At 36.8% G+C, this 144179-nt stretch overlaps 4 protein-coding genes and 1 long non-coding RNA gene across 7 annotated transcripts in view; 2 read left to right on the top strand and 3 right to left on the bottom strand.

Moving 5' to 3' along the window:
* Positions 1-18288, top strand: part of LOC121419736 (protein ABHD13-like) — a 21576-nt gene extending 3288 nt beyond the window's left edge. Inside the window, exons 2-8 of the mRNA XM_041614195.1 lie at positions 4455-4920; positions 5850-6081; positions 9849-9949; positions 10338-10588; positions 12333-12437; positions 15524-15631; positions 17200-18288. Coding sequence (XP_041470129.1) covers positions 4608-4920; positions 5850-6081; positions 9849-9949; positions 10338-10588; positions 12333-12437; positions 15524-15631; positions 17200-17352 — 1263 coding nt within the window. The 5' untranslated portion in view covers positions 4455-4607 and the 3' untranslated portion in view covers positions 17353-18288. The remainder of the gene's footprint in view (positions 1-4454; positions 4921-5849; positions 6082-9848; positions 9950-10337; positions 10589-12332; positions 12438-15523; positions 15632-17199) is intronic.
* Positions 18289-54716: 36428 nt separating this feature from the next.
* On the bottom strand, positions 54717-64428 carry LOC121419725 (uncharacterized metal-dependent hydrolase YabD-like). The gene is made up of 2 exons (XM_041614186.1): positions 64230-64428; positions 54717-56185 (listed from the first exon to the last, which is right to left on the bottom strand). The coding sequence occupies exon 2, from the start codon at positions 56178-56180 to the stop codon at positions 54783-54785; it is 1398 nt and encodes a 465-aa protein (XP_041470120.1). The 5' UTR covers positions 56181-56185; positions 64230-64428; the 3' UTR covers positions 54717-54782.
* A 4193-nt stretch (positions 64429-68621) lies between these two features.
* LOC121419708 (activator of basal transcription 1-like) lies at positions 68622-78786 on the bottom strand. Of its 2 annotated transcripts, none has more exons than XM_041614168.1 (3): positions 78697-78786; positions 71683-71976; positions 68622-71033 (listed from the first exon to the last, which is right to left on the bottom strand). In XM_041614168.1, exons 2-3 carry the CDS (start codon positions 71927-71929, stop codon positions 70537-70539), a joined length of 744 nt encoding a protein of 247 aa, XP_041470102.1. In that variant the 5' UTR covers positions 71930-71976; positions 78697-78786; the 3' UTR covers positions 68622-70536. The 2 variants fall into 2 exon arrangements, with proteins under 2 accessions (XP_041470102.1, XP_041470109.1); XM_041614175.1 differs by having other exon boundaries at positions 71683-71973.
* Positions 78787-79808: 1022 nt separating this feature from the next.
* LOC121419700 lies at positions 79809-86718 on the top strand. Its single transcript, XR_005970616.1, has 4 exons — positions 79809-80115; positions 81378-81524; positions 82492-82616; positions 83964-86718. It is a non-coding gene; the product is annotated as an uncharacterized LOC121419700 (long non-coding RNA).
* Positions 86719-90153: 3435 nt separating this feature from the next.
* LOC121419686 (transcription factor GATA-3-like) lies at positions 90154-128722 on the bottom strand. 2 transcript variants are annotated; one of them, XM_041614153.1, is made up of 6 exons: positions 127318-128722; positions 98304-98369; positions 97687-97832; positions 97188-97313; positions 94322-94531; positions 90154-93641 (listed from the first exon to the last, which is right to left on the bottom strand). In XM_041614153.1, the coding sequence occupies exons 1-6, from the start codon at positions 128468-128470 to the stop codon at positions 93180-93182; spliced, it is 2163 nt and encodes a 720-aa protein (XP_041470087.1). In that variant the 5' UTR covers positions 128471-128722; the 3' UTR covers positions 90154-93179. The 2 variants fall into 2 exon arrangements, with proteins under 2 accessions (XP_041470087.1, XP_041470081.1); XM_041614147.1 differs by having other exon boundaries at positions 97188-97316; positions 127318-128721.
* Positions 128723-144179: the final 15457 nt, after the last annotated feature.

Genomic DNA, 144179 nt, shown 5'->3' with positions numbered 1-144179 from the left:
TGGAAAACAGGCAAAAAAAACAAACAAACAAACTAACAAACAAAAAAGAAGGTTTATCACCCCCAAAAGAAGGTCGTCTCGTCCAAAATACATGTTTTATTTCGATTTAAATGATGTAGGCCTATTTCTTTCCATCATATATAAAAGAACAAAAATAGTAGGGGGACATTTGATAATGTGCCCCCTACTATTTTGGGTTAGGCCTTAGGGGAAAGTGTCCCCCTGGGATTTGCGCCCATGTGGGTGGGGGGTGTTGCACCTCCTTTCGGAATCATTATGGAACAGTGTGAATAGTCGCTGTGATTTCGATCTCATACCTATAAAAAAAATAGAACAGAAGAACGCCTTGACCACAGGCCAAAATGCCTAACAATTTTTCCGCGGCATTAGCGACTCTCGTAAGGGGCGCTCCATTTATAAATAAAGTTGCATGTATAGCTGTCTATGGCGACAGAATTTATCGCTGAATTGTAGCCAGAAGCGTGGGAAATTGCCAGAAAATTCAAGAAAAGAACCGGTGAGTACCGATTTAACAGTACTAATGTAATTAGTAACATTTATTGAATTATAAGAATATTCAATTTTTCGTGAAACAAAGCTTAGTTCTAAGCTAGGGCGGCCCAAATGCGCGTGAGTGGAGTCCCAGTTTCTTAACACGGGTAAGTATTGCGGTGTCGCCTAGAGTGAGCCTAGAGGACTCCGTGATCATATTTTGTAATGATTTTGATATTGTAATTTGTTCACGGATCCTCGACAAGGCAGCCTCTGCCACTGTGGAGAAGATCGTAGTCCAGAAGGGAATTCCCTTCATATTTAACATTAGAACTAGCGGTCCATATATAGATAAAAATTTTATTAAATTGCATCCCTTAATATACCTAATGCGTATAAAATTATGATAGTTTCCCCAAAAAAAAAGAAGAAAAAGGAGAGGTTTCTTGCCAGACCAATGTCAAGTATCCATAATGTAAACACTGCAATACAATAGGCTTGACCCTTAAACCCGCTTCGATATGACGTACATGTACGTAGCTTCGATGAGCTGTATTACAAAGTGCTGTTTTGTAGAATATTAAAAATGATTTTTATTTCAAAAAATAAATATTGATTGTAAATAATTATTTTTTTTTTAAACTTACATTGAAATATGAGAAGCAAAAAAAAAACTTAGCATGCTTAGCCGCATCTTCAATGTGAGAAAGAATAGCTCATACTTATGTAACATGGAAATCTTGTAATTTTTGGACTTACCCTGACGGAATTACCAAATACTGTCAAGTGTAGTCGGTAGATTTGTTTACTGTTACTAAGAAATAGATTTGTTTACTGTTACTAAGAAAATTACTCTCCCTTTTTCTCAAATGTACATATTTATTTTATATTAGGTCATTTTCAAACGTGAGTGACACGACAATCGGAGAGGTTTAAGGGCTCATATCTTCAAACTTAAAGGTTATGAATCAATCATGACTACTATATTATATACAATGTAGGACTGGCATGGGCCACTGCGAGTTTGATTTGAATTCAACAATTCGTTTAGTAGATATGATTAAAAAACGGTGCGTGAGTGACACGACAAATTTTGGACATGGGTTTCTGACCACTAAGACATATGGTTGGATTCGTGCCCAAGTAGTTGTCATGGAGTACTGTGAGTACCAGTAAATGTACATAAATAGTGTACCTATCTAACACATATAGTCAAAATCAATCAAACCTTCTCTATGGAAAATGGTACCCTCCTATATACCGTGAGTGACACGACATCCAAAACGTGAGTGACACGACAAGTGCAAAAATACAACATTTATCTCAACATTGAAAGTATTTTTTGCATGATCTAGAAGAGTAAAATACCATTAACCAAAAAACAAGCTTAATTACATATAACTGCTTTCTTTTAAGTTCATAATACGTCATCCTGATGTTTTATTCTTGCTTTATGGTCATATTTGCCCATCAACTCACATTCCCTATACCATACGACATTGTCACACTAGGGCTTCTACCACTCTCCTCTTTAGAGGAGGAGGGGACACTTGAAGGAGGTGTTATGAGGTCTTGGCATTGACATCAACTCAAACATTCTTTTTGTGGCCTGATATCATTCAAAACTTTAACTCTTTCTCCCTATCTGTATATGAAAGTTTACAGGTTCATACAATTCAGCATCCACAACGGATGGAATAATTTTTCCTTGTAAGAAAGGTATTCTCAATAGTCACTAACATCATCTGGCATGGTCTGGTAGCCAATGATGTCATGTATGGCTCCTTTTTCTTAAAATATTGGATTACAATATTATCCTCCTTTAATATTTTAGGCATGGTCCAAATAGGACATGGCAGTTTCAATGTCTTTTTTGGTACCAAACCCCAATCACGTTGCTGCACACTTCAGATGGACTATCATCAAATCCTTGAGAAACTTGGGAATTCATCTCAACAAGCATAGGTTTTCTCCTGAACACTGCTTGTATGTGGACCCTCCCAAGGCAGTACATGTACTGTAGGCACTGTACCAAAATTCAGAGCTATGCTTTTAGCTGAAATCTTGTAAGCACCTTTTCATTGCTAATTATTTGATCATATACCATACCACGGGAATCCAGGGAAAGCCACAAGGTGAAAGACGCAGTCAGTACCTGATTCTTGCAGTCTGCTACTATTACATAACAACTACAAGTTATTAGCCTTTCCTTTTCTAAGCCCTTGGATGTCACACTAAAATCCAATTCAGCATCCCAACCAGGCTCCCTTTATACCTCAATAGCTTTTTCCCCTCGAGGTCCAGCTCTGTTCTTACCAGGGTACCCCCCCAAAAAAAAAAATTGATCTACTGGTACATGGCAACCCATCCAAAGTTGCTCAAATCAAAATGCAGTCTTGGGTGGGACTTGTTGGGACCTACATGAACATGCATCATTTTGTTGTAATGAATATGTGTAAATGCAAACCTGCTCTGAACACACATTGGCCCGCTTACGGTAATTTGCTGTTCAGACCCTACATGTAGTTAATCACTAGCGGTATGAATGGTGGCCGAACAAATAATGATTTTTAACTTGGCATGTAGCTGCTTCAAGCAATATCCAAAATGTTCTATCAAATCTCAGTACATTCTCAACTGAAATGTTTATGTTTTCTTGCAAATTTGTTTATTTCATGTCCTGGAATACCAGCTTTATGGCAAATGAAAAGGTTGATTTAATCAATCAGAAGGAAAAGAAAAATATTTTCTTTTCCGAATTTGAAAAAATGTTTGGTGTTCATGGTGATCTCTTATATCTCATGTACACTACTTTACCACTAAATTTCTGCAAATTTCAAAAAAGAATCCCTGACTTTTCTAAAGCTCTATGAGTATAACAAAGAAATAACATTGCTCAAAAGAAAGGTGAACTTTCTGTTCATTTCTGTAAATGGAGACAGAGAATGTTTGAGTAATACCTACATTTAGGTATGACTTGTAACATCACCATCACCAACCCTTTATGCATTGTAAATATGTCCTTTGCTAAAGTATAGTGGTTTTTCTCTTGATACATTCATAATTTTGTGTTGATTGATTATGTTGTTGTATTCTTAATCACAGTACATTCACCAAAATATGAATTAGGATCCGAGTCTTCACACCAATGGAAAATTGTCAGGATTTTTTAAACCAAGGCAACCACAGAGAGGAGAGAAAATAGATGAACTCAATGTCAAATTCAATATTTCCATAAAAAGGAGTAAAATTAGGAAGATGGAGGAAATTATTAGCCTAAAATAGGCCTAAATGATGTCAGGAACAACATTTTGACTGTATCCCTGGTAAAGCGCTTCAAAAATTACTGGATGTCCTTTTTTATACACAATATAATACCGTGAGTGACACAACATTTCGTGAGTGACACGACATTGTGAGTGACACGACACAACTTTAACAGTTAATTTTAGCTTTACCTTAACACATTGGACCAAGTAACTTTATATACAATAAGGTACAGATAAACTGTATTTGCTCCAGTACTGGGATAAATTGATTATCAGAATACACAGCTCTAGAAAACTTTATGCATTTAAAACGTGAGTGACACGACAACCAGTTTTGAAAACTTTGAAACAAATTTTTTTTCAGAAAAACACTTCACAGAATTTTTTTTTGCTATTTAGGAGTTAGATACAATACACAGCTTGTATCTTGCCAACAAATGTGCTTCTAATACAAATTTTATATTGTGATAGGCAATATGTGAATTTTAATGCAAAAATCAAGATTTTGTAACATTTAATTTCCCTTGCATAAAATTCACTGTATCTCAAGACATAATTAATACTTTTATGTAAATGAAATGGAAAAATATACTTTAAGATGTCTAGTTTCAAAAAACATTGATGCCTAATGATTTCTACCAAGTTTTAATTTTCACCCTCATGTCCACTTTTGTTTGAAAATGACCATTACAGGTTTTAATTTTTGTGCAGGAACAGTTTCAATAGAATTGTACTTGAGCAGAGGCAATCATTGTGGATTTAACTGGCATCTTTCGACATCCCAGCGTTCAAATCTATTAAAAGAGGCCATGATAAGAAAGAGACCACAGAACTTGGCTGTGCATTATGACTGAGAATGATGGAGGCAGGTATGAAGAAGTAGAAATCAACGGTAGCGAGGATCCCACCAGTACTCTGCTGGAAGATACTCAGACCGAAGCCAACGGCAACACCACCACGCATCAACCAGTGGCATCGTCAAGACGCTCTAGTGCAATGTCTAACGCTGCCTCCATCCTGCGTTTTTTTATCTTGTTGCTGCTGAGAGTGTGTCTCCGTTTCTGGAAGGTGTGTGTCGCTGAACTCTTGATTGTAGTCTTGGTCTTCTGGATGTATGGAGGGATCATTGTTTTCTTCCTTATGATTGCAGCTCTTCTTAGTAAGTCTTCTTCCTCAATGATTACTTCAATTGGAAATTGTGGATTCCGACCAGAAATTGCCTTTGAAAAATGGAAAGAAAATCGTTTTTGACCTGGCAGTCTTCAGGAATATTTAGTTATTCTAAGCTGAAGAGATAAAAATATCTCATAATCATATTTGTGGCCCGTAACACAAAGCTTAGCTTATGATCGTAGAACATTTTTCTATGATTGATTCCATTGGTTACATTGTACAATAAATCGTAGAAATCAAGCGTATGATTAATCGCTAACCTTTGTGTTACGGAACCATCATCTCCTTTCCATGAAATTGTAAGTCCAGGGAACAGTTTCATGGGGCCATTCATAAGTTATGCATGACTTTATTTATGACTGATGACCCTTTAGGTATGGTGAAAGGGGTGCATCAACTTTCCTGTTTTAATGTAATGAAAAGTCAACTTTCTATAATTCTTGTCAAATATTGACAAATAAACTTTGTAATCAAATCCCTAAAACAACAAAAAATTATTACATAAGGTCAAATTTCAAATTGTTGAGAATTTTATCTGGTACATGTACAGAAAAAGAGTCACCAGTCATGCATACAGTTGTGCAGAACTTAGCCATGACCCTTCCATTGTGACTGTTTCTGGGTTATTTGTGTTCATTCTCATGAATGGTTTTTGCCAAAACAATTCATTTAATTGGTACAATCAAATTTTTGGTAATCTTTTCACTAAATTCTATAAGATTCTTGATAAAAAATCCTTTTTAAAATGCCCAAAGTTTTCAGGGCAACCTTTGATGATTAAATTGTTAGCTTTTCTTTGGGGGGGGTGGGTAAAAATTATGATAAACAGAAAACTCTTTAATTTCTTGTTCCCTGGAATTGAGTTTCCATTCAGAACACATTGATAGTGGCTACCAACTTCTCTCCCATTTACAGCTGTGGTATACAATATGCAAGACTTCCTCCTGTACTTCCCTGACAACCCCAAGATGTCAACTGTCTTCGTCCCATCAGCAGCCATCTTGGAACTTCCATACGAGAATCTAACTATAAAGACATCGGACTGGGTCAAAATTAGTGGAGTTTTACTCAAGCAGCCTCCAGACAGAGCGGCGAGATCACCTACAATTCTGTTTCTCCATGGAAATGCTGGAAACCTTGGACATAGGTAATGCTAATAGTGGTACAGATGCTTGATGATTAGTCTGGTGTCCAAAGGAAAGTTTGGTACAAACTCAGACCTGGGGGTGGTTTCTCAAACGCTTAAACCAGGGACTCAATTTTAAGGGGCACGAGAGCGATTGCGTGCTACATGCTTGCCTTAATCCATCTGAGGTAGCGTGATTAATAGCGCGCCTCGCGATCGCTGAGCGGAAATCCTAAAGTTGCCCTGGAAATCACCCAAATCATGCTTCCGGGGCGACGTAAAATCATAATGTCGCCCCCGAAATTATTGCCGAGTGATAACCACTCAACGGCCCTCTAGCGCCATATGCTTGACTCCGCATACCATTTCAAATCATGCAAAATCCACATTCAAAATCACGAATAAGCCTTGAAAATAGCGAGGAGCGCAGTTTTAAATTCCGAAGTTGACTCTTTTTTTCTGTACCACGTATTTCCATACACATATTACCAGGTATAGAAAAAAAATCAAGTTGCATGTATAGGGGTCCATTATGACTATCACCATTTACTATTTCGAATTACATAGAAAATACATGTTGTAAATCCCAGAGTCTAGTAACCTAGCATTGGTAGGTTGTCATTCGGCTTTGCTTTTCAAAACGGCCTATTAACATCCAAAATATGTTACCTTATTTATTAATTATAACTAAAAAATCATTTGCTTTCTTTTTCTAGGGGATGAGGTAAATATCAGACAATAAATCATCAAACAAAGGTCCATCTATTTTACAAGGCCGGTGGCAGGCTCACGCACGAACGCATTGGCGCTTGTACTAGCTAGCCAGCCTGAGCTCTGTCTCTGCCAGAGCTCTGGGGGACAATTCACTCAGTAAAGGCCTCAATGATGGTGATTTTCTGTTTCAGACAGAGTTAACATTTCAGGTATATTATTCAAAACTGCCAATAAAGTTTGATGATTTCTTCATTGTCATGTATTTAGGTTCTTAATGAATACATTCTCATTGAATTTAGACTCCCATATAGAGAAATGCAATTTTCACGGAGAACTGCGTTTTCAAAGAACTTCAGGAAAAGTTGGGTATGTGGGCCTTTATTACATGTACATGGCCGAGTACAGGGTATTGTACTGGAATAGATGGAGTAGAAATTAGATATTGAATTCATTTATATCCAAGTCCAACTCATAGTCACACACACACCCACATCCAAGATTCTAAGCATGGAAAAAATAACTTAAAAAATCATACAATATTAAAGGGGAATCCAACCCAAATAAAAACTCGTTTTTATAAGGAAAAGGAAAATCAGACAAGTTGTTAGGTGAAAGTTCGACCAATATTGGACAAACAACAAGAAAGTTATGAATTTTTAAAAGTTGTAAATATTGGTAATCACTATACCCATGGAGACTTCAAATTGGCAGCATATGGGATGTCATAGTGATGTAAGGCAAGGACTACTCCTCCATATACTCCAATACATATTATGGCTAAAATGTCATTTTCCCCAAAAGTTTTATTTAAAATCATATTTTTCTTTCATGAGGACATAAAACAATATACTACCTGGGCTATATTTAGATTTCTGCCCCAGGGGAATGGATACTTAGGAGAAAACCACAAATCCCTGAAAATAAATTACATGGCCTATGGGAATGTTGTCCTTGCTACTTGTCATGATTTACTTACCCAGTTGCCAATTTGAAATCTTCATAGTATAAGTGATTTCAATCTTAAAGCAGCTATAACTTTCTTATTGCTTGTCCGATTTCTTTCAAACTTTCACCATTCTGTTTAATTCATTTTTCTTCTTCCTAACACAACATTTTGTGGCCAAGGCTGGATTCCCCTTTAAACAAAAAGTATCAATTCATTAAAAAGTGAACAGGTATTCCTCAAAATATAAAAAAGTAGCATTTAAAAGAGCCCCCAAAATTTGACAAAAAAATTTAGAATTAAGCCCCTGAAAAATAAAATATTTTGTCAATGATTTTAGCCAAAGTCAAAACCTCACTCAAACAGGTTTTATAACACACAATCTAAATACAATACATTGTAAAATAATTATATTTTAAGAATATTTTATTGTAACTTAGTAAGTATATTTCCTCCATCCGTTTTGTTAATTAGACAAAATGCTCCCCTTGTATGTTGAAGAAGAGGTTTTTGCAGTGCTCCTCTACTGCTCTCCTTAAAAGTTCTAAGAGAGCTTTTTATTGCTCCCCTCATAATTATAAAACCGAGTCCCTGTTTAACGCCAATAAGCACATGTTATGTCACACAATGTCTGATTGATGGGTACGCGGCGTATGATGATGCCTTGTGTGCAGCCCGCAATCCTCGTTATCCTCGTTAGGCCTACTTTCAAGCTCAGGATTTTATTGAAAATATGTACATTGACAAAATCAATCCTTCAATATCATTGTTACATCAGAAACTTTCCTTATTTGATGATGACAAGTCCACCCCAACAAAAAATTGATTTGAATGAAAAGAGAAAAATTCAACAAGCATAACACTGAAAATTTCATCAAAATCGGATGTAAAATAAGAAAGTTATGACATTTCAAAATTTCGCTTCATTTCACAAAAACAGTTATATGAACGAGCCAGCTACATCCAAATGAGAGAGTCGATGATGTCATTCACTCACTATTTCTTTTGTTTTTTATTGTTTGAAATATGAAATATTTTAATTTTCTCGTCATTGTCATGTGAAATGAAGTTTCATTCCTCCCTGAACACGTGGAATTCCATTATTTTAACATTTTGTGCTTCAGGCAAGGAGGTCCTAAACGTCAAATTCGTAGAAATTGAAATATTGTATAATTCAAACAATAAAAAACAAAAGAAATAGTGAGTGAGTGACATCATCAACTCTCTAATTTGGATGTAACTGGCTCGTTCATATAACTATTTTGTTAAAAATAAGCGAAACTTTGAAATGTCATAACTTTCTTATTTTACATCCGATTTTGATGAAATCTTCAGCATTGTGCTTGTCTGATTTTTCTCTATTGATTCAAATCAACATTTTTCTGAGGTGGACTTGACCTTTAATAAGCTTTAAACTTTAATGAAAAAAAAATTATGAACTTTAGATATTTATTCACATCAATTTGGAAGTTTATAAGTGTAATGTTTAAATAAACATCACAATGCATTGTCTCAACTATATTTTTTTTGTCTAGGTATCTTGTACAGTGTTGTCAGAGGTTTGTTTGGACAATACAACAGAATAATTCTTTACAAATTTGAATAGCATTTTGGTCATAAGCTCTCAACTAAGTAATATACAGTCCTCTATGTAAAAAAAAATGCCTTACAAAAGACTTTATGCATAGCAGACTTTAAAAAATGTTAAGTAAATGGCGATGCGATACCAGGAAAATTATTCCCTGTAAGATATCATGAATGCACTGTATCTGTGCTTGGTGACAATCGATACTTTTGCTGGAATGAAACACACACATTTGACACACCAAAAAAATAATCATATGTTTTGATAACATTTGTAAAGTATGCCAGGTGGATGTTTCATTAAGCTGTTCGTAAGTTAAGAGTGACTTTAAGAACGACTGGTGATCCTTTCTTACGTGCAAAACCCTTGCCAATGAATGTTTTGGTGTTATACCATTTACACAAGAAAGGATCACTGGTTATTCTTAAAGTCACTCTTAGCCTACGAACAGCTTTAAGAAATGGCCCCCTGCTAATATAGTGTGCTGATATTTGTAGCAGATCACACTAGAATCACTGATTTTAATTCTCTCATTTTTGTTGACAGATTATTTAATGCTAAGATGCTCTATACAGTGTGCCATTGTAATATCCTATTACTTGACTACAGAGGGTATGGTAGAAGTGAAGGAACTCCATCAGAATCAGGTATGGAAAAAAAAAACACATCAATACTTTCTATCTGCAGGGGGGTTTTCTATTCAATATCAAGTGCCGATCCACCCTATTGTCCTCCTTCAATGTGTGTGTATTATGGTAATGGAAAAATCAAAACTGGGAATCCCTGATTACAGAATAGTGAAATTAAGCCCTTTAATTTTTCAAAGTTTGCAAATACCCCTTTCTTGAAATGTTTAGCATACATATTACTGTATGAAAAGCCTTTATAGAAAATAAATCAATTAGGGATCCAAAGTACGGTACTCTTTCATTCTACATGTACTTTATGGGAGTTAAATATGTGCATTATTGTTTTTACGATCTTTTTATTGATGGGCTATGAATTAATAACTGGAACTTTAATCTCTTTTTATAGGTCTGTACACAGACGCCCAGTCGGCATTGGACTACCTTCACACGAGAAGAGACATTGACCCAACACAACTCTTCATCTTTGGACGATCACTAGGGGGCGCTGTTGCAATCCATATAGCATCACAGAAGATGAACATGGGGAGGTTAAAGGGGCTTATCATAGAAAACACCTTCACCTCAATACAAGAGATGGGTAGCCACTTATTTGCAGGAGCAGTCAGCTGGATCCCGCTTTGTTTAGTCAAGAATAAGGTAGGGTTTGCTTACTTGCTTGCTTAAGGCGGCTTCTGCCGGGATCTCACATAGGTCCTACACACATCCTTGTCCCCCATCTAGGTCGCCAGCTCGCTGGTGCTTGTCACTCCCATGTCCCTCTTCAGCACGTCCACGTAGGTCGTCTGTGGGCCTTCCTCTACCTCTTGTTCCGTGGGTTGGTTCCCATAGTAGGAGCTTTTGCATGCTCAGCTCCAGGTGTCGGAAACAGTGGCTAGTTTTGCAGTAACTATAGGGGAATCTAATCCAAATTAAAAGTTGTTTTTAGGAAAAGGAGGAAAATGAGATAAGCAGATAGATGAAAGTTTGAACCATATTGAACAAACAATAAGAAACTTATGAATATTCTAAAGTTGTAAGAATTGGTAATCAGGGAGATACCTAGGGAGACTTCAAACTTGGTCAAATTTGTGATGTATATTTACTCCCATAAATAAAATGGCTAAAATAGATTTTTTATTTTTTTCAATAGTTTACTTCAAATTATATTTTTCTCTCATGAGAATATTAAACAATATGCTACCTCATCATATTTTGATTATTGCCCCAGGAGAATAGGAGAATACCGCAAACCCTGATAATTGATTTCCACTTGTCATAATCCAGTTGCCAATTTGAAATTTTCATAGTCTTAGGGATCCCAATATTAAAACAGCCATAACTTTCTTATTGCCTTTCTGAATTCTTTCAAACTTTCACATTCTGTTTTACTTATTTTTTCTCCTCTCTCACACAATATTTCATGACCAATGTTTGATGCCTTTTAAATTGCATTACAATAAACTCTTCATAAGTTGAATTACCAGGTATTGCATTCTATCAACAATTCATTTCAGACCAGAATATACAAAATGTGTTATTTTGTATCTTCTATGTTGAATCATCTTAGTCAAACATTATTGTGGTCCCAAAGAGTGTTGGCTTGTAGAATCGCCTGTGCTTCATACCCAGACTTCATACTACATGGCAAATGTCTGTTTCAGTGAGCCTGGAATATAGTATTTACAAAGACTACAATGATGCTATATTTTGACCTTCTTTTTCCAAAATTGATATTTCAAATTATTATCTTTATGTCTTGATAGGTTGTGTTTAGTTTAGAAATGTATAAAAAAAAATGTGTGTTTTGGTTTACGTTATTGGCCTGTGTAGTATGAGAGCCTATTGCGCCAAGCACCAAAATCAAATATCCCATATTATTGTGTAATTGCCCCAATCAGATTTTCGATTTTGTTTTAGTAAGATTATTAATATGCAGGACCGCATTTCCCTCTGTGCAAGATCTGACCAAAATTGTGATGTTTGATAGATAGATAGATACAACACCCATCATCATTTTATACTGCATGCAACTATGAGATTGAGTGTGACTCTAAGGGGGTGTTGCAAGAACATATATTTGCAATCAATTGCAAATATTCTGTTGCAATTTTACAATTGATTGATCACTTCTAGCTATCGCAAATCAGATTACACTCCTTGTTTCATGAAGCAGATTAGCAATCAATCGAAAATTTGCAACTTATTGCACGGCATTTGCTTGATTTCAGGAACGAAAATAGACTTGCAATTGATCGCAAGTATCTTGCAACGCCCCATAAGTCACACTTGAATCTTTGTGAAACACCCCGCCCCCTCCCCCGTTTGCATTATTGTTGTGTACATGAACAGCTGTCTTGACTGTTATTTCAAGTAAACTAATTTCAACCTATTTTCTTCCCAGTTTTTATCAAATAGGAAAGTAGCATCTATACACACATCAACCATGTTCTTAGCCGGTACTGTAGATGAGCTAGTACCCCCTAAAATGATGAAAGAATTATTTATGGTAAGAAAATTATTGTGTATGATTTATATAGAAATTATTCTTAGTTTGCTGTTTTCATGTTTGTCTAAATGTAACCTGTGTATGATTGTGTATGATTATATAGAAATTATTCTTAGTTTGCTGGTTTCATGTTTGTCTAAATGTAAACTGTGTATGATTGTGTATGATTTATATAGAAATTATTCTTAGCTTGCTGTTTTCATGTTTGTCTAAATGTAACCTGTGTATGATTTATATAGAAATTATTTTCAGTTTGCTGTTTTCATGTTTGTCTAGATGTAATCTGTGTATGATTTATATAGAAATTATTTTCAGTTTGCTGTTTTCATGTTTGTCTAGATGTAATCTGTGTATGATTTATATAGAAATTATTTTCAGTTTGCTGTTTTCATGTTTGTCTAGATGTAATCTGTGTATGATTTATATAGAAATTATTTTCAGTTTGCTGTTTTCATGTTTGTCTAGATGTAATCTGTGTATGATTTATATAGAAATTATTCTCAGTTTGCTGTTTTCATGTTTGTCTAGATGTAACCTGTGTATGATTGTGTATAATTTCTAAATTATTTTCAGTTTGCTGGTTTCATGTTTGTCTAGATGTAATCTGTGTATGATTGTGTATGATTTATATAGAAATTATTCTTAGTTTACTGTTTTCACGTTTGTCTAAATGTAAACTGTGTATGATTGTGTATGATTTATATAGAAATTATTCTTAGTTTGCTGTTTTCATGTTTGTCTAAATGTAACCTGTGTATGATTTATATAGAAATTATTTTCAGTTTGCTGTTTTCATGTTTGTCTAGATGTAACCTGTGTATGATTGTGTATAATTTCTAAATTATTTTCAGTTTGCTGGTTTCATGTTTGTCTAGATGTAATCTGTGTATGATTGTGTATGATTTATATAGAAATTATTCTTAGTTTGCTGTTTTCATGTTTGTCTAGATGTAACCTGTGTATGATTGTGTATGATTTATATAGAAATTATTCTCAGTTTGCTGTTTTCATGTTTTCATGTTATCTCCTTGGCAATATCTTAAATTATGCACCGTACGGGTCTGTTGCAGAAAGAGTTGCGTTTAAACGCAAGTAAAAAAATCAATCGCAAGTCCCAAATGCGCGCTGTAGATTGGTTGAAAATCAAGTTGCGCATGAATTTTAGAGTTGCGTTTGATTGCATCTCTTTCTGCAACGGGCCCCTAGACATGTAACCTGCCACCCTAAAACCAACAATAAGTCGCCAGGAAAGGCTATCTGTAGGTAGCTAAAATAATAGCTTGGGTTCTTGTCCTTGGTTTTCAAGAAATAAAAACTGAATTAATCTGAAAGAGTGCATCTTCTTCATACCGTCAAACCTTGAAGATGTAAAGCTATTATTCATTAGGCCATTCCTTGGGCCACCATGAATCAATGCATGAATGTAAAATTTGGTATATGGATTTTTTTCAGCTTTTTTAAGGTTTTTGAGTACTTTATGCATAACTATAGCAACTTTTGCTGTTTCAGCTACACATGAATATTCTGGTCACTCACATTCTCAAACCTGTGATGGAGATTTTTTATCATGCTCTAACATATGGTCAGCAAAATGCTGAAATTCAGAAAATTAACATTGATGACATTGCACTTCGATATAGGAAATCCACTTCCACAAACAAAATGAGATACATATATTTCATTCTGTTCAAAGGACCACGAGTTGTACGTAAAGTGATTCGTAACTGACAAAGTTCTTTATGAAACACCAACCAGGGAAACTTTGAGATGGGCCGGAGCTATTTGAAATGACCGGCAGTTCGGTCCTGGGACAAGTTGTGACTCAAATCATGACATTTCAGCATAAACTATGCATGGTTTCTGACTTTAATAGACAATTTTGATATTATAAATGCAGTACTGATGTCCACCAAATGGGGTTGGGCTCAATTGCTTTCTTCAATTACAATTACATAATTCAATTAAATTACATTTTTTTCGATTACAATTACCAATTACTTTTATCAATTACAATTACTTTAAAAAGTCTTAAAGGTCAAGTCCACCTCAGAAAAATGTTGATTTGAATCAATAGAGAAAAATCAGACAAGCACAATGCTGAAAATTTCATCACAATCGGATGTAAAATAAGAAAGTTATGACATTTCAAAGTTTCGCTTATTTTTAACAGAATAGTGATATGAACAAGCCAGTTACATCCAAATGAGAGAGTCGATGATGTCACTCACTCACTATTTCTTTTGTTTTTTATTGTTTGAATTACACAATATTTCAATTTTTACGAATTTGATGATTAGGACCTCCTTGCCTGAAGCACAAAATGTTAAAATAGTGGAATTCCACGTGTTCAGGGAGGAATGAAACCTCATTTCACATGACAATGACGAGAAAATCAAAATATTTCATATTTCATATAATAAAATACAAAAGAAATAGTGAGTGAGTGATGTCATCAGTTCCCTCATTTGCATACCGACCGAGATGTGCATATAACTGTTTTGTGAAATGAAGCGAAACTTCGAAATGTCATAACTTTCTTATTTTACATCCGATTTTGATGAAATTTTCAGTGTTATGCTTGTTGAATTTTTCTCTTTTTATTCAAATCAAGTTTTTGTTGGGGTGGACTTGTCCTTTAAATGAAATCAATTAGTATTCTGTATATACTAGCACCACCTTTTTCAACATAATTCTAAGTTACATAGAAACCGATAAGATGAATGTTTATGTTAAAGAGCACAGATTCTGCCTACACTCTTTGATGCTGAAGCAGTTGACATGAAAAAAGTCATGAAATTTATGAATCATAAATCAGTTAAGAGTATTGTAAAGTAATGGAATTGAAAGTAATTTACAGTAATTGAAATCAATTTTTTCAATCGCAATTACTTTCCCTTTTAAAATTTCAAATACAATTACATGTACCCCCAAAATGTAATTAATTACGTAATTGAACAATTACCTATTAATTGATCCCAACCCTCCACCAAATGTCATTTAGCAGATCCCAGCAGTGTAATTACAATATTTTGAATGACCTCTGACCTTGATCATCTGACCTGAAACTCTTCTCTTTTGTTGTACAGCGATGTAGAGCTCCAAAGAAGTCAATGTATTGTTTTACCGGAGGGACACACAACGAGACGTGGCATTGTGAGAACTACTTCCAAACAATCAGAGACTATATATGGAAAGTAAGTAAATCATGCCGGTTTCAACTCTTTTCAATCTCTTGCCCACCGTCTTTGGAACAAACTCCCTCCATCTCTCTGAACCTCTCTACTCTTGACCTCTTCAAGAAACATCTCAAAACACACTTATATAACCATAAACCTTAGCTTGTCTTATGCCATCAACAGCACTTTGTATCCTCTGGAAAAACCACTAATCCAATTATTATTATTATCATCATCATCATATCAATTGTCTTATCATGGTTTCATTGATGGTTTGCATAGTCGTTATTGCATCTTTAATATATGATTGAATTTAAGTTATTCCATATCTCTTTGAAATTACATGTCAAAATAGTATCAATTATATTCAAGTCAATTACCATAATACCGGTATACATATCAAAATAGTATCAATTATATTCAAGTCAATAACCCTAATACCGGTATAAGTACTTGTTTTACAAAAACTAGTAATTATATGCCAAGGTGACCCATTAAATTTTATTTGTGAGATGAATTCCTCATTACCTGCATCATATGATGAACATGGGGGCATTTTCTGTTTTTTTTGTGTGTGTGTATTTCATGAGTTTATCATAAGAATTATATTTTTTTTTAATCTATTTTGATTTCAAATCTGGGGATATGCTCACTAAAATGCTTTGGCCTGTATTCTGAATTCTTGTTTATCACGCACTCATAGTTGTGGTTAAACTGTAGTAAGCCAAATGTGACACAAATCTCAATTATTGACATTTCAATTTTTAAGCACATTTGGCGCTTAAATGTGTGGAGTGATAAATAGAATTCAAAATCCCCATGAAAACTGACACACACCAGGGGCCTGTTTCATAAAGGACTTGCAACTATTTTAACTTTGCCATTATGGCAACTACCATGGTAACAGGGCTCAGCAGCCAATCATAATCAAGGTTTCCATGGTAATTGCTGTAATGGCAAAGTTACAACAGTTTCAAGTCCTTTATGAAACAGTCCCCTGATTCTTAAAGGTCAAGTCCACCCCAGAAAAATGTAGATTTGAATAGTAAAAGAAAAATCAAACTGGCATATCGCTGAAAATTTCATCAAAATCGGACATAAAATAAAAAAGTTATGAAGTTTTAAAGTTTTGCTTATTTTTCACAAAACAGTGATATGCAAATGAGACAGTCAGTGATATCCCTCACTCACTATTTCTTTTGTTTTTATTGTTTGAAATACACAATATTTCATTTTTTACTGATTTGACAATAAGGACCAACTTGATTGTATTGTATAGTATAAAACTAAGGTAATTCCACGTTCAGGGAGGAATTAATGTTGTTTCACTTGATAATGAGAAGAAAATTAGAATATTTCATATACTAAAATACAAAAGAAATACAGAGTGGATGACATCAATTGTTTTTTGAAATTCAGCAATATTTTAAAATGTCATAACTTTCTTATATATGACATCCGATTTTGATAAAATTTTCAGTGTTGTGCTTGTTGGATTTTTCTCTTTTTATTCAAATATGCATGTACTTTAGTTTGGGATGGACTTGTCCTTTAATATCAAAATCTTTGTTTCTCTCATTTTCCAGGTCCCTGGTAGCAGAAGAGGAGAGAGCAGCTACAACCCTCCACACTCTAACCACCCACATCATCATCATCAACAACACCATCATCATCAACACCATCATCCACTCTCAGGAAGTGCAGTCCCTTCCAATGCATCCGTAGTCTTCAATGCATAATGATACTGAAACAGCTCTTAGTTCTCAGATCCATCTCACCCTGGTTGCATAGAAATCCTTCACCATCCAGTGTATATTACTTCAGTGATATCCTTTGGTTTGGCTTGGCTGATGTGAAGCGTTGGTCATGACCACTCTATGGCCAAGTTACTGTGATGGTTGGTAAGTTTCACTCCAAAGGCCCTGGTTCAAAACAGGGTATCGATGCAATGGAACGTCTCAGGCTCGGTTCAGTGTCCTTTTCTTGAGCGGGCTTGATCCTTGAAAGATCAGTCTGGATGGTTGAGGGAGGGGGGCAGCCCAGTGACGGGGGAATGGCTTGAGCGATCTAATCGAGAAGACAACACTGGGTTCATCTGCTTTGACTCACAGAATGGTGTGGGCAATCCAGTATGACTGAAGCAATTAAGGATGTTATCCAGAAGACTTTATGTTGTGTGTCCACAAGAGGGAAGTGTGACTTCAGGCCATTTTCATATTGAAGGGAAAGTGGGGTTACGCCGGTGTAACTCTGGATTGAGTTGATACACTTGTACTGTGGAATGGCATTACAACCTTTTTCCAACTGGCAAGCTCTAGTATAAGTGTCATGCTTAGATATTTGTCATGAACATTTTTGTCAATAGCACCAAGACCTTGGAGCCAAACCAATGAGAGTAATCCAACCGACTTTGGACACAACTATGAACACTCTTTTTTTACGTCTTGGCCAGTATAGTAGATAAGTATGAGGATATGGAGGTGAATGTAAACATGATAATGATGATGTTTTGTTCAACCTCGTACCATTTGATGTCGAATGAAATAGAAAATAGATGGGAGCATATGATCTAATTACAAAGGTAGAGTGGAAAGATCTTGGCCCCATCTTACAAAGAGTTACGATTGATCCAATCAACCACAACTATGGAAAGCCAGCAACTTCAACATCTAAAACACATGCTTGTTCAAAATATTTTCAAGATTTTTATGCATTGATAGTTTTTTTGAAAATTCAGTGTGCTTCTCTTTGTTCACAAAGGACATTGTGTAAATTTCCTGTAGAAAAAATGACATTGGTGAATTTCCATATACATGTAGTTGAGGTTGATTGGATCAATCATATCTCTTTGTAAGACGGGGCCCTTGGCTATTCAGTGAAGTATGTCCTCCCCCTCCCCTTTTGTATGTGAGTCTATCCCAAAATTATCCATTCTTAGTATTTTTGTGTGATAAGGTGTAAAGCTCTCAAACGATCATAGCTTGAGTTTTTTGTGTAACGAAGTGATAATTGAGGAAATTGTGAGTCGGACTTTAATACAGAATGGTGGATTATTCTATGGAATTTGCTCGTTAATGGATCAAACAGATCCATCAACGAGCAGTGTAGTGGCATAATCATCATTGCTCTCAGAAAGAGCTGTATTTAAGAGATATGGTGGAAAGGTGGAAACATCCTGTGGTCTGAAAAGCAATCTCCTAATTCCAGAATAGACCCATTTTTAGGCAAACGAATGTTGTCACTTAGACATGTATGTCATTCCTCTAAAATCAACTTTTTCTCTGAGCTGTTCTTGAAATTTTCATACTTTGAGATACCAGTTTGTAAGAGCCCAGTGATGATACAGGTCCTTTACTACTACTGTAGGTCCTCTCCAATGTCTTGTGTACATAAGATTTTAGATGACAGATGATGGGCATTTCTGTACCATATCTATTAAAGACATATTTTTGACAGGATTATTCATGTTCATCTATGATTTCTTAATACAAATTTGACAAAATTCATTCTTTGTTTACTCTAAAATCTGTATAAAAAAAACTCTACAACTCTCAAATTGCTTTAATGGAAAACTTGCAAATAATGTTCATGTTTGCAAGCATCTCATCAAGCTTACTTTCCTTATTTTTAATTAATTTTTTCTGCTATTGTAACAATTTGATATCAGGGTAGACTTTACATCTTTTGTATTTATGTTTCTACTTCAGTAACTAGAAAAAAAATCTACATTAAAATATATTTGTCCAAGTACTTCACGTTGATATGAGGGTATGGGATTTGAAATAAGGTTGCTTCTCCCTATGATAGTATATCGAAAAATATACATTGCTAGAAGAAAACTATAATGGGCGATTCCATGCTAGAAAAATCAGCAATTTTCACAACATTTTTCAACCTGCTGTCCAAACGAATAAAGAACTTCAATTTGCTTTGTGGTAAAATTAAAGTACTACTCAGTAGACATGCAAAAAACTGACAACCAACAAACATATGTTGTCCATAGTTGAATTACAGCTTAAAATGTTGCTTTTTCACCTATAATTTACCCATAATCAATTTTTTTGTGTGTTATTAGTTTTTCACTACCCACTATAGCTTTATCATTGACAAAAAAAGAATATTTTATTGCTCAAGCATTCGGCTAGGAAACTAGAAATTGTTGTCAAAGTGTCCCGTACGACACGTATGGAATCGCCCTTATGAGCTATTTGCAGCAATGTGCTTTCCTATTGAAATTATACGATCACATGATTGCGAATTGACCAATCGTTTATCTAGAATACTTGTGAATATTCATAAGAGGGATATAATAACAAATACACCATTTCTTTCACAAATTTACCTTCAGCCAATCAAGATTGGCAGATTTCAGTAGCTTAACTGTTATTGCGAATGTGTTATTATAACAATATTTATGAAATCGGTTTCAGAAGAATGTAAAATTATTGTGACATTTAAAAGGAGAAACAAGATCATTGAAACTTTGTAGTTGAACTATTCAATGTAAGATTATGTGGCTGAAGTCATCTGAACTTGTACGTGTGTTAATTTTGCTCTCAAGAAAAAGTAAGAAAGTGTCTCCTCGGTACCAGTATTGGTTATTTAAACTTTTTTCATATATGCTTTGTCCCCAATATTTATAATTGTTGGAATATAAATACTGTATGTGATGGAATTTGTCTTGGTCTGGTCTAGGTCTTGATTGCATTATATACAGCCAATTTTTTTTTATAAACTCTGAGTTTGTGACAGTTTCCACGAAAGGAAAATGAAGATAAAGTATTTTGGTACGTAATACAGGCCACACATACACTGTACTCGTACAGAAAAAGCAATGGTGATAGAAGTTAAAGAGGACTCAAAATTTGTGACTAGCCACCCTAAAATGAACAATGAGTCACCAAGGAAGGTTCTCCAATAGCCAAAAGAGTCATTTGGTATTTTAAAAAAAGTAAAAATGAGAATATTAGCTTATCTGAAAGAGTAAAATTGTCTTCTTTACACTGTCAATATTTGTAAAGTTGAATGCAAGAGTTTCTTTGACACCATGTTTTGCACAAAAGATTCTTATCATGGTACAATTGAAACCGCTTTCGAGATTTATACATGCAATTAAGTACACAGACCTTGTAGCAATAGTAATGACATGTGATCATACAATCATGAGATAGAGATGGAAAAATTATGAGAGAGTATACTTTTCAGAGTCGTATCAATTTTTTTTTATCCTCTTTACTTTGTAATTCATTCCATGTCTCAACTACAAATGTAACCATAATGTGGGCATCATGTTTTGCTGCTGGCTTATTTTATATCAAAGACAGTGGGCACCAAGGCGGGGGGGGGGATGTTTCACAAAGATCTTTATGATGTAGAGTCACACTTAAATGCCGATGCGTACGTTATATGCAACGTGTGATCTTATTGATCAATACGCAGTAGAGCGCGTCCTCTTGGCATGATCTGACTAATGTGGTTATACCTTGTATACCACACCCAACCGGGCATTTAAGTACGACTTTAAGTCATACTTGAATCTTTGTGAAACACCCCCCTGTAAGTTTTGATGGGGGGGTTGAAATAGCCTAAATGTGGTGAAATTTTTCTCTCAGTTGAATATCAATGGTGGGTTAGAGTTAATGATAATAATAATAGGCATTTGTATATAGCGCCATCTATCTAGAAACAATCTATTCTGAGGCGCATTGTTGTTATTATTACCCCAGCTTTAGCTCGAGCTGCCTTTCAGCGTTAGTCCATTCAAGTAATTAATCCTGCCTGGCACCTATTCACCTCACCTGGGTGAAGTGCTCTGCAGCACAGTGTGGATAAATTTCTTGCTGAAGGAAAACACACACAGGTTAGGATTCGAACCTACGACCCTCTGTTTGAAAGGCGAGAGTCAGAACCACTTGACAGACCCTCTTTTTGATATTCTACTTTATTTTATTTTCACTATTTGAAAAATCATTTGGGTGGGTTCCCCCCTGCCCTGATCAAAATTCAGGTTGAGTTTCAGCCTTGTGCATTGTCAAGGAAAGGTGTAGTGCATAGAGATTTTCTAGGGTTGAAAATCAGAATGTAGCAAACTTGTATTTTAAAAAATGTATTTATGTTCCATGTACCTGTGTAAATGAAAGTTATGTTTATCTTTGTTTCAAAACAAATGTTGCTAGGTTTTGCATGAGTACGGTATGTAAAAACATGTAAATATCTTATATTAATTTGTATACATAGAAATAGTTTTCTGAGATATAATTTCAATGACAGAGAAGGAATATTCTTGGCAAAGTATGACTAGATTTTTATGCAATAAAAGAATGGTAGAATAAAATAATTTTATTTATAAAAAAAGAATTGATTCGTTTTTCCTGTCAGTGTTGTTGTCTATACCAGTATTGATATACATTTACATACCAATCAATATTCTATATAGGTTACTTACACATGCATATTTCTTTGCAAAATACAATGATAAAATGAGCCTAAACTCTTCAATATTTTAAAGGGGTACTCCAGGCTGAAAATGATATGATTTAAACAGATAAAGAAAAAAACACTGAAAATTTAATTTAAAAGGGTAGGTCATTTGTCTATTGTATTTGTGATTAAGTTATGATAAATCATTGCTAAATCTCGGTTTCGTTTTTTGTGGGACGCACTTTATATATATATATATATATATATACATATGTAGTTATATATACCAAAAATACTAATTTGAAAATTACTTTTTTATTAGGAACTGACCCCTCAAAAATGAAGCAATGATAATGGAAATAATGTATGTTTGTAAATTGCATCCAATAAAACATTTTGTATTTCATTCCATTCAAATTGTAAGATTTGGGCTTGGAAGAAGCAGTGGACTAGTCAGATGGATGGATGGATGGATGGATGGATGGATAGATAGATAGATAGGTAGATAGATTTGATAGATATATAGATATAGATCTTTTTACTCTTTTGTTGCAAGCAAAACAATAAATATATATATTTTGGACGAAAAAAAATACAATATTGCTGATTCCCAAAATTGAGATGAAATATTTTAGAAGTTATGTATATGTTCATACGTAATAGAAAAACAGCCATTCTGAAGAACGTTTCATGGACATAAAATGTCGGATGCTTTATCTAATAATGCTGTTTTATCCTAAGTACAGTTGCCATGGTAACAGTGCTTCTCAGCCAATAAGAAGCAAGTGAAAATGTCAGATCTGACAATAACTTCTCTGATGATAAACGTTGATGACCCCCCCCCCCCCCCTCCACCAGGCTTTTCGCTTGCGCTGAACTTGGCGATTACGTAATGCGCACTGAGGCGACACAGGAGCACAATGGCGGGAAAATCTGAATATCAACAGATTGCTTTTTGTTCGACATACAAGTACATGGAAAGAATGTTCGATGGAAAGTGGGTCATCCCGTTTTGTATTCCGTGTGATCAAGCCAGGGTTAGTTGATTGTTAACAAAGCATCGAATTCGAAAAGGGAAGAAAATCTACCGATGTTGCTTTGGTGTTATTGGTGTTGTCAACCCTTCCATTTTTTTTTTACCAAATGTTGACGCTTGCGGTCAGAATGCAAGATGCAGCATCAAGTGGACTATGCACAGGTAAGAAAAGTCATTTAAAATGTCTGCCTTTTATCATTGATAACTGTATGACTAACACACGTGTAGATCTAAATCGAAGTCATTGCATGGAGTTACTATCTGATGTTATATGGTGAGAAGGTGTAGCGGTCGACTGACCAGGGGCCCCGTTTCACAAAGAGCTACAACTTTTGTAACTTTGCCACTATGGGCACTACCATGGTAATCTTGATTTTGATTGGCTGTTGAGACTTGTTACCATATATTTGCCATAACGGCAAAGTTACAGCGGTTGTATCTCTTAAAATTGAGGTGGCCTCTGAAGCAGGTAACTGGCAAGAAAAATCATTTGCAGTACAGTCACGTGTCTTCTCAACCCGGGGGGGCCACTTCCATTCACGAGTGGATACCATGCGCGACGAAGGGGTCTCGAAAAGCACCCTAAACACGTAATATCCATATTCTGAAAATAAACCCCTTAACAAGTAGTTGGCGTGTGAAACCCTACCCTTAACAAGTATTGGAAACAAAACGATACTCTTGGCAAATATTCCCTGAAATGAACCCCTAAACAAGTACAGGAATGTTTTATTGTTACGGTTCCTTCGGTCGTCGGCTTTACTTTATTTGGTTTAGTACGACCCCACTTCTACGCCTCTCGCAAATCGGACTCTAAACACGAAGTGTTGGGGCAAAAATGACATCCTTTATAAAACATTTTAATTTTGTTTTATCATCCCCGCAAATTAGACCCTAAACACGTAATTTTCCTAGCGAAATAGATACCCTTTTTTAATTATTTTTGTGTTTTTGACACCCTTATCACGTTACGTACGTAACGTGCCCTATCGTGTAAAAGACATCCTTTTTACGTGTTTTTTTGGTCGCGCATGGTATCCACTGGCACTCGTCAATGTAAGTGGCCCCTCCGGGGGGGGGGCAGGGGCAAACTGCATGCCCCCTGCCTCCCCCCGTAGGTACGCTAGTGCTTGGGTACATACTTGAATCTATTGAGTCTCTGTCTAAAAAAAAAATCATTTTTTTTTAGATCATGTAACATTAATTAATTGAGCCACCAACTTGCCAAACAAAGCGATTGTTGAACATACTTGCTGTAGAAGAATGCAATTTACAATTTGTTGATAAGTCAACGAGAATAACGCAGACATCTGCAACACTTTATATTCCTCAATGCTTCTTAACAAAATCACTTTTTGTGATGTCATTCCACAAGGCATGAGCGGTCACTAAATGGTGATCTGTTCATAAGGAAAGCACAAATCTCCATCTGTGTGTCATAAAAATAAGTTTATTCAAGGAATCTAAAGAAAATGAATATAAGCGATTTTAAGAAGAATCTTGAGAGATGCGTGTTGGCAAGATGTTCTTTCTGAAACAGACGCTAATATTGCCTATGAAATTTGGTCCAGTAAATTTGGTTCAGTTTTGAAAAACACGCACCTCTTATAGGGATAAAAAAAAGAATGCGACAAAAAGAAACTCCATGGATATATAGTGACATATTGACCAAAATAAATGCAAGGAATGAATTAACAAAAAACCGTGCTAAATTTTCGAAATCTGACAGTGACTGGATAGTATACAGAAAACCTAGAAATACAGATATGATACGAAAGCCAATTAAAAAAGGGCATCAAAATACACTCGGGGGTCAGTCTAACCATGCCCTTCAGGTGCGTGCCCACATCCGTAGCTGAAAAACGAATTTCAAGAAGCCAAGTCCTTAAATAACACTTCAAAATTCCACAGAATTCAGTGATATATTCCCGAAATTTCAAATTTGTTTTTAATGCAAAATGAAACTGCGTGAAGCGACAAAGACAATGGAATCAGTCCCGGGGGGGCACTTCCAGTAACGAGTGGATACCATGCGCGACCATGGGGTCTCGAAAAGCACCCTAAACACGTAATTTTCATATTCTTAAAATGCACCCCTTAACAAGTATTGGAAACAAAACTCTTGGCAAATATTCCCTGAAATGAACCCCTAAACAAGTACAGGAATGTTTTATTGTTTATACGGGTCCTTTGGTCGTCGGCTTTATCCTATTTAGTTTAGTACGACCCCACCGTCTACACCTCGCGCAAATCGGACTCTAAACACGAAGTGTTGAGGCAAAAAGGACATCCTTTATAAAACATTTTAATTTTGTTTTATCATCCCCGCAAATTCGACCCTAAACACGTAATTTTCCTGGCGAAATAGATACCCTTTTTTCATTATTTTTGTGTTTTTGACACCCTTATCACGTTACGTACGTAACGTGCCCTATCGTGAAAAAGACATCCTTTTTACGTGTTTTTTTGGTCGCGCATGGTATCCACTCGTCAATGTAAGTGGCCCCCCGGGCTTCTCAAATAACAAGATACATGTATGTCAAATAAGAAGACATCCGATACCGATAGAGATATGTTACCTAGTCTTGAGGACTATATGATGATGTCTTTAAAAAAATGACATATATACTTCTCCATCATTGGATGAAGAAGTATACTGTCAATTTTTAAGACATCATTGTGGAGTCCTCAAGACTATATTCTACCTGTGTACGAGACAGGACCCATTTAGGATAGAAACTTTGGGGAGTGGTTTATGTCACATTAGTTTGGCGGTGACAACTCACACGTATTGCAAGGTTAGTATGTTAGTGAAGTAATTTTCTCATTGTCCAGTGTTAAACAAAATTAAGCGTATTGTCCAGTAAGGTTGAAAAATAAGCAGCAATCACTTTAGAATGGGCAAAATTTTCATCACACTGGATTAATAAAAATGCATGCCAAAAAGAAATTGACAATGTTGGTTGGACACATAATTACCCCTATGGAGCACTTATACCCAATAGTGTAGTATCAAATAAAGTCAAAGCATAGTAGGCCTATCGGCATTTGCCTAAATCAAAGTGAATGTCAGTTTTTATACGAACTTAAGAAAAAAAAAACTCGTGAGATTAAAATTGGCCTTTTACTGAATAAGGTTGTTGCACAGAGCCGTAGCTAAATGGGGGTGCCGGCGATAGATGCGGAACCAGGGGGCGAAGCGGCCGCCCCTACTGACGGCACAAAAAAACAAGAAAAAGGGGGAAAACAAGGAAAGGAATGGGGGTCTATAGTTTTCCTTGCAGGTCAGTACATCAAAAAATTTCTGCTCGCGTTTCGCCCTTGCATAATCGTTTATTAGGATACACGCAGCTTGTCTTTCTTTGTATCAACCATACTCGACTGGAATAAACTCCATGCAGCTATAGTTAACTCATTATCTTTGGACTCTTCCAAAAGTAACTTAAATATCAATTAATACTTCGAGCCACTCCTTAAGTAGTGCGCTCTTCAAGTTAGCGTGATGTGCCAATTCTGGTATTTGCTGACTAAATGATACAGATACAAAAAAAAGTGCTGAAAAGCCTCGTTTTAGGTCTAAATCTGAGAAAAAAAATATTTCGCTCTCGCGATTGCTTTTTTAGGTTACATATTTTGTTTCATTATTAACATCGTGAATACCGCTAAATTCTTCAGGTCGGATTTTTGAAAATATTCAGCTCGAGCTTCCCATTCGCATCAATTGTTTGGCTGATATTACCTCCAGTTCATGGTTACAAATAGTTCCTATAATCTCCAGTTTTCAGGTTTGAAAATAAAAAAATCTACTATTTTAGTCAAATACCCATCCCGTTTACGGTTACAAAAACAATGCTTTGAGCGCTTCCAGTTCTCAGGTCGGAATATTAAAACTTCTCAGGTCGCGCTTCGCGATCGTATTATGTAAATGTTTTATGAGATATATATCATCTACACTGCAAACAGCTAATGTCAGCTCGCAATAATTATTTAATTACATACGCCTTCGAATGAAAATTAACTGATCAGAATGTCCTATTTTCAAGTCTTAATAATGAAATATCAAACTAGTTTGTCTAAGGCATAAGATCTAGATACATTATCTTGTTTGTAAGAATAAAGTCTAATAAGGGCTTAAACTGATTGAGGCATGGGGAGGATCACATTTTAAGGAAGACGATGAAAGAAATAGAATATAAGAATAGGTATCACATCATAAAGAAACAATTGTATTGTGGAGGTTAATTAAGTGTTTCAAGTTGGTGCCTACAATGTATTGACCTGGAAATTGAATAATGCAAGATATTAACTCATGAGCGTGAATACGTTATCGATGTCATGGATGTATGAAAGTTACATGTTTAACTTTAATGTATTTCATTGTGGAGCGTTGTGGCCCAGTGGATTAGTCTCCGGACTTTGAAACAGAGGGTCGTGTGGGTTCAAATACCTGCCATGGCTTAGTTTCCTTCAGCAAAAAAAAAATTAATCCACATTGTGCTGCACTTAACCCAGGTGAGGTGAATGGGTTTTATGGCAGGAATTTATTCCTTAAAATGCCGAGCGCGTAAAAGCTGCTCGAGCTACAGCCGGGGCAATGATATCCAAGTCATTTGGAAGCCCATAGAGACGTTATTGAACTGACTATTATTGTTATCATTATTAATATTTTAAGTTTATCAATTACATAAAATAGTAATGCACACAATGCGATATTGAAAAAAAAGACTTCCGGATAAAATCATAACTGGAGCCCGTTGCAGAAAGAGTTGCGTTCAAACGCAAGCCAAAAAATCAATCGCAAGTCCCAAATGCGCGCTGTTGATTGGTTGAAAATCAAGTTGCGCATGATTTTTATTTTTTAGAGTTGCTATATTGATTGCAACTTTTTCTGCAATTGGCCCCTGATCATATAATTAAAGATACAGGGCCGCGGTATCGGGGACTGGGAGTTTCAGAGCCCCCCCCCCCCCCCCCTCTCCACAGACACACTCACTTTTTTTTCCAAAACCGCATGTACAAAAACGTAAAACAAAACAAATTAAATGTCTTTTTCTTTTTTCAAATGATTTTATTGATCTTTAGTATATCAACAGATGAATTATTTGACAATTTGGCCCATCTTGAAAAAAAGGGAAAATTGTCAATCATCATAAACCATTGGAAAATGAAATTTATACATTTTATATTACATAACATATGGAGAGGCTGCATATATAACGTCACAAATAAAAAGAACAATAACATTCTAATAATGTTGTTCATCTTTAATGGATTTTTCTCAAACATTCACCAGTGTGGGGCGTCGTGGTCTTGTGGTTAAGACTCTCGTCTTTCAGTGGACTCTCGTCTTTCAATCTGAGAGACTTGCATGGGTTCGATTACCAGCAATGACGTAGTTTCCATCAGCAAGAAATTTACCAACTTCGTGCTGCACTCAACCCAAGTGAGGTAATTGGGTACCGGCTGGAATTAATTCCTCAATAAGCTGTGAGCACCGGAATCGGTAGACTGGCTTAGCCGGGGCAATATAGGAGCGTCTTGAGCAACTAGCAAGATGGATCCGTACGCTATATAAATCCTTTATCATTTATCATATTTGCTATATATCTTTAATATTTTTTATACTATTTTTCTACAAACTCAAGATGAACTTCCCCTTCAACTCATTTTCCAAAAACAAGCGAAATCCTTAAAATCATAATCAAATGGGGGAAACAGCCTCAATCTGCATAACTGTACAAAAATCATGTTTTGCATATAAAAGGGGTACTCAGGGCTGAAATTATACGTATTAGAGTTAAGAGTAAAATTCACGCAGAGCAAAATACTGAAAATTTCGTTGAAATCTGATGACAAATAAGGAAGTTATTGAATTTCAAAGTTTAGCAATATTTTGTGAAAACACTTATATGCACATCGTCATGAATATTCACCAGGTGGGTTGATGATTTCACAGCCCCATTTTCCCTTTTCTCATATTATTACATGAAATCATAATTGTTTCATACACATGAGTGAATGATATATCTCTCGTACGTTGCAACAATGGACATTTAATGCACTATATATAGTCTAAATCAGTTGTCAACTAATCAATTTTTATTAGTTGTTGGAGAAAAAAATATAATAAACCTAATTTCATATGATAAAATACAAAAGAACAAGTGGAGATATGACATCAGTTTGCTCATTGAATATTCATAAAAACATCTCTATTACAGAACTGTTTCACAGGAATAATGCAAAACTTGAAAATGTCACAACTTTTTATTCCTTGTCCAATTGTGATCAAATTTTCAGTGTTTTGTTTGCCTGATTTTTGTATCTGTTCAAATCATATTATTTTCAAATTTTTAAATGTATAGCTTTACACTTTAAATATATAGGAATCACAGTTGATATGAACATTTATATGAAGCATTAATGTTAGTATGTTTTGAATTAATGTTCATATAGTTTATTCTAAAGGGTATTGTGTAATAATATGTTATATATTAAACAGGCCTGTATGTGTTCGATTGTTCCTTGTCGTGATTCCATTCTCTTAGTGTTGCCGGCTGGTCTTATACGCCATTGTGCACCCTAGTTGTTTGACCATTGCTCATTTTCCAGAAAAATTAGGGTGGTGGTGTCAAAACTCTACTCTTTAGGATCGAACAATAAGAATTTTGATAAATCTCCCCTCCTAGGCAGCGCATTAAAGGACAAGTCCACCCCCAACAAAAAGTTGATTTGAATAAAAAGAGAAAAATACAAAAAGCATAACACTGAAAATTTCATCAGATTCGGATGTAAAATAAGAAAGTTATGACATTTTAAAGCTTCGCTTAATTTCACAAAGCAGTTATATGCACATCCTGGTCGCCAATGAGGAGACTGATGACGTTTTCAGCATTTTTCTCTATTGATTCAAATTATTTTTTTCTGGGGAGGACTGGACCTTTAGTCCCGTGGGATGGTTGAATTTAACAGGAATGGCAAATACGATGGCAATGGTACTGTATCGACTTTTAACCAATCAGATGAAAGGATAAGGGAAATATTCTTAAAGTGATTAACAAAAAGAATACTTAATTCATCCTTTAAAAGAAAGAAAAGGTCTAGGGCTTTGTTTTTTTATAGGTTTTTGCTTGCTTATGTTTTCCATTTCTTCTTGTCTTATTTTTCTTTCAATTTATTTATTAGTTTGATTATTCATTTATTTATTCATTTATTTTTATTCATTTATTTATTTTTATTTATTTATTTATTTACTTATTGCTATAAAGGTGGAACTCTTTATGACAAACAGTACGTGTATATGTATGACTGTTTCACTTTGATTTTCTGTTTCTATTAGTTACCATCACACGGGCCATCACAGCAAGAATTAACCTGATAACGACCAAAGCTTTTACCGACTTATGCCTGTATATTCTGAGCCCTATAAGCTCGATTATACACATCATCATCCCTGGGGCTCTAGATAGCGAGTACTGAAGAGCCGTATGGGTTTTCATCTGGAGATGATGGCGCGTGGTCAGGTGGATAGCAGAAGACCCCAGAAGACACGGTTGTCTGGTGGTGAGATGGAGTCTAACGTCAATGTGTACGCCGTTTTGCCATGAAAAGGAATAGGGTGTGGACGGTGTACTTCGACCGACGGATATATAAATCATGATGATAGTGTAGTCCGATGCCATGACTGGAAAGTTCATCCGATGCAGTTCTCATCATGGTGAAGGATGATCAAGGATCCAGTTTATTCTGCCAGTCCCTGAATCCGAGGAACTTTACACATTTTAAGGATTTAAAATAAATCCAGATATGCTGTGAATATAGTGACCAGGCAAATAATACAATAATCTTCATTTTTAAGGGTTGATCCTTAAACGTTTTGATATCAAAGGATTTATATTCCAATCTTTTAGATATACAACTGAATCTACAGTGTTTAAATCTAATTACTCTTCACAGTCGATCTGGATTTATTTAAACCTGATTTCTCTTTTTGAACCAGTAGGGTATTTATCTTTCTTTTTTTTGGAAGGGGGGGTATCTTCATTTACTATGCATTTGGACATGGTTAAATTAAAAAAAACATAAACAGAAGTTTAAAACTTCAGGAATACCATACATTTCTATATAGTGCATACCCCCCCCCCCTATCATGTTATGTGATAAAATGATAACTCGGGTATAAGGCAAACAATTCCAATTCAGTATAGGGTCGTTAAAGTGGGTAACATTATTTTCTTTACTGGGAAGTAAGTTAGTATTTTATAAAAACCACCCCCAAATATTGATGAATTAGAAAAATCTGAACAAAAGTCCAGTTTGCTTAATTTGGTTTTCATTGTTTGGGAAATGGATTTGAATAATTAGAGAAAATTCAAACTGTCAAAACTTCATCAAAACCAGATGTAAAAGGTTCTTTTCATACCCACAAAAACGGATCAAATGTAAATGAGAGAGTCGATGATGTCTGTCACACACTCACTTTTTGTCTTGTATTTTGTTTCATGAAGCATAGACCATTTCAATTTTGGCAGATTTGACCAGATCAGTAGAGCATCTTCATGGAATAACAATAGGCCTATATTGCAAGGATGGCAATCTCATTACTTCAAGGAGGATTCAAACCTTGTTTCACATCATAAAGAGGGAATGTGAAGATAATTCAGAATACACACAATGAAAATGAAATGCTAAAGGACTGAGTAGTGAGGGGGGTTAACGTCATCAGTTCCCTCATTTGCATACTAACCAGAATTAAGCGAAAGTTTGAAAGTCCATAAGTTTCTTTTTTTGCAACCGATTATGATTAGATTTTCACCATGGTTACGAAAGAATTGCACCAGTGAAATCCGAAAAATAAGTTATTCTAAAAATTGTGCATTTTACTAAATTTTATAATTTGTTTTTTTTTTGCCTGGTGTGTATTTCATAAAGCGGTATGTAAGTTACAACTAACTGGACTGGCGACCCTTTCTTGTGCTATATGTCCATGTCGCCAACTAAAGTTGACGTAAAGTCATGCGTAACTTAACTTTATGAAATACCCACCTGGGCCCCGTCTTGCAAAGAGTTACGATTGATCCAATCACCTTACCTAAAGTATATGGAAATCCATCAATGTCATAATTTTTCAATAAAGGAAATTTGCACAATGTCCTTGAAAACAAAGAGAAACATACTGAATTGTCTAGAAAACAGGGAGTGTATGAATATACATCATAACTTTTTTAATCTAAAAATATTTTGAACAAACGGGTATTTTAGATGTTGACGTTGCTGGCTTTCTATAGTTGTGGTTGACTGGATCAATAGTAACACTTTGAAATACGGGGGCCCTGCTATGATTAGTAAATGATTGTGTTACACATTTTGGCTACTTGTATTTATTCTTGTACACGGCTTCATATTATACTTGTCCCCATCAACCCACCCCCTTCCCTTTTCCGACCTCTCCCTCGATCTCTCTCCTTTCTAACTCTTTATGTCCCTTTTCTCTCTCCCCCTCTCTCTCTCTCTTCTGAAGGTACTTTCACATTTGGTCGTGCAAACATTTTTTACCATTTACACAAAATAGGAATGTTCGCAACAGTCGCATGATGACCAATTTTGAAAGCTCCTTCAATATCCATTTATACAGAGCGTCCCATAGAAGAGGAAACCAGCGGGGGGGGGTCAACATTGGAAAACAATGATCGTTCATTGACATGAAATCAATTGTTTTGTTTTTGTTTTAAATGATCTCACTTGCTCACTCATAAATGCAACAAAATAGAGGTTTATTGTCAAAACATATATAGTAATGGTGATATTTATCACTCAAACTGGTTTCCTTTTTTGTGTGACGTGCTGTGAGAGTGAACTTCATCAAATGAATGTATTATTGAACCTTCAATCACTTCACCAAAAGATAGGAACAAACTTCCAAGTCTTTTCAATTCCAAAACACCTTGTGAATGATTAACTTTATCCAACGCCTATAAATAAAACCTTTAACACTGCCAATTTGATGCATTTTAATGTATTGCGTCTCTTAACGCATTGTTAATTATATCATTCAAGGATACAAATGAAATGTATGACAATATAAACCGCACATTGTTAGAAAATATGGCTCGAACAAAAGTATAATTTCTTACCAAATGTCTAAATCTATTCAACAAAAGTTATTTTCATTTTGTGAAGTTCACTCTTAAAAATATTAACCAAGATGAAACATCCAATATTTTTCAACGAAATTATAGCTATCATGTTGCAAAGTGCATTGTTATCGAGTTATTCACAATGAATAAATACTATTAATTTTTCTTACAGATTATCACGATTATGAAAAACTTTGGGATTGACCATGTTTACTTTCATTTGGGTGGATATTGAAAAATATCTTTTAAAAACAAAAAAAAGAATAATGCAGACTGTAGTGGATGCTATATTATAAAATAGTCTATTGAAAAGAGGAAAACTGTCATCAATAACAATCCATTTTGCAACATTTCCTCCAAAAATAGGAACCAGGGTTGGATAATTGAGGGTTGTACATCATCTGCAAAGGTTTTTTTTTAGAACCACAAAATCACCAAGTGGACTCTATGGCCCGTATTCTGAAATCAGGTTTAACTTAGACCATGGTCTAACTCTGTGCTAAAATTATGGGAAGCCAAAAGTGTCAAATATTTTTGTTAAGTTGTATGTTTCACCTATTTACTGTGCTCTTTCTTGATTCTTCAATGGTGAAGACAATTATCTAATTTATACTTCCTAGACAATTATAAATGATTTGAGAGCCAAATGAGCTGAAACATGATATTTCTACTGTTAATGATTTATGTAACAATTGTCTATCCATACTTAAACCATAACTTTAAACCCGAGTTTAATTTAAACCCGATTTCAGAATACGGGCCCAAGTGATTTTTGTGGATAATGTGCAAACCTCAAGGGGGGGTTAAACTTGACCTGCTGCAAGCCAAAGTATGACTTTATCCTTTAAAAGTACTCTGTAAGGTAATCCAAAGCATGAGGGTTGGTGAAAAAAATAAAGCGGAAATCACTGACTTTCTGTTGATACTGCACTTGTACCACTGAATAAGTTAATAGGAAAATCATTCAGTGAAAATTCACTTTCAAATTGAGGCATTCATAAAAGTTTTATATCTTGGCTTACCTAATTAAAACTTGAGAAATATAATTGATAAAAAGAGGAAATTTTACAATGATAAACGTCAGCCTGACTTTGGGTTACCTTCTACACACTGACATTTGCTCCGGCGACAATTGCTCGGCTATGAATTCCACACACCTTCCTTTTAACGCCATACCCTACCTTAAACCTAACAATAAACCTAACATGTAACATAATTGCTACCCTAACCCCTTCATCTTAAAGCTTGGAACATTCGTTGCATGAGTAAATGTTGGGTTACCTGACCAGGTGGGCGTTTCATAAAGCTTTTTGTAAGTAAATAGCGACTCAAAAGACTGGTGAACCTTTCTTACGTGCTAAACCTTCACCAATGAAAATATAATTTACCACAAGAAAGGATAATCGTACTTAAAGTCGCTCTTAACTTACAAACAGCTTTATGAAATGGACCCCGAGAAACCTGGAGATTTTAGGAACATTGTCAACTTTGGCTTGCAAAAAAAAGGTTTTGCGACATTTCTGCCGTCCATGCCAAAAAAAAGCAACTCTGAAATGGGTTTCTAAGGTATATATTTCAGAAATTTGGGGCTACAGCATGTATACAGAAAATATCCAAAATCAAAAAAAAACTGACGAGTTGCTTTGTATTGTCATTGGATAACAGATTTGCTCCTGGGACAGTTGCTCCTAGCAAAAATCAATGCGCAACCTCAATTGGTGGAGGAGCAATTGTTGCAGGAGCAAAAGTCGCCTTACCATAAAAAGGGGGTGGGGGGATCATAATGGATAATGAAGAGAAGGGGGATCATCATGGAGAAAAAAGGGTAGGGGATCATTATGGATAAAATAGGGGTAGGGCAGATCACATCATTCAGGTGCACAAATGAGCATTACTGAAAAGCAAGATTTTTTCATTTTCCAAATACTTTATTTTCTTCTTTAAACAATACATGAATTAAAAAAAATGCATTTAAAAAAAATATGACCGGCAGACAAGAAGACTCATTCGAGTATGAAGGTTACCATCGCAACTGACCTCTTGATGGGGCAGACCCTCTAACCCTCACAAAATGGCCAGCAGCCTGATTGAAGCTGTGGTCTCCTTGACAGAATCACACAGTACATGACATCACTACCAATCAACCTATTTTTAAGTGTACAGGGCGGAGCACTGGACACTGCCATGCATGATCGATGTACCTCATCATCTAGGTGCTTTATTTTCAAGTTCAATGATGTTCTGTGTAGCCAAGTGTATGTGAGACAATGCATTGATTTTCCTCCCCCCCCCCCCCATCTTCTCCTCCCCACCCCCTATCCTTTTCTCTATGTTTACCATATGAATCGGCCTGTTAATCTCCTTTGTAGTCTCTTTATTCACCCTTGAACAAAGCCACCTAATTTCCTTTAATCTGCCCCTCCCCCCTCATTACCATCCCCTCCTCTTCTTTCCCTCTCTTTCTACAGGTTTACCAGTTAATCCACTGATTGTGGGATCTCCATACCTCCCTGTACTATCCATCTCAGGGGAGTGTTTCACAAAGATTTCTGTCAGTGATTTTCACCACCAGATGTTACAAGCTACTGAAAATTCTTGCATTTGATTGGCTGAGAGCTAATTAGTGAAAATCATTGACAAAACCTCTCCATGAAATGCTCCACATTGCTGCCAACCTTCCTTCATTGCACATCCTTTCAACATTTGCTTGCCATGACTGATGTTTTTAGTTGTATCTTTGAATTTTTGAAAGAGAAAGTTTGATAACTATTTCATAACATTTTTCCATTAACTTTTATTTTTGCATTCATTTATAATTTCTGAAAATTTCACATTTTCAGTTTTTATCATATATTTACGTTTTATATTTAATTTTCTTTTCTGGGGGGTGCTTTTTTTCTCTTGAAATGTGCAAGTGAAAATCAATTTCGCAAATAAATACACCCTTTTCTGTACATGTAATTTTCTATGAACTGAAATGAACATGTTGGTCAAATATGTAGAAAGAAACCAACAAGGAAACCTTTTTTGGGGGGGGGTTGGTTTGTCTGTTTTTTCTTTGTCTTCCCCTATGCATTCGTTCACCATCATACAGGACTCAAATGTTTGTGATTGCTACTTCTCCATCACTCCACCATGAACTCTGAGAGATAAGGCAAGGCAATGAAACGACAAGTGAATCTAGATCTATTTATCAGACCCTCAACATAGGCTAATCCTGAGGAAGTGCACTTTATTTCCCACAATGATTTATCATACCCATCAATCATTACAGTACAATGTATGAACCCTCGTAATGAAGCGCAATGTCAAATTTCATAGAACGCACCCAACAAGATTTTTAAAATTCATTCCAGGCTGGACAGGAAAAAAATAACCCAAGGGTCAATGAGAAGCAAAGACAACATCCAAAACACATTCTAGACTGGATGCAAAAAACATTTCTTTAGCCATAGGATCTAAGGAAGCAATGTCTATTTTCACCGATGGCACCCAATACAACTTCAGAACTCGTTCCAGACTGAATGTAGGAAACCTTTTCTTTAGCTGAAGGGGCATTGACAGTTTGAAAAAGAATGAACAGAAGTAATCTCCACTGAAGCCTCTTTCATCAATCACCATAGTCATGATACTTGGGTCCCCTCAGAGGCCATGAAGAAGCTTTTGTATAAGCCCAGGAGAGAGCGTATGTGAATTTGAAAGACAACAGGGTCGACCAAATTAAATATGCCATGTTCCGTCCAATGCCTTCCTGAACAAATGCACTTCTCTTTCAAACAGGATATAACTTAAAATGTTCCAAGGAGAATGGTTGAAAAGCATACAGAAAAATCATTGATTGGACGATTCCGAAGGCCACAACCAGGTAGATCACTGCCCTACTCAGACCAGGGGCCCGTTTCATAAAGGACTTGTTGTAAATTTGCCATTATGGCAACTACCATGAACTTGATTCTGATTGGCTGCTGAGCCCTGTTGCCATGGTAATTGACATCATGGCAAATTTACAACAGTTGCAAGTCCTATATGAAACAGACCCAGAGGTGGATTAACAGCCCGACACCACCTCATATCAAGCTCAAAGACCTAACTAAGAACCATCATCAACTTCCCTGAGACTGACCAAAGGGACCACAAAGAAGAAGGACCTGACTCTATGATGGTCTGCAAATATGCCCCGAGTGTCATTACAAAGATGATGAAAGACTTGCAAGTTCTCCGGTTAGATTTTACATGGTAGTGAAGATCCAGGGATTCCCAGGAAAGACTTTAGGAGGTACAAGATACAGGGATATGTCACCGATGAACACAGATTGTGAGGCTTGGAACAGCATAGAACACAGAATCAGCATTTTAGGAAATGGAAAACTTGGGTCTCTCTTCAAATGCAACCACCAAGAAGCCAACACTCTCATAGCATATCAGACAAAGACAATTCAAAATGGCGATAAGTTAAGATGACAAGGACCATGCATATCAGAGTGCTATGACGTCTAGCAAAATGAAACGATAGAAATCATCACCAGACCATCTGTATGACATCATACATTAAAGGTATTATTTAACTTTGTGAGCAGCCGATTTAAAAAATTCTCAATCCAAGACGAAATATGTGTACAAGTGCATGTATTAGAACTAATAAACCCTGAAAACAACCATTATTGAGAATGAAAAGCTAACACTAAGGGGCAAACCCCAATTTTGTAAATAGGCGTCTTATAGACACCTAAATAGTACACATTAGTGTATAGGATGAAATTAAGATGGTGTTTCCGGTCACTTTATATTTCAATTTTTGATGCACTAAATAATCATTTTCGAATGCAATTTTTTCTGGGCTTCATTTTTGAAACAAATCACAGACACAGGTGACAAGAGTGACCCTCTAGCTCAGATTTTTTAAAAGTCCAACCAATGTTAACCAATCACTTTAATTGGTAAAACCATCAAAGGCAGACACCTCAAAACTGCAGACCTGCCAACCCCTAGGGATGAGAAATTGCATTTTTGACCCACAAAACTGTATTCTATAATAATTCAAAGACTTTGGTTCACGTTCTATGATTGAGTTTTGTTTTTAATACTTGAAAGAGGAAAGTTAAACTGAAGTTACATTCATCAAATTAACTATTCTTGTGTAAGTTTTACAAAATAGATCCAATCACATGAATTTTCTCAATGAAAAGTGACAATCAGTTCTTTTTTTCATTCATATTTTTGTTTATTTTTTTAAAAGAAAATGGTATCTTATGAAAAAAATGGAATGTCATATTTTGGTTTAAAAAACGTACTAAATTCTGCAAAAATGTATTGGTTGGCAGCTCTGCATAAATATCAGCATTTGAATGCCCAATAATGTGCAAACTGCATGTTTTGCAGGGGTCCAGATATCACAAGTAAACTCAAAAGGACACCATTCCTCTCGTTTACGCAACACTTGAGGTATCACAACAATACAATGTTTCCAAACACCAAATAAAAAGATGTCACATGCAAATGAACCAAATATCCAGAAGACACTGGTGGTTACCTGGGTCAATATGGAGTGCAAACTAGTTCTCGAACAATGACATAAAGCCCTAAAGCCGTCATCGATACAGCTCCATTGATGAAATTTCACAAACGTGCTGATGTCCCATTACAAATAACGATAAGGGTCAAACAGAAACACTCCAATGGCAAGGCTCTTGTAATATGGATAAGGATGTAAATGACAACTGATGACAGGATAGAAATCTAAATTTGACATTGCACTTCTGAAACTAGATTTCAGACTAACATGTAATGCTTTAATCGAAGGAGCATTTTTTTTTTTGCACATTGTGGAAAAACCATTGAAGCACACAGTCCCCATAAAAATGTGTTAAAACTTGACATTTATTTGAAATTTATTAAAACAATTTTTTGTCCAGCCAAAAAAAGGGTAAAAACTTGAATGATACCCAAAATTAAGTAAATACAACTTTCATTTTGGCAGACGAACCAATATTGAGAAGCCACATTCATCACTTTGTCTTTACAATGCAGGCCACTAAATCTCTACACATTGCTTTGATTTCATGATAGATACACACTCAGCAAACATCACAAACATGAATTTTATGGTGAAAGGGGAAACGACCAAGAAGAATCTTGGAATAGTTACTCAAATTGGTCTGTCCAAAATTTAACATGTACAGAAAAGGGAATACCTATATTGCAAAATAATTTGATACTTAAAATGATATCAAATGATGTAGATACTTATAAATAGAAGAATTTGTTTAGGTCTTCTTATCACATCATTAAATCAGTCATGGCGAATGTTATGTTGCAACGGTGTGAAACAAAGATGAATTTAAAGGGTAGCGCAGATAGTACAGGGAGGTACAGAGCTGACAGCAATCAATGGATCAACAGATAAGTGATGTAGAAGAGAGGGGGGAAAGTGAAGCATGAGAGGAAGAGGGTGAAGTAATGAGAAAGAAAGAGATTATGGAATAAGAGAGGAATGGCTAGATACTAGGGAGAATAAATGACTACAATAAAGATCATCAGACTGAAACACATAGCTAACAAAATGATATAGAAATTGGAAAAGATCAATGGGAATTTTTGAAATCCCTATAAATTTACCCAAATTGCCTTCAGGTATGGTATTGTTTTTGAAAGATTTTCATGAACAGACTATCAATCCAAAGATATATTTTCAAGAGAATATCCTGAATTCAAAAAAGTGCAATCAAGATAAAGCTCAATATGGATAAAAAGCCCAATGTAGGTAAAGTTGTTGCCCAATATTTCCAAATTACTTATTGCTCTCAATAATAATTGCTGGAAAACCAATTGTCTTGTCTCATACACTAGGCTACACAAAATATCATTAAAATCATCAATAAAGCACTTACATTGATTAGAGAGGTTGTATGCCATGCACAGCAGTGTCTAGTGCCCTCCTCTGCACACTGAAAAATAGATCTCTTGGTAAGTGATGTCAATAATTGTGTGATTCTGGCAAGAAGATCCCAGCTCAAACCAGACAGGAAGCCATGTTTGTGAGGTCTAGAGCCTACCCCAGCAATCAAGAAGGTCAGCTGCTCTGGTCCTCCAACTTGAATGAATCTTCTCGGCTGCCGGTCTTACATTGTTTGTTGTTTTTTTTTCAAGAAAGAAAAATTAAATTGTGAATACAAAGCAAGTATACAGTACACACAATCATACACTACATAGGTGCATATAAGGCAGGTCTAGGGTATCAGACATGATAAGATTAAGGACAGTGATTTTAAGTTTTAAAAAATTCTGTTTCTGGAAGCCTGTAACTCTGTTTGAAAATTGATCTAAAATGGAAATTCCATTTTGTCATAGAAAATCTGTACTGCAAAACATGAATTCCATTTTTCATAAGTAAATTCAATTAATTTTTACATGAAAAGTACAGAAAGTAAAGAACCAAGACAGATTTACTAATTTGATTTACTGGTAACCAGAATATCACTGTCCCTAATTTACAAGTAGAGCAGGTCCAAGCTATATGACATAAAAATGTGACATGAGAGACAAATTAAAGAGGTGTTTCACAAATAGTTTGTAAGAGTGACTAAAATTGCACTTGCATTTCCACTTGTGTGTGGAAAATAGAAGATCACCATATTGGTCGGATCATGTATCGATCCATGAGACTGCAAATTATCATTTTCATATTTATACTTGAGCACGAGTTTCAGTCAGTCTTAACTATTTGTGAAACACTTCCCAAAATTCTTTTGTTAATATCATAATCTTTTTCATTAATTCAAAATTATCTGACATTTGTAAAAACTTTTCAGAAACTAATAATTCACTAAGACCCCCCCCCCCTACACTACTACACTACTACCTACTACTACACACTTAAAAAAAATTATGCCTACCATATTGATAGATCTAGAATATATTACACTCCCAACTTCTAATATTTTGAATTAGCAACTCCTGTGACCTTTGGCCCCTGACCTCGTGACCCTAAAATCTTATTAAGATCCTCTCACATATGTGTACATGAGCCTACACGTAGATTGAAGATGTACTCAAATATTTTGTCAGAATGCAAGAACTATAAAGTGATCTACGTAGTTTGTTCTCATGACCCCAACGTTTCATAGTTATCGAGATATTATCATTTATAATGACCCACGTGACCAAAGATAATTCAAAAGCTGACCACCAGTATATTTTTTTCAAAGAAATGCCATAGGACAACACATACAACTCAACTTAATCAGTAATTTGCATGAAACCATAAGTTTTCCTCTCATTTTTCAGTACAAATGACTGAAAATCAGTACTAGCTGGCAGCTCTGCATAATGCTGATATAAATTTATCTAACCATATCTGACTTAATAACCAATACCGATTTCCTAACCTAAACAAAGCTTGATTCACCCAACGTTATACTCTTTACAACCTTATGAACAAAGGCATCACTGCATCAGGTGTTTTGCATATACTGGCATATTCATTTATAATGCTTTGAAGATTGGCTCTTTGATCAGGCAGAGTTTCCTTTTTTTTTATTTTGTAAATTAATGTAAAATCTGATATTCTACCCAAAACGTGCAGTGTCCTGCAGGTAAGTATACATGGGCATTTGCTGTATTCAATACATGTAATGACATTTTTTTTCCTCTTTTTTCCTCTAAAATTAATATCTAAGACACCCCAACCCCCATCCCATCCTATCCCCCCTCCTCCCCCCAACTAATTCTACGACAAGTAGATCCAGGGTAAAAAACCAGAGATAAAACTCAGTAGGGAAAAAACTCTGGAAAACCTTCGGATCCACTTTTGCAGAATAGTCAGCACAATATAAAAATAAATGCAATCTTTCATCAACATAGAGTTGCATTAAATTATTAACTCCACAGACATCTCCATAGCCTATCACTGTAATATCAGCAAAGAAATAATAGCTTGGACCTGCTCCTTGGACCTACCAAAAAAAATCCTGAAACAATACATATTATATGCATTCATGGGAGTAAAATTCCACATGGCCAAATGCTTCAAGGATGGCCAGGGCTGAAAGCATGTATAGCATAATAAATAGAGTAGAATTCACTGAGCAAAAAAGAAAATGCCGAAAATTTCATCAAAATCGGATAACAAATAACAAAATGATTGAATTTTAAAGTTTAGCAATATTTTTTTTAAACAGTCGTCATGAATATTCATTAGGTGGGGTGATGATGTCACATCTCCACTTGTTCTTTTGTATTTTATTATATGAAATTAGGTTTATTCAATATTTTTTCCTCCAAGAACTAGAACAAGTGGAATGCCTCTGGCCGTCTCACCTGCATCACGCGGTTCAATATAGCAGCAGTGCTGACTTTGAATACTACTCTAACTCGCACAAGATGTTCAGTGATACATGGTTACTCTTATGTCCACTTTTTATGAACTAGACCAATAAACTTACAGAGATATGATGGTTATTCAACAAAAAACCCCAACATGGCCAAAGTTCATTGACCTTACATGACCTTTGACCTTGATCATGTGACCTGAAACTCGCACAGGATGTTCAGTGATACTTGATTACTCTTATGTACAAGTTTCATGAATCAGATCCATAAACTTTCAAAGTTTTGATGGTAATTCAACAGATACACCCAATTCGGCCAAAGTTCATTGACCTTTGACCTTGGTCATGTGACCTGAAACGCGCACAGGATGTTCAGTGATATTTGATTACTCATATGTCCAAGTTTAATGAACTAGACTAATAAACTTTCAAAGTTATGATGGTAATTCAACAGATACCCCCGATTCTGCCAAAGTTCATTGACCCTAAATGACCTTTGACCTCAATCATGAGACCTGAAACTTGCACAAAATATTCAGTGATGCTTGATTACTATTATGTCCAAGTTTCATGAATCAGATCCATAAACTTTCAAAGTTATGATGGGAATTCAACAGATATCCCCAATTCGCCAAAGTTCATTGACCCTAAATGACCTTTGACCTTGATCATGTGACGTGAAACTCATGCAGGATGTTCAGTGATACTTGATTAACCTTATGTCCAAGTTTCATGAACTAGGTCCATATATTTTCTAAGTTGATGACATTTCAAAAACTTAACCTCAGGTTAAGATTTCAATGTTGATTCCTCCAACATGGTCTAAGTTCATTGACCCTAAATGACCTTTGACCTTGGTCATGTGACATGAAACTTGAATAGGATGTTCAGTAATACTTGATTAACCTTATGGCCAAGTTTCATGAACTAGGTCCATATACTTTCTAAGTTATGATGTCATTTCAAAAACTTAACCTCAGGTTAAGATTTGATGTTGACGCCGCCGCCGCCGTCGGAAAAGCGGCGCCTATAGTCTCACTCTGCTTCGCAGGTGAGACAAAAATTGGATCGACAACTGATTTAGTGCATTAGATATTTATTGCTGCAACTTATTTCATTATAGGGGAGACATATTGTTCGCACAAGTATGAAATAATGATAAAAATATAAGTTTTATATAATAACATAAGAAAACAGAAAGTGGAGATGTGACATTATCAGCCCACCTAATGAATATTCATGACGACTGTTTTCACAAAATATTGCTTAACTTTAAACTTCAATAACTTTATAATTTGTTATCCGATTTTGATATTTTCGGCTTTTTGCTCAGTGAAATCTACTCGATGTTTTAAGATATTTTCAGCCCAGACCACCCTTTAACACCAAACATCATCTACACTGTATATCAGTAAAAACTTGATCTGAAGGGGTGCATTTAAATCAGGCTTACACCAGATATAAAGTAGATCGTGACTGACGTCAAGATTCCATCCCTTTATACTATCTTTTACATGAATACATCATTAACACAAGATTGAGGGTGCATATGAAGAGTTTGGTGTCAAAGCCATTCTTGTGTTGATCATACTTCACGCAAGGACCAACAACTGTTCACATCGGACATTCCATGTAGATGAAGACTTAAAGATTGGCGTCATATCCTTGTCTCTGGCAGACAATCTCTCCGATAAGAAGATGGTTGACACCAGATAGCGGGTGGATTCATGTTGTACACTGGGTGACATGACTGCAAGTGTAAGGGGAAAGTACTACTTTTTAAAAACATTTATTTTAATGGGACACATGTACATTGAAAATTCAAATTTTTCATTGGGACAAATGAACTACCAGTAGATGCTTTTCCTTTCCCTTTTCACAATTTGCTGTATTTACAATATTTTACACAAGCAGTCTTGAAATGTGTCAGAAAATTGTTTTCAGACATGTCACTTATTCTTCTCCTATATCATATTGGATGTAGATATGATTTATTTTATCCAAAGTAGGAGTGAGTAGCAGTGATGATTTGGCTATTATGTCCTACAAATGACCCTCCTCCTATAAGTGTACACAAAGAAATCTGTGGATCTTTGTCTTTGTGCTCCCAATCAGTTATGTCCATGTTAAATGGAATGAATAATAGTATAAAAATTCTCTGGATATGTAGTTAGGTGATATCACATTTCAGTTTTTCTCATGAATTAACAGCAATATTTGACCAAAACACATTAAGTTGTAGAAACTTGTGTATCTGAAACATTGCGGACAGTTACACAAAACACAGAAAAAAGTTTGAAGGGGTTGCTTTTCAGAAGATTAATTTCCACCCAAAAATGGGACCTCGGCTTTGTAATCTAGATATCATTACATGGTGAAAATATTTACAGCTTTATGAGAAATAGAAGAACTGTTGCCTAAAGAGTTTGATAAAAGCTGGGTAATCATGCCTGCTTGCCTTATAGCAGAAAGCATGAACAGTCACCAGGGTTCCATAACACAAAGGCTAGCGATTGATTGCATGCTTGATTTTTACGATTGATTGTACAGTGAAGTCAATGGAATCAATCATAGAAAAATGTTTTACGATCATTGTTTAAGTTTTGTGTTACGGGCACCTGATAAAAGCATGTTCTTGACTTACGTTTAACCAGAGCTTTCACAGCCTTCACCGTCTCCTAAGCCTCTATTGAAAAGTTGACAGATCCTTGATGTTTGGCAAGATGACTAGTTGGTAAGAATCTGTATGTCCCTCTTCTAGCATTCTCTCCCTTGGTATAACGGCTAAAGCTAAAATGACGCAAAAAAATCAGAGAGAATTCAAGTGAAATGATCGATGATAATGAGCCAAGTGATATATAAAACACTTTCAGAATATATAGTCACTTAATCCATACAGTACAGGCAAAAACTTTGGGGCCACCCTCAGACATAAAAGATAATCATACATAACACTGCATTCTGCATAAAGGCAAATGTATTGATACTGAATGGGCTAAATGACAATTCAATTACATCACACAGCATGTTTCCAACCGGTTTTGATGGCACTTCTGTGAACCCCAGTCAGTTTTCATAATATATTCAAATTTATGTAAACCTTTCAAACTTACAAGGTATGCATAAAATTTGAATGTATTTAAAGCAAAGGCTATTTTTTTGTACAACTTAAAGTTTGTTTGAAGCTCGCCGACATGGAAACAAATAATATATGCAAACTGTGTTTTTAGCAGAAGATGTTTGATTGTATGCATGGTGGCATAACAATCGCTGAAGTGGTTTATACAGTACACCATAATTCCTGGAAAGGACTGAGATAAAAGTGGATGAAGTTGGAAGAGAAATGGAGAGACGAAAAAGTGGAGATTAGAAAGCAGAGGAGTGTAGTGAGGACTGTAAACCAGAAAGAGTGGAAAGCTGGAATGTCCCCAGGTTGACATATCCAATTTGATGCTATATCAGACAATTACTTGACAAGCTTTCAGATTGTCAAAAAACAACCTTTGCTTTAAGAATATTTAAATTTTATGCATACCTTTAAAGTTTAAAGGTTTGCATACTTTATGAAAACTAACTGGTGTTTGACAGAAGTGCAGTTATAAAATTTTTTTTTTTGCTAAAAACACAATTTGCATTGGATTTGCACATTAGATGGGTCAATATACGCCTACCCAGAACAAATTGCAAAAATAATTTTTAGCAGTTTCTAAGGGTATTTAACCTCTGGAATAACATCAATTTTTTTTTTCTTTCTTACCGAACAGATCTAAAAATTAGTTCTACAAGCATCAACTGTGATACATGTCCTATATGCAAAAGGCCTTTTGAAGATGGGATTGATGAGTGCCAAATAAGACAGAAAGGTGCTGATGGCATTAACCATGCAAGTTTTCAGAGAGGTGAATGTCTTGCTGTCACAGATGGTATTAAAGTTCAAATCTCTTGTCGTAAATGCTACACTAATTCACATGTAATTCAGCAATCAAGCAAGAAATCTGAATCTTCTAATAAAGTGAAGAGAAGCTCTAGAATTGTCATTGGGTCCTTTAACATCAAGAAAGATTGTCTGTTTTGTGGGAATACTATCTCTGTAACATATACTGTATGTTGTTTGTAGGTTTAGAAACTGGACGTAAAGTAGCAAGCATTGGGCAAGCGATCATTCAAGAAGTCCAAACACGTGCTGTTCTGGTGCCGTTACAAGGAAGGCTGCTGAAGTCCTTGCCGATTCACCTCCAGATAGTAATGTGAAAGGGATTGTCTTGCTTTTAGGTGGTTTCCACACATTCATGAATTTGCTTGGCGCAATTGGTACACTCATGCAAGGAAGTGGACTCAACAAAATACTTGAAATGGTCTATGACGAAAATGCTGTCACACATATGATGACTGGGAAGGCAGTCCAAAGAGTATTCCGGGGTAATATGCTTGTAGACAAGTGTCTCAATGGCATGATTATATCGACTTTGATCAAAGAGAGTTCTGAATTTGCATCCCTTGTTGATCAGGCTGAGGACCTGCACTGTGATGTGTTGAATGGTAACCGGCCTGTGGAAAGTGTGGTCACAACTGAAACAATGAGCATTGTCAAACAAAGAATTGAAAAAACATAGGACTGAACTTGATGTCTGGTCAAATACAAGCAGATTATGACTAGGCTATCAGAGGATGTTGCAGATTGCTAGGACACTGATAATGGCAGATCGGACAGGTTCTTGGCTGTTGAACTTACCCACTGTTACTGACTGTTTGCCCATCTTTGCAGCAGCTGGTCATTTCAATTACTTGAAATCTGCCTATCTCTACTTACAAGACATGTCAAACCTTGAGACAAAGCATCCAGATGTTTTTAAGAAGTTTGTCGATGGATTGTACGTAGTTCTCCGTAGTAACAAGTTCTGGGCTGGACTTAGCTCTGATCTTGTCATCGAACAGAATTTGATAAGATCTCTGAGTAGCACAGGTGGATTGACACGTGGTTCCAAGTGGAATGACAGAAGAACAGATAGCCCTGTGGACAATGTCAATGCCCATTGCATATGAAATCAACGTAGCGATGCAGGAATTCACCAATCTCACCTAGACCACGTGTGAGCAGCACAAGGAGTCGACAGAAGCTAGAATGGAAAAGGATGAATCTGACTTGCAAAAGATAACTGCTATAAAGCTAGCTGTGTGTTCACGGTTCTCGTCAGATAAATCTCTGAGGAATGTTGTAAATGGCCTCGTGGCCTCTCAGGATTTTAATGTCCATGAGTACAAGCGAATCAGGAAGAAGATCACCAATGGAATGATTGGGCAACTGATCTTCACATTCTCAATTAAGAGGAAGGACAAGGTGACAACTCTAGCAGAAACACATAGTCATCAAGATCAGCCCTGAGCTGACCATTTTGTAAGTCATTTGGAAGCCATCATTGTTTTTTTTTAGGATCTTTGTTATCTATTTGTGTAAAAACTTGTTTCAGTAGATTCCTTGAAAACATTGCCTTGAGATAAGTAATGAAACTATTTATGGCAACTTCAATGTGATGGCGGCCAATTCGGATATCATTTGGACACCATCTTTGATTTTTCATGGGTTCCGATAATCCTTTTGTGTAAATTCTTGATTTTGGATTATCCATTTGCGTTAATACTTGTTTAAAAAGATTCATCGACCCTGAAAACCATGATAAAGAACCAAAGATATAGCTATGTGATGTGGTAAACAGTGTGTGATTTATTGATGTTTTCAGGTAAAAAATGCCGTTTTGGACGCCATCTTTGGGGAAAGATGGACGCAAATTTTCGGATTATTTCATTTCATGTCTATTTCGAACAATAAATTATGGATTTATCATTTTCTTTTTATTATTTATCTTAGAGAAAAACAACTTTCCCCATGGTCGAATTTTGGTAGATTTTTTATGTTGTTCCTGAGGCCAAAAATACCCCAAGAAACCGTTGAAAAATCATTTGTTGCATGTTGTTCCTGGTTCAACCACATATTGACCCGTCTACATGAAATCATGTAACTTTTGACCAACATAATAAATGCTTATCAGGGGGTAGCAAATAAGGTCTCAAAAGTTGCGTGAGACTTGAAAGTAAATAGTCCATGAGTGGCGTGGTAAAAAAAATTTGCACAGCAAATTATCACAAAAACTATCGAGGGTGGCTAAATCGGCATCCCCCCCCCTCATAACATTTAAAAAAACATATCAGATGGCATCTCAGTCTTCATACGCCTATATGCAAACAAAAAAATGCAAAGTGCTGCACAGCTAGAAAATTGCGTAGAATTATGTATTGACCATGGGACTTGCATACATGCTCATCACCATTGGGTACAGCCTTGATTCCCTTTTATAAAAAAAAAATGCACAGTTCCAAATTTGTGATGTTAACTACAATGCAGGTATTCATACAAGTTCTAGGAACAAATACCTTGCGTTTGATGCACAGTGTAAATGCCCTCAGGTGTTGCAACAACACATTCATAAATGTACAATAATGGTATAACATTGTACAACAACTTGCCTACTAAGCAGTTTAAAGGAAACCAAAACTCACCAAGAGAAGCAATCTCATTGGAAAGAGTAAAATGATAGGAACAATTTAAGGTACATGTAGGAGTTCCGTTTGCACCCCCACCCCCCCCCCCCCACTAAAATTGAAAATAAAAACATGGGGAAGATTCAGAATAATATATCTATACCTACGATGGGGGAGTAGAAATACATACCAAAATATGGCTTTATTCCGTCAAATTTCGAGCAGGATCTAGTGCGTGTAATTGTCCATAGACATCGGTTCATTAGTCAGTAAAGGGTCTGTGAGTCAAGTCTAGTCGAACTATCGGCTGATAGTCGTTAAAATACCCCTTCCTGTATCAGCGCTTCTCACTAGCATAGCGGGAAAGGTCTTGACTGCAGATAAATTGAGGTGAGTTCGGATCCCAACTAAGGTAAGCAACAGTAAAAAATGATAGAAAAATCTGAAGTGAACGAACCGGAAGTTCAACAATCTTTTGTTATTTTTGGTGGGGGGTGCATATGGAACTCTTTCCCAATTTAAAAACAGTTTAATCAAAATCGGTTATGAAGTAAGCAAGTTATGGACATTTAAACATTCTTGTTGCACTTTCTATGGGGGTCCTCAAATGGGCAAGCACGCTTCAAAATGGCTGATTTTGTGGACAACTCTCTATTTGTTTGCTTATGTCATAACAGATTTTGATGAATATTTTTGTTTAATTGTTCCTCTAATTTTACTCCTACCAATAAGCTTGCTTTTCTTCTTGGGTGCTGGTTTCCTTTAAATGCACCGCTAAAACACCCTAAACACTACTCAACTTACCACCGGTTCTGGTGGCATTTTTCCAGGCATTTTCTTGACCTTTGACCCACGTTTCTTGAGTTCATTCTCCATCATGACTCCTTACAATCTAGCTCCATGCTCCATCCTTCCTGTTGAACCACTTCTGCCAGATCAACCCTTCAGAGTACTGCTCTCATGGATACCACTCGCTGATTGCTGCAGACAGAACATAAATTTAAGTTGAAATTTAGTTCTCCGTGAGTGCGAGCTGTTATTGAAAAATAAGTAATTTTCTCAAAGTGATTGTGAAATTATGCTCAAAATGCACCTAATATCTGGTGAATGCTCTTACAATTATCAAAATGATAACAATTCTTCAGTTCAAAGGTCACATGCATTACACATAGAGAGCATGCTTATGCCTACACTGAAATTGTCAACCCAACAGCTTTAGATGTTATTTGCTATAGTGTGCGGGACAGCAGTCCTTTGCAAGTGGCTATTTTTTCAGGACATTCTTCAAAAAAATCACAAAACAGCTGACAACGAATGTACAACTTTCTTGAAAATGTCACTACCTTTAAAAGGTAAAATTGAGGAAGAAGAGAATACTCATATTCTTTAAAAAAAACAGAAAATCTCCTAATTTACTCTTTCTCCTTTTCAATGTATGCTCAAAATAGCTATAAGAGTCAAAAGAAAATGCTAAGACAATCAAACTCTATTTTTCAAGTCACTTCAGATTTGAGGTGTAAAAGAGTTATATTTTGTTAGAGCAGAATGATCAAAATACTTGAATTAAATAAGGCGATACTAAAAAAACAGATACCAATCACGATAGTCGATAATTGATTTTATTTGACATCTTTAATCTATGATTATTCCCTAAAATACAAAGTTGTGTACCACAATATCATGAATATAAGAAGAAACTTATTGGAATTTCTAAATGGGCCTAACAGATTTCACATTACAAGATATATCAGTCTGGACATACAAAGGTAAATTTCAAATCTTTGGTTTGAAACCATAGTTTATGCAGAATTCATTCATTAGTTGATTTGATTTAATTCAATAATTAATACATTCTTTCTTCACATGGGCTCTAAATCCACAAGCTTGTTGTTATGGTTCCAGCATGAATATTTCATTCAATTCATAGGCCCACTATTTATGTGAATTAATCTAAATAATAGACTCAATTATATTTGATTTACAATTACTCTAGATTCGTCTTAACCCTGGTTAAAACTCACCATTCATTTGAAACTATATTCAGATGACTTTCATTCTTGACACTCTTTATCAGATCACCTTCATGGAGATATCCTGTAAAATAAAAGTCAGATATTTACTGAATATTCAGTCAAACATTAGAAAATCAGGGGCGGAAATTTAAAAAGTAGGAAATTAAGAAGAAGAAATCTGACCAAGCTAAGAAAAAAAATGAATAACAAAACTGAGGAGGCTTGCATAAAAGCAATGCTTGTAAAAGTGGTAAGCCCCATGACTTGGTTTCAACAAAAAAGAATCTGAGCCCCATCTTACAAGAGCTACAATTGATCCGATCAATCTCAATTATGTATACAGAAATCCATCAATGTCATAATTTTTTCTTTAGGAAATTTGCACAATGTCCTTTGAAAACGAAAAGAAGCAAACTGAATTGATGACAAAACAGAGAATGTATGAATATACATTTCTAGAAAATATTTTGAAAAAGATCTATTTAGATGTTGTTGTTGCTGGCTTTTCATAGTTGTGATTGATTGGATCAATTGCAACTCTTTGAAAGATGGGCCCCTGATGTCCACTAATTGAGGGAGACAAAAAATAATGCAAAGGAATAGAACAAGACATACGTCCTGGTGAGTAGGTGAGTAGAAGACACATAGCTCTAGGAGTGCTACGAAGGGAGAAGAGGTATACATGGGGTAAATCGTTGAGATTGATTCTATTTATGCAGAGTGGAATCCGGTGGGGGCACTCAGTATATAACGCATAGTGGGCATGTGCCGCGGAGGGGACCCCCATTTTCACACTCAAATTTCCGCTCCAAGGCATAGCATTTTTGTCTTATTGAGAAAAAGAACAGAGAAAGCCGCTCCGAGGCATAGCATTTTCTTCATATCGAGAAGAAAGAAAGAAATCCGCTCCAAAGCTTCGCAAATTTTTCGTTATGCCGTTCCGGTCGCATTGATCTGCTCCAAGGAGCTGCAATTTTCGTGAAAAGCGGACGTAGAGCGCTTTTCAACTATCGCCTCAGCGCGAGCGCATGCGGGGGAGGCCGCGCTAGCTGCATCATGCACGACTGCCCATTCCATAGGGATGCATACGCACTCACAGAGATACAGAGATCCGTTCCAAAAACCCCCGTTTTCACAAACATTTGTAGTTCCGAGGACCCTCCTTTTTACAATAAGCCCGCTCCAAGGCCCCCGTTTTTTGCTTCGCCCGCGGCACACCCCTACCACTTTTTTGGTCGAGTGCCCCCCCTCGGCTTGTATGTAATTTTCACAGCAAAAAGTCAGTCATACTTTCAGAGCATTTGTCTCAATGAATATGTTCCCAACATACCGGTACTCAAAATCCAATGGAATCAATATTTCCATGGAAGTCAGCATGACAAAGGCAATTTACCATCAATGCCAATTCTTCTACAACTATGCTCAAGTTCTGTCCAGAATTCCACTCGTGAATGAACGTACCGATACCTGTTTTTGCCTATCTTCCTCTGGTTTGAAGACCTCTGTACCTGCCTTCTCTGCTGTCCAAAACACAACAGCAATATCCCTCCTGATGTCCTGCTCAGCATTAGTCATGTAGAATAGATAAAGTGCCAAGCTTTCAACTCCAGTCTTGAATGCAGCCACTACAAAAGACAAACAAATGAAAATCTGAAGTGACATTGGGTGCTGAATATGCAAATGTTTTTCACAAATAAATTTGCATATTTCATAACAAATGAAGCATCCCTTCCCCCCCCCCAAAAAAAAAAAAGACTCCCCAGACAGTTCGCTACATCTAATCATAAAACAGAAAGGTCACGAATCATGAGGACCATTATGAGGTTCATCATTCATCAGGAGTAATTCTACAGCAACCGCTTAGCCAGGATTTCATTTTGGCAGGGGCAGTAATTGCATGCGAAGCGTGCCAACACTTACAGGGGTGGGTGCAGTGAGGAGTTTCCCCCTCCCCTGCGAAGCGCGAAGCTTTCGGTGTTTTATACATTAAAATGAAAAAGGAGCCGTCTCTCTTGTCTCTCATACCTATATCAGCTCCAATTCAATTTGACAATATTGTGATTTTGAACCTTGTTTTCAAAAGTGATTATGAATGCACAAAAAAGAAGAAAATGGAGGAAATAAATAATTACCCCGCGGGAAGCTAAAGCATTTTATCATTTTTTTTGGCAAAAAAATGGGTTCCGAGAAAAGGTTATTCTCTATAAAGTTGAATGCTTCCCTTGAAAAGATCAGATTTGATTACAAACAATTTAGTGAAAGTGCATATCTTTTAACTCGCAAAACAGTGGAGAAGGGTATATGCCGGGAGGAAGATACAGTATTCCTCCCCGCGCAGGGCAATGAATCTCTGAAATTTCAACGGGTGGACATTTCATCAAATGCAGATATCTCTAATACCCCATCGGCTCTACATATAATTCAATTGATTTTCTAAAATTATTGAACTTCATTACAAGGAAAATAGTGCGAAAAAGTTTTTTTGGGGGGCGACCCCGGGGGGCACTCAGTATATAATGCATAGTGGGTATGTGCCGCGGAGGGGACCCCCATTTTTACACTCAAATTTCCGTTCCGAGGAATACATTGTCTTGTTGAGAAAAAGAACAAAGATAGCCGCTAGTCCAAGGTTTTATTGTGGAGGGGCCGAAACACTAACATTCATACACATATATAACCCGGGAGAAGATCCTACCTTATTCTCTGATATGTTTAAGAGCCCTTTTGTGACACGTCCGTCCTTGCCTGCCGTCGGTCGTGAAGTGAAGTCCAGTGTCGATATGTACATGTACGTAGTACGTAGCCTATCAGACCGCTGTACGACGTGCCTCCCGCTGGTTTTGTCATGTGACCACAAGTCACGTGAGCAGTCACGTGATTGGCTGTCGTCTGCTAAAGTTACTAGTACGCCCTGACACTATACTTCCCCCCACCCTAAAAAAATTGCCTAACTCAAAAAACTTATATTAAATCCTGGCCTAATAACAGAAGTACTTAACATAAACATGACTTTCACTTTTATTTTCGTTTTTCTTTGCTTCTCTTTTTTTTTTTTTTTTTTCTTTTTGTCATCCTCTTTTTTTTTTTTTTTTTTTTTGGCCTCTTTGTTCTTTTCTATTATTTTCTTTTTCTCTTCTTTTCTTTTCTTCTTTTTCTCTTCTTTTTCTTTTCTTTCTCTTTTTTTTTTTTTTTTTTGTTGTTCTTTTCTTCTTTCTTTCTTCTTTTTCTTTTCTTTCTCTTTTTTTTTTTTTTTTTGTTGTTCTTTTCTTTTTCACGGCTCCCCTTTGGGAGATTTTCAAAATAGTACAAATATCCTAGTAACATACAAATAGTAACATACAAATAGTACAAATATCCTAGTAACATACAAAATCAAATACAAAGTACTAAATAAAATAACCTTACCTTGTCTCCGCCTTTGAACTATCTAACCTAAACTTCTGTGTATCCCTATGTAATAAAAAAAATAAATAAACACATAAATATACGTAACTGTTTTACTTAAATATATATATATAATTATTTCATAGGCATAACATATATACATAACTATTTTACACAATACAATATTTGATAAGTGTAGCCAATTATAGGCATCAATTATTTCATTAGAACAAAATTCAATCCTTGATCATAAATCATTTATCACAAAAAAAATAAAATGGCAGGCGGAGACAGGTGCCAGAGAGTAGCATTGCCTGTTTATTTAAGGCAATACAACTCTCTGGCGTTGATTGTTGTCTCCTCGAGTACTTGACTGAGGGAAACTCCTCGAATGGACGCCACCACTTGCCCGACATCGCCTATAAATGATTCCGTTTGCCAACCCTGGCGAGGGCGGACGGGCAAGTAGGGGGCGTCTGTCTCGAGGAGGAGACGGTTTTGTGGGATGGAGCGGATGCCAAGCTTCTTGAGACTGGCACCGGCTCCACAGTAGTAAGATGCGCTGCCTGTTACCCCGAAATAAGCATATGTAAACGTCGACGTCCATTCATCGACGATGTCCGGCGAGCCCATGAAACAGTGTAGATGGATTCTCTGTGTGGCCGGGCATCGTCGACGGATGGCGTCGCGTGCCAACTTGTGGATTGAGCGCGGGATTGGCTCATTTCCGGCCCGCGAGCCATTGGCCCCCCGGAGATGGAGGACGAGGACTCTTCCGGTGGAGAGCCCCAGGAGCCGCTCAAAGAGCTGCTCCTGTGCCCCCCACTCGGAGTCGTCAGTGCTCCAATCCAGGCCCACCTCCGAAATGCCCCTGACTCGCGGGTCAGCCAGAGCCAATCGCAGGGCCTCGAAATGATAGCGCGACAGGCCAGAGGCCTGTTTTGGATGAATGCCCACAGCCACTGCGTAGCCTTCAGGAAGTTCCCTGAATACCCTGTCGAGGAAGCCGGGGGCGGAATATCTCACGGGGTCGCAAAAATTCCATATTCCCCCGACTACCTTGACTGGGTGACAGGGCTCTCCCTGAAGTTGTGTTTTTGCTCGTTTGAGGTCAATACGGTCCGGATGATAATGGGAATCAAAGGCTTGCAGTGGTGGCCGAGGGCGTTCCCCCAAAACATGTTCCAGCATTTGTGGGGTTATTCCCCTCCCTCTCCCAGTGGGGGAACTCTCCACAGGCTGGGGTGGTCTAAGCCAAGTGGGCATCTGCCCACGGCCACGACCAACCCCAACTGTAAGGCCTCCACTGGTTGAGGGTCCAGCAGCAGTTCCGGAAAGCGGCCCTTGGGCGAGTTTCTTTGCCTGTTTGGCGCGCTTCCCACGTTCTTTCCTGCGTTTATTTAGTTTGTATCTTTTTTGGGCGCGCTCGGCCTCGGAGAGCTTCCTCTTCTGAGTATCTGCTCCTGGCGATGCGAGGGGCAGATGCTCGGAAAGTGTCCCCGAAGCCTGCGGCGCCATTTGCAATTTTGGCGGGTCGGCCTCAGAGGCAGGCTCACAGGGGGCCTCCACTGGAGCCGATCCGCCTGTCTCTTCTACATTAATTTCTGTTGATTCGGCTTCAGAGGGAGCCCTTAGGGAACCAACCTCCGAGGCCGAACCAATTTCTACCTCTATTTCGTCCTCCACCCCCGGCGGCAGTAAGGCTTCACTGTCCATATTCTCTGTAAGGGAAGAGAAGAATAATGCACATATGGGGGGAAAGAGGGGAGGAAGAAACAAGAACAAGATTATTAGATCATTTATCGCAATGTGCGATGCATAATAATTGGTTTAGATGTTATTCCCCCCTATGTACTGCAAGGGGGGCAGAACCACTTTTGGTTCTCCATTCCTTCTGTTTCTGTGATACCCACGCATATTCCATGGTACCATTCATTGCATTTATCACAACATATCATCAGAGAGCCGTCATCGGGCCTCCGGCAAAAACAATACAGTTTACCTTTGCCAGGAGCCTCAACAATTGCCTTACCTTGATCCGTGCACTTTTTCAGGCGGTCATGGTTGTAGGTGGCTATTGTTCTCCTGAAGGCCACTCTGTACAGATATGGTGATCTCTTCTCCACGATGATCGCCGGCCCTTTCCAAGGGGGGTTCAACTTACGCGATTTCCCTTTGGCACAGGCCGTGTCTCTAATGTACACCCGATCATTTACTTTGAATTCCCTCGTATGTTGTTTGATATCGTAGTCTCGTTTCATCTTCCGTTGAGCGGATTTTATTGCGGCCCTAGCTGAAATGTGAGCATTACGCATCGCACAAGTCAACTCGGCCACATATTCCTCCTTAGTCTGCTCTTGTGTGGGTTGAGGAACTGAGAATACGAGATCAGAGGGTAGATTTACCTCGCGTCCCAACATTAGCTTGTTGGGGGTAAATCCAGTTGTACGATTTACGGAGGAGCGGATAGCACCTGCGATCTGCTGGAGATGCCGATCCCAGTCTCTTTGAGACTTTGAGACATAGCACCGCACTGCATCCATCAAGGTCCTATTTGCTCTCTCCACTTGAGAATTTGCTTGGGGGCGGAAAGCGGTTGTTTTTGACTTGTGGATATCAAGGACACGACACATGTCCTTGAAAAGTGTACTCTCAAAATTTCTGCCCTGGTCCGTGAAGATTTGAAATGGATACCCAAATCGGCAGAAAAAACTGTTCACCGCAGCGTGAGCGGTCATTTCTGCCGTTTGAGAGGGCAGGGGTACGCATTCCACCCACTTGGTAAATTGGTCTACCATAACCAGGATGTGCTCATTACCCTGTGCTGTTTTTGGTAACGGACCCATGAAATCGAGATGGACACGTTCCATGGGGGCGCTCGCATGAAAACTCTTCATGGGATGCCTCCCAGGACGCGTTGCCTTCTTGTTTTGGTTACAGGTGGCACATCTGGCGATGTAGATGCGAATATCTTCCAACATGCCGTACCAATAGTATTTGGACTTTAACTTAGCCCGAGTACGATGGACCCCAGCATGCCCTGCTGAAGGAGGGTCATGATTTAGCCGGATGATGTCATGCCTTAGTGATTCCGGAACCACCACAACATCACCTACATCCTTCTTCATCCTGACAACTCCTTCCTTGAGAAAAAAGAGTTCCCTGTTCATCCACAAAAACTTTCCCTCTGGTGGGAGGAGAAACAGAGTCCCTTCATCCAGTTCTTTCTTGTCTGTTAACCACTCACGGAGGGGCTCGAGGACTTGGTCTTTTTCTTGTTCCTTCTTGACTAAATTGTCAGAAGGCAGTTCCTCTGCCCCCTCAGCTGGGTCAACTGAAATACTTCGGATCTCAAATGAGTTGGTTGTATTAAACGATATTTCCATGTGTGTTACGGGGAAATGACCTTCGACCGCCACTCTTGAGACCCGTTGGCTTTGGCTTAGTGGCACGACATCGTCTACGCAGTCGACGAAGTGTGCCCATTCTTTGTGTCTTTTGGTACAATATGAACACCCGCCACACGGCAAATCCTGTAGTCCCACACCCAGCTCAAACCCCTCGCACATTGGCTCCGTATCCGGAATGCGCGAAAGGGAATCAGCATTGCAGTGGCGTTTACCGGGCCGGTGTTCCACTTGCATATCATACTGTCCTAACTCTTCAAGCCAACGAGACAGCTGTCCTGTTGGCGTTTTGAAGTTGAGCAGCCATGTCAGACTACCATGATCCGTTCTGACAGTAAATGGCCTCCCTAGAAGGTAATGCCTATACTGTCTGCAGAATAACACTAGCGCGAGTAGCTCGCGGCGAGTGACGCAGTAATTCTTTTGTTGAGGAGAAAGTGATAAACTGCCATAGGCTATAACCTTCTCCTCACCATTCTGGACTTGTAATAACTCCGCCCCAATTGCTGTGCTAGAAGCATCCGTATCTAGGATGAACGGATCATATGCATTTGGAAGTGTGAGCACAGGGGCCGAGGTCAAGAGAGCCTTGATTTGTTCAAATGCCTCCTGGTGGGCCTCTGTCCAGCAAAAAGCATTTTTACCTGTGAGCTCATATAATGGCCCAGCCACCCGTGCATAATCTTTCATGAACACTCTGTGGTAATTGGCCAAACCCAAGAATTGTTCTACCTCCCTCGTGGAAGTAGGAGTCGGCCAGTTCGCCACCCTTTGAATGTTTTCTTCTGGTAGATGCAAGCCGGTAGCATCCACTTCTCTACCCAAGAACTCCACCCTTTCTTGGAACAGGGCACACTTTTTGGGTTTCAGTTTAAGCTTGTAGTCCTTGAAACGTCCCAGGACTGCCCCTAAATTCTTGATATGGTCTGGAAATGATTTACCTAAAACCAGAACATCATCCAAGAATGCAAGAGCCACGTCCCATGTGAGACCTCTCAGGACTAAGTTCATCACACGTTGGAAGGTGGCCGGTGCATTGCACAGGCCAAACCCCATGCGGACGAACTCATACAGCCCATGTTTTGTAACGAAGGCTGTTTTGTCCCTATCTGATTCTGTTACCTTGATTTGCCAATAGGCTGCGTTGGCATCAAGTTTGGAATACCACTTGTTGCCTGCTAAGGTATCAAGGCACTCTTCTATGCATGGTAGTGGGTAGACGTCCTTTTTGGTGACATTATTCAGCTTGCGGTAATCAATGCACCATCGGACTCCCCCATCCTTTTTCCGCACTAACACAGGCGGCGATGCCCATTCAGACATAGATGGCTGTATGACTCCAGCGGCCAACATCTTGTTGAGATGTGCCTGCTCCTCCTGAATGAAGTTCAGGGGGGTCCGCCTCATCTTTTGTTTTATGGGCCTCGCATCGCCAGTGTCTATGCTATGAGTTACCTCATCGAAACCACCGAGGTCAAACTCGTCTTTTGCAAAAACTGATTGATATTTGAGTAGAAGCCTTCTCAACTCCTCCCTTTCCTCTGGAGCCAGCCCCTTAATAGAGCGGCCCCAGAGATCCAGGAGGTGTGGAGGTAGGTCCACGTCAGGAGTATTCGCAGTGCCAACGCTCCTCACTGGGACGCCTCCCGAAGGTTCCGTGTCTGGTTCTACTACCAAGACTTCATAAGCATTCCCAATCATATCGCCCCTTCTTAACTTGTAGGTTATATCAGAGGGATTTATCAGGAAGACCTCTGTCTCTTTGTCACTTTCATGAAGGCTCCGGGGAATAAGTACAGGTGCGGGCAGACGAAGCAGTGGTTCCACCAAGAAGGGGCCAGGATTAAGTGCAACAGAGCACTTAACCCTCCGCACCGAACATGGAGGAACACAGACGCCCTTACTTATGCACACCCTTGCCATGTTCCCCGAACCGTCACGTTGTATGATTGGTATATCTTCACCATTCAAGGTTAACATAGCATTTGGGATGCTAATATTGGCATTGTGTTTCCTTAGTAAATCAACGCCAAATAGCATCTCATCTGCTATCGGAGCTACGTGGATTTCCTCGCTGAGTATTTGATTACCCAGCTGGATATCTATAGGCCCTATCACAATACCGTCCATTGTCATATCTCGGCCAGCCCCCTTAAGAACTCTTCGCTTAAGGATGGGCGGCCGAGGCTGGAGGCGATGGAATAGCCTATCAGATATAATAGTTACAGCTGCCGCCGTGTCCAGAACAGAGGTAATGGACTCTTTGCCAACTGTCAATTGAACACTTAATGTTGAAGTCGAAGCAATCCTACAAACGACTACTTCTACCTCTTGATCTTTACGCTCACCAGGAATGTCTGGTGGCCATGGCGGATTCCTCCAAGGGACCTCGGTCACCTCAGAGGATTCCAGGCCCCTTGGACTTGCATTTGCATCCAGTGGCCTTGGGCTTCCATGGTCTTCCTTACTTTGACTGTCCTTTAGTGGAATAGAGGTGGTTGGGACGGGGATCCGTGAGCGGATCGGGGACTCCCCATCTCCTCCGATCCCTGACCATTTCCCCCTTCTTCGAAGGTGACAGCCCTCACTTGTCTGTTGTTTGCAGGTGATCTGCCTCTGGGGCAGGCCCTACTGAAATGGCCTTCCTCCCCACAATTGAAGCAACCTGTGAAGCCACGTTGTCGGTCAGGTGTGGTTGGCGGGGGGCCTGAAAATGACCTCCTGCTACCTACTGACCGATCCGGAGTCTTGTTTGCATTATACCTCGGCCTGTCCGGTGTACCCGAAGTCCGACCGGAAGTGTATTTTTGTCTGTCTGGTGTTGCTGGTTCCCGGCCAGAGGTATATTTTGATCTATCCGGTGTAACAGGGGCACGGCCAGGGGGATACCTTGACTGGCCTCTTGACACCGATAGAAGTTCCTTTGTGCTTCGTGACAGATCCGTGATCGCAGAGACCATCGCATCCATCTTGGAGGCCCATACCGTGTTCTGAGCCTCCAGAGCACTAATTCTAGCCTCAAGACTAGAATTTCCCTTGCTGGCAGCCTTCTGAGGAGACAACTTTTGTACCCTAAGGTCATTATCGTCGTCTCCTAAAGAGAGCTGCCTCACTTCTTTCTTGGGCCTAGGGCCATGCGAATGCATGGTCTTCTGGGTAAACTGATACCACTTGAACTTGGTCATGGCCTCATCCAGTGTCCCAGGCCGCGAAGTCAGGACATGGTGCCCTGCGTCCTTGTCTTGGGCGCCCTGGCAGAACCTTGCCACAACAAGCTCCTGGACAAACTTGTCAGGTAGACCTACGAAGGCCTGGCCTGCAAGGGTCAGAAGCCTATCCGCCCATTTTAATAGGTCTTCATCAGAGCGTTGGAAGGCCGATTGGAACTGCATGCGAGTGACCTCTGGCTCATCCTGGAGAGAATACCGCTTCTCCAATTTGGCAACCAGGGCCGAGTAGGAAATAGTCGGATTGCTCTCCCTTATGAGAGCCGCGAACTTACTCGCCTCTGCCTCCAACGCCAGACACAGCTGATACTTCTTGTCTGGCTCTGACATGCCGTGTCTCTCTGTGTAGAGTACGAACTTCGAATAGAAGGCCGCCCAACTTCCCTTGCCGTCAAAAGAAATTGTCTTTGGCAGTATTGTTGGTCGATATGGAGGCCTCCTATCGTCATATTGGTCAGCAGATGCCGATGTAAGCCGGGTAACGCGGGGTGGCTGGCTATGTGTCGGCAGCTCCCTGTATCCCGGACTTACCGATGGCATTGCTGGGTTTCGGTACTGATTTGCTACCGGGCCCCCTTGTCCATCTCCTTGCGGTCCAGTGCCCTGATAGGTGGGGTTACTCCCCCCATATCTCAGGTCACCAGGTCCTTGAGGGGATGGCTGAGGGGCCGCGGTGTAGGGGTAGTATTGTTGGTCGTATCTACCGCCAGCCCAAGGTGGGCAATATCCACTGTGAGCGGCAGCAGGTTGACCCATTCCAAATGGCATGGATTGCATCAGGCGAAGCATTGTGCCATATATCTCATCGTATTGGGCTGGTGTGAATTGTGAACCAGCTTGTGTATTATGACATCTCTGTGGGGGTGATTGACTAAATGTTGCATGTCGGCCACCATGAGCCATGGTGGCCTGACCTTGCATGCCTGCTGGCGCCCGCGGAACAAACTGGGGGGGGTGATTTGGTTGCCAACTTGGCACAAATGGAGGGGAATAATTCTGGTGCGATGGTGGCCCCACTGGGGCAGGCAAAGGGGATACCACTTGAGGGGGACCCTGTGGTGGAAACAGGCCCTCATTCCATCTTGAAAATCCCATTTGGTCACCCCATAGAGACTTAACCCTGTCTTCTGGAGAGGCCGAGGGCTGCTGAGTAGAAGCGCCACCTGGCCTCCCCCCTGCGAAAAATGAGGGAGCCTCCCTAGCCTGTGTCTGAGAAGACTGGCCTACAGCACCCTGTGTGCTTTGTGCACGGGTGTGCTGTGTCCAAGCCTCAAACGCATGGCTTACGGGGGGCTCCTTAGATGGTATAAGTGGAGCGCTCGTAGCAGGCTCATCTCCTTCGGAGCGCACTTCTCTGCGGTCTACATTATGAGCCGTTGTTGTTGGCTCATAATCAAAGGCGTAAACTAACAGTTCTGCCTTCGGTATATGAGGTATCGACAAGAATGTCTCTGGAGTAAGGTCGGCCGCCTCCCTCGCGTGTAGAATGCGGTTGGCGGTGGCCATACCCACTCCAGGCAAACTCATCAATTCCTCAGGCGAACAAAAGTTGATTTTGATTCTTGACATGTTGCTCGCCATCTTGATGTAAGGAAATAATATTAATCAGTAACAAAAAAGAATCCCAATAGTCAATTGAAAATAAATTTGGGACAAATTAAATTCCCAAATTGAACTGTAATTAACCAAAAATTATCCTACAGACTAGTTTGTCTTGCGGATAAAATCAAAATAAACTTGGGACAAAATTGACTTTTTAAATAAAAATATGAAAGAGAAATTAACAGAACTAACGTCAGAATATCCTGACCTGTGAATGTAATCAAATTCAAATCCAAAGGCTACCTTGCCTAAGAGAAAAAATTCCTGTATGATTCAATCCTTAAGAGAGAAAAGGAAAAAAAATCAAACAATTGAACGCTCACTTGTTCAAAAAATGTAAAATGTAGAAATAATTTCAATTAATTTCTTATTCAATTATGTAAGTATATTTTTATTATAATTTTTTTTTTTTTTGAACAAAAATTAATATTTACAAGTACACTTGGAATAATGGATAGCTCTATATACAATTTATTTAATTAAACACTTTATAGTTTATTAATTTGAATGTCAGCAGCACAGCTCACAGCATTCACTCAACAGCAGCAGCGGCAACAATCCAAAAGCACAGCAACAACAGCAGCAACAAAATAATTAATACAACGGCAGCAGCAATTAACAACAACTCTTCAACACAACAGCAGCAGCAACAAGAAAATAATTATTACAAGACTGAATTTCCTGATCTCCTGAGACGTGACCAAAAAATAATAATAAATTCCTAACAATTCAACAGCAGCAGCAGCAGCAATTTTCTGGTGTTTTCTCCAAAAAACACCCAGAAATATAATTACAAAAAAATAATACTAACAACAGCAGCAGCAGCGCAGCAGTCAAAGGAGAAAAGCAAATTCAGGCTTGTAATAAAATAATCAACTCACAACATCAATAATATTCACACCACATACGGTACACATGCAGCTCAGTTCACTCACGTCGCAAATTCACAACCCTATTAGTACACAGTCAAACTCAATCAAAAATTCATCAAAGTCAATCACACTCGGTGGCCCGGAAAAAAGTATCCTAACGAGGGAAGATTTAAATATATGGTTAAACAAAATGAATGGATATTTACCCTAAATAGTACGACGAATATTGTTTGTCCCAAAAATAATCCGATTGGCTCCTGTCAAGCTAGCCGCTGAATTCCTTCAGGGCTTGCCGCCAGTGCCGATCGGTAAAAAAAAGTAAAGTAAATTTACGGAACTAAATATCAAACTTTTTCCACCAAAAAATAAAATTTCAAACTAAAATAATATGTTATATGTTGTGTTATTTAATATTTTGGACGAAACAGAGTCAAACAGCTCAAATTAATCAAAAATCTAAAATTTTCAAGATGGCGGCGGCTTTTTGATATTCGGCCACAGCCAGCGCAGATTCTGCTATCGGCGCCGGCTATGGCGAAGTAAAGAAAATATTTTGCCGAAAATGAATTAAAAATGCTTTTATCCTCGTCGCCAATATTGTGGAGGGGCCGAAACACTAACATTCATACACATATATAACCCGGGAGAAGATCCTACCTTATTCTCTGATATGTTTAAGAGCCCTTTTGTGACACGTCCGTCCTTGCCTGCCGTCGGTCGTGAAGTGAAGTCCAGTGTCGATATGTACATGTACGTAGTACGTAGCCTATCAGACCGCTGTACGACGTGCCTCCCGCTGGTTTTGTCATGTGACCACAAGTCACGTGAGCAGTCACGTGATTGGCTGTCGTCTGCTAAAGTTATTAGTACGCCCTGACACTATAGCATAGCATTTTCTTCTTATCGAGAAAAAAGAAGAGAGAAATCCGATCCAAAGCTTCGCATATTTTTCATTACAGCGCTCCGATCGCATCGATCTGCTACATGTACAATGAGCTGCAATTTTGATGAAAAACGGCCGCAGAGTTCACCCGGCGGAGGCCGCGCCAAGACCATCCCCAGTTTTCACAATTATTTGTCGTTCCGAGGACCCTCCTTTTTACAATAAAACCGCTCCAACTCCAAGGCCCCCGTTTTTTGTCTCGCCCGCGGCACACCCCCATACCCAGTTGTTGTGTGTCCGTATCGGTTGTGTCCGGACGATCAATTTTAGGAAGTCATTTGAAGAAATTTACAGGCGAAGTTTCATCAATTTTTAGTACAAAACGTAGTAAATATTATAGAGAATAAAATAGATGATTACAACTATTGAATTCATATTTTTAGGGTAATCCAAAGACAAAAAAGAAGGCTTCAAAAATATAAGTGTCCGGACACCCGACCCCCCATCCCACCACTTTTTTGGTCGAGTGCCCCCCCCCCCCTGGCTACGCGCCTGTTCTACGGGAAAAAAACTCACTTAGGATCTACGCCTAGTTACTTTTACAGAAATATTTCTGGAGTCAGTGGAGTGTCGACGTTCTCATCCTTTCTCTCAGCTCTCTTCGCAACATCACCTTTACGCTTCCATGTCCATGAACACAATTCAGCACCAACACAAATGTCCATCGAATTCGAAGAAGATCCGGTGCCAGTGAAAAAATATACCGGTACTAATTCCAAGTTCCATTGCTCAACAAACATGTCTCTTGACGTCAGCTGATATCACAAAGATCACTTTATCAATTCCTTCCTGTTAAAATCCAAACCTTTGATGATTTGCCAACTGCCTTGAAAATGTTTTCTGAGTGAAAAAAATTACGGAGCAACGATTTTGTTGGACATGCATGCTACTGATAGATTTCTCCTCACTAATTTCGGGGGCCGGCTGGCCTGGGCCCGGCCGGCCGGCGGCGGAGGGGGAGAAAATGATTCCGATTGATTGATCACGTGATAGAAATATGAAAAAAGGGAGGGAAGGAAGGAGGAAGGGAGAGGGAATTAGAGGGAAAAAATATAAAGAAATAAATGAATATATAGATAGATAGATATATAGATAGATAGATAGATGGAATTTATGGATGGATGGATGAATAAATGAACAAACATAAATAAATACATAAACAAAATTAAGAGTGGTTAATATCTTCCTCTCTTTGGGCATTTCGATTTCGTTTTCATTTTATTTACGATTTTCAATATATTGTATTAATGATTTTCTGTCATGGACGTCTACCTTACCTCTTTGTCGATTAATTTTTAGGGCCTACCTCTTCCATCCAGCCATCCATCTACTTCTCATAGCTATCTCCGTTGGAACACAGCCCACTCCAGTTTTCCCTCAATGTAGTCTACATTGTAAGTTGTAACTATGACAATAACTACCCAGGACCAAAATCCAATTGAAACCAGTTGGATTTCCAACTGGTTTCAATTGGTTTCAACTGGTTTCAATTGGTTTTAACTGGAATTTAACAATTTCCAGTTGAAACCAGTTGGGCAACTGGAAATCCTAACTGGAACCAGTTGGGCAACTGGAAATCCTAACTGGAACCAGTTGGGTAAATGGATATGACTTCCAACTGGAAATGATTTCTAACTGGAACCAGTTGGGTAACTGGAAATCCTAACTGGAACCAGTTGGGCAACTGGAAATCCTAACTGGAACCAGTTGGGTAACTGGAAATGACTTCCAACTGGAAATGATTTCTAACTGGAACCAGTTGGGTAACTGGAAATCCTACTAACTGGAACCAGTTGGGCAACTGGAAATCCTAACTGGAACCAGTTGGGTAACTGGAAATGACTTCCAACTGGAAATGATTTCTAACTGGAACCAGTTGGGTAACTGGAGATGACTTCTAACTGGAAAGATGGGTAACTGAATTCTAATTGGAACCAGTTGGGTAACTGGAAATAAAACTGGAACCAGTTGGGTAACTGGAAATCCTAACTGGATCCAGTTGGGTAACTGGAAATGATTTCCAATTGGTTTCCAATTGGAAATTTTCCAGTTACCCAACTGGATCCAATTGAAACCAGTTAATTTGCATATTTTCTGCCAGTGTGCACAGATTAATGTTTTATGAGATTCATCATAATTTACAATGTATCTATTTTTTTTCAATTTGAAGTTCCACACTTTTTTCAGATAAGTGTTTCCAATACTTAGCAGTGAAAACCATGTTCATAAATGTTATAGATTATAATTAAAACAGATTCAAAGATAATACACCACTAACTGTTACCAAATTACATCAAATAAAAATACATATATTTGAAGAACTCCAATATGAATATATACATATGAAAGTCTGTATTTTATCAATGCCCTTTACATTGGTATTAATAGACAAATAACACTGCTTCTGTGTTGGCATGAGCAATAGTTAGTGCAAATGCTAATTAATTTGTAACTAATTAAGTTCATTCCAACTGGAAGTTCCAATTGGATCCAGTTGGAAACCAATTGGTTTCAACTGGTTCCAGTTGAAAACCAGTTGCCTCCAATTGGTTTCAACTGGAACCAATTGAAACCAGTTGCCTCCAATTGGATTCAACTGGTTTTAATAGGGAAATTGGAACAACTGGAACCAATTGAAACCAATAGCCAACTGGTTCCAGTTGCCCAATTGGTTTTAACTGGAACCAGTTGGCAACTGGTTTTCAATTGGAACCAGTTGTTCCAATTTCCCTATTGAAACCAGTTGGCCAACTGGTTTCAATTGGTTTTGCTCCAATTGCTTTCAACTGGATTTTGGTCCTGGGTATGGATCATGGTAATGTGTGAGAGACCAACTGGGGTCATACGCCTCCCTTACTGTAAAACATAGGCGGAAATCCCAGGGGGGGACGTGTCCCCCCCCCCAACCAAAAAAAAGTAGGGGGGGACACAATATCAAATGTCCCCCTAGTATTTTTGGTCTTTTCATGATGGAGAAAAATACATCACTTCAATAACATAAGTATTTTGGACTAAATGACCTTACATTTTAGGCTAAAACTTTTTATTTTTTTTGCTTGTCAAATTTTGTTTGGTTTAAAATGACCTTACATTTTTGGTGATAATTTTTTTTTGCTTGTCAAATTTTCCAGGCCCTGGTCCCCCCTACCTTTTGGGACAGATTTCCACCCATGCTGTAAAGGGGACCTTTTAAAGACATAAATTTATGAAACTTATGGGGTTGTTTAAGGCTAACTAGTAGGCCTACACTTTTCATGCTTTTCGGTGAGAATCGGTTTACCCTTTTTTCTTTTTTTTTTTACAGAATTTGCACCCTATGTTTTGTTAACAGTCAGAGAAATAAATGACAGTAGGCCCATCTGTACCTTTGGGGTTTTCAGCTTTTAAACAATCACATTTCAACTTTAAATTAGTCAAGTAATGCCTAATTATATTGAAAACAAAACAACATGAGATCAACTATTCCCTAAAATACCAGATATGGTCAATTTTGAAATAAGAGGATGTAATGTATTTCAATAATTTTGTTCTCTCTTACATGCAGATGTCCCGTCGTGCTTTAACAGTGCACTATAGCTTGTCACCATGCACATTACTTGTTATGATGCACATTGTTTTTTAGATGATATACCTTGATAGTGCAACCCTCCACTGTCACTGTTTTTTTATCTTGTTGGAGCCATTACATTAAGTTGTAAGATATTTGCATATGAGGTATACAGGTAATTCTACTTAAGTCAAATGTTTTGGGATCACAGATATCTCTGCAAGTTGGAGAAATTTGGCGTAGAAGAGAAATTAGTTTTTTAATAGTCCTGGTATAAAATAATTGTTTTGTTTAAGGCAAATACTTGACTTATGGAAGTTTGATTTAAGCAGAGTTACCTGTAGATACATGAATCTCCCTATCCCACTCTATTCTCTTTTTCTGTCAATTTCTCCAATTCACCTCTCTGCTACATTATTGTTTTTCTTTCTGAATATTCATTTAAAAAAAATATATGTCTTACAATGATATGTTATGAGAAAACAATAATGAAATTAATTACATAATGTATTCAATATATAAACAATAGAAACAGAACAAAAATGTTAATACTTCATAATTCTTATGTATTGTTTGAATTTGGATGACTTTAATTATTCTTTTGCTATAGGCACATTTTTGTTTATATTTTGTAGGTTACTTTATTTTTATTTTCTTACAAAGTATTCATTTATGTTACCATGTACCATGACTAACCAGAAGAGGAATATCCTGTGTCTATTAATAGGCTTACATGTATGTTCTGCACAAGACAAAAAAATCAGTCTATTTCAATCAGGACATGCTCAGCTGAGACTTCCTCTGGCTTCGCGGCATGCCTTACCTCCAGGAGGATTGAGAAAAATCAGAAAATGGTAAAAAAAAAAAACTCCTCTGAAACAGCAGATCTTTCAGTCTAATCTACCCCCACTCTGTATGCTTTCCATTTTTTCTCATACCAAATGGTCTAATACTATTTCATCTTCAAACAATTTGTCTACTAACCACTTGGTGAAATAGCAATTTAGCCCATTCAACCCATTATTTAATAAAAAAGATGAAAGTGCTCTAAGGTAAAGTGGACTTACCATGAAAAAAATGACATTTAAGGCATTAACCGGGGATTGGCTGTTTCTTTTGGTCATCTTGTCTAAACATCATACAATATGATTTTGACTTTTGAGATTTTATGAAGTCAGTAGGAGCTCCTTCTGCCAGGAAACATGCCAATGCTTCTAAAATTTGATCTGATATTTACTAGAGAACACAAACTTGAAACAAAATACTCTTCGCATACAAGCATCAAGGAAGGTACTTGATCCGATGCCCTGAAATTTCATTTACATAATTGCATAAAAAGTTAAATTGAAAACTTGATGACAACGAATGAATCATTTGAAAAGATTTAAAGACTTCATGTGAGTACACACATTTGATTTCATAGTGTTTCATAAAGCTGTACGTACGCTTTATAAATGACCGTTGATCCATTCTCAGGAGAAAAATTAACACCATTGAAAATTTGGTGCATATAATATATAAGTACCACAGGAAAGGATCACCAGTCATTCGTAAAATCATTAGTAACTAATGAACAGTTCTATGAAACACTATTTAGTAAATAAAGTCAAATGTTTGTACTCACATGAAGTCTTAAAAGCTATTCAAATGTTTGCAAAAGCAGTTCGTAAGTTAAGAGAGAATTCATGAACCACTAGTGACCCTTTCTGTGGAACCAAATCAACATTAATGAAAATCTGGTGCGTAGCATTTACTGCAAGAAAGGGTTACCAGTCATTTGATATGTCACTTGTAAGGTAACTGATGAACTACTTTATGACACACCTACTCTGTATTGAAGCGACATAATACAAGAATCTTAAATATGCTTATCTCGGGGGCTGCGGAACGATTTTGAAATTTGGGGGGGGGCTGCCCATGCAAAAATCACAATTGCTTTCGCAGCTCTTGTATGTGTTTGCGATCTTCAGTGTGCTCAGTTCACTATCAGCTTAGATTTCATGATTTAACAAAATCAGATTTATGTTAATTTACTAGATCTACAAGTATGATGGAATGGCACATTTGGTTGTGAATTTAAAGAATTCATCATCCATGGAATGGTTGTTTGCTGCGACTATTATTTAGTATACAAAGTTAAATATGACATGTAGGAGTGTACCCTGAAAATATATTCCTGAAATCCTTATAATTTTCCTCTCAATCATACAGACAAAGGAAATTACTTTTCTTGCAGAAGATAAAGCCAAATTACGGCAGCAATACCTCATTTTGAATAATACTCATGACTCCATAAAATACCAGTAATGTCAATAAGATAATAAAATCCCGAAGAAGGACTTAGTCATGAATTGGTATTAAATCTACAATAATTTACAAAGGCTAATCAGGCCTATCACCTGGCAATAGAAATGAACTTCAAAGTTTGTTCAGGTATTTATCGATGATTAATCCTTGGAACACAGAATGTCTTGTCATGACTTGTTGGTTTTCTTGAAGATCTTTCCCAAAGTGTTCTTTGAAACTTTTCCAGACTTCCTTGGCTTGGTGTCCTCAAACTCATCTTGAGTAACCCTCTGTTTATGAGCTCGAACTCTTGCTATCCACTCCTTGCCTTTCTCTCTTGTCTTCTTCTCCTGTTTCACCAACTGATCACCGAGTTCCACACTCTTCATGTAAAAGTCTGTCTCTCGTTTGACCTGGGAGATCTCGGTACGGATTCGCTGCTGACGCACCTGTCGTTCGTATTCCAGACGCTCCACTAGATGTGCCCACTGGAAGCGATGAAGATACTTCAGATTCCACAGCTCCTCATAATAGATGCTCCGTTTCCTTCCTCCAATGGGAGTGTTGTTGAATGTCAGGGCAATACTCTTTGCAATTTTTTTGTCCATGAATTCGATCCAGCCTTCGGTGAAACGCTTGCTTTTACTACCGCCTTTCTTTTTACGGGTCTTGCGGTTAAATTTGTCTGAAATGAAAATTAGAACATTTAAAAGTTTTTACATAAAAATGAGTGAAAATGTGCACAGTTTCTATTTCAGTCACTGTATTCACTGAAATCCTCAAATTGGCTGCAATGTTAATTTGTAATAAATGAAATAAAAGAAAAAAGATCAAAGACCAAGCTGGTTTGTACTCAAATTGATTTGTGAGGCGTTTTAAATTAAGCAAAACTCATGTTAAATAACTTTCTGATTTTACATCTGATTTTGGTGAAATTTTCAGAACTGACCCTGTCTGATTAAATTTCTCTAATTGAACAAGCTTGCTGTAGGGTGCAGAAGGGGGTATGATTGGTATTTGAAAATATTACCGCTTAACATTGACAAAAGGATGCACCTGACAACTTAAATAAATTGCGCTTTTAGCATGTTTACATTTTACAAATTTATTCTTTTTCCAGGCCAAATTTTCAGAGAAAACAAAGATCCTGTTGGGTAATGATCATGCCATTGCTCTGGCATCTTTGTAACTGACAGACGTATAGTTGCTCAGGAAATTACACCTTTATTGCTTGCTTACTTTTGTCAAAGTTGCAGAATAATGATTGCTCACTGCCATTAAAATCCATTGATCATGTTTAGCTCTAAAATATTGAGTTGGCTATACATCATTACCTTCAGCTTGTAAGAACACGCGCCCAATTTCACCGTATCGCGAGAAGATCTTCTTGACTCTCTGTGGCCTCATTAGAGGGGGTACTCGGCTCAGGTAGACGATCCCAGGTTTAGATGCCTTCTTTGATGAGCTATCGCCTCCAGATATTTTCAGTGGTTTATCATCTTCCTTCAAGTCTTCATCTGCACCTTCTTCAGAGATGAAGTCATCCAGCTCTGGCTCCATTCCATCTTTATCCTGCTCCATCGTGGGGGGGTGGGGATTTCACTCTTCTCTCTCTCTGATTGATGCTGCTGAAGAAAGAGTAAGAGAAACTTTTACAACTGACGGCAAGAGCCAGTGACAGAAGTATAGCTTTGTTACAATAGAACTTACCTGTTGGAAGTTTCATTACTGAAAGTAACAACATCATGCTGCCCTCTTTATGCATCTCGTAGCTTAGCTACTAATAAAGAGGACAAGATGGCGAAGTAAACATTGCTAAATTACATCCCATCTTCTAATGATAAATTTCTGGGGTTTTTTTTAATGTATATTGTTTTACAAATGTAATCAAAATCATGTCTAAAAAAATGTCAGAAATGACGTTCTTGCCCAATTACATGATTTAGGGCTAGAACTTTTACAGGGAAAGTAGTAATCTCAGGGGTGAAATTTTCAATTTTGCTGCCCGTCCTATACGCATATATGATATGGGCAAAATTCCTGGCTCCATGGAGAGTAAGCACATATTAGTAAATTATTTTTAATCTCTATAGCTCTTGGACCATCCTGGCTACCCCTCCCCTCCTCTCTGGGTAGGGAGGTGGGGTCAGGGAGGGGCTATCAATAATAAAGGGCAGTGAGGTATAAGTTTGGTGAAGTTAGCAGTCACTTATGCCATGGATGCAAATAATTTATTCCCCTAAACCCACTCAATCAATGAACAAGGTTATGATATAACCTTGTTCGGTTATTTTCCCTGTGTGGAGAAATAAGGTTGGCAATGTTTGGCTTACTTTCTCTTGGGCAATTCCACGGTTATTGAGTGACATTCAGTAGCAACATTTTTGCATTCAAACAAAGATATCACCCATATTTGAATAGTTATTTGCAAAGAAATGGTACCTGACAGTAGTTGATGAAACCCACTTTTCAAAAAATAAAATTCATTATTTTGATCCACTGAATTAATGAGATATGAATATTCATAATCATGGTTACGGAGTGATGCAAAATGGACATGCATATTTGAGGAGAAAACATATTGCTCAAACTCTGTGAATTTTGAATTGCTATCATAATTTTGATTTATTGACTGGATTCTAAGTTGTTCTGGCTTTAATATGCTACATTAAATTAAAAAATTTGTGAATTATTTCATTAATTACGACTTAAAACGTAAACCCATTCCCGGTTGCGGAGTGACGGTTACAGAGTAACATGAGAAATATCCACTCATAAAACAACATAAAATGAACTTATACTTTTAAATTTTTGTTTGAAATGATGTAAAATGATGACCTTCAAATTATCCAAAAATTTCATAAAACAAGCAATAGTTTTATGTTAAATTGAAATTAAGTAAAAAAAAACAATATATGTAGTCCCATGTATAGACTCTAAAATTTCTTGTATGGTTCCGATTCTCCTATAAGGAGAATGATTTTTTTTTACATTGTCAGATTCCATTACAACTATTCCTCATATAACTTTAGCTCTTATCAACTTGATTTTTTTTAATTCTAAATTAAAAATAGAGATTAAAAAATGACAATTTTCTTGAAATTTTACTTTCCACCATAGAGGGCCTACACAAAAATATGCCAAAAATTAAAGAATTATAAGGAAATCTTGAGTAAAATTAAAAGACTTATTGGTTGGTGGAAACAAAGAGATCTTACAATGTATGGTAAAATAAAACTTTTGAAAATGTATGCATTTTCAAAATTAAATTATGTTTCTTCACTGATGACAGTCCCAAAAGACGTTTTTAAGGAAATAGAAAAAATTTCTTTCAATTTTATTTGGGGAGGAAAAGATAGAATAAAACGCAAGGTTCTATATCAAGACTATTCTGTTGGAGGACTTAGAGCTCAAAATTTTATGGATAATGTGGATTAAACGTTAATACTAGATGGAGGGGAAAGTTTGGGTTGGAAAGCAACCTTCGAATATTTTTTTAGCTCTTTAGGTGGTCGAATCATATTTCTGTGTGATTATGATACGAGTAGAATGAATTTGAAAGGAATACCATTATTTTACATAGATATGTTGAAGGCATGGCACAAATTGGATAAGTGTAGACATTTTGGAGGGAAAAGTAATCCCATTATTTTTAATAACAAACGTATATGCCTCAATAATAAGACCATTTTTTATATTGAATTATTTCAGAAAGGTATAGTTAAGGTCTCGGGTATAGTTAAGGTCTCGGATATAATAGTTGGAGGTCAATTAAGACCAGTTTACAACTGGTATAATCTAAAATTTTCATCTGAAAACTTGCTCAAAATTCAAAAGATATTTTCAGTAATAACAGAAGAGTGGATACAAGGTGATTTTATTGAAATGGATACAGAAAACTTTGAAATTCAATTGATGATATGTGGGCATGTTCAGAAACTATGTGATATAAAATCTAGACGAATATATGACCACTTCATTGAAAATTTTCAAATTGATTATGTATTTCATGATTTTTATGGGCAATCCGATTATGATTTGGGAATGGGGGAACTGAAAGAAGTATTTCTGAGACTGAAATGTGCAATGCTATGCAATAAACACAGAGAATTTCAATACAAACAATTACAAGGGGCTGTGTACATCAAAAGGGAACTTTTTAAATTTGGTTTTGAGACAGATAATTTGTGCTCCTTTTGTAAAAAAAAAGTTGAGACTTGCCAACATTTATTTTTTCATTGTCCTGAAGTTAAGCAATTATGGGAAGAGATGAGTAAAATGAACTTGGCACTGACAATTGGAAAACAATTTTCATGGGGATATCTGGAAATACTACAAGGGTAGCTTTAATAAACTGTATTATATTCTTAATCAAGTATATTATTTTTAGTTCAAGAAAACAGGGAATATTGCCAACCGTACAGAAAGTGACACATTTGGTTAAAGAGTATAGAGATACGGAATATCAAATAGCGTTTAAAAAAGGGAAGCTGGGGATGCACTTAAGGAAATGGGAACAAATCAATGCACACCTTTCTTAATACTATGGATATATTGGTTGCTTCATGTCGTTTCTGTTTTGTGTTGTTTATTTGTTCAAATACAGATAGTTGTACCAGAGCAGGATGCATCGTGTGTGGGTGTACTTGTGTATGTAGATGGATGTGTGAGTTCCGTGAAGGGGAAGAGGGGGGGGAGCTGTGGGTGATGGTGAGTTGAAGTAAGCTTGTGTAAGTGTTTGGGGAGAGAGATGAGGGGGAGGGGGTATGGGGGTTTAGGTGAGTGTGTAGGGATGTTTTATGATAATAATCTTCCTCTAATTAACCTTTGAAATAATCTTTTATCCCTTTTAAAATTTATTTCTTTTACAATTATTATGTGCAAAAGAGATTTCTATCCTATTCAGGGAAAAGTCTTCCTTTACAAAGTTTTTTTTCTTTGTTATTTTGTCGTTTGATATGGGTTTTTTTTCCTCTGCTTTCACATTGTTATAGAAGAGAAATTTGGCAGTTTAATTTCATTTGTAATCATTTAAAAAAATATTTGTAATCTCATTGATATATTTGTTTGATTGTTTGTTTATTGATTGTATACATGTAAAGAATCTTTATTTTTATGATTATGAATTGTGATTGTAAACTTATTGATTTGAAAGAGGAAGAAAATAAAATATTATTCAAAACAAAAAAATAAAGTTGTTGGTAGCCTACACGCACGTAAATATATAAGAATACCTGGTCTCATTGAGAGTAACCTTACGTCAGTAAATGATTTTTACTCTCTAGCACTAGAAGCCGCATGGCTAAGTGTAGACCAAAAGCTTCGGTCTCTGTTATGTTGGTTGTTGAGCTGAACTCCGGCGTTGGCTTCACTCAGCTCACCACTTGTTCACTGCTACCACCCTGCCTGTGGGGAATCTACAGGTAGGACTATGGTATGCCAATGTTGTACAGGGCACACACTTTAAAAAATCATTAAAATATCACTTTTGTGACCAAAATTATTAATTTCCATACAGTTGCAATTTATTTTTCATTAGTAACTTGGGAATAATTTTTGTATTCACCAGAGCGCTCAAAAACTTGAATTTTGGGCATATTTTTGTGTACGCCCTCTATTGGTGGAAAGTAATATGGCAAGAAAATTTTCATTTTTTTATCTCTATTTTTAATTAAGAAAAAAATGATTTAAAGAATCAAATTTAAATAAGAGCCAAGTTATATGAATAATATATAGGTGTAATGGAAACCGTCAGTGTAAAAAAATCAAGCATTTGCCCCAAAGAAAAAGAGAAAATAAGCAAAACATTGCCATCCTTATTTTGCCACACATGGAGATATAACTGAGAACAAGGTTATATTATATTTATAACCATGATAACCTTGTTCATTGAATGAGTGCAGCTCACCAAATACCAATGGCCATATGTTTATCACCCATGGGTTCATATCGTCTCGCGAGCGAAGGATTATCAGTCATACGCATGCGACACACCACTACACTTCGAAAATACAGTGGGCTTTTGCCCACATAAAATATTATGTATAAATAAATATTCCACATCCTGCTATGCAGAGATGCTAACTGATAGCTCAAAAAAATCCTGAAAACCCAGGCCGGGGGTCCAGGGGCCCGCCCAGGGCCCCTGGCGGGGTCAAGGGCGAAGCCCCCTGAAGCTGGAACGTTTTCTTATTCTTTAGAGGGCTGAAATCATTAATCTACAGTAGTACATAACAAATAATTAATGACATAATAAACTTCATATCATAGGCAAGAAAGGTGCTCCAAAAAAAAAAAATCATGTAACCCGTACTCATTACGGTACGGGTTAACCTGCTGCGGGTTAATATGCTGCGGCCAATGGGTGCGACTCGGGACGGGTGTATGTAGCAGCTGGGGTGCCCTTTTTCACTCACTGTACTCATCAACAAGACAATCCTATACTATTGAAAATCCATAAATCACAATTTCTATCAAAATGATGGATAGTTCACACATATGAATTGATGAATACGCACCAGAGAACACATATTTCATGGTAGCAAATAGGTTTTCAGCTGAAATCCCGCGGCAGACAACCAATCACTCACGCAGCAGCAGGCAATTGCAGCCACACCGGGCCGTGCTTCGAGCGGTTCTACCGGGCGATCGCCCGACTGGGATAGCGCTGACACCCGTATCCCTGCAGGGTATAGGGCGGCGTTTGCAACTGCTACAATGTATTGCTCGCGCATACCGTGCAAGTACAGTACCAGCTAAACTTCATGCTGCGCACAACGCTAATAATTTTCCGTCTGCGCAAATTGGCCATCCAAAATTGAAATTGCGCTCTCCGTGACAAGATTTGGAGGGGAAATTTTTACGGATTTCACTTTGACAATCGATTTTTTTTTCCGGAATATTTTTCAGCAAAGGAAAAAATCCGGAATTCCGGAAAAATCCGGAAAATTAGCAACTCTGTGCTATGACACTTACCGAATCATTTAGATCCTTCCGTGACTTGTCCTTGAAGTTTCTTTCTAAAAATATGTATATTTTCTTGATCTTTAGTGAAGATTTTACGGAGATAGAAATCAGTCAGCGTTGATATCAATTTTCTCCTGAAGAGGGCGCGCGATTCATATTCATATCAAAGACACGACAAGGGAAAGAATAGGCACCTACACTATTTTACACGCATATCGACGCAAGGCATTACGCAAAGTCCGTGAAGTGTCCAATCTTTTCATTGTATAGACTTTGGTATACCGTATACGTATTATTGACGTTCGTCAAAGCTTGTACTGCTGGTTTCTTTCCAGGCACGTATATTATTTTCATTTTTTTTTATCAGTCATCTTTTTAAATTAATGCAAATGAGTGTTATCATCACCAAATTTTAATCATTAATTATGTTTTTTGAAGGCATTTCATTAATTGGTGCCCATAATTAGTAAATTAATCATGAGGATTGCGCATTCAAAGAATTTAGATACAGTTATAAAATTACCGAGGAGCTGAATCAAGGTTGTGAAATTATTAGCGCCACCAACGGGCTTCCTTGTATTTCCGTGGAAGAGACAAGCGAAGTCACTTTCGAGGCCGAGGTAAGCAAAATGTGCTTTTTTTATCGGATTATTATTTTATTATTATTTTTATATTCAACAAACTCTTGCTACTTACCGGCAAGAGCCCCGGTGCGTAGCGAGAAGGAGCTTCGGCAAATATTACTTCTGCAATGAAGCGATGTTTGCCGACTACTTCGAAATCCAGGGTCAAACACGGTCTATTGTACGAGGTTAGTACATACTAACCTCGTACAATGTGTGAGTGTATGTTTATGTACTTAAGATCGGATAAAACGGGGAAGTGAATTTGCGCGACAGCCCAGGTAAGTCACTGTTTTTGTTCCTTTTAACTTGATTTTTCTTAGTTTTTTGGCAATTAATGCCAAGAGGGAATATTAATTTGCATTTTAACTTTCAAAATTTTTATTCATTAATTAAAGACAAAAATTGAAGAGCCACGACGGGGGGATTTTGCATTGCAAGTCCCCTAATGGTGGCTTCGAAATAGCGAGCCATCTGTGTACGAGGAGAAATTATAAAAAATGTTAAAAAACTCCTCGAAACAGACGGCTTCCAGTTCCAGCTGTCTAGGCTAAGTGTACGTGTACACCGTACACACGCACACGCTCTATTACTACTAGTATTACTACGGCACCGGTACACGATCCAAAACGTTTGGGACTGAATAAATCACAAAAATATTGGAAAATTCATCAATACCGGCGTCAAGATGAGACAGAAAAAGTTTTTAATAAAAAAATATCCTCTATTAGTTTTATTATATTGATTACGTAAATTTACCTGAATATCAGCCCCTTTAAACTCGAGTAAAAGTTCTCAATTCGTGGCGAAAATGTGTCGCCCTGTCCTCGCTTGACTTTTAACTAAAGTTAGCCGACAGCCGGTTAATTTATTAACGTTAATGGCGATGAATTATTTTCGTATGGTTTCCGTAAAAGAGCAGATTTGAATTGAATTAATTTGAAGAGAAGTGAATATAAACTTTGGACAAAACATTGAGAAAACAATTAAAACACTGGAGTCTGGAGAGATGAAATAAGAGACGAACGATGGGGTGGGTGGGCACTGACGTACAGATGGGGGTGGCCATTTAGCTTTTTACTCAATTTTACCATAAACATGATAAACCTCATGTCTGAGGGCCCCCTCAACGTTTTGGGGGTTAGCTATTTCGCAAGTGGGTTGGCAGCACTGATCTCTCAGTGGTTGGCAGGGATGCTAAAATGCACCCCCTTCAGAAAAATTCTGGATCAGCGTCTGGGGTTGGCCTATATTATTGCGATAAAATGGTTAATAATTAATGATGCACTTCCATTATTAATAATGAAATAGAATTATAAAAAATCATAACACGAAACCCCTATCCAATTTTGTTTATAGTGCAAGACATATCTAAATGTTATTTGAGCTAATATAGGCCATGCCCCCCTTGCCCCCTCCCCCAATATATATATATATATATATATATATATATATATATATATATATATATATATATATATATATATATATATATATATATATACATATATATATATATATATATATATATATATGTATATATATATATATATGTATATATATATATATATATATATATATATATATATATATATATATATATATATATATATATATATATATAGTCTTGTATTTTAATGTTAATTTAGATTCGCATCGTGTCACAAACGGAATTGAGAATGACCCGTTATGGGGTCCACCTCGCACCATATATATTGACACCCATATCATCTTTTTAATGTTCCTTTCGGTTCAGTATATCATAGATTTAATTTAAAATATGTTTCTTATTTAAAAACGTGATTAAATGTCCAGTTTTCAGATAGGTAAACCAAAAATTTTCAGCTCGTGCTTCGTGATCGCATTATTTCGTCACCGTTTTTACGAACCGGCCTGGGAGCCAAAATCGATGAAAAAATATAAAATGACTTTTTTCAGTATTTCGACTCAATAGTCAAATATCTTTTATTTCACAAATTTGTAGGTCTTAAAACCATTTCGTTACGTCATTTTTGACGTCATGAGACGCTCTGGGTTCATGAGAATGGACGAATGCCGTTTTTACGAACCGGCTTGATACGCGCGCCGCAGCTAGCTCGCCGACTCGCATCGTCTGTTTGCTGAAACTTCGTTTTTACGATCTGGCCTGAGGCGTCAGCTTGTTCAAACTTGCATCAGGTAAGTTGTTTATTTTTCTTATTTAAAAAGGAAACATTTGGAGAAAAATAGCTGGTAGTTATCTTTTAATACTTGTGATCAAAATCAAACAATTTTCTGTTTAAAAATCATCAAAATAAGACGAAAATTAAACCACTTAAATAACTGACATTAAGTTTTTTTATAGTCCAGCCCCATGCGTACTAATCTGTGTTACTATTAAGCAGTAACGGTAGAATATGTGTCTACAGAGCTAGGCCTAGATCTACTTAGTCAGGAGACTTCTAAAGAGTAAGCCCATGTTAGTGAATGATTTTTACTCTTTAGAAGTCTCCTGACTAAGTAAGATCTACTTGCTGTTAGAATTATGCTGATCTAGACTCGATAGACGTTGACCTCTAGTCAGGGCTGCCAACATCGGATAAATACTAAAATAGTTTAGAGTGAGACTCCCATAGGCCAATGATATATTTTGGGGTCAAAATGAGTGAGATCAATAGAAACACATGCAAATGAACTAAATTTGAGAGTGAGAAAAGACCAAAATGAGCATGATGAGTGAGTCTCACTCTAAATGAGTGAGAGTTTGCAGCCCTGGAACAGGAGATCCTGCGTCCAGAACTGAACCTTATGTAACCTTATGTAGGCCTATGTATTATTAACTGGCAATGATTCACACTAGATCTAGGCTACTCCACTCTGTAGGATAATAAATTCTAGGGAACATTGCCAGAAAAAAAGCTGGCAGTGGTAGTAGATCTACATGTAGATTCTCAAACTTTAAGTTAAATCTAACAGTTAACATGGTTAAGTTAGACCTATTCACACTCAAGCACCGAGATATTTCATCAAAATTTTCACTTTAGATATAATTTGTGATAGATCTATCTAGACAGTCTAGACATTAACTAGATCTAATTTCACTCAAAAAAGTGCAGAACTAAAAAGAGAGAAAAAATTAAAGTCACTAGTCGTAGATTTAGAGATCTAAGTTAGACAGCTTACCCCGCCACAAGCTGTGTCGCCACTCGCCAACACAGTGTGTTACCGCGGGTGAATTCATCGACCCGTTCATGTGCTATTGTCACCTATGAGGTCCGTACATGTATATTCGGACCCCATTGGTACTTGGAGTGGGATAGTAGGCCTAAAGTTGTGCCTAACTGTCATTATTAGTCTAATGTGAGATCTACAGACTAAAGTTAGATAGCAAAGGAATAAATATATCTTCTAAATGCTAAGAGTTTAGGCCTAAATGCTTATAAATACTCTTTGTATTTCAGCTGGAAACTGTTGCTTTCAGGTAGACCAATGGGTGTCTCATCAAACCATACCTTCGACAGTTAATTCGCCATTCATTGTTTGGTGATTTCCAGAGCTGTTGCCTGATTTTAAGAGTGAACAGATTCTTACCTCTTCAAACGCATCTGGTGAGTATTTCATCAACAAAGATTTGGCTATTGTCTTTACTTCCACATCAATATGGGAGAATTGACATTGTACAATGTCCAAATTACACTTGGGGGAGGGGGGGGGGTAGGGGGTTTGAAAGGAAAATAATGTAAATTTCCTTTTGGAATAGAATTCAAACTCTCACTCGAAGAAATAACAGACTTGTTTTTGAACATTTTTTGTATGTTTATCTGTGATAATGCTTAGCACCTTTTTCCTTAGCCCTGTTCAGTTTCACACTGCATTGCTTAGCACTACAATAATCAGGCTAAACCTGCTTTTTAGCAGGGCTAGATAGTACAATATTCTTTACCATGCTAGCCTTCTTTCATAAAATGCAGTGGGAAACCAAAGTGGGCTAAGCTTAACCCCGGGGAATTGGTGGTGCTAAGGCCCCTCTTAGCCCCACCAATCTCCTCGTTTTTTTTTGTAGTATGCTATATAAAAAACATGTTTCTCTATCCGCTTTATAGTAGAGAGAAATATGTATAAAAATATAAACAAAAATAAGCCTGTTTAAGGCATGACTTATAAATTGATCATGCAAAGAAAAACCTTTGCCAGTTAGTTATCAATACTATATGGGAATAACAGTTCCTCTGATTACAAAATAAGTCCTCGTTCTTTGTAAAAGTAATCAATTGTATCCATTGTCGCACTGAAATCAAACAGCACCAATACCACTTCTGAGCTTTAGCATGAGCTGCCTTCCAGCACTCAGTGTATTCCTGCCGGGTACCCATTCGCCTCACCTGGATTGAGTGCAGCACAATGTGGGTTAATTTCTTGCTAAAGAAAAACATGCAATGGCTGGGATTCAAACCCATGACCTTCTGGTTGAGAGACGAGAGTCCGAATCACTACACCCCCAATGTTCCATGACTAAGTAATATTAGAAAGTTGCTGAAAAGTTGTCAAATTTTTTTTTTTCATATTTCTTTTCAGTGGTGGACTGTTACTTTCTATTCCAATTGTTCATTCTACTGGGGACGAGATGCTCAGTGTCTGACTGTCTGGTGAAGGGCTACTACTGAAATTCCATAAATTGAAGCATTCCAGGAGTGAAAGATGTAAGTGATTTTATTTTGTACTCATTTGTGTTGATCAAGATTTTCTAAATTTGAGAACCATTAAACTAATCTTCACCAGAAGGATGTTGGCCGATTGGATGAAATCTGAACTGCTGTACTTTGGCAAAAGGAAGCAAGTTACAAAAGTATTATTTGTTGGAAATGAGCAACGTGTGTTGGTCATTTACATGGGCATCCATGCAATTTAACAGCATATTTTCTTCAATATCTTTCCATAGAACAATCATTTCTTCCCCAAATTTTGCCTGAATGTGCAGCATACAAAGGGTGTTTCAGAAACAACAATAACTCAAATTTGACTGCTGTGTCACTTACTTCCTTTTGCCAAAGTTGGGCAGTGTAGTTTTCATAAGAAGTGGTAAGTACATGTATGTAGGTCATCCTGGAACACATGAAGATGGAAGAAGTGAAAGATTTAAAAGAGGGTCTTTTAGAACATCACACTGTATAGGGGAATAATGGCGGATTCTGAACAAATGTCTGTGGTGCATAATCAAGCTCTATTAAGTGTGAATAGCCCAGGCCAGCCCGAGGAATCATTCATGCAAGTATTGATATTAAGTTTGAAGTTGTAGTCACATATTGCAAAAATGAATCTTTGAAATGTTTTGTATTGACCTCAATTATCAAATGATGACAAAGGAATGAAGAATGATGGACGGAAGGTTTGGAATGGTTATATTTACCTTATTTTTTGATATAGAAATGTTAGTCTCCACACTTTATATACCGAATGTATATTAAGTTCCCCCTTCCCCCAAAAAAGTGGCTTTCATTAATGTTTATATATAGGTCTAAGTACCTTTTGATAATAGAACATATCTATCTCTATTTGATTATCAGTAAAAATTTACAAACTTGATTTGTCAAGCTGTTCAGCTTATAAGGCAAAAAGAACAGTAAGTAGTAAAATAGAATTTAAAAAATTATTCATAATTATATTCAATTGTCAATTTATCAATATTGGCAACTTTGCTTGCATCCAAATTGAGCAAAACAAGTATTCTCCATTTTCATTACTATGCAAAATGGCGTAAATTAAATGCTGCAGAAATGGAAACCCCAAGCTCTCCCAAGGAAAGTACACAGACTTAATGACCCTCTGCATTGGTGAAACAGCAGTCATTGCTCATCCTGAATATCAGGCCTTCTATCGTATGCTGCCACAATAAGCACCTCAACTTGCTTAATGAGTTATGATTTTTAATGTAACTTTGAAATAATATATGTGTAGATAATGTTTTAATGACACATTGCACTGTATTGCTCTAAACAAGTAAATTCAATAATCTTTTGTTTCTTTTTTTTTTGCTTACTCAATTGCAGGTTTCAGAGATTTTTGGAGACTCCACTTTTGAAGATGAAGGAAAATCACGATCTCTTCTGATAAAGGTATACATTTCTTGTGGTTTGACTGAACTTGTTTTCCTTTGGGATATTGATAGAGAGATCTCAAGACAGTAAACATCAGTCTTCACAATAACTCTGATATTGTATTTACTGTCAAGAGCATGTGATAACTACTCTTGTTGCTTCAGAGACCAAAGCTCAAAACACAATATATCAGTTCTTATTTGGACTGGTATATTGTATTGTCTGTAAAGAGCACGTGATATGGTCTAAAATGTTTTCATGGCAGAGAAGGACAGTTAGGTAGACCAAAGCTCAAAACAGAATACATGTATAACAGATTAACTGTGAATTTCTGTCAAGGGCAATTGGTAAATTCTTGTTGCATTTAGAGACCAAGAAGGACACTTTAGGTAGACCAAAGCTCAAAACAGAATACATGTATAACAGATTGCCTGTGAGATGGTATTTTCTGTCAAGGGCAATTGGTAAATTCTTTTTGCATTTAGACACCAAGAAGGACACTTTAGGTAGACCAAAGCTCAAAACAATACATGTACAACAGATTAACTGTGAGATTGTATTTTCTGTCAAGACTGTAAGAAGTATTTTTTTGTCCAGAGCAAGTGTACAAATTTGTTAAATTTAGCAAATATGAAAGACTCCGATATTTAAACAATAGCTTAGATCAGAATACATATGTTGTTAGAAAGACTGTCAAAATGCAGTTTGCTTGAAGTGTGGGTTTTTGTTTTAACCTAATATGATGAAATAGCTACTTGATTTCCTAAACTGGTTTATGTTCTCATTTAGGAATAAATGTCACAATTGCATATGTGTGTTGGGAAAAAATTCATGCAAATATTTTTATCGCATGTTTCTTTTCACAACAAATTTTGAAACTCAGGTTATGAAATAAGTGTCATTTTTACAATTAAAGTTTTGCAGACACAACTTGCTACAGATCTGATTTTTCTTGTCATATTTTATTTGCAATCAAATCCACTGCAGTACAATTAACAGTCTTGATGTTGCTTGATTTTATTTATGGTGCTTTGAACAGATCGTAATATATTCATGCTTGAAATTCTATATATTATCCTCTGCCATGTACTTGCCAAATAGTATAATGACTACTCACGATCCGTCTTTCAAGACTAGTTTGCAATTCATGAAATATTTTCATTTGTTTTTATTTGTTAAACTCTGAGATTATCTATTATTGTTTTGTATTTAAAAAAAAGTGTTGTTTGTTAGAAATGAGATTATGACCCTTTGGGTTTCATGTATTAATGGTCAGTTTAAATTTAAATTGGTGTACACGTCTGAAAGATTCTAAACTGGTTATTAAAAAGACATTTTTTCAATATGGAACCACTTTGGAACTTGATTTGAAAACAAAATAGAATAATGGGCATGCAAATCTTTCTGCTAAACTTATAATTTTGAACAGACACTGTAACATTACAACACACACAAAAGAAAATGGCAGTAAGAGGCAAGAGATTTTTTAGATTACACAGAACATGGTGAGAACATTCTAGGACACCATCATGCATTTGTGTATTATGTACAATTTACTGTACATAGTGTGATCAATTTACTGTACATAGTGATGCATGGAGTTTGATTTATTTTTAAAAATGGTTAATGTTTTAAAATTAGTGTTTAATGTTTAAAAATGTTCAACTGGAAGCTTAGTAATAATATGTGTTCATAAAATGGTTTATCTTTCACCTTCTTAAGTGAGTTTACAAAATAAATGGAAATGATTGTTGCCATTTTTGTATTTGAATAATCAAACCTGCAGTCGATTATTAAGATATTCATTAAACAGAAGAGAATAAACTTTTATCCAGGTAAGAGAAATAAAATCATAAATGTTTATACTGTATGCAAATAATAAAAGTGCATTTTGATAATATAGACTTATAAAACAAATTTATTGAAAAACAGGTTTTCAAATGCAGTACGCTGTCATACGTTGTACATTCAAATATGTACACAGATATATCCTTGTGTCAATGGCAATGAGGGTGATAATGTGGGGTGTTTTTCTTTGTTAGGCAGGGGCATTTTTAATCTAATTGATAAGATGTGTGTTTTATGTTTATATGAAGTGCTTCTTTTAATTTTCTTATAAGAATCTCAGTTATAAAACTTAACCAAATTGGTGTAATTTCCTGAAGTACATTTAATGTAAAGTTGGTATATAGGAGACTGATGAATTAGTTAATGTTAAAGAAAATGAAGATGTACTTTTATATGTCTCATTGTGGATGTTGACATGGTTTTTGTAAATGCAGGTATATTATCTACATGTATATGAATTTTTAATGAGTATTTTCATTGTGTATCCTTTCTAACATTTGATATAATTGAAACAAATTTCTATGATCTTGTGTTGTCTATGTTTGGAATTTCAATTAAAGGTGTATTTTCATCTTTTATTCAAAGGTTTTAGAATTTACTTGAATTTTCCTAATAGTAAATTTAGAAAGAAAAAAAAGGATAGTTTAGTTGTTATGCATCACCAAAAGAGAGGGTGAATGAAATGGAGAGGGACACAGCAGTCAGGAAAAAGAGAGGGGATGATTATGAATAAGGTGATAAAGAGAGGGAAAATGAACAGGTAGAGGGGTTGAGGAGGTAAAGAGGGGGCTATGAAGAGGAAGAGAGTTGTCCTGAAACAAAGGTTGACAGATGGATCAAGGGATATCAGGAAAAGAGGGTGAGGGATAGGAAAAGACTGGGGTTATACAGGAGAAGAGGAGGGGAGCAGAAAACACAGGAATTGGGATGGGGAGTGATTGACCGTCGGGACAGAAAAGGAAAGACTGGAATGAGAAAAAAGAGGGGTGATAGAAATGATTCATGAGAGAATGGAAGAGAAGGATGTGAATAGGTGAGGAGAAAAGGGAGAAAACATCTACAGAGTCGAGAAAGGGGCATCTAAGTAAAGAGAGAAGAGCTACTGTCATGACTGTAGGGAATAAACAAACTTTGGGAGAAATTAGCGGGGGGGGTAGAGTTCTGAATTGAAATTAAGTTGAGATATAGGATATGCAGATGGAAGGCAGAGCACAAAGGAAACGTGTATATAATGCAGAATATGGAAAGGGTGATGGACATTTTGTCCAGGAATGGAACCATTGGCGGTGAAACGACATTTGCTCCTGCGACAATTGCTCCGGGTTTTATTTAGTCTAAGATATAGGGTTAGGGTAGCAATAGGGTTTTATGTTAGATTTAGGGTTAGGTTTATGATAGGGTATAGTGTTAAATCCAGGGTTGAAGTTAGTTATTCGATTAGTGTGTGGAATTTATAGCGGAACAATGTCGCCGGAGCAAATGTCATGGAACCATTTGGTGTACTATTTCAATCCAATTCATATTGGGAATTAAATACAAACAAAACCAGCCCCGGTTATTGGACAATATAGTTCATTTTGTGACAATCACCTGGAATGTATCATCTTCTAGTTAATACCCATCATAGTTGATAATGTACCATAATTATCTCAATTTTATTGTTGCCAATAAGGTTATATTGTACAATAACCGGGCTGGTTTTGTTTGTATTTAATTCCCAATATGAATTGGATTGAAATAGTACACCGAATAGCCGCAAAAATGAGAAGTAGGTCTAATATTAATTTTGGAAAGGGTATTCAAAGCAACGCTTGGCGCGCGCTGCAATCTTTATTACACAAGCATATGACGAGCGCGTACGGTGCGTCGAGCGCGCATCATCCAGGCCGGTTCGTAAAAACGACATTTGTCACATTGCACTGTGAAGACGCGGCTCCGCACTGTGCGAAGCCAGTTCGTGGTAACGGGCTTCAGTGGGGATTTCAACTTTATCGTTTTTACGAACGGGCTTGGACGAATGAGGCATTATTATTCATTAACAAATGGGTTATATCGATACAAAATCATATCACATGAATTCTTTGATAGTGTTCTTTCCTGAAATCCAAAATTAACAGATATTATTTACTTTTACCCGATGAAAATAGCGAAGAAACAAAGTATAAACTTTAAACGCATTTATCTCGAAACTCATTCTATCCGCAAAATGGGCCTCCAGGCCGGTTCGTAAAAACGGTGTCGATTTATTTAAAGGTAGATACCCATTCTTTTCATGATTACAAAAAGTAATTACAATGACCCATTTTTAGGTCTAAATATCAAACTTTCAGCTCGCGCTTCGCGCTCGTAATAATTGTTTATTGAAACACAAACATGCATCTTGTTCATTGAAAACGTGCTTAAACTGTAGTTTTTCAAAAGATCGTAACATCTCAAATTTCAACTCGCGCAAGTTTTCTATCTTGTTCTCAGTTACAGAAAAAGCTTGGAATCCCCCCCCCCCCGGCATCGAATTGGTGTTGAACTTCGAGGGGGTGTCAAATCGACCCCAAAATCGAGGGGCGCCAAATTGGTTTGAAAATTATAGGGAGAGCTGTTGTTGTTGTTATTTTGAATAGGCAAACTAGTCAGTTTTGACTATTGTTGCCTTATAAATATGCTTTTCTTTTTTTCCAAAATATGATAATTTCTTTGTTCAAATTATGTCAGCTCGAAATGTAAAGGAAAGAAAGGAAAGAAAAGTTCTCAGGAAATTGTGCAAGACCATCTCTCCTGCCAAATTGACATCAGACTTAAGCGTTAAGGGCCAAAATTATCTTAAACTTAGAGGCGCTTTATATATTCTTTCATAGGCCTTAGCGTCTATCCTCTTAGTACATTATTTCTCCCCATTAAGTTTGTTCTTTTTAAATATTTTTGGTTTGTTTGTTTGTTCTTTCTTCATGCACTTCATGAAGGTTCTGGACTTGTTTCTGGTAAAGCAAGCGAAGATGGATCTACCAAGAGAGTCGGCAAATGCTGGTTGAGGAATTCTGTTAAGCGATAGCATTGTCTGAGGATGGTTAAGCCCAGGAAATTAAGCTCTCCATGGCCTCTTCAATTTTGGCTCATTACACCACTAACCCCTCCCCTCCCCCTAACACACACACACACTCTCTCTCTCTCCATTATACTATACCCCATCAGATTCCCCTTCCTGGTGAGCATAATTGTCTGCTTACTGTTGCTACCCCCCCCCCCCCCTCTCTAGATCTCTCCCTCTCTAGATCTCTCTCTCAAACCCCATAGATACCCACCCCACCACACACCCTCACCCATATAAACACTCCCCATTTTCCTATACCCCATCCCCTTCCTGGTGAGCATAATTGTCCGCTTGCTGTTGCTACCCCCCCCCCCCCTCTCTCTCTCTCTCAAACCCCACAGATACCCACACACACACCCTCACACACACACACACACACAAACACTCCCCATTTTCCTATACCACATCTCCTTCATGGTAAGCATGTCGTCCGCTTATCTGCTGCTACCCCCCCCCCATCTCTCTCTCAAACACACGCACACCCAGTCACCCACGCACACTCCCCATTACTATACACCTTCTTGTTAAGCATGTCGTCTGCTTATCTGCTGCTACCCCCCTCCAACCCCTCACCTCCCTCTCTCTCGTTCTCTCTCTCTCCCTCTCCCTCTCTCAAACACACGCACACATACTCCACTCACACCTTCCTGGGGAGCAAACCCCACAGATACCCACACACACACCCTCACACACACACACACACAAACACTCCCCATTTTCCTATACCACATCTCCTTCATGGTAAGCATGTCGTCCGCTTATCTGCTGCTACCCCCCCCCCCCATCTCTCTCTCAAACACACGCACACCCAGTCACCCACGCACACTCCCCATTACTATACACCTTCTTGTTAAGCATGTCGTCTGCTTATCTGCTGCTACCCCCTCCAACCCCTCACCTCCCTCTCTCTCGTTCTCTCTCTCTCCCTCTCCCTCTCTCAAACACACGCACACATACTCCACTCACACCTTCCTGGGGAGCATTTCATCTACATTTTCATCCGACAAGTAACTGTCCAGTCTGATAATTACTTTCCTTGATTTTGATTGGCTGAGAAGCACTGTTTCTATGGTAACTGTCGAATGAAATACGACTTGTCTCATAAAGATATAGATTTGGGGAGCAATGTTAATACCATTCACCCATTCATCAAATGTCAAAAATCCAAAAACAGAACAAGCGTAAAATTTGCACTAACCTTTAAATCGATTAAGATTTCTTATGGTTCATGTAATTTATTCTTCTCAAATGATACATCGATTAATAAATAACATCAAGATAATTATCTCTTCACACTAAACGGAATAACAATCAAGTACTTTACATATTTCTGGTTCTATTCATATATAGTACACACAAAGTGATGATCACTAGTCTTTGGTTTTCATATGGACTTTTTCAATAATATACACTAGCAAGATCGCCACAATATAAAATGCATATACAATAGAGGGCCTTTAAATAAAACCATTCAAATGTTCATCCTGGCGGCCTGCATTAATCTTTTACTAATTGAGTGATAAATGTTTTGTGTAAATTTTTAATATATTCTCGTTTTTACTAATTGAGTACAAATATACATTTTTCAAAAAGTGTGCGATAAAATGATTTTTTTTCATCACGTTCATCTCATTTTTTTTTATTATCTCGGGCATTGGAGCATTTAACAATAACTTAATACAATGTGAAGATATCCCAAATTTCTTTTAAATGAAATGATTGTCACTTTCAAGCATGCGTAATAACTGAAAAAATATATAATTTGATAGGTATGTATAATCATTGTTTATCATTTACCACACGTAATTGCCTATATGATTTTAGGAGCCATCTACAAACTACTTCTAAAATATTCACTTGGGAATCTACAAATGAAGAAAAAAAACATATCTTAGAGGACAAAGACGTATCCTTATTGGGGGAATAACATTTACCAACACACATTGAGGTTACAGGAACAATATTCATCATGTGACGTCATATCAAAACTATTTACAAGATGTTACCATCACTCAATAACATACAGTGGTAAAATGAGGGAGACGAAAACTTGATTATTACATAATATCAAATGCCAGTTTCTTAAAGAATACAACGAAAATGTGGAAAGAAGAAAGTCAGAAGCTATCGAGAGCAAATAAGGTGGCAAAAACTACTCGCTCGTTCAAAAGAAAGTGACAGTTATATATAGGATTATTATAAGAAAATAACCAAAAAAGAACCCTAAGGAATGATTAATTATGATAGGTCTGATGATTAAAAAAAATCGACATCAAACAGAATTTTTTTTTACTTTTATGTTTGATGGTCAACTTCTTTAAAATTGCGGTAATCCTAGACTCTTTGCAAGTAAACTGGCTCCATGGAAGACCAGCAGCTATGCAATATTGCAGCAGAATATGGACTACCAGCCGTATAATTCATTTTCTTCCGTTCTTCCTTTTATTACTGTATTTCAACCTTGACCTTAATATCATTTTATGTTATGTGTATTTGTATGTATCATGTACTTTGTATTTGTTATTTTATATACGGAAATAAAACAAACAAATGACGAATTTTATCTGAACGTCTCATTCAATAAACATACCAAGCAAGATCGTTTGACATGATGAACCAATAGACGGACGGCTATAACTGATCATTTCGCCCGCACTTGCTGTCAACTGCTAATTATAGGCAAGTATTTATTCATATAATTTTGGCAAAAGTGGATATTCTGGCAATGTAATTATAAGTCACCTGGCAAGATTAATGTTAAGTTACAACTTATCTTTTATTGTCATCTTCTTCGCAAATTGATGCCTTGTATGCCACGTGTGATAAAAACTGTATTATACATGTATAGTTATTTTTACAATGTTATGATTCATAAGCTAGCACGTAAATAATGAAGATCTTCTAATATTCTACTCTTCAAAAGCGATATGTATTCTGTGACATCAAAGAGTACAACCATTTCTCGGAGAGAGAATATCCAATAAAATTACTTACAGAAATCTATTTTACAAATATGGCAACAATACTCAATGATGCCATTTAGATACAGGTGATCCGGTAGATCTTAATAGCTTAAGTGAATTATTATTTATCACTTTTAAAGAAAAAAAAACGTCTATATACGTATATTTATTAAGCAGTTAAACATTACGCCATCAACATAGTTCACTTCAACTAGAGAGGTGATAGCACTATGGGTGCTAAATATAGCACTCACAGTGTCAATCGGAGAACCACACCGACACGTGTTAATATGACACCGACCCAGTGTGAATAAGACTCCCTGGCATGCTGTGTGAGATTACTTCACTGTATCAAAAGTGTAAACCATTTCTTTCCATCATCAAGTAGGCTGCGAGAAAATAATTGTTCTTGTTTAAGTTCAAATAAAAAAAAAGAAAACGGGAGCTGATCCCCTAGACTTTTTAAATGTGTTACTGATGATGTTATTAATGAATGTACAATGGTTGGCGTTGTAATATATATCCTTATATATCCAACACCAAATTCATCAAAGTGTTCGTCTGTCATTCTCATCATCATCATCATCATCATCAATGAACAAGAATTGAAATGACCAGCGATGCTGCTTATTCATTGCAGCTATTGAATATTGTCACACTGACGAAAATAATATGTTGTCACTCATAGATCATCTTTCATCACACGAGTTCCGAAAAAAGGTAACATTTGTTGCATGGTCACAGCTTAACTATCAAGGCTATAGGTGCTTAAGTGACTGAGACAGGTGAGCAAGCCAAGTACGAATTCAAGAAGTACTTGCCAACTTGGTGACTACGGTGTTGTCCTGGTGTTTCGAAATACTTGAAACCTTGCGAGAAATCGGAAGAGATCGCCGTTGTGGGTCTCGTTGTGGTAACAAGGCAATCACTTTCAATCTCGATCATTCTTGTCTCTGTCAAGTTTGTCACATGATTCGAACCTTGCAAGAATCTCTTTTTCAAGTTCTAGTGATCAATGTCAAGCAATCAGTATTCATCCTTGCTGTATGATTCTGACAGGCAACTTTCTCAATATTTTGCTGGAAGGAATATCCGCAATCATCTATGAGTTTCATTGACGCTTTGTGGATAATGAAATTATTATATACAATGATATAACAATCTTTAGAATCGCCGCATACATGAAATCTGGCGAGGAGGTAAAGCGAAGTCAAAATGATGATGATTTTTCTTTCTTTACACGATATTGCAGGGTATACAGATTGATACATCTCATTCCGATTCTGCTTTGCTAACGGAGACCGGTACTGCAACGGCGGACGGCGGAGAAGGGTTGACACCGCTGAACAACACATGGTGAGGGGATGTTGAATCATTACCGGGCATCTCCCCGGGACTTCCGGCGTGGTGGGTCACGGCGCCACCATTAGTATTGGCGCTGAGGTTTAGAGGGTTGATGGCGGAGTTGACGGGTCCGTTGTGCAGGAGGATGGTTTGTCCGGGTTGGTGGGTGAGGTGCAGGGTCTGCTCGCTGTTGCTACCGAGACCGTGGGAGAGATGTGTCGGTGGGGCTCCAAGATGAGCAGCGTAGGAGCCAGGGTGGTGGTGCGGGTGATGGAGGGATTGGGCTGTTGAGATGGGCCCGCTGTGGTGTACCAATCCAGGGATGTAGGACGTCACAGGGTTGCTGATCGCTGGAGGAGGGGATAGGCCAACACGGTACTGAGGTTCCACCTTAAACAGAAAGTTTACAAAAAGATCTTTTAAAGATGAAGCAGTATAAAGATCAACAAATCAAATTGCAACAAGAGGGAAGTGCTTTTTAAAAGAAGTAAACCAGCAATCAAGAGCACATTTTGTAATCAATTGCAATATTGCTTTTGGACCCAGAATTGACCTGCAATAACTGAAAGTCAATTGCAACACCCCAGTAGTCTGTTTCATCTGCAATCAGCCAATCAAAATAATCCAAAGAAAATAGTCAGGGGATCACAGCTCCTACTATGGTAAGATTTAATGTCGGATAAAGCAGGACTTGTCAGATATTTTCAGTTACCGTAAGAACTGCGCCTCTCAACCAATCAAGGAAAGTTGTCAGATCTGTCCACTTGCCGACCTAAGGAGCGTATCATGAAAGGACTTGTCAGATATTTTTTATCCTGTTTTACCCGACAGTTACCATAGGAACCGTGCTCAGCCAATCATATTCAAGGATTTTTTGGGGGTCAGATTTGACAACCTGTCAACCTTGGTAGCGTTTCATGAAAGGACTTTATTCGACAAGTTCTGTTTTATCCGACAGGAATTTTGCATCTCTGCCAATCAAAGACAAGGAGAGTTGTCAGATCTGACACCTTGTCGACCTGACAACTTATTGGACGACAAACACCTGCCCGCGTCGTGGAGTTACTTACTTTGATCGGGTGACTGGTGTATGGAGTGGAAGTAGGCAGTGGTGAGGATTGCTTGCCGGTGGGTGACGATGCCTTGATGTTAACATCGTTTGGTGATGACTGCCCGCCTCCGTTGCGTGCATTGTTCTGTTGGCTTCCTTTGTTAGGGTTCTTTGGCTTCCTCTTTCGTGTCTGAATACCATCCTTTTTCATCGCTAGAGGGCGGTTTACCTACAGATGAAATAGTAGTAATAACAACAACAATTACAATTATGATAATGATAATAATAATAATAGCGATAACCACAGAAACACGACATGATTAACAGAAAATATATTAGTACAGTCCTTATCCGTTCTCTCATTAACCAATCGCAAAAGGACATGACAGAAATGTATTTTGTACTGTAAAATAATTCTCTTGATTTTCCTAAGTGATATATGCCTATTTTTGTAAGGAATGCATTCCATGGCTGGTGAACTATATTATTCCTGTCATTTTTTAAAATATCTATTGAGGATTTCGATTCGTCATCTCTGATGATCTAAGTGATGTGAACCTTCTAGACTTAATTCACTTCTTTTCAAACAAAGATGATTATTTGGTTTACAGAAATATTAGAGAAAAAAGATCTTCTTACAGTTAAGTATGATATGTTATCAGGATTCAGGATGAAATGAAGAGAAATTATCTTTGATATACAGTTAAAACTTCAATCAAAATTTTAAGTTTACACAAGGTGGAGTCTATTCATGACATTTTTGCATCGTAGTAAAGTTTTGAGACAAGGCAAAGAAGTACATTGACCGAAACGTTTTCCTTTACATTTGTTTGTTCTGTGACGTTAATGAAACTGCTCTTTTTTATTGATGATATTCTTTTTTTACGTTTACACATTAATTTAAGAGTGATTAAAATGTTCATTAATTTGTACTGGTTTATGTGTGCCAGAATGGAAAATACTGAATGTAAAAGGTTGTTTGTTCGTTTTGTATTTTTGTTGTTGCATATCACCGTGATACAGCATAACTACAATATTATTGTCATTATCAAACTGCTTGCTCACAGTGTTATTTACCATTGTTTGTTTCATCGAAATGAAGAGCCAACTTATTTCTAGTAAATGTATTTGAACAGGTCGCTTTGGTAATATGCCTAACCACTTATAATAGTGCACAGGCCTATAATAGTCCTGAGTCACGAATCGTCCAGTGTTAGTATACAACTGTTTCTTTATTACATTTCAATTGTTAAACTATATTTAAAATGGATTTTGTCAACTGTTTTGTTCGAAATGAGAAACAAATAAAACTGAAACTGAAAAACTTGTTGTTGTTTTTCTCATTATGCTCTCGACCGAGGAGTCCGAGGCCCTTGGCTCCCTTTCACAGAGCAAACACCTTTTTTATTTTCTCACATATATTTCTTCTCCCTTAAACCCCTTATCCATTCGGTGAAGTATCTTGTAATTTCTAACTTTCCTTCGTTTCTTTTCTTTTCTTCGATTTATCACAATTACTTTCATCCATCCAATCTTCTTATCTAACCAACTCGATTGTCCCGAAGAGAAAAACTTACTATTTGCTTTGAAAAAATAACTTATGTCAGTTTTTATTACCTCCTCAAAAAATAATAATTTTCTTCGAAAGGCGAACAAGTATACATAATTCAAATACGAGACAAACAGATTTAGAAATAGTGCCCTCCCTAATCTTGTACGTGTGTTTAATAAACATAACAAATCATAACTTAAATAATTCTTAAACGTTTAATTCATATACATGCTTAGCAATTGCGAATTCTTTTTTAATACCGATTGACTTATCGTGTTTTTTAAGTTTTATAATGAATAATTTTATCAATCTATCATATGCATTAATTCTCCTGTTATTTATTCATCTTTATCAACAATTTACTGTGGAAATGTATGTTAATAATTTCAAATGTCTCTGTATTTTTCTTACCATGTATTTCTAATTGATATCCTGTAAAGAATGTGTTAATTCAGTTTTTACTGCATTACATGTCTAGAATAAACCATTAAATAAAATTAAATAACGTCATTCCTGATTCGCAGTGCAAATCTTTAAAATAAGAAAAATAGTAGTTACAAAAAGTTTGTCTGCCGTCTAAACTGCCAACTCCCTGGTTAAAAATAATAAAAAGACCATAATATTGTGTAACATGGTCCGGTCAAACAATGTCCTTTTACAATGACCCCAAAGCAGGCAAGGTCACTCATCTATTTGGTGCTAATCAAAAAGACCTAAGGAAACGGGAGGATGTCCACTACGGTCACTTTTCACTGATATTACGAAACAAATTGTCTATTATCATCCTCAACAAGCGATAATTCGAGATAGTAAGGGATATTTCGTTTGTTTTGGAAGTCAGTTGTACTTTTAATGAGGTAAACCTGCAGTTCAACATCAAAAAGTATATCGTATTGACATGATCAAGGGCAACATTCGTCTCATCCCATTTTCCTCTCTAATATGGATATTCGATCTAAAAATAATCATAACCTTTTTAATTATTTCAATCACTTTCATTATACCAACAAAATAACTTAATAATAATAATCACTATACTTGCTTATGTAGCGCAAACAAATCTTTATCCGAAGTATCTAAGCGCTCTACACTAAATGCAGAAAGCTACAATGGCTTTAACAAAGCTGTTGTTATATGCGATCAGTGTTTATTCCTGCAAGGTACCATTTACCTTACCTGGGTTGGGTGCAGCACAAATGGATCAATGTATCGCTGAAGGTAATTCATCAGAGCTGGGATTTAAACCCATGAACCTCTGAAAGCGGCTCATCTTCAAAATAACGGCTAAATATCAAAGATTGAAGCAAAAAGGGCAAGAGATTAATATACTTACACCGTGTAATTTGAAGTACAATCCACAAGCATTGCAAACCGGTTCACCGTCTTTATTCCTACGCCATAATGTTGTAGTGCTGGTGTGGCAGTTAGCACATGTGATTCCCTCTCGTCTTGAGCCAGACTGCTGAAAAGTATTGGAGGAAAAAAATAAGTGAAAAATGACCGGAGGTAACAGGAAGAAATAACAATAAAAAACAAAACAAAACCCCCCCCCCCCGAAAAAAATCGAGTATGTTGGTATTAGATATTCATTTCTTGAATATTATCTTCTGGTGTCTTGACTGTTTAGTATATAAGCAACTAGGGGCAGATAGGAGGGTTTGGGGTCATTACCCCCCTCCCCCCAAAAAAAAATCACGAGTAAGCTAGAAAAGATGAAAAGCAAATGAAAAATTGTGATATATGTTAATGTTTATGTTCTCTGTGAATTACAGTATTTTCCATGTTGATTAATATCTACTCATTACTTGTTGATTTTTCCAATCATTGCTTACCAGTCTTCTTGGGTTTTTGATGAGAGGTCGGTTGTACCCATTCATCTTATGATAGAGGCCGCATGCATTACACAGGTAGTGACCCGTACCATCACGGCGCCACAATGGGGTAGAGATGGCGCCGCAGTTCACGCACTCACGACCCACTGCAAATTGACAAAAACGATCAACAAAAAGTTAATTATATGAAACAATAATCATGATTCAATAAAGGGATATCTCTTTCATGATGAATATTACATATTCAAGTGAGATATAATCCCCAACTTCATTTACATCGTTGTCATCGTCGTGGAAGTATTGTAGAGCAGGAGGTCTATAGATCGTGATAATATAAGTGGATGATTGCTGCAAATGTTATATTTTCCAATTAATTTATGTTTTATAATTTATCATTTGCAGTGTTTGACATTTGTTTTACAAACGGAAACAACACTAATGTATGATATAAATTTACGGGCAAATGGAAAAGGATACAAGTAACATAATACACCATCAGTCATGCAAGGTACAAAGTTACAGCTTGATTTAAACCCAAGAAATATAATGAGACCTTTATAATCTCCAAATAGATTTAAGAGAAAGGGGACTAAAATTGTATTTTGAATATTACTTACGTCCATATTCATTAGGCCAGACGGCTGTATATCCTTCCATATTCTTCATCATCTGAGCTTCTGCTTCTGCACATTTAAAAAAAAGGGGAAAAAACGTTTTGTTTAGCCAAGAATATAAATTCGTTAATATACATTTATGCTATTTACAATATTATAGGGGGTTGTGGGAATTTGTGCCATGGTATTTTGATGAGAGAGGACAATGTCGAGGCGGGGGGGGGTACGCTTCAAGATGGCGTTAATTTTTTTTTTCTTGAATGAATAGCAGGTGTAGAATAGAGTGGCACGATCCACTCCTCTTTTTTACATCTTTCCGTCTTTCCTCTCATTTTATTTCTCCTAATACATGTTTATAATTTAATAAAATTAAAATTACCTTACTAAGTTCATTTCATCCTTCAATGAAGCAATTATTACTTTTATTATAACAAATCCATATTATGCAAATAAATGAATATTTGAATAAATGGATGAATAAAAAACAAATATACATAAAAACATAAATAAACAAATAATTTTTTTTAAATATAATAATCAAATAAATAAATAAATAATCAAATAAATAAATAATAATAAATAAATGAATTAGATGATAGATGAATAAATAGATTAATATATATCCCTTACTTTAACCAAATGGGCTTATAAAGTATCAAATTATTTCCTGTCAAAATATTACATGTAATGACTGAAACTTTTATACTTGTATTCCCATATGAAAACTCAAAAATGTGAATGCGACCATAATCTTCAATATCTTATACATACATCTTAAAAACTTAGGTATATTGGTAACAATAAACTTCTGTTTTCATATCACATTATTCATGTTATCAACGAAACCGGGATCAAAACTTGATAGTCCAGGATGAGATATCCAAAATCGTCAGATAATGTAGCCAAAATTGAACAATAATATATATAATATACACACTTTATACTAAAAAAAAATTGTGTATGTGTTTTTTAAATTGCATTTCGTTTATTTTATACATGCGACCAAGAGAATATGTATTCCTTTCAAGAACTTCGAGAATGTATAACATATTCTTTCAAGAGAAAATGTCATTCCATTATTCAAAAATCCACTTATCACAAAAGGTGAATTATTAAAGCCGCGCAATGCCTGTGGTCTGTCACTTTTCGAAGCAATTGTGCCTGAAAGCTTTTTAAGAACTGTGCAAACTTCACTCATGAAATCCTCACTCATACAAATTTCACTCATCACACAGTTTAGACTAACTGCCCTGTAAAGAACTAATTTTACGACATCATATACCTGTATACTGTTTTTCATATACAGTCGTAAATTTCGACGCTGTATAGAAATCGCAGTCGCCGTATCTTCCTGTTTTGTATTTTCGTTTGTATTCAGACCTATAAGTGATTAGTAAACCATCACCTAAGTCCTTTCAATAATGGTACTAACAACCATTTATTTTCATTAAGTAATTGAAATTAAGATTGATAAATTTCAATTCAATTCAATTTATTTATTTTCCCATCAATATAAAAACAAAGATATAAAAGATTGAAAATGACATGTATATGAGAAAAACGGAAACTACTGAAAGTTTAAAAAAGCTTGTGATTTGAAGCTTCCAGCTAGTAAACCAAAGTAAAATAAATACAAATAAAATTAAATGAAAAATATGTGACAGCTTCCACAATCACCAGCATACCATAAAAGGGGGACGGGGGGGTAAATGAAGAATTAGGCAGGAAACCCGGGGGGCCACTTACATTGACGAGTGGATACCATGCGCGACCAAAAAAAAACACGTAAAAAGAATGTCTTTTTCACGATAGGGCACGTTACGTACGTAACGTGATAAGGGTGTCGAAAACACAAAAAATAATGAAAAAATGGTATCTATTTCGCTAAGGAAGATTACGTGTTTTGGGGTCGAATTTGCGGGGATGATAAAACAAAATTAAAATGTTTTATAAAGGATGTCCTTTTTGTCCCAACACTTATATAGTCCGATTTGCGCGAGGTGTAGAAGGTGGGGTCGTACTTAACCAAATAAGGTAAAGCCGACGACCGAAGGACCCGTAACAATAAAACATTCCTGTACTTGTTTAGGGGTTCATTTTTGGTGATATTTGCCAAGAGTATCGTTTTGTTTCCAATACTTGTACTTTCACTTGCCAATACTTGTAAAGGGGTGCATTTTCAGAATATGGAAATTACGTGATTAGGGTGCTTTTCGAGACCCCATGGTCGCGCATGGTATCCACTCGTGAATGGAAGTGCCCCGCCCCACCGCCCAGGGCAGGAAAAAAATACTTTGAATATTCACTATATTCACGTTTTTTAGCTTGGCTAACTTGATAGGCCTATTGTCAAAAAGATTGTTCCATATACGAGGAACAGTATGCCTTAATGAATTAAGTAGAATTTGTGTTTTAACTTTGGGATAGTGACATTTATTAAGGCTTATAAATTTCACGGTTCTTCTGATCATGGATCCTATATTACTTTTAATAGGGTCGATGTTGACAGGGAGAAAAGCAAATTTAGAACAAAAACATACTGCAAACAAATTTTGACAAATGTTTAAGAGGGTTTGATCTCTTTTGGCATATTTTCCACATACTTTTTTTTGGTGAACGGCATATTGAAATTCGAGCAATTCTCATATGTATAAAGTAAACACCTCATTAATCCATTATAGCAAAATATTTTCACTTGGGGCGATATACAATGATCTCTTCAACCTCCTTAACATGCCATCGAATTCATCACGATATTTGTAAGTCCATTTACGCGATGATCCATATGACATTCACCATTCTTTTTTGCCGTTTGAAGTACTCTGTTTGCATCCAAGTTGAGTGGAAAAATATAAACGCATGTCACTCAAAAACTCCAGAATGTTTTGCCATTTGAAGACAGCGCAATGGAGTCTGTGTAGTCTGCCCGTAATCCTGTATCGAGTCGCTCAGCGCTCGAGCGGGGTGTGGTCTACCATCCCAGCCGTAACTGCCGGGGGCAAGGCGACGACCATGCGACTGGGGAAGACCACCAGAGAAACCAGGGAAGTTACCACAAACGAAAAGCCTTGGAACTAATGTGACATTTCATTGATATATCATCTAGCCGACGAATGGCAATGGTATAATGTTTTTTTTATTATCAAAGTGGCCTAAGCTTGCAGCTCATGATACTCTTAAATTATTAGTCGTGATTGCGACCAAAGTGATCTGAATATAGACCATCGAGATACAGAAAGTGGATTGGACATGATCTTGAAGGTCCGATATCTCATTTTGACACTGAAATGTTTTTATGGGACCTTTTATTTTCTCCACAAAAGACATGGAATTTTAAAACGAAGAAAATTCGAAGTCATGGAGAATGTCAACCCCCACATCCCCCAAATATCGCCGGCAAAAATCATCCCAGTCGTCGTCGTCATCATCATCACCACGACTGCAACTATCAGCATCTACATCATCACGATCTCCGTTGTCATCATTGTTACCATCACTCTATCCTTCTTCCTCTTTTATCTCAATTCTCTGCTCCTTCACCTCATCTTCCATCCCATCATCATCTTCTTCTTCTTTTCCGCCTCCTCCTCCAACTTCTTTTTCGTATTTTTCTCCTTTTTCTTCTTTCTTTTTTTTCTTTCTTTCTTTCTTCCTTCCTTCCTTACTTTCTTTCTTCCTTTCTTTCTTTCTGCCTTTCTTCCTTCCTTACTTTCTTTCTTAATTTCTTTCTTTGTCACTTTATTTCCTTCTTTGTCCTGTCCGCAAGGAACTCAGTTTAAATTAATCTAAAATGTTTCAAAATCACCCCAATAGTAAATTTCTACCAAAAGAAAACACTATCTCCTCATTAAATCTTATGTGATCACGCAGTCAGTCCTTCTCTTTTATTTTCTTGATTTAAAATGACTGTAACAGTTTTTTTTTTCTTTCTATCTTTTGAAAATGATCACGACGGTGTTTGAGGACGAGTCAATAGTAACAGCCATTTCAAACACGTATCTCTAATCTGGAATGTAAACCAGAAAAGTAAACCAAGTTGAAATTTGGCCAAAAGGCAAATAGACAACTTTGGCTACCTGTAATTACACTATCAAAAATTAACCCATAAGGTCGACATATTCGCTGACTCCTATACAAGAAACTTCGCATCATTTTTGTCTGCGTTGCACGCAAGGTTGCGCGAATCGATCCCCAAACAACGCCCCTTATCACCCGCTATCGCGTCGCTTTGATAAAAACCATTACTAGGTAAATCTTATAAATTAGTTATGACAGAAGGGATGATTAATAATTTATCGTTTGAATGTGAGCTCAATGATATTGGTCTACAGTTTGATGTAATTATCTACAATCCAAAGACCCATATCAAGTCTCATTGATCTAAATTTAATTGCAACTGTCTGTGACACTGACTAAAAATCTGACAAGACAGGGAACAAAACGTAAATGACATTATTTGGTATTTTCATATTTTTTGACATAAGATTAAAATTTCCTTCAAATTATAAAGAGAAAGTTGAACTTGGTAAAATGCCTACACCAAAACATTACAAAAAATAACAAGGATTCAGGGTACAGCACACTCAAGTTCTAATACTTTAGCATTCAATAAAAAAATATGATATTTGAACACAAATCGTCCCTGACTCGATATTTCAAAAGAATGGGGGATAACAATAAGACAATAGGCACTTCCACGACCTGGGTTGCATTTCGAAATCGGGCTATGAGAAGCCATGTCAAAGGTCATCCTACAAGATACCCTCCAATAAAAACAACGGATTGATTTCATGAAACCACAAACTCGGAAAACACAGGAAACAGAGTTCAAATTGGCAACATTGTTTGAGGGGCTTCGTTTGAAACCTCTGACTTCCCCGTCATCAATCATGTCTCCCATTCTTCACCTGGGCGGCCTTGTATCTTTAAGAAACTGACAGGAATCTCATTTAATTAATCATGTCATCCCAGCGAACCAAGTAATTCATCATTTCATAACTGAACTTCGTCTCGTCATCACCATACTAATCGTCCAGCACGTACTATGTTCGTTTTATACCTATACAGTTCCCACATTCACGACTTGCGACACAATTCAAACCTCGTATACTTAATCGTTGAGTTAATCGTAGTGATCTTATAAGATCGTATCAGATCTTATCATATCAGTCGTGGTAATCTTATTGATCGCAGAAGAATTTTGAATGCTTAACAAATTTTCGCGATCAGTTACGTGAGGTCAATCGTGGCTTTCGTAAAAGGATTGCACGACAGTGTGAACGAGGTATTAACAAAAACTCATCCCAAACCTCTTTCCTCGTCATGCAATCAATGATCATGCAGTGACAGCAGTAGGCCTATACAAGGACAAGGACGCAATCACAGCAACCAAATATAAAGCTAGATTTCATTATTTTATCACATATTTACTGACTGGAGAACGAAGGGCGCTAGTCGCCTGAAGATTTTGCATAGCATTTAACAGAATTAGGATCGTCCTAAAATGTTCACCTGAATTACACTCAGAAAGAAGTGAGCTCATTTAGTTAAGTAATTATTTTTGCATGATAATCCATGATTTCAATATTTTCATGTTGACTGACGAGAAACTGTTTTTTTTTTCGTTTCTGTTTATTCTACCCCTCCAAAAATAACCATTAGATCATTACCTCGCAAAAGATTAAATTTTGTCAAGTACTCTGTTTTTTATCTTAACATCGTTTATATTATTTTTATTTTGAATGCTCTTTAACATCACTTTGGAAACCAAAACCCAGAAGAGAAATAATCTTATTGGAAAGAGTAAAATGAGAAGAACAGTTATAAAAAAATACATCAAAATCGGTTATGAAATAAGCAAGTTATGTGAGTTTGAAAACTCTTCTTTGGGGATCCTCAAATTGGCAAAACGTGCTTCAAACTAGCTGATTATGTGGACAACTCTCAAAGAGATATACATTTCTCCATTCATTTTGTACACAAATTTTCATATTTTCCTCATTATCTTTCAAATTGCACCTTGTTTCCTTCTGAGCACAACATATGTCATGGGAAATATAATTCACACCACAATTGTGTCAAGGTCAGGAGGAGATGATTGTGAAATATGTAAAATAAAACAAATGGAGAGTAATGTCCACAAAATCAGCCATTTTTAAGTCCGTTTGCCAATTTGAGGATCCCCATAGAAAGACACTTTAAACGTCCATAACTTGCTTATTTCATAACCGATTTTGATGAGACTTTTTTTTAATTGTTCCTCTAATTTTACTCTTTCCATTAAGATTGCTTCTCTTCTTGTGTTTTTGGTTTCCTTTAAGTTAGCCCAGGTCATGAGTGCCACAGCAAGCGGAATATCTTCTGGAGGGTGTATTTTACCTTTAAAATTGACCTATTTGTCGAAATGTAATCCATTCACTAGTTGGTTAATAGTTTTGATTGAATGTCTATACGTAGTGGTGGTGCTAATATAATTTTAATTTTTTGGGAGGAGGGGGTAAAGATGACACAACAGTGATGTCATTATTAAATTTGATTAACAGGGACACTATATAGAACTACATTTTTCATTTTTTTCTTTATCATTTTTTCTTGTCCCCCCACACACTTTTGTTATTGTTGACTGTATACTTAAAAAATTGTTGGGGGTGGCCGCCGCCCCCCCCCCCCCTCCGTCGCTCCGCCCCTGTGTATGTGTGTGTGAAAAGCGGCATCTGAGGGTATTTTGTCCCTCTTGAGATAAGCTACATTTACTTATAGACTTAATGAATCACTCATTACCGATTGTCGGTCGCTCTTGTGCAAAGACAAATAACCAAAATAATTCCTCCTCAAACCACTCATATTTCTAGGTTTTTTCTCTCTCTTAACTAACCTCTCTAACAAAAATGACACCGTATCCTTGATTCTTACTTTTCACCTAGATTTTTTAAAATACGCATCAACCTTCTTTCTAAGTATATCTTTCATCCTTCCAATCCGTAATCCTCTTTCGTCTATCTGTCTGTCTCTCTAGACTTAATCTCTCTCTCTCTTGTCTCTCTCCATTTTTTGGCAATACAGAGCTAGAAAATCTATACAAGTAATTAACATGATCAAATCAAGGTACCGTTATCATTCAAACTTTTGAATGATATATGGCGGCATTTGTAAACCGGATTCGAATTTTACACATATAAATGCTAACAATTTATTATAACAAATGACATAAGACCTTCGTGAGAATTGCGATGAACTAAAAAGACAAAGGTAGTTAGTTATAACAACACGCTCCACTCCAATTTGAAGTATAGGTCTTTGGTTGAAGGGGGTTGAGGAGGGGGAGATTGGCTTCGTGGTATTGTACGATAGTAAATGGATACTTGAGTTGTGATTAGATGATAATTACACGGCTTCTCCGTCTTCTATTAAATGTGTATTAATCAAGTACTCTGTACATGCTGTAACAGGTTGCTAAGCGAACAGTTCTGTGGCTAATATTTCTCACGCCATGGCCAAGTGCGCCTGCAAAGTTTACAGCTGGGTGCGCAAAATGGCATTATAATTTTTCATTTAAAACATAGAAAATTTATTTTGTCATAATTATTTCAGCCAAAAAAATCGTTCTAAGAATAATCAAATTAGAGGGGAAATCTTAGGAAGATACAATTAATTTTGCAGGTAACTAACATCTGAATATTTTATAGAACTTAAAATATATTTTCATATTAAAAATCATAAAACAAACTGATTAATGATGTAATATATTCAGAAAAAATAAGGTATTTTAGAGAAATATTGGGGAATCTTCGATCAAGGAAAATCATGGAATTTTCGTTTTTTTCTATCAATAATGAAAGAAACTTGTGAAAAATAAAGCATTGGGATAATGAAGAAAATAACGGGAAAGGATGGTGATAGCGCTAAAATCGTGCACACTATATTACTACATAATTGTTTCACCAAACAGTTTAAACAATTACGTTTGACCTAACATGATTAATAAATGTTTTAACAATGATAATGACAAGTACTCTTAGAACAATGTTGAAGATAGTAATAGAAAATAATTTTATAACGTTTCATCGAGCGATCATCATACCCTGAATATCGAATTCTGACTATTAAAACATAATAATACTTGAATGAAATAATGATTAAAAACGCAATTAAAATGAAATGAACATAATGACGGAAACCATCCAAGGGAACTGTGTCGCGACCCGGGATAGTAATTTCTAAGAAACTTCTAACATAGATAGCGGGAGATAAGTCACATGACATTACGTTAAGTAATTTGATAATCGCATAATACAACATAGGCTAATATCCATGATGCAACATAGGCCTACCTATATACCATGTCTTCGGAAAAAAAATATAAAAGATTAGTTGTTGGGATCAAAGATACATTGGCGTGATTTTCTTTATATAGACTGTGTGCGACTGACAGATTTATATGGTTCCAGACGAAAATCAAGTTATCTCGATTTATATTGGGGTAAATTAGGTATGTAAACGCGATATCGCCACGAGAAGTAGCAGTAGCACACGACCGAAGATAGAGTATCATAACCGAAAAAGATATGGACATGTATATCGCTGTATGTTTAGCCGTTCATATCTTTAGGGCACGTTAAAGTTATATAGCCTTCACACAGATTATGGGTTGAAATTGTACTTAAACTTGAGATCTAATCGCAATCCTCATTGCAGACATAACAGCTTCGTTTTTTTTTAATCGCCCAAGTTTTATCACCCGTATCAGTAATAACACGAGATTGTGACAGTATTAATAGGCGGTGATTCCCCCGGAAAAAGATATTCAACTATATTATCATCAAGGCTACAACAATAATAGTTTTCCTATCCTTAACTTTTATTTTGACGGGCATATCAAATCAGATACTCGCGATTGAGAATGTACTTCAGGGGAAAGCGCGCCTCAGTCTTAGAAATATGCCGGGAAATATGCAAACATCATGTGGAAAATTTACCTAAGATTTTCGCATTTAAGAAAGTTTGTTATAAAACTATTATGTTAAAGTTTTTTTAATTATGATATTCCGGTGTGTATACTAAACATGAGCCATTTACACTTATATTTCATTTATTTCCATGTAGGATTGCATATAATATTTTCACTGAGAAAAATGGTGTTCATTGCACCGATAATGATAATGAAAAATTAACATACACAATAAGAAACAGGGATTCAAATTTGAACCATAGGGATGGGTACAAAAGCAGCACCCAAGGGGTGCCAATGAGTGCAATTTTGCTTATTTATGCACCTTTATGGGTGCAATTAGCTATATTAAGCATCCCATACGATGCATAAGTGAACCATGAAATAAAGGTTGAAATTTGACCTTTTTAAAATTTGAAATATTAAGCACCTCAAAGGGTTCAAATTTGCACCGTTTAGGGTGCAAACGAGCATTTCTTTGTGTAAATAATGATAAAGGTTCATTTTTGCACCTTTTGCCACTTAGGGTGCAAGATTAGATCCAAAAAGGTTGGTCCAAGTGTTCAATTTAGGGTTCAAACTTTTTTTAGTGTGAAGCGAGAAAAGAAATAATTTGCCAAGTTCACTTTGAGGTATAATACAATACCAATAAAGATCCATTGATTATAACATTAAACGTTCACAAGTACAAGAAAAGGGGGTCATAATTAAGCCTATCGGAAGAAGAAAACAGTTATTTACGTAATCAAATAAAATACTTACTAGTACATAAATATGTCTCCATATAAATTGTCTTCGATGAAATGATAGGCCTTTACTTTGGGCATGGACCTATGCTTTGGGAGAGCACGGACTCCAAAAAAAAATGCACGAAGTTAAGCAGAGAAGCTACGTTGGAGCCCGATAGAGACGGGTAAACTATCAGCTGAAACCGTCTAGAAAAATCGGTCGAACTGAGTTCAAATTCTTTATTCATTCCATGAAACAATTATACATAACTTAGAAATATTGAGTGTCTTTGGAAATTGGGAATTCGATTAAAGAATGTCATTTTATTTTCATGTTTTATTTATTTTTATTCACTCCTTTAACCTGTCAGTCAGCCGACTTCCCAATCAATCTAGTGAGTTTGACATGTGTCTTTCACTTCGACCACACGTGGTTAAGATAATTTTAATTACGTAATCCCAAGCAGGGGTGAAAGTGTGCCCCGATGGTCCCCATCACCGGACACCCCCTAATCCCAGTGGTAGCGTGCTTAAACCAACAAACCAACCAATATCAAGGTTCTATTGCGCTACTCCAAACTCCCCCTGAAAAATTTTGATGTGATCGTTCATTAATTTCTTTCGATTTTTTCTCTTTCTTTCCCCCCTTTAATATATGTACTCTTAGTATAAGGTACCACATTTTCCCTGATTTAATAATGGAGTTATTATAGCTCCATGATTTAATCTATTTGCTTCTTATTATTAAAGACAAGGTATACTATCTCTTAATTATTCGGGATTTTTTTTTTAAACAAACCTTTCGTTCTTTTTTTTCTTTTCAATTTTCAAATTTGATGGAAGGAAGGAAGGAAAGAGGAAGGAAGGAAGGAATAAAAAAGAAAGAAAGAAAGAATGAATGAATGAATGAATGAATGAATGAATGAATGGGCGGACGGACGGATGGATGGATGGATGAATAATGAATGAATAGATGGATGAATGGATAATGAATGAATGAATGAATGAATAAATAAATGAATGAACGAATGAATAAAATCAATGAATCGAGTAATGAATGAATGAATGAATTAAGTATAAAGTAATGAATGAATAATGAATAAATAAATAAATGAATAGATAAATAAACTAATAAATAAATAAGTAAAAATTATATTCAATAGTACTATTGGAAATTACTTTATTTTATAACTTTTATTTTACTGCAACAAATAAGGGTGTTTGTTTGACAAGTTGGGCAGGTTAATTCACACCTATTACAATATTTCATACTATATACGAATTCAAAGGTTATACCTGGTATATGTCGTGGTAATTCCCGCGAGTTACAAGAATCACAAAATTTAAATTGCGTTTTGTTGTTTTATTACAAAACTAGATAAAATCATTTAACATGCACCTGTTGGGTAAAGGCCTATGTACAATTACAAACATTGAACAGTTTTGTCGGATAATTCCTGCCGTGTCTGTCCGGCTAGATGCCAGAGATATACCGCGGTAAACAAGAACAGTGCATGTTTTCTTCATTTGCAAGATGGTTAAGATGCCGTTTTGAGAGCTGTTGGGCCACAAATATCATTGATCAGCGGTTTCACTAAAAACGAAGAAGTATTTTTCCTAACCGTTTACGAAAATAAGGTGATGAAAGAAGGAAGAAATACTAAAAAAATAAAATATTGAAAATCGTTAGAAAAGATAAAATCATTTTCCCCCTGTACTACCCAGCGTGGGTGAAATCAATACAAAAATGCATCGTGTGACGATACAAGCGATAAAATCTCCATCATATTTCATCGGCAGTGATAAATATTCAAAATAAAACAATAAAAATGATTATTTTTCTTCCTTTACAGGCATATCATGAATGTGTATCGGATTAAGATTCCGGTGTAAGAGCATAGTTAGTGCGGTGTTAGCATATCTCATATCCCTTGTCCTATAAGTGCAAATGTTTGTGTCTTTTTCCGTTTCTCTTTTGATAAGGCGAAAGAGGGATCATTGATTTCTTCGTTTATCACGCAGGAAATAGCCATGGATGTCCTTAACGTGTTACCACACCTAAACATGAGTTCAATGATAACGATGGGTAGATAATATACGCTACTCACATGGCTGGCTCTTTCCTATATATGTTTTCCATCCGAAACGGTATCTTTCTAATATTCCATATTTATTTCCTCGTTTATTCATTTGTAACTTTTCAACTCGCAATTTAATTTTGGAAAAAGTTCGATCGGACGGAAATGTTGAACGTCTCCCTACGAGCAATAGACATTGGCTGAAAAACTCAGCATTTTTTTTTCAACCAACTCTTGTATCTTATATACACCTCTGTTTTATATTCGGATCAGACTATGCTTCTTTCAGTTAAAGTGATTGAATTTGTGTAACATTTTAAGATTGATAAGAAAAAAAAAGAGAAATCTCATGTTTAATACCTGATATTGAAATGGATAGCCAAATTGCACTGTATTTTAATCAAATTAATGATTATAAACCACAAGCATCATCCTGCACATGACAAATATAATTCATAGGCCTATATTATCAGCTGTGTATACATAATTATAATAGGCGCATTATGATGTCTTGAAGTATTATGTATAACCTGATACACTCTAAGAACAGGGTTTACCGAATATTGGGTAAACATGCATGTTGGTTGGGTAAAAGATACACAATTTGCCAAATATTTTGTAAATTCTAGGCAATGATACGTTGAAATAGCCCAATATGGGGGGATTACCCAACATACATGTTCCCTTTCTACCCAATATTGGGTAAAATGTTACTCAGTGTTTTTAGAGTGTAGTGATACTGAAATAATATTGGTTCTAATTAGAAATTTGCTTCTTCAAGTCTATGGAAGTGTCGGTGATGAATTCTGGATCTGATAGGCCTATAGAACTTCTGGGCTTACAAATTTATTTTTCTTATCTAAAAGAACCGAACCAACAATCTTGAAATTTCGATCTTGATCCAGATACGAGTTTGGCTGGCCATTATTCACAGCTGATCTTAATTCATTTCAAAATCATGAAATTCGGAGTGAACTTATACTTTCTGTTCTCTTTGTCTCAATCTTTCTCTGCATAGCTCTTCAAAAAACAATCGACGTCAGTAAATAATTACACGCTGGATGACCAACCCTAATTTATTTTCTTCGTTACTCCACAAGCATTTGTGTATGTTTAGGTGGTGAAGACATTGCAGTAAAGTGCCACCGACATTATTTTCGCGTGATCACCCCCAAAGAAAAATTTATTTGCATTGGTAACACCGCACGCACGGCTTTAAGACCCTCAGCAGAAGTTGTGGCAGTAGTGGCATATGATTTTCAGAGCACATGACGTAACAATGATAACAAATATACATCATTGGATGTAGCTGTTGGACGAGGTATTATCTCCTCAAAACATAAATCCATGGGGAAGATTGTTATGCTTTCTAAATCAGTGACGATCGAACAGCTTCGTACACAAACGATGTGGGAGTGGGTGTGTGGCAGCATCCGGAAAAAAAGTTACTCTTGAAAGCAGAAGGATGGTTTGGAAAGAAGTAAAAAGGTGTCGCTTTGTTCTGAAAAGAGAGAACAAAATACCACTCCCAATCTTTCTTCACACACTCATTCATTTCTAGTTAATAGTTCTTAACTTTCCTTATAATTGCTTATTTTAGCTTATGATAGTTATTCAACTATGCGTAAGGCGTTGCCTTCAGCTATATAAACTTCGACGATATACATAATTTTATACACACTTAAAATGTTTGGCAACATACTGTCCACACAAAAATTAAAAAATGGTAAAAACAATTATCCAACTCTGGGTACTTTTAAACCAATACTGTGTAGTTTTCACCCAAAGCACATATTATTGGTTTAAAACTACCCAGAAGTGGATAAAGTTTCAACCCATTATTATATGGACAGTATGTTGTCAAACACTTTTAAAAGTGTTCTCTACACAGAAACAATTAGAAAATCAACAATAAAAGTATCACTACATAATAATACAGATGCGCTTCATGAAATACCTCCCACCCCGATGAAAAAAAGTTTTATTCCTTAAATGAAATATGCCACCCCCACCCCCCCCCCCCCGAAAAAATCAATCAAATAAAAAAGGTGAATACATGTACACTGAAGTAACCACACATCTTGAGGACAAAAATAGCGAAACTCCCACTTTCGCATGTAATATTTCCTGTGTCATGCTATAATCATTCTATCACTCTATTCTTGTGTACGCGCTTCTGAATGATGTGTACAGACAAAATTATGAAATAAGTAACCAATAAAGTTAGCAGGTTTAACATGATTATGTACATCAAATACCAACTAACTGAGTACTATATATAAAACTGTCGAAGAGTGAAGGATTTACGAGCTATTCTTGACCAATTATCAATCACTTCAATTCGAATTTAAAGCGGATAGTTCACCCTGACAAAAAGTTTATTGTGAAAATAGCAGAAGAAATAATAAAAAATATTGCCAAAGGTTTGAGAAAAATCCATCAAGTAATTAAGAAGATATTAGAATTTCAATTATTTGATTTGTGACGTCATATGCGAGCAGCATTCTTACATAGCGAATGGTAAAAAATCAATGAAATGTCATTTTCTCAGAAAATTGAAAATGTTTTTCACTGTACCTTTTGTATATCAATAGACAAATCATTTCACACCCGATCATAAATAGATAACAAAATTAAGTCATGAGGAACCATACAAAATTTGAAATTCTTGCATTTTATATTACATAACACATGGGGCAGCTGCTCGTTTATGACGTCACAAATCCAAAACTTTGAACTCTAATAACTTTCTTACTCTTTAATGGATTTTCCTCAAACCTTAACCAATATTTTTTATTATTTTTTCTGTTATTTTTACAACAAAGTTTTCTTTAGGGTGAACTTCCCCTTTAATAGACTTGGCTGACCAGTGGTGCAAGTAATTAGATCTTTCCTGCCCTGAGGATAATTTACTCTGACGGAAGATGGACAGCTCGTGGAGGACATCGGGGTCCAGATTTTATAACCGATGCAATCAAACACTCGGGGATCGTTTTGTGAAAAGACCGTCGAATTTTTCATGTGACAAAGTACGCTTTTAGAACATTTATTATTTTGTTTCTGTACTTCAATTTTGCTATTATTTTTTGCATAATTTTCATATCTTGTTGTATTATGTTTTCGTTGTATTTTTTTCTTGTAAATTCATTTTGTATTGTTTTTGCATTGTTCACGACCTTGGTGATAACAGACCTTTTAATCGTGATTAAATAAATAAAGTACAAAACAAAAGACTTGTTATCTTAATGTACTGTGCAATCTTACATGAATTGTGTAAAATTAGAGAAAATTTATAGTTACAAATTTACTGTACTAACAACCATTTTCCCCTTTTAGAAATAGACCTGTGCTTTTGAATTGCGGAAAATAGAAATTTACAGAATGATTCTGTTATTTTTTTTAAAGTTTTTTCTTCCGTAAAGCCTTCTGTTTTCAACAGTGTATGTCTCATTCGACAATTACCATAATGAATTCATGACCTTTTTAATTGCCAAAATTCAGAAGAGGCTCAAAAAGACAAATTAGGGTCGTAAAGTTACAAGAGTGATTCTGTTAAATTCATTCAAAAGAAAAATCAAAACCTCTCCAATATTTAATATGCAACTACAAATCAATTACAGTTAGGTAAATTTTCATTTTCCGAGAGAGTGATAAAAAAGGTCCGGCTGAGAGGAGTATGGGACGCCATTTGTCAATGTTGTTTATTTTAGGTGACTCCTAATTAAGGTTTTATTGTGACGAGAAAGAATGTCGCAGTCCTGTCGATGTCGACGAGGTAGTCATTTACGCTGTCATTGACAAGAAACACGCAGTGATCAGGTTTCTCGTCGTTCATGACGAATGAGCAGAATTGTAGACAGGGAAGAAAAATGCAGCAGGAAAACAGAGTAATTGATGACGTACCAACACGAAGATGCTACAACATTTTAGTGGATACTTGGGTATCGGACAAAATAGGAGAGAAGGAATGAGAGAGGGGTTGAGAGGGGGAGTGGGGATGGAGGGAGACGGGGGAGAGAGAGGGGAGGGGGAGTAAGGGAATTGCATATCAAATTATTGGGAAAAAATAAGTATAGGCCTAGACACATATTGCAAAAAAATGACACAACATTTTAAGTTATCTAGTCTGTAGTCTTCAGCATTCTCCCCCTTCATTTTTTTTATTTTGATTTAAACCCTTGCCTTCTTGGTTAATTTGCCCACCTTCCTTTCCCATTGGCAGGAACGTCAAGCGTTGTTTACAGAGAATCTAATAAATCAACTTGACTCCAAAATGCGGGTCCACTGCGACCGCCGTACTTCGCTTTGAGTTTAACATGCTTGTTAAATAACCCTGATGAAAATAAATCACGTTTTACCATCTTTCTTCTTCCGAATCATGCCTACTTTTCCAAATTCTAAACAGAAATGCGACTAAATTGACTGTCGTATTGAGGTGAAGACAGAAAAACGAGGCACTTTCAGTCTCCAAACGTTGTTCACTCTCTTTCTTTGGATGTAAACAAACAAAGCGATCGAAACGTAGTCTAAACGGAGCGTTTCTTACAAGTGTATCCGTCAAAAGCGCACGAGTCACGACGCGCATGTAGCCTTACTACAATCAGACTATATTTTGCAAGAAGAAAATAGCCCTCTTTTTATATTATATGTTTTATTCGCTTTTCAATCACAGATATTAGCATACGTTTCTTTAGTCGGATGCAATCATTATGCCTGCATCAATTAGGTTGGGATGAAACTATAGAAAACCGAAGAAACTTCAAAGTCTTAACGTTGAAATGACATCAACATTTTCTTCCTTCTTTGTAGGGGGTGGGGGTTCAGTAAATACCTAACAGGCAAGGTTAAAACTAGTTTTATGTCCATTTCACATGTTCAATTTTGGTTGTTCCTTTTTTTACTTTAGTGCAATGAAAGCAATGAATTACATAACAAAAAAAGACTTTAAAATGGTGCAGATACATGACAAAGTAAAAGCAATTTGTATATAATTTTTCATCCTTCTTTCGAATGTTTTCCTCTTAGATATAGGACTTATTTTCATTTGGCAAAACAACTACGAATATAATAAATTGCGAGTTATTTATGAATAAACAGCAAAGACGTTTGAAAGTAGAGACTATGATAGTTTAGAGACGTGTGTTTGATGGCGTATTAGTCAACATTTCAAATAAACGAATAGTGAACTTTCAAGCAGGGGGCACCATGTCTCAAACCGCTGTATACATTATTAGGGATCGCAATTCGACTTGATTTATTGCTCAAAGACGTTACCCTTTTTTGGCTTACCGTAGTTTTGAAGAAGAAAAAAAAAAGGTAAACTGCCGATTCGTCTATTGCCAATTTGTCCACTCGTCACATGGTCTACCTTCATTTAGTCTAATGCCATTCGATCCATCAACATTTCGTCTAACAACCATTTGGTCCAATAACCATTTGTTCCAATAATCACTTCGTCTAATCACCAGTTCGTCTATAACCATTTCGTCTAATAATTAGTTGGTCTAATACCCATTTTCTTTTCATTCATTTCGCCCAATTAATCCAATTAGACCAAATGGTTTATGAACAACATGGCTATTGGACCAACTAGTTATTAGACGAAATGGTGAGTGGACGAACTGACAATTAGACCATGTGGACAGTGGACGAACAAATGGTAGACCAAATGATAGCAGACGAGTTGGTAATTGGACGAATTGGCATTAGACCAAGTGGAAGTAAACCCAAAAAGTGTTAGAAAAAAGTGTTAGTGTCAGTCTACAACCACTTCGCCGGGTACTGATATGGCGACGACATGGCGGTGTGGTGGTAGAGATGGTAGTGGAAGTGAGTTTTATTAGCATGAATAGCAGTATCATTATAAGTATAAGCAGCAGCAACAGTGGCACTTGTTGTCTGTATAATAACAGCCCTGGCCTACAGATGGGATTGGGAGGCCCCCCCCAAAAAAAAAAAATGATAATAATAAATAAAACAAAAATATTTAAAAATCTTCACGACTAAGAAAACAAGAGAAAGGAAAAGGAAAGGGAAGAAAAGAAAAGAAACATTTAGTGGAATATTATATTTTGGTGAATATTACGTCAAAATGATATATCACAAAATCATATTTTTTATTCCTATAAATGCCCCAATTTCCACTCATATGCCATGAAGAAAAAGCTGTAGTAGTATAAAAGTTAGTAGTAGTATATTAGCAGTGAATGTAGTAGTAGTAGTAGTAGTAGTAGTAGAAGTAGAAGTCGTAGTATAGAAGTAGTAGTAGTATAGTAGTAGGAGGAGGAGGAGGATAAGTAGTAGTATTAGTAGTAGTAGTATTAGTAGTAGTAGTAGTAGTATTAGTAGTAGTAGTAGTAGTAGTAGTAGTAGTAGTAGTAATAGTAGGAGTAGTAGTAGGAGTAGTAGTAGTAGTAGTAGTAGTAGTAGTAGTATAGTAGTAGTGGTAGTAGTAGTAGTAGTAGTAGTAGTAGTAGTAGTAGTAGTAGTAGTAGTAGTAATAGTAGGAGTAGTAGTAGGAGTAGTAGTAGTAGTAGTAGTAGTAGTAGTAGTAGTAGTAGTAGTAGTAGTAGTAGTAGTAGTAATAGTAGGAGTAATAGTAGGAGTAGTAGTAGGAGTAGTAGTAGTAGTAGTAGTAGTAGTAGTATAGTAGTAGTAGTAGGAGTAGTAGTAGGAGTAGTAGTAGGAGTAGTAGTAGTAGTAGTAGTAGTAGTAGCAGTAGTAGTAGCAGTAGTAGTAGTAGTAGTAGTAGTAGTAGTAGTAGTAGTAGTAGTAGTAGTAGTAGTAGTAGGAGTAGTAGTAGTAGTAGTAGTAGTAGTAGTAGTAGTAGTAGTAGTAGTAGTAGTAGTAGTAGTAGTAGTAGTAGTAGTAGTAGTAGTAGTAGTAATAGTAGTAGTAGTAGTAGTAGTTGTTGGACAGATGTACATGCCTACAACGTACAGGCCTACGATAAGACATAACTGCTGAATATATCATGTAAACTGTAATACACTAACATGATGTAACGCGTACTGGGCCATTCTGGGAAAAGCGCTTTATAAAAATTGGCTATTATTAATATTCATTAACAAACTATTTTTGATAATTTTTTTTGTAATTGAAATTTTATGCGATATGTTCTCTCAACATTATCTTTGTAATAACAATTTTCTAGAAAATTTAAGAAATACAAAATATAGCGAAAATCCTCTTTGAAAAAAAAAAGTTCAAGAAGGTAAATGTATTATTTTTCTCACCTAACTACTAATTTCTGAAACTCAAGCCCCTTGTTCTTAGTCACGTTTTCCATGCAATTTATATTAATTCAGACGTGTCTTTTAAAAATGATTAACTTTTCATTTTCTCATTCTTCTACCGCAAAGGCAGTCATTCTGTTCTTCAATGGGTCGTATAGAACACCTCATAGAGGAAAAAAAACATTAAAATAACCCTTTTTTATATTTGGTTACGTGTTTGTTAGACGAGGACTTCACCCTCATCTTGCTTGCTCTAATGACCCTCTCTCTTGGTAGAAGACTGATACGGAGTTCCATTCAATTCATACGTCATCAACACATTAACATCGTCGCGAATATCACTTTGAGAAAGTTTGGAAGTTGTCAGAGGTTTCCGGGAGTTACATTAGTTCATTAACCTTCTTATTGCGCGAGCTACATTACAATGCCATAATTATGCACTGTCGTCGAAGCTTTCATGGTGATCATGAATATTATTTCGAATTCACTCCACTGTTTCATTGTTAATTACAAGTGTTTATTTTACAATGATCACGGACGATAATATGATATATATATATAGGCACGGGCGAACAGGAGGATCCACCCCCCCCCCCAAAAAAAAAAAACGGAATAAATAAATAATAATAATAGTAATAATGAAATTTTTAAAAGAAAAGGAAAGGAAAAGGTGAAATATGATATTATTTACAAAATAAATTGTAAAAACTATCGCAAAAGTATACGCATTCGTATTAAGAGGGTCTAATCTTATTTGCTTACTCGCGATTTTTTTCTCGAATCTTTGCTCCATATACCATTATTTTCCCTCTATAAATTTTTGGCTAATGACGCCCCTGGTTATATATAGCCTATACGCCTCGTGATAAAATCATAACTAATGTTTATCCTATTTGATATATGTGACTGTTCATCATTAATCATTTTTTTTCCCTTTGTTTCTTCCTAAATACCCGCCGCATTCTATCCTTGAGATGCCCAAACCCCTCTCATCCCTTATCCTTCCTATCAAGTCTGCCTCGTCTCCCTTCGACACCTCGCCCTTTCTCCTCTGACAACGTACGCAAGAGGACCCGGCTGCCATCTCTGACGGGCCATACCACACAGGAGCACGGCTTTAATCGCCATCAAACTTTATTTGTAATATTTGATCGAGGCTTGTCGTTTTGCAACTTTAAATTGTCTACAATTGTTTGGGACTGTCATGCGGTCCTCGAAAAATTACCGCGTTATTGAAGACAATTTAGTTACTTTATTTGTCTCAATCACGACGCCGAACAGATTCAAGCTGTTACTTTGTTTTACTATAAATTACAGCATTTTCGTTGTCATGGTAGCATACTTCTTAGTCTCCTTGTGAGATTGAAATATTTGTTTTACTTTTTGAATTTCAATTTATCAAAATTTCAAAACATACATAGAAATGTAGAAATATGAATAAATGCCATAATAATATGAAAAAAGCCTTGCAGGAATTTCGTATCATTTTCTTGATTTTTTTCCCTTCGAGCCATCTTAATTCTTCGATCTGTCCACACAGAAAAGTCTGACTTAACGACTATTCCACGAGCAACGTGTCGTGTAATAGTTTGACATGTATCTGGCTAGTTCATGTCACCACCTGTATACCCACAATGATTAAAACCTCATTTCAGGAGGCAAAAAAATCGTTTCAGACAAAAAGGGCTTTTAGAACAGCCAAGCGCGCTCTCTTGTTTACAGAATTTGGCGACTGTAGTTATACGATGAGGTGACCGAACAAACCGAGGTTCGGCGGCCCCCGCCCCTCTTCACAACTTTCTCCGATACTTCCCTTCTCCCATCCCCACCCCTTCTCCTAACCCTCCTCCTCTGACCCCTCCCTTTGTTTTACCCTCCCTCTTTACCCTTTTCCGCCACTTTACTTCTTAGGCATACATATCTTTATAATCATTTAGGGCATGCCTCCCAACCGCATCATTACCTATACACCCTGCCCTCTTTAATATACGCCTTTTCCCATACACAAATTTCTCCTGCGCTGTCTGAGGACATGTACCTGAGGTACAGGTCCTGTATTCCCCCAGATCATAAAGACGAAAAAAAAACGGGGTTATAACATAGTCACACACCTGTATAACAAATGCCCTTTATCAGACAATTTTGTCCGTATATATATATTGCACCCTACCCAGGAATATCGGCTAAGGGGCGCATGTGAATCTGTACAAAGCTCACAATATTTTGTGTAGGAAAGCTCATACGTTATACCGTCAAGATTCAACATAATCACTGTCACTCGAAATTAAAAGAAATATTTTGAAAAATTAAATAGTTCATATTCGTATATAGATTATACCGCCCATTGTTCTCAGATCGCTCTAGGCTTCTTTTTGTTCTCTCGCAATAAATAAGATAATTTGGGTCCTACTTCTGATTTAAATCATTATTATCGTTGGTATGTGTCGCTTTAAACAATCATCCCTGATAATGATTGAAAATAACCGACTCAAGACAAACAACCGTTCGATTGATGTAGAACTGAACTCCTTCCCGCGCTTCAACTGGAATCCCTGGACCGGTTTCTGAAGGGTATAAATGACCGTCATCACAAATCTTGGGGTCTGCTTGTCAAATATTTGCAGTGGTTTTAAGAACCCGCCTCTTCTGCGAACATTTAGCATTGTCTTAATGACTCGGTAACCATTCAAGGGATACTCAAATAAACCCACTTAATATGAAGGAATTTTTTTTTACGCAATGTTCGCGAAGAATCGGCGGATGTTGGTAAAAACTGAGACGTTTTATTTTTTTAATTTCATATTTCGTTTAGGTCCAAGACTTTTTCAAATAAATTGGTGCGATTATGAAATAATTTGATGGTTTAATAAGATCTTTACTCATTCGTGTAGGTCCTACTGTTTAAAGATTTCATGACATAATGACGCTTTGAAGCTTTGAATAAGAATCAGTCAATTATCGCTGAATTGAAATAAAAGAAACACTCGATCTATTTTTTAGAAATCTTATAAACAGTTCACTTATCAATTCCACACAGTAAAATATCAATGAAAAAAAGTTAAATCTTAAGTCTACTTTGGACTAGTATGAATATGCCTCTGAAATAAGGTATAGATTTTTTTTTATTTAATCGTTTCTCTGTAATAAATTTGAAAGCTGAGGGCATGATTTTTTTTTCATGTGAAACAGGCTTTCCAACCTATATTCCGACTCGATGACGCTAATGAGAATAAGTCCCGAGATATTTCAAAGTCTATACTAATCTTGCAAGTAAATACAAAAGCCGAAGAGATTAAAGTTAAGATTCAAGATAATTTCTTGTCATTTATACTAAGCAGACTTATGTATTTTCGGACAATAAATTCATTATGAACATACATTATATTGGGTTTTTATTCATAGACAACAACGTTTGAATATATCTGGAAAAAATATTTGGAATTCGTCAAAATTTTTCTATTTAGTTCGGTTATTAGTCTTTATAATTTTTTTTTTTATTTCATATCATAGTGTCATATCTCGTAAGCATGTTAAAGCAAAATCAGTTTCCAAAGTTAAATTATACTTAATCTAGTTCACGTCTTAGCTCAAGTCACCAAACTAAATTATTGAAGATTCGACCCTTGGCCTGCAAGTGGAGAGGATGTCTATCCAAGAACCACATGACCCCTAAAACACCAATAATGCAACAGTGACAACGGCGAAACCGACCCTAGATCGACCAATTTTTTTCATCATTAGTATTTTTAAATATACACTCTTAAAATAGTTGGGCAAAAAATGCCCAACTTTTAACCAACCCTGGGCAACATACTGTCCACACAACTATTGGTTAAAATCTGCCCAAATTGGGTAATAAATTTTATAATTGGGTAACAAATTTGCTCGATTGGAAAATAATTGCCCAGAATATTTTTTTAAACAACATACATTACCCAACACAGTGGACAGTATGTTGCCCAACATTTTAAGTGTGTATAATACATGTACGTTATTTCTAATGACTTGCAATCGTTGGTTTAGGAATGGTATCGTTTTGGTCTGGCTCTGTATACATATTGTAATTTTAATCCTCTCTATAATTTAGCACGTTTCTGAATATGTTTTGAGCCAAACCCAGGGTCTTCAGAATCGGTGGCGATTCCGGTGTATTAACACCCCAAATCTCTACATCGAATCGTCGCCAGCTTCCAAAAGAGGAGAGGGATTTTACGAGCGGTTTATGAGGAAGGTACTCCTAAATTTAATGATTGTTTGAACAGGATTCTAAACAAGCTATGAACTATACATTTTACAAGGATATACCATATATTTACATGAGGAAGTTTATTTCACGTATAAACGTGGTATACTACCACGTTGACTTATTGTAAGAGGCAGAATTGGGATTGCGTTATATGGTTCTTTGCATCGGAATGGGGTGGGGGTGAGGGGGTATGTGAGCAGCCGATTTAAAAAATTCTCAAACCAAGATGAAACATGTGTGCAAGTGCATGTACAAGAACTGATAAACCCTGAAAACAACCATTATTGAGAATGAAAAGCTAAAACTACAAGGCAAACCCCGATTTTGTAAATAGGCGTCTTATAGACACCTAAATAGTACACATAAGTGTATGGGATGAAATTAAGATGGTGTTTCCGGTCACTTTATATTTCAATTTTTGAAGCACTAAATAATCATTTTCGAACGCAATTTTTTTCTGGGCTTCATTTTTGGAACATATCAAAGACACAGGTGACAAGTGTGACCTTCTAGCTCAGATTTTTTAAAAGTCAAACCAATGTTAACCAATCACTTTAAGTGCCGGACTTCGGTGTTAAAGAAATTAAGAACCTTCAGATTGGTATCAAAGATCAATAAAAGGAGAACAAAATAAATGAATACAATATAGGGACATCCTATAATGGATTATAATGGCTACAAGACCGAGGTGCAAATATGCACCTGTAAAAGGTGCTTAGATATTAGGGGAAATACAAAATAACAATAAGGAAATAGCGGATGAGAGGAAGAGGGAGAAGAGGAAGGGGAAGAGAATACAGTAAACTAAGAAGAATTATATAATAATAACGCAGTTCTTATATAGCGCATATCACATTATGTCATAACGTCCTTATCACATTATGTCATAAACGTCGCTTCCAAAGGACTTGGATATGAATTGAAGGAAGGGCTTACAAAAATTATTATTAACGAGAAAAAAAAATGATGGTCGCGAGACTTCTTATGAAAGATTTGTCACGAACAATCTTCGGGAAATTAGATAGAAATGGCAAGAAATGATCAAATGCCACAATCATGACCACCCAATGTCCATGCTATATGAAATACAAAATTCAAAAGAAAACGGCGAAATGGTGTATTACATGACAACCAATATTGCTCTGACAAACCTCTATGAATACTTTTTATTCTTGTCTTTAGGATCTATTTTCATAACATTTTTTTTCTCATCATCTTAACATAGAATAATAAGTTGTGTGCAACCATTAGTCATCGTCAAGTAAAGTGGGTATATATCGAACTAAAATAATGCGGCGCTCATCAAAAAGATTTTACGGGTTGTCATCTAAAAACAACCCCTTTATTCGAAAATTTGTCCAAGTTTATTCATTAATCTCTTACTAATCCCCTGTCCATGTACAATCATAGGTACCCTTTTAATCTCTTGTAACTGTACAGGATCGTTTACACGAAATGACAAAGCTTACAAAGGCTAGCAAAGAGTCCGCTCGCGAGCCCTTTCATAATAAGACAATTCATTGATTCATAAGAATTGATTTTTCAGCAGTTCGCGCCCGAGTGTTTTTTCTTTGTAGTGCTGTGATTATTCCCCGGCTCAAGTGCGGCGACAAACATCGTGGGATATTTGCTCTGGGAACTCGATACTCTGACTCTAAAGAAACAAACCAATTTCAAGATCAAATCTAGCAAAAAAAATATAAAAGAAAAAATGGAAGGAAGTGGGAGAAGTGGAGGCAGGAATGGTGCCAGTATTGAGGACTACAAAGCCCGCCGCCAATGTACGGGTACACGTGCCGAGATTTCTGTTTGAGTTCGTGCGCTTTTGTACGCCGCTAAAACAAAAACTTATTTCAAGTTCTCGAACTTTATTTCAAATACGGATAAATATGTAAAAGTAATTTATCAATTTTAATGGCTTCTGCAATCGGCGAATGGTATATATGTTAATCCCAATTTATTATCTCTTGAAGCATTCCATGTCGTTACATCCAATAACTTTGTGTATTATAACAACGACTTGGGACGAGAAGCAAGAGCAGAGCCATTATCAAACAATTTCATGTCTGCAAACTGCATAAAACAAAAGATAATAATAATGCGATTAGCATTCGCAGACAGGCTATCATAGCCTTATCACAATAACTTCAAATGGCAATAAAATCAGAGTACGATTTAGCAGTATGATAAATTGTGATAAAATAGATGATAGTCAACATTTTATCTTGTTAACCGTTTACTGCTAATTTAATGGTATTAGCGTTGATAAGGCATATATAGCAGCGCGCTGACAGATTGGTTTAAAAATGGCTTTACAGATATAGACATGTGACATTTTATTTTATACTTTACTCTCGTTTAAACTATGAAATCTTTCTCTTCGCCTAAGGATTTGGTCATTCACGGATTTGACCATTTCCTGATTTTCGTCAGATCCATTTCCCTTTAACCTGTAAGAAAATGGGAGGATCTATATATGCAACGGTTCGTTTTGTTTCATGTGATCAAAGTAAGACCATGTAGCTTTTCCCAAATACATTCGAAATATTATATTACCGTATAACCAATTATTTTTAAATAAAAGTTATACATATTTACTTCATATCCAAGTGATATCAGTTGGCATTTATTAGAGCAGTCGAATGAGTAAATAATTCTTAAACGTCGATGGAAAACTAAAATATCATAAATCCCATGATATCAATTGCCAAGGTCTGACAATATGTTCATAATGCTGATTACATGTAACATTCTACTTTTTCATGGGGAAGAGAATTAGCTGTTGAGAGGTTATCACGCTTTATCTTAACAACGAGTTGATATAGCAAAAGTATCACTCGAACATTTTGAAAATGTGGTAATCTTCTAGGCCTTTTTTAATGGAAATTGAACAGGTTTAACACGCGCCGCTTTTCCATGATGATAAAATTATTTATTCATCTTGAATAGCATTTGCATGATATCTTCAATTCGAATAAATTAATTTTCTGTTTTTTCAAGACAAACTTGGTTTATTGGCAAGACAAACGATAACTTGAAAAACGAATGTCCAATCGAGCTAAATTAATTGTTTTTTCGCTTTCGCCTTTGTTGCCATGGTATCAATGAGGGTTCAACTTCTTACATTAACTTACATTACAAGTCCACCCCAACAAAAAAACTTCATTGAATAAAAAGAGAAATTCCAACAAGCATAACAGTGAAATTTTCATCAAAATCGGATGTAAATGCAAATGGGGGAACTGATGACATCCACTCACTATATATTTCTTTGTATTTTATTATATGATACATGAAATATTCTCATTTTCTGCTCATTCTCTGTGAAACAGAGTCTTCTTCTTCCCTGAACATGCGGAATTACCATTGTTTTAACATTTTATTTTTTTTCAAGTTAGTCCTTATTGTCAAATCTGTAAAAACCTAGACATTGTGTAATTCAAATGATCACAAAAACCAAAAGAAATAGTGAGTGAGGGACATCATCGATCTGTCATTTGCATGTCACTGAGTTGTGCATATAACTGTTTTGTGAAAAATAAGCGAAACCTTAGTTACCTTACAATATCATTACTTTCTTATTTTCTATCCGATTTGATGAAATTTTCAGTGTCATTCTTGTCTGATTTTTCTCTATTTATTAAAAAAAAACATTTGTCTTGGGTGGACTCGGCCTTTAAAGCAAAAAGTCAATGACAAGTTATGAGAAAACGAGGTCTAAAAAATATCAGCGTATTTACTATTTTGTTGTGGATATTAAAAATGTGATTATTCACTGAACCTCTCCCCTAAAAAAAAATACAATACTTATCAGTAAAATTTTCAATAAAATATGAAACTGGAAGAATCCCATGGTAATTTTTCTCAGTTCGATAAAAAAGTTTTGCATTATTGTGGTATATAAAAACGGGTTGCCCCTTCCATCGTTCGAAAAGTGATACCTTTCCCCATTGCCATGGTAACCGATAAGGCATACTTGGCGAGCATCCCGTGTTTTTAGTTCCGCTAGTCATAATACCAACTCAACTATATACTTGGAGGAAGAGAAGAAGTGTATAATATATATATGAAAACAAAACGATTTTCGCTCTCCAGTTTCATTCTTTATTATCATGATTATAAGGCTGAACACGAGACGTGTATCACTGGAAGAGGGTACAATGCAAAAACTCAGGTGTTGATTTAACACCAGCCCGGAATCTATGTATGTCCACACCAGAGAAGTATTGAAACAACACCAGTTTGGAATCAAACCGATGCTGTTTTAATACTAATTGGTGTTGTATGAACACATTTCTGGTGTTAGACCAAAACGAATCTGGCGTTGTTTAACACTTCTCTGGTGTGGACATATATAGATTCTGGGCTGGTGTTAAATCAACACTGCAGTTTTTGCAGGGTAGAAGGGCGAGAGAATGGGGGGAGGGGAGAAAAAGAAAAAATAGTGACCGACGGACTAGGGAAAGGGTGAGGAGATAATAAAGAAAATATATTACAGACAGTACTTAGTTGATTTAGGAAAAACGGTGAAAATTCAGGTGAACGCAAAGAAAAATGAACAAGGACAATTTGGGTTCATAATCATGATGGAAACTGAAAATAGATATTCGAAAAACACGTCGTTCCCTCAAGAGTACCCGAAACTACTTCATTTTCAACTAAATTCTATCTTCTGAAAGAGTGCATTATCATCTGATGCCTAAAATTATCTAAAAATTCCACGAATTCTAAAAAACTGTGATCTAAAAATTATAATATTAATCAATTTTCTGTTCGTGTATCATGTACCTAAAGATTTATTAAAGACACATTTTTACAAAATATAATTTCTGCATCATTTTATGTTGTCTTTTCACTCTTTTCAAAACGCATATTATTCAATAAAGAAAAAAAAATAGTATCATAACCAACAATATTAATTCATAGTGCAGTGTATTGTGAAATTACTACAAATAACATTTTCTTTAAAGTGGCATATTAATAAGGTTTCTTATCGAGAATCCTAAGAACATCACAATACATGGAAACATCGTATTCTCTCACAATTATCATGACAATCATCTAAAAATGTCATCTTTTAAGCGAAAGATCAACCAACAAGATGGAATTATTTTGGGTGACGAACCAAATGACGTTATTTAGACATTCCCTGCTAACTTCTGTCGAGTTCTGGGCAGTGAATAACTCCTAATTTTATTCAGTGTTCATTTTAATCTTTGACTCTTGATCCTGGGTTGTTTAATTCTTTCCAACCATCCTATAATTTTCTTACTTTTTATTCTTTTCAATATTCTACGGTTATACCCCCCCCCTTCTCCTTCAATCTCCCCTAATCTTCCCTTTACTCATGTCTTCTTTCACGTTTTGATTCTGATTTCCATTCTGAGCCATGTACGTGCGTTTCTCTATTAATTACTATTTTAGGCCGATTTTATAAGGGGATGCCAATATGCTTAGATTTTATTTTCATTGAACGTTATTTATTTGCAAACGTTTAACAAGAGCAAGAACGTGTCCATTGCATTCAAAATAAATTTGGATTCTTTTATTTATGGAATGATAAACTTTTCAGACTTAACAGAAATGCAAACAACTGTAATAACGTATATTATAAACAGAGTGATTGATTTGAATTTCGCCGCACATTGGAAAAAAAAACATTAATGATTGTAAACATCTAGTTTATTTGGTGATCATCATCATCCTCATCATGATTATTATCCAAATACATGTTTTCATGATTCAATTGAATTTTTTATCCATAAATTATAAAATTAACTCACCTGTTGGTCTCCGTCCGCCGAAGTTTCCTCCTGCACCCCGGCCCATACTCGAATGCAACATCGACCCATCCAAGCTCGACCACGGATCGGCATAAGGGGAGTAGCCAGTCAGACCATTGGGCGTCGAACCAGGGTGTCGCCCGGACAACGGACTGTTGGCCGTGGTTAACGCCGGACTGGCGGGGAAGGAATATCCTCGATGATGGCTGTCCCCTCCGACAACTCCACCGCCGCCGCCACCACCACTTCCATCCGACTGCGGGCTCCACACGGCTGCGGCAGCGTGAGCGTTCGCCTGCATGATGACGCTCTGGTTCTGGTGATTCGGGCTGCTCACCGATGGAATATGCTGAATAAACTGTGCAGGATGGGGCATCCCGGAGAACGATGGTCGGGTTGTGGGTACATAGACCGGGCTCGATTGCGAATGAATGTAGGAGGTAGGCGAGGCCTCGTAACCGTGCTGCTGAGATGTCGGCATGCCACCCGGAGAGACGGTCGGCGGCATGGCACTCTGCAGGGAGATACTACCCGAACTTTGATACATTTGGGATTCACTTGTCAGATGATACTGGGGATAAAGATACTGCTGATGGGGCAGTCCTGTAGCAGGGTTCTTATCAAGATTACTGAAGAACACTTCAACGTCTTCTTTGCCCGGGAGTAGGATGCTGTTGTGTTCGAGTTGGTGATGGCCTACACCGACTTGGTGAGGTATACCACGCTTCGCTTCGTGTTTCACCCAGAACTCCCGGTTTGCCTCTCCACTAGCGAATGAGGTCTGTTGAACGGGTGACAACGGCTCGTTCTTGATGGACTCAGAAACTACAGGAGCGTGGATATCTGGTCTGTCCTGGCTGTCTCCACTCCCAAGACTCTCGTTCTCCTCTTCGACTCTCTCTTTGTATTCACTATCAAAGTTGCTTTCGTCGCACTTATCGTCTCTAGCTATTCTCCCGCTGTCGATGATCACTTCACGATGGCTATCAATGTCCACTTCGCTTCGACGTCGTTCAATCACTTTGTTGTTATTGTTGTTATTATTGTTATTATCTGAATAAGACTTTTTGGTTGGTGTTGAATGATCAGGTAAGGCGGGCTTGACGGGTCCAGCTTCGACCGAGCTTGCCCAAACGCTAGCACTCTGTTCCATGAATCGAGAAATTCGCCGAAAAACTGGACATCTATAAAAATCAAAACAGTGTGGCAACTGGGAGCAAAACTGTATCGAAAGTAGATTCTATTTAATGAAAAAAAAATGTGGAGAAGAGTCCAAAAGAGTAGTAATACTCGACTATCTAGATTAACGAGGTTTTGCAGTGATAGCGGTTGTGATGTTTCACAAACAAACTCGACGTCCTATCTCCCTTGTAGGATAAAACACGACTGATATGATAACGACGGCCAAGCTTGCTACCCGGTGAGCTTACCGTTTGAGCCAGAAGCTTTGCTCGACTGATAGTGGTCAAAAGTAAACCTCAACGGGCTGTTGGAGTTGCCGCTACGATCTCTGATTGGTGTGCTTACTCAAGCGAATTAGCGACGTGTGGTGGGAAGAGGGCTGACGGTGGGTGGGGTGGAGTGATGGGTGATTAGGATGGGGTATTGGCTTGTGGATTGAGTTTAGTCAGGATATATCAGCGTATTGGGTGGTAACATAGGTCAAATTCGCAGGGTGTATATAGTCTAGGGAGTTGGGAGGAGATGTATAATCATATATGGAGGGATCAACAAGAAGAGATTGCTGTCAGTAAAATGTCCCGGGTAAAATGTTTTCTTTTGACGTAATCTTTTGTAGTAGATCGTCATGTCTCTGGTGTCAAACCCATACCATTTAGGCCCTATGCCCCAATTCCTAGATGAATAGTTTATTGGACAATCCGAATATTGATTGCTTTTATGTGCATCGGTGAAGATTCCGAGATGTGAGGAGGGGTAATATAGAATGGGCGGGGCTGGTAGAAGGTTGCAGTTTATGTGGTAAAGTCCAGGGTTAGGTGTACTTGCAGATGAATTGCCAATCACTGACTCTGTTTGTACGTGGTTCAAATAAACCAGGGAATTACTCCCTATTCCCTTAAGAAACAATGGAGTCAATAAGCGCGGACGATCTTCTGTAGACCCATGGGTATCTGTAAAAACAAAGTTTAGAGAACAAATGAAAATACGATCACAGACTTGTGCTCGTAGTCCGGCGTTCAAATGAAATCAAAAATTTAATGTTTTTGATTTGATGTTTGAAACTTTTCATTCACTATTAGCCAATATCATTGACCATCTGACAAACAATTTCAGTTTTCATCAAACATGGTAGGATTTCCATTTCATAATAATATTACAATTTCAATTTCATCATTCTTGGAAGAAATTACATATTTATCAAATATTGCGAAGAATGTAATTACGATGCAATTACAGAGTTAATGACACTAATTTCCATATTATGCTATGAACAAAGTCTGGGTGTCGTAAATCATTAAGCAGAGGTATGGAGGTGTCGGGGTTGATATTCTGGAGTTGTGATGCAGATCATTATCACGAAGTTTTGATTGCCTCGTAAAAGTTATAAAATAGCCGCTAGATGCTTGCTTGCTAATGCACATTAAGCTATTAAGTTATTAATAATCCTTGAAAAGGCACTACCCCGTGTCGTGACCGATTTTCGGCAATTGGCTGGTTTCGTTTTACATCGTCAATTTATCAGAAGTAGGCCTACATCCATGAAATCAGTAACAAAGTGTGACCTGGTTATGGAGATGTATATCAACGCCTATGAACACCCCCGTTCCCCCCCCCCCCAAAAAAAAAAAAATCCCCTGATTGTAGAATACCAACCATTAATGAAATAATTATGTTGATTACAGCTGTGTATTCTGGTTTTACTATAACGGGGTTCAATGAAGCCCTTGATCTGATAATAACGGGTACTTGCTTGTATATCGATCCGATATGGACGATGTAATCTATGCGTATAGTGTCATGTTTGCGTTTCTCATAATTATTCAAACTTTACTTCGGTTCATTTTCAGGAACTTGTACGTAGTTGAAAATGAACAAGAACGAGAAATGGACGAGTTATGAAAGGATGCGGATGACAGGAGACGTTTTGAAATGGCGCGAAATGATTTATGAGGTAGATGTAGCTTCCGTGGAAGATGTTGAGATCATGTGACGAAAAGATGGATCGCGAGTCAAACATTGATGTCAAACAGTTAGCTGGACTAGGGGGTGATAGGAGATGACTGGTGCGATTATAATATGTGCAGTGGTAAATTGCCAATTCGTCTATTGTCATTTATATACTGTAGCTGACGATGTCGTGGACATGGATGTTATACAGACGACGACGATGGGTATGATGATGACAACGTTTATTCGCTCTTGGTTTTTTCAGCTGATAAATCGAACCTGAACTTTTACATTTTGCGTAACAATTGGTGTTCCACAGTTAGACCAGAGTTTAAATCAGACCATGAGTTCAGAATATTGATCCAAGGGGAAGGGGCTCACCCGGTCCGTGCTCACCCCCCCCCCCCCGTGGTCGCCCCCCCTTGAGAGTCATAGTCAATATTTTTAATGTAAATATGTCGTTCATACACAAGTGTGCCACCCCCCTCCCTGAGAGCCACAACAAATATTTTTAAATGGGAATATGTCATAAATACACAAACGAGGACTTTTTTTCTCGTCAAATTTTAAGTAGGACAAAATAACCTTCAATTTTAGTTGTTGTTTTTTTTTTGCTTGCTTGTCAAAATTTCCAAGGGAATATGTGCCCCACCCCCTTTGGAAAATTCTGGATTACGTTGCTATGACTCTCAAAAGGGGGGGGGGGGCGAGCACGAACCGGATGTGCCCTCCCCCTTGGATCACAAATCGACATCTTGTCAATCATTAACGAGTCCTCAATTTCACATGTTCCGGAATCAATAGTGCGGTCTTGTTTTACATCCGAAATTTTCTCCTGCAATTTTCTCTGATTATTTCAATAATTTCATGATAAATTAGGTGGAATTGACGATTATACACGGACCATTGGAATATGTGTCTGAAATCATCCTTGTCATGGCTATTCCGGATCTAACCTTTGAAAAGTTTGTGATGAGAGGAAAGGAATTTTCGTGAATTCCACTGTTATCAAAAACATTATACTTCGAGAGTGGTAGAATCATTTTTTTGAGAACAAGGAATTGGGGAGGGGAGTGGTATAAATTATATTAATATAACAAAGTATCATTATGAATCTCGTCATTGTGGTAGAAGTTAACTCGTTCATGTTTATATCTATTTTAAAGGGATTGACATTGATGGTGTCGTCAAATGTGAATCTTCCCAGTAAAATGATTGCAATGTTCTACAAAGAGCCTCCCAAGTGGATATATTCAAATGCCTCCTTCACACCGGAACGATTTGTTCCCCCATCCCCACGACGAGCACCACTGCAAATATGGCGATGTGGACCGCAACGCATCTTCGGAAGATAGTGAAAACTAGGCCTCTGTTCTTAGTCTGCCGTGCAAACCCTTCACTCGAGTTAAGGGTCTGAATGTGCAGCCTACTCATGCTTTGTGTAGTGAAGGCCCTATGTGCTAGTCTTTGCGTGCAGACACACTTGCTGATCAAAGTTTCCACCAGGGTCTGTGCCTGATGCAGACTACTCTGTTCTTGCAGTGATTGGGTTTGTAGCGAGAAGTGTTTTTGGACGGGCATGTAAAAGTGAAACGTCCATTAAGTTGGCATAACTCTGCCAATCAAATCCTTGACTTGGTTCTCCCTCTTATCTCCAATAAATGAATGAGGAGAATGCGACAGATGCGTGTTGGTTAGATAAGAAGAGCGGAAGATGACTCGGGAAGATGTCGCATCGCAAACCATCTTCATCTGGATACTCAGCCCCCCTTTTCCTTTGTCTCGCTATGGCTCCTTAAAGGGGCACAATGTCCTTGAAAGGGATTGAACTTTTGGGGGGAGGGGGGGGGGTAAGAGAAAAAAAAAGAAACAAAACGAGTAAGTCCAACCTGATACAAGGGTTTTTCAGTAGGAGGGGAGATGAGGCGCTACGCAAATAAAATTTTCAAATGTAAGCTCGATTTATTTCAGGAAATGTTGCCTCCGTGGCGTACACTCCATTTCAATTCAATAATCCCCACGATAGGTATTTTTCGCAAAAATCTTAAAAACATAATTATACATTCAACTTGGATATTAGAAAATTGTGCTATGTACCCCCTTCGAACATGGAAATCAATGAAAAGAATCATGAATGATACTTAACGGGCATTCAAAGAACCTCGCATTTTTTGCGGGATTCTATAAGTTTCATTTCGTCAATGAGTAATGGCGAAAGAGAGTCACATCTAAAGATGCCTAACCTTCCTTGATTTTCTCTTCTCTTATTCATCAATAAACCGGGGGGGGGGGCTAAAAACGAATGTTTCACGACCAAGAAAGGAAATGGGGTAGAGCAGGATCTCATTTCTTGAATATTATGTAAAAGAGTCTATGACAAAGTTAGATTTTCATTTCAGAAGACCAAACGTTTCGCTCGCTCGCGAGTTCTTAGTAATGTCCCCACATACGCCATGTTGTGCACCCCCCCCCATTTTTTGCTCATCACGGCATTGATATGTGACATGAAAATGAGCTGTTTGATACATGCCCAATTTCCAGAAGTTCAAAATGGCCGCCATGAAGCCCTTTATATAGGAATATTTTTTCTTTCAAAGAAAGTTTGGTTAAGGTTAGAAACGTCGGATTAGAGAAAAGGTGTGTTCTCGGGGGAGAAAATGAGAATAGTCTGTGTTTTGTTTTCTCGAGAAAACACAGGGTTGAGCATGTTGAGATGGATAGTAAGTCATGAATGACCTGTCGTGATTTGATCTGGTTTGGCTCATGATGCTGTCCATGTTGAGCGTTCATCGATCATGTTCTCTTTCTTGTTCATTGTAAGATGACATCGCTACCACTTTATAGATCCACTCCCTTGACGGGGGTAATATGACATGGGGGCAACAAATTACCCCTCTGTGGTTTCTACCAAGGGTCCCATTGTAGAAAGGGGTGTCTGTTGAAGACATGTAGAAAACAACCCAGGTGCGACGAGGGGTTATGACTTTAGTCAAAGTTGAAGTCCACCCTGGCGATAAGTTGTTTTTATGTATAAAAGTAGACAAATTAGACAAAAAATAAAATATGGGTGAAAATCCGTCAAAGATTGGCGGATTAAAAAAAAGTAGTTTTATTTTGTGACGTCACAGACAAGCAGTTCCTCAATGTTGTCTTGTGATATACATTTTCAACAAAGACAAATATTTCATTTGAATATACTATAATGACAAATCAAGAGATAAAGGGAAGGAGAGGGGGCACACTTTAAAAAATGGGGTGTTAAAACTTATACCATGTCCATAGAGGGCCACACACTGAGGTGTCGAATTTACACCCGAGATATTATACGTAACACCAAAGGTGTGGCAATCACACCTTGAGGCGTTGAAATTACACCTTAGAGATAGTAAATAGATTAACCAAAGAGTGTGAAAGCAAGGAGATATTCTTGGTGAAAGTAACAACCAGTGGTGTTGTAATAACACCATTCGGTGTCGACCTAACACTGCCGAGGTAGGTACGGTCCTATTGTACACCAACCAATACCTAGTCTGCAGGCACAGACCTTGATTGAAACTTTGATCAGCAAGTGGGTCTCTACGCAAAGTCTAGCACATACAAAACATGCTGTTTCAATTCAGGGCCTTCAGTACACAAGGCATTAGTAGACTGCACATCCAGACGTATAACTCGAGTTTGCACAGCGGAGTAACAAAAACCAACGTTTTGCTGTACAGGGTCCCGTGACACCAATAATCGTACGTTTGATTTTCAAGATTGATTGTACATTGTAGCCAATGCAATCAATCATAGAAAAAAAATGTTTTAAGTTCATGGCTATAAGGTTTGTGTTACGGGCCCCTTACCGGAGACAATGGAGGTTTTGATAGACAGCGAGATGAATAGACATGGAGGCCTGACCCCAAGACGAATTTTCAGACCCGCAAATTAAAAGTGACGTAAAAATTATTAAGACGGGTTTTAAGACAAAAAAAGAACTCTCTTGTACTTTCTCTCGAGTATCTTCACCTTGTATTATACTATCTGGTAATCATTAATGAGACCATATCGAGAATTATACAGGAAAGAATTCAAGAAAAAACAGACAAACATGGAGATGAAGTCGGAGATAAAATTTTGCAGGGATTTCCCCCAACCAGAGAGATAAAGTAGAAACTGTGCCATTGATTGAATTGATTTTACTTTTATCAGATAAGTCGTGATCAAGATGAAGTAGCAATTACTTTTAGCTCAACCCCAAACCCTTTTCTATTCCTCTGTTTGATTTTCTCTTTCTGTCTCTCTCCCCTCTCTCCCTCTCTTCTCTCTCTCCCGTTCTTTCTCCCCTCTCTCTCTCTTCCTTTCTACCCATTCTCTCTCCCCCATCACCCCCTTTCTCATTCCATCCCTTTTTTTTCTCCCACCCCCTCTCCCGCCATGTCTCTTCTCGGACGCTCCTGCTCCCTCCACCTATTATCCTGTCTAGCCACCCTTCTTCTACCGAAGAGGCCATCACCTTTTTACCGGTGAGTTTCGGGTGCAACTTGTCTTGGGCTCCCGATGAGATGATCGATTGCCTTGTCTTGCTGGAGTGATAAGCGCAATCCAGACCAACTTTTTCGTTGTTACTCAATCCAAGGAGCTTCCTTGCTCAATCGCATTTTATATTCCTTTTCATGGCTGTAGCCAGCAATAAGGGGGGCAAGGGAGCGGAGCGATCAAGCTCTCTCCATCGAAGTTTTTGTTTGTTTTCTTTTGATTTGGACTTTATAACTGAAAAGGAAGGATCTAATCCTCACTAGGATTTTTGAGAAAACTTAGGTTTGAAATTTTATTGGGGGACAAAATACCCTTAACTATAAAAACTGATATTTTAACAACTGATTGAATGCAACGACCTGACATCGAACAGCAAAGAAAAATATAAAAACATGTATGTTTAACTATACACAACGATAGAAACATATATAATGAACAATATAATTTATTATCAATAAAATGTTTTAGGATGAAGGCATTGATAGGAGCCTTTCTTAGTTTTGAAAATATGATGATAAAATATATATAATCCAGACCTGGTTATGATTGATAAGGGTGAAATATTAACGAGTTTATCAGCAAAACTGTTATCTTATATTACATCGATGACGACTGTGAACTAATCCGAAAATGATCTATTGACTTGATGATTATGAAGTTTCTATATAAGTTATTATTGGATAATAATGAGCACAATAATTTTATGTCATTTGATGTTTTCAATTATCCAGGTAGATTAGATTATGATACAAGGTTTAAAACTTTTGTAAAGATTGGATTTATTGCGCCATTTCCAGAGGATATAAACATGACAAAGTGTTGTTGTTACTAGTGATAATAGCCTGCATATATAGAGCAGGAGCCAGGAGGGGTCAGCATAGCTGAAAAGGTAGACAATTTTCATGATTACGACATGATTTCCTGTATCACACAATGCAATGAAAGGGGCGTCTGCCGTGTCCTAAGTGGTGGGTGTGGCCGTGGGGGCCCTTAAAAGAAGGCCAAAAAATGAGCTAGCTCATCTGGAAAGGTAACCACCTGAAACCAACAGGAAAATATTCGGCATAGTTCACTTGTCTATAATGCATATCACTGCCAAATGCGTCCCTGTATACATGTATATACGCGCTATTTGGAAGGGAAAAAGGGACAGAAAAAATGAAGAAACTTATTGGCAATCGAAACAATAACTCATTCATATACATATATATTGATAGGTATGTTTTTTTAAGGTGGATTTAAATTTGGATGTATAAGAGTTCAGGTTGGGGGACGGGGGGGGGCTGGCGAAAGGTGCGGGCCCACCCCGTAATTGTTTTTAAAATAAAACGGTGACAAATTCGCGCCCCTTCTTCTTCTTCTTTTCTTCTTCTTCTTCTTCGTCTTCTTCTTCTTCTTCTTCATCTTCTTCTTCCTCTCCTCCTCTTTTAATAATCTTAGAATGGCCCGTTTTGCCCTTTGAAGGGCACCACTCCTCCTATCATTCGAGAAATGTTATTTTTCCTGATAATGAAATATTTTGCTTTAAATAAGGTAGAATCTTCAATTCTTATTTTCAATGAGTTGATGCCCAGGGTTCTTCCTATTTATTCAATAAATTTCTTCATTTACATTTTCAAAAGTTCTAATGACATGAGATATATCGATATCCGTTAAAGCACTACCGGTTGCACTTTGTTACGTCACGCCTAACGTCAGGCCGACCAATCGTTACGTAACGTTATCCTCTCTATTGTTTTAACGTCCCTGACGGGCCCACGTGTTTAGGTCATTTCAAGGAAAATCTTACCAAGGGAGAACTTCAACTTCAAATATTACGAATCTGGTCTGTATTTACTAAGTATTTGATATCTGATTCGTTCATTTCTTTGGAGAATTTAAGAACATATCGATACCCGGCGCTCCGCGGGACCTTTTAAAAAAAAGGAAAAAAAAACAATTATAAGATTTTCGGATTTCACATAATTGTTTACCTTTCGTTATTTAGGTATTTAGAAATATACAATATTTTAATCGAAATCAGTTGAAATATTTTTGCTTGAAATAAAGGTATGATTCTTTGTATGTTAAATATTACTTTACAAACTTATTCAAATTTTATTGCTTCCTGCCTGGAGTACATGTACCTCCTTCAATAATTGTTCTTCTAATTCTCTGAAATCAATTCGCAGTATTTTTCAATTCAATTATTAATGTTCTTTAATTAAACAATATAAGTGCCATGGTCGAGTGGCCCCTGATTCGGGGTTCGATTCCCGGGATTTACAAACATTTTTTTAAAGAATTTATACTGGAATACCTTTGTAATGTTAACAAATTTTCAAAAAGAAGTTGAAAACATCAGAGAAATATAGCGTGACTGGAGGCACATAATAAGGGCGGACGTGGCCTTAATTCTGTCCGTTTTATTTCCGCCTTGACCAGTGGTCAAACCATGAATATTCTGCTGGTCAAACAAGGAAAAGATGAAGGAAGGATTTTACTTACTCATGTGTCCGTTTCTCTGGACAATCTTGGTAAAAACAAATATCAAATCAATCAAGATTTATAGGGCCTATGTAAGCTTGGACGGTTCGCCCTTAATCGCTCTTGTTTTCAACGACAGGAAAAGAAGTAGCAAAGGGAATCTACTACGTGTTTTGAATTTTCTTTGGTAAGTTTGAAACGCGGTAAGAGAGGATCCGATTTCCATAGATAGGGCATTAGGTATACAATAATTTAGAATGAAAAACACGAAAGAATATCGCATTCTTTCATGGTTTTTATTCGAAATGGAAATTATAAAAATCATCTCAAACCCAGTGAGCCAAAACATGTATAGGAGATGATCCAATGTATTCATTTTGTATATTATAACTGAGTGGTCATGAGAAGAGGACTAAAGAAATACCTTATGTACATTTCATGCCCCGCCCTCAAAATAATAGTAATAGATTTTATAAAATACAATGTTCACTTTCGAGGGATATGTTCTGAGCAGGAGTGCATTTTCTATTTGATATTTTCCATAATTATCTGATTTCATTCAAAAGCATTAAAAACTATTGCTGGGAGCTTTATATGATAAAATTATATATGTATATGAATATATATATATATATATATATATATATATATATATATATATATATATATATATATATATATATATATATATATATATATAACACATATAAATATAGTTGAGGCCAGGAAATTCCAAGAAAAGTTAACACTTGCCAAACATCGTAAAATTTACTGTATCATATAAAATATTTGTGCTATCATGACGATTTTGATATCAAACAAAATGTCATGCCCCTTCATCACATTGCTTTTTCATCAGAAGCTGAAAAATATTTAGGTGGCATTTTTTCTCCCAAAATCTTCCTATTTTAGACAAATTTTAAATAAAAACTTGACAAAAATATTTCACATTTGTGCTAGTTATTTCTCAGAACAAACATTTAAGATTATACTTTTTTGTTCAGTGGTGACATATCATGATATAAAATGTAATATAAATCATAAATTTGGCATTTATATTTTTCTTTGAAACGACGTTTTAAAATATAATAACAAACAATAGAATACATTTGGCACGAATATTACTTTTTTTTCTTCAAAGAAAATTCCACCTGAAATATACTTTAGTCCCAACGGCATCCCAATCATGTGACAGTCTTTCATTTGATACCAAATTCGTCATGATATTATTTATATTTTTGAAGACATAGTGAAATTTACGATATTTGGCAAGCAAAATTCGCTGAATCCTATGGGTGAATGTAAACTTTTAGCCTCAACTGTTTTATGAATTTAAATACAAGAGTTGCCAAAGCTGTTGTACATTTATTATTTCACACATATATATAATAGTCTTGCCCCAATAAAGTTTCAGCGCAGTGTTGACATGGTTAAGGGAAGGTACAGATCGAAAAGGAGGGTATAGGGTATATAATGACTGTTATGGTTATAGGTAGGCCTATACTCAGAAAACAAGAGTCAAAGGTAGCATGTAATTTAGTTGTTTGTAATTGACATGTTTGGATTCGGTACACAACCGATGGCCATAATCTAGTCATAAAAACCAAAGGTATGTCTATTCTGTCTAATAATACGGTATGAATAAATGCACGTTCTAGGTTAAAACTCAGTACTTTTCCAATTTAATCCACCCGGCTTCGACGCCATTTTAGTTTCTGCACTCAACATGTCTCTTTCTGCACAATAATCTGTTTGCAAGTAATGTGAACATAAATATAGCATGCCCAATTGTCCTTGCATTCTTGGTTGGTAATTTCCATTGTGAATTTTTCGAAAAGATATAATGTAATCGATCCACTTTAGAGGCAAAAAAAGGAGAACAAAAAAAAAAATATATATATATATATATACTGACATCTTGAATAGGATTATATCCAGTGATAGTCCTCATTTCCATAATGCAATATCATACACTGGAATGAAATTGCATGTCTCTCTGTACAGTTATAATACAAGAAAAACAAAGGCTGTCTAATAAATATAGGCCTATTTTTATGGCAGGCTATCGTTTTCAATAAGGCTTAAGAAGGCCAACATAATGTAACATTCACTTATGAAATTGAAAAAAATAAGTCACGAAACAATGATTACTGTCTGTTCAAATAACAGCTCACATAATGCTATGACATTAAATCAATGGCTTGATATAATATTAAATTAACCTTATAAAATTCTAATCAAAGCTTAAAATATATTCATGTATAACAATGTTCTATTCTTCATGGACATTTGTACGTTTATTCTTTAAAGTCTTAAATACTTGCAGATTTTTGTCCCTTTTGGCGTTGCTGAAACTTTTCTTTTCTTCATTGCCAACGAATCTCCTCATTGCCCCGGTTAGGTCATCTGATTAAGACAAATTGTTTTGTCACTCAACTATTCGGAATTCTTGAAATTACATTTTGGTGGTGTTTTCCTCTTTTCTCGAGGGTTGTTTTTATCATTTTTATTATCATTATTTTTTTGCTTGATACCAACGACCGCATATCATGTACATCGACAAATCTTTCACGTTCATTCAATTAAAGTTCAGCAATAGACAATGATAAGAAAACATTAATGTTATACATTTTTTTAGATATAAGTTAATACGACTGCTCCTCTATACCCGTCCCATTGCAGTCCACTAATATTATTATTGCAATTTTCAATCTTTTTTTATATCATCATAACATCAATGCTTTATGGCAATTTAAGACTTTTAGAGAATTATAGAACCGAGAGGGTCCCCAAATGCCTACCCACCCCTCCACCATCAAGAAATAAAAACAAATCATTTCAAACTTACAGTTATATGTTTATACTATGGCACATATTTAGAGAAAGAAAGAAAGAAAAAAAAGGAAGGAAGGAAAGAGAGAGAGAGAGAGAGAAAGAAAGAAAGAAAGAAAGAAAGAGAGAGAGTGAAAGAAAGATTGAAAGAAAGGTTGAAAGAAAGAAAGAAAAAAAAAGAAGGAAGGAAGGAAAGAAAGAAAGAAAGAAAGATTGAAAGAAAGAAAGAAAGAAAGCTTAGACTCATTTATCATGTTTCTGGGAACGTTTGGTCAATGCCCTCCTTCACCCTTTTACTTCATCATTTTCCAAGAAAACTAACACTGAACAGCTCCTCCCACCGCACCCACAATGGTGTGCTGCATTAGTATCTCGTGACATTCAAAAGGTTCTTTGTCTTCATCGGGGCTACATTTACCTAAAAAAACATTTATTCCTTTTGAACCCTCAAATTTACCTTATTTAGCATCTGAACACTCAGATATAATAGCTGGACCAACCCAAAGTTGGTTAAAATACGGACATACCAACTGCTAGTTAAAAATCCAGCATTCAAATTTGTTTTAACATGAACAGTTGTTCATATTTGAACCAACTAGGGGGATTTACTAATCTGTGAATGAACTTTAACTCATAATTTCAAAACTTTGGGATGAGAGAAGAAAGTTTTTATATTTGATTTTTTTTCACTTTGTGTATATCCACCAATTGATTATTGAAACATAATAAGGAGCACAATTCTGTTTTGCTTTTCTTCAGACCGAACTCCACGTGTTACGGGCTTATCATTCACAACACTCATAAATAGCCTCTTTTACACACATTCATATCTCTGCCGAATTGAGACAAATTTAATCGGTCTGATAAAGGATAGTTATGATAATAATATATTATTATAATGGTTCTTTATCAAACCTACAATGCATTATCACAACAGAGAAGATTAAAAGAGTCATAAACCAGCCAGTTGGGCTATTTTAGCATATCGTTTGGCTTGTTTGTGATAAATCTGATATACAGATAACATCCACCTAATATTGGCATGTCGTTAATATCCTTTCAAATCATTTTCCCATCAAAGATCAGAATGATGATGCTTTGATCAGAGAATACATGTTCCTTCTAAGAATGCAGCTTCTTTGTTTCTTGTAATTATTAGTTTATCATGGAAACAACATATGAAATTAAAATCTCGCATCGATAAATGATTTTAGACACATTCATTTTCATTTACAACGCATGTTTCATATTGTTGTGATCGCTTTATACCCCCCCCCCCCATCCCGCTCCATCATGTACACATTGATTATGTACAATTTTAAGTGAAATGAAGCCATGATGATAACAATGGAGAAAATCCATCAATAATTATCGGAAGGCGAAAGTGATTTACGATGACGATTTTTTTTCCAATGAACCTGCCAATAATGTCTGATGCTCCATGATGGGGGAAGTGGTGGGATAATAGATCGAGGAGGAAAGTGGTGAGAATGATGATTGCGACTTGCGATGATGATGATGATGGTGATGATAATGATGATTGCAATGATGATGATGATGATGATGTGTGATTGCGATGATGATGATTGCGATGATGATGATGATGTGTGATTGCGATGACGATAATGATGATGATGATGACCACAATGATGATGATGATGATGATGATAATGATTATAATGATGATGATCACGATGATGATGATGATGGAGATAATGACGGTAGTGATGATGGTAGTGATGTTGGTGGTGATGGTGATGACGATGTTTTTAATGATGGTGATGGTAATGATGATGAGGATGCTGTTGGTGATGGTGGTGGTGGTGGTGGTGGTGGTGGTAGTGGTGATGATGATGATTGCGAAGATGATGATAGTGATGGTGGTGGTGATGACGATGTTTTTAATGATGTTGATGGTAATGATGATGATGATGATTATAGTGATGATGATGACGATGGTAGTGGTGGCGGTGGTATAGCGGATGAAGGGGTGATGATGAGATTGATGAAGGTAGTTGTGATGCTGAAAATGATGACAATTATGGTAATGATATAAGTACATCGATGCTGATGGCGACGCTATTTGGGGATATCAAGTTATGTATAATGATGGTAATTATAGAAAAAAAAACATTACAAAGATTTCGTTACAAATAGTTTCCATGTCAAATTGGGATCATTGTCAATTCAATTCAAAATCCTTTTCTAAAACGTTATTTGCCCCCCCCCCCCCCTCCCACAATAAAAAGAAATGTGGGCAAACTTTACAAATCGAGAACGTCATCAGGTTAACCATTAGGCACAAGTAAATTCTCTCACAAAACATCTATTAAAACAAAAGTTAAAAGAAATCAATATCAATCGAAATGCATATACTCACCGAAAGTCAAAGAAATTCATACAAGTGCGATCATAAATTCCTTCTTCACGTTGAGTTTCGTTCTCAGAAAAAAATTACACAAAAATAACTGTTTCTATTGACTAAAAATGCAAATTGCTTTTCGTAAAGGTCCCGATTCCGGTTTCAGTTTAGTATATGCCTACGATGATGTCATAGATGACGAGTTTGAAATCAACGAGTGACGTGTTGGTGCACTTGACCGGCAACACCCCGTCGGTTTGCACAACACTTCCACGTTGTAAGGATACATTGCCCGTGGCATAAACCACTTCAAACTTACCCACTCGAAGGAGAAATGTGTACAACATGGAAACTTTCAAGGAAAAATAGAACATCAAGTGCCCCATTCACGAGCGTAGAAAAATGCGTTCATTAAGCCCACTTGCCCAAACAGACATTGATATCAGGGGCCGGGGGGGGGGGGGATCGATGAAGTTATCAAATTTGTTTTATATTCCCAACTTCTGTTCTTGGGGGAGGTTCGCTTATTAAAACAAAAATCGAGAAATCGTGTTCTTTTTAAACCCATCTTTTGTTCAAATTAGACAAAGAAAATGGACTTTAAGGCCATTCATCGGAGCAATAATTGCACTCTTTGAACCTCACCTACCATTAACCGTGGTATTATGAGTATATTCTAGCGGGAAACATATATTTGTGTTTGTTGAAAGTAACGGTAAAGAGCGCGTGCTCGACTTTTGCAGTCATTTATAACTTTTATAGGTCATACTTAAACCTCAATACATTTGCTTCCCCAAAAGGGCGACCACCCCTGTTATTTCAAAGTGCTGGAAAAATGATAAATGGAAGGGGAAAGAAAACGGTAGAAAAGTGAAAAGGAAAAGTTTTTCATGTAAAAATAATAGGTCTGGATCGAAAAGCTCTATATTGCCCTTCCTGTACAGGTCGGGATAAATGACTTCGCTGTTGGGTCGTTTTGCCCCCTCCCCCCTACCAAAAATACCCTGACGCCGCCAATGAAACGGAGCGAAGGTATAAGACAGAGTGACTCCTAATATTAGGACATTATGTGGGTTGAATTTTTTTTTTAAATCATCAAAAGAAAATAAAATTCGGAATTCTGTCATGAGTATTGAGTCTTTATTTCATTTCCCGGGGGGGCCACTTCCATTCACGAGTGGATACCATGCGCGACCATGGGGTCTCGAAAAGCACCCTAATTTAAACACGTAATTTCTTTATTCCAAAAATGCACCCCTTAACAAGTAATGGCGTGTGAAACCCTACCCTTAACAAGTATTGGAAACAGAACAAACTCTTGGCAAATTTTCCCTGAAATGAATGTTTTATTGTTATACGGGTCCTTCGGTCCTCGGCTTTACTTTATTTGGTTTAGTATGACCCCGTGCACCTTCTACACCTCGCGCAAATCGGACTCTTAACACGAAGTGTTGGGGCAAAAAGGACATCCTTTATAAAACATTTTAATTTTGTTATCATCCCCGCAAATTCGACCCTAAACACGTAATTTTCCTAGCGAAATAGATACCCTTTT

The sequence above is a fragment of the Lytechinus variegatus genome, chromosome 1 (genome assembly GCF_018143015.1).
Source record: "Lytechinus variegatus isolate NC3 chromosome 1, Lvar_3.0, whole genome shotgun sequence".
Lineage (NCBI taxonomy): Eukaryota > Metazoa > Echinodermata > Echinoidea > Temnopleuroida > Toxopneustidae > Lytechinus > Lytechinus variegatus.
Note: the sequence above shows the minus strand (reverse complement) of the source record. Positions and strands in the feature narration are given on the sequence as shown.

Excerpts from the sequence above, each read along its gene's own strand:
- LOC121419686 (XM_041614147.1), bottom strand. The coding sequence starts at position 128,470 with ATGGAACAGAGTGCTAGCGTTTGGGCAAGCTCGGTCGAAGCTGGACCC. Across the intron at positions 98,370-127,317 it reads CGGCGGACGGAGACCAACAG|AAGCAGAAGCTCAGATGATG; the intron begins GTGAGTTAATTT and ends TTAAATGTGCAG. Across the intron at positions 97,833-98,303 it reads CTGGCCTAATGAATATGGAC|TGGGTCGTGAGTGCGTGAAC; the intron begins GTAAGTAATATT and ends GTCAATTTGCAG.
- LOC121419708 (XM_041614168.1), bottom strand. The coding sequence starts at position 71,929 with ATGGAGCAGGATAAAGATGGAATGGAGCCAGAGCTGGATGACTTCATC. Across the intron at positions 71,034-71,682 it reads CGTGTTCTTACAAGCTGAAG|ACAAATTTAACCGCAAGACC; the intron begins GTAATGATGTAT and ends TTTTCATTTCAG.
- LOC121419725 (XM_041614186.1), bottom strand. The coding sequence starts at position 56,180 with ATGGACAGTGAAGCCTTACTGCCGCCGGGGGTGGAGGACGAAATAGAG.